The 144,179-nt window shown below is 42.8% G+C and overlaps 4 protein-coding genes across 4 annotated transcripts; 3 read left to right on the top strand and 1 right to left on the bottom strand.

Annotated features, from left to right (window-relative positions):
* Positions 1-624: 624 nt before the first annotated feature.
* Positions 625-11,017, bottom strand: ggps1 (geranylgeranyl diphosphate synthase 1). The gene is made up of 4 exons (XM_083897547.1): positions 10,821-11,017; positions 7,611-7,705; positions 7,098-7,168; positions 625-2,093 (listed from the first exon to the last, which is right to left on the bottom strand). The coding sequence occupies exons 2-4, from the start codon at positions 7,681-7,683 to the stop codon at positions 1,290-1,292; spliced, it is 948 nt and encodes a 315-aa protein (XP_083753673.1). The 5' UTR covers positions 7,684-7,705; positions 10,821-11,017; the 3' UTR covers positions 625-1,289.
* A 14,841-nt stretch (positions 11,018-25,858) lies between these two features.
* Positions 25,859-56,003, top strand: arid4b (AT-rich interaction domain 4B; the record flags this gene model as incomplete). Its single annotated transcript, XM_083897371.1, has 23 exons — positions 25,859-25,867; positions 26,955-27,065; positions 31,623-31,688; positions 32,895-32,985; positions 33,941-34,020; positions 34,730-34,821; positions 38,008-38,149; positions 39,412-39,491; positions 42,664-42,740; positions 43,817-43,962; positions 44,073-44,145; positions 44,508-44,602; positions 44,734-44,831; positions 45,085-45,283; positions 45,411-45,616; positions 49,653-49,835; positions 50,813-50,897; positions 50,982-51,180; positions 51,315-52,553; positions 52,718-52,828; positions 52,979-53,215; positions 53,317-53,463; positions 54,433-56,003. 23 exons carry the CDS (start codon positions 25,859-25,861, stop codon positions 54,576-54,578), a joined length of 3,912 nt encoding a protein of 1,303 aa, XP_083753497.1. The 3' UTR covers positions 54,579-56,003.
* A 1,826-nt stretch (positions 56,004-57,829) lies between these two features.
* On the top strand, positions 57,830-60,404 carry tomm20a (translocase of outer mitochondrial membrane 20). Its single transcript, XM_083897179.1, has 5 exons — positions 57,830-57,962; positions 58,233-58,279; positions 58,371-58,452; positions 58,974-59,116; positions 59,963-60,404. Exons 1-5 carry the CDS (start codon positions 57,839-57,841, stop codon positions 60,005-60,007), a joined length of 441 nt encoding a protein of 146 aa, XP_083753305.1. The 5' UTR covers positions 57,830-57,838; the 3' UTR covers positions 60,008-60,404.
* A 26,532-nt stretch (positions 60,405-86,936) lies between these two features.
* irf2bp2a (interferon regulatory factor 2 binding protein 2a) lies at positions 86,937-89,425 on the top strand. The gene is made up of 2 exons (XM_083897831.1): positions 86,937-87,989; positions 88,309-89,425. Exons 1-2 carry the CDS (start codon positions 87,170-87,172, stop codon positions 89,025-89,027), a joined length of 1,539 nt encoding a protein of 512 aa, XP_083753957.1. The 5' UTR covers positions 86,937-87,169; the 3' UTR covers positions 89,028-89,425.
* The last annotated feature ends 54,754 nt before the right edge of the window (positions 89,426-144,179 follow it).

Below are 144,179 nucleotides of genomic sequence, written 5' to 3' on the forward strand. Positions count from 1 at the left end.
CCAGTTACGCCCGTGTGCTCAGTAGATGGTGCTGTTGAGGAGTCGCCCGCTTTCCATCTGTTTGAAGCAGCGTTTCCCCAATCCTGGACCTTGGGGACCCACTGCCCTGCATGATTTTTAGATCAGGGTTTCCCACTCCTGGTCCTGAGGAGTCACTGTCCTCCGTGTTTTTAGGCGTTTCCCTGCTCCAACACACCCGATAAAATAAAAATAAATATAAATGGGTCATTATCAGGCTTCAGCAGAGCTTACCGACAAGCTGACCATTTGAATAAGGTGTGTTTGAGCAGGGAAAAAAACTAAAATATGCAGTGGCTCTCCAGGACCAGGAGTGAGAAACCCCGTTTTAGATGTTCCCCAGGTGTGTTGGAGCTCATTCAGGGCACTGGATCTCTGAGGTCCAGGATTGGGAAACACTGGGTTCAAGCAAACAACAGGCACACCGGCTTTGATACCACAGATGTATGAGGAACTTTGTTTTAGAAGTCAAATGAGCCCACACGTTATGCTTTTTTTGTTTTTTTTATTCAATAAATGCAAATATGTCTGTAACAACAGCGCAGAGCCTCCCCTCAAACACTGGAGATGTGAAGAGTTTCTGCTGAATCTGGAAAGATAGTTGTCAATAAAACAAAGCATCAACATTGATTTCATACACAGCTGAGCATAAACAACTCGAGTACTACTTTGCATATAATGCCAGCATGTTACATAACAAGTAGACAATTGAGTTGCAGAAGGGTTTTTCAGGATTGGCACTCGGGCAGCTTAATGATTAAGGATCCCCCAGTCACACCTCGCACTCTTAATACATCCACATCTAGTTTCAAATAACATCCACCAGCATTCACACCGACCTAGATAAACTTTATTCGTATATGGTGGCAAGTCAAAAAACACATTTATATGCACTGTATCGCACATCAAAATGCAAGGCTTTTAAGCTTTAATTCCATCTCATTTTCATTTCCAGGAAAACAAATCGAAAACATTGGAAGTCATTTTCTACCTAAATTTCAGAATAGTGGTAATTTGTTATTTGTTAAGTAACACTTAAAAGATAAAAGGCAACATTTGGGGCTGAATGCACTCAAAGCTTTCTACCAGAATTTATGTTGATTGACTGTGTCGTCTCATAAAACGGGTGGTGAATGTAACCTTTTAGTGGGTGTGTTGTGCTTTTTGTCGGAATGTGTGTGTCTGTGTCAGTGTTACTACTCAGAGCTCACGTGTTAATGGAGTATGCAGGGCTGTGATGTAGGTGATGCAGCAGTGAAATGTGGGTGAAGTCAGTGATTTTGGTTGGAGTGTGGCTCGGTTGTGGACTCTGCAGAGACTTCAGGCTCATGATACATTTGACTTAGGAGTTTGACCAGCGCTTCCAGCTGAGGGTTCCCCCCTAAGCTCTCAATGAGACGGTAGGCGTCGACCTCCAGGTCCCGCAGGGTCTGACGGGTGTAGGCAAATGAGCCGACCTTCTCCAGATAATCCACACAGTATCGTTTGATGTCCATGTTCTCCGTGCGCTGCCTCAGGATGTTCTGCACCTGGGTGCTCTCTGGACGCGACCATATGGCATGAATGGTGGGGAAAGAGAACTTGCCCTCAGTCAGGTCCTCACAGAAGCTCTTGTTATCGCTGTACTCGCGGGATCTCAGGTTGGCGTAGTCGTCACGGATCTGGAAGAAGAGACCCAGGGCATCCAGCAGGGGTTTCAGGTCTTGTTTCCAGTCTGAGAAGAGCTGCATCAGGCCCACAGCCAGGCCAAAGAGCCCCCCAGTTTTCTGCAGCACCATGTTGCGGTACTCTTGTTCGGTAGGACAGGTGTAGGTGTCCCTCCAGTAGATGTCTAGGCCCTGGCCACGGTGCAGCTCCAGCAATTGCCGAGTAAACACTTTGACAGCTTCGGGGTGCTCCAGGGTTAGCACCTTCTCCAACCCCAAGAAGTAGACGTAGTTGGCCGAGTTGATAACCGAGGGAATGCCATAAATGCTGTGGGCCACCGGGAAGCCTCGCCGCAGCTTGGAGTTGTCCTCTATGTCGTCGATGAGCAAGCTGGCGTTGTGCAGCATCTCAGTAGCCTCTATGATCATCTGAAACATGACAAATCAGTCAACTCCTAGCTCTTCAGTGTTTTGTTACTCATGTATTTATGCTAAAGAACTCAATTCCTCTACTCTTGAACTTGTCACAGTGATGGTAATAGGTTCTTGGAAGCTCAGTGTGAATTATGCATTTATCCAGCAGAGGGCGCCATGTCTACATTCCTGTCTGCACTGTTGCTCTCAATCAACAGAGAAGATAGTTGTTGAATCAACCCAGTCAGTGAGACAGAGAGAATAAAGTGCCAGACGACAGTCCTACACGTTCAGAGAGAGAAGAAAATATAATCACAAGGTAAAGCTATTAGAGGTGACACTAAAGGGCCACTACTGCATCTTTAGAGAGATCTAACTACCAAGGTCCTGACAAAGTCAAACAGCTTTAAAGCTTTAAAGGTCCAGTGTGTAACATTTAGGCAGACATTGAATACATTTCTCATAAGTGTGTGATCTTGAGCGGCCATGTTTCTACAGCCACCCAGGTGGACAAACCAGCCTGAGCGTACATTTGGTTTGGTACAGTACGGTACGGTTTTGGAATGGTAAAGTCCTGTGTCAGGCTTGTATTTCGACTGAGAACAGTACCTTTACTCAGTAGGCGGAGTGTGGGCTCGTACGCCACGTGGAATAACGTCCTTAGATTGTGGCCGTCTCTCTTTGTGTGAGAATAGCCTGCAGGCGTCGATATTTACACAGCAAGGGAGTGACATTTTCCTGTCACCCAATTAATCGTGGGTGGAGCCGATCTAGCTCCACCCTGACCGTACCATAACATTTTGCTCTGGTATCCCAAGAGAAGACTACCTCATCTTAGTTGTGACAGATTATTTTGGTACTATACCTAATGAAAACGCAAAAAAAGGGAAGGGTTAGCAAAGGAGTCTATTTATTACAATATTCAGTCTCACACATTTGACCTATTATACACTTTGACCTTTAAAAACACTCATCCACTGCTCGGGGGATCCAAAAGGATTAGTATGGAGTCAGTTAATCAGAGTGGTCATTTGTAATTGAAGCACACAGCCAGCATGACCCATCCTCAATGTGACAACCTATGATGACCTGACTAATCAGTCAGGTTTGCCATCAGGTATCTGCTGTACTGAGCTGGCAGTGCAGCCTGCTGGAGTGCTCTGCTGATTTAAAGACAAGTGGTGTGGCCTGGTAATGAAAGCTGTTTGTATGGGGCTGCGGAGCACAAAGAGACGCTCAGTGGATCAGGCAGATGGCCAAGACTGTGCCAGCTGAGCAGTTTATCCTCCAAACACAACCTTTCCCTCGGCAGTGTCCCGACACTCTCTCACCCTGCAACCTCAGTGAGCCACTCAAAAGAAAGGGGGGCATTGTGGGTAAGGCTACAATGAAAGCACACGGGAATAAGAGGAATATTCTGGTCTTCTGGACTGGTCTTTGTGCACAATAAAGGCGAGATTAGAAATTTGCATGAATAGCGGCAGCTATAGTCCTTTACATGAGCATCAACAGTTTTCAAGTTTTTCAAGACTTGAAGTGTCTGAGTTGTCTAATGAATCTAATTAGCCAGTCTGTCGCTGTATAACGCTGAGTCTGTTAGTTTATCGGTGAATACAGTGCATGTTTTATTAATGGAAAAATAACGTCAGACTTACAGTTGAGTTTGTGCTGGAAAGAGGGTACTAAGCATTTTGAGAAGGGCAATTTGAAGAGGCGTTAAACAAAAAAAAACTAAAACAATAAATAAATCTGGACCCCACAAAGAACAGCACTAGGGCTGCAAAGATGAATTGATTATTAACAGATTTACTAAATGAATCGTCAACCATTTTAATCAAATAATTATTTAGTTTTTTTTAAATAATTATAGCAAGCTTTCTGATTTTTTAGCTTCATCGATTATGAAAATAACCGTTAGTTGCAGCTGTAGTTGCAGTAGTACTAGAAACTCACTCTTTTTTAGCTATAAAGCAGTAATACATTAAGATCGCAGTGAATCCTTGACAAAACAGTCCTATACAATAAGAGAAATGTCTCAGAAGAGTCAGTTATACAAATCTGTCACCATTAGAAGACCTACAGTAGGTGCTGAATACCATGGTAACTAAGCGACTAGTCAAGCTCATAGAAAAGTGGAGTCTTCTGGTTTGTGGGATGAAGACAATACCGAAGCAAAACTATATTGAATAGCCAACAGGGGGCGACTCTGTAAAAAATAAGTCAGTTTGCATAGAAGTCTACTAGAAAATGAGTCGACTACTCACTTGATTTATAACATATTCCTGAGGAATTAATAGTCTCAATCACTAGTTTCAGTCAGTTTTATTAATTATGTTCCTATTTACGAGAAATTAGATGGTAGAACACAGCACATATGAGTGGACACCATGTGTTTGGTAGATGGTATTGTTTAATAAGTGCCTGGGAAGTCTGTGAACTTCCAATTGAAAAACCTCAACATGGCGCTGATCAGTGCTAATCTTGAAGTTTGTTTGTCCCTTAGTCGAGCTGTACACAAACATGATCACATGCTGCGCCTACAGGCCTGTATGTAACTTTTGGACAGTTCAATTGTTCTATTTATAGTAATATGAAAGATTTTTTGAAATGTCCAAGAATAATCTAAATGTGCAATTTAGCTTTCATAGTTTTTATTTAAATAACATTTTGTTGATGTTGTTTGCCTGCTAATGTTCCCATGACGTGTAGTATTGTTCTGACAATGTTTTCTACAGTGTGGATACGAGTGACACAGTCAGTCAGTCTTATTCTGCAGTGTTTCTCATGTTAGATGGACCAGCTCCAAACTCTACAGCACATTCAATAATCACTTTTATGAAAAATGAGGGAAAAGTGCAGGGGAGCTATTCCATAATCCTCCACCACATTACAGGCTGTGGGAATCTGACCTGTCTGGAAAAAAAAGTCAACTTAGTTTTTACAAGAAGCTCTGAGCCTGAGGCAGAGGACATTCCCATGAATGACACATGTTTTCAAGTGAAAAACTGAAGGAAGCACATGATGAAAGCTAACCTTTCTACACTGTCAGAGAAAACAAGAGGAAGCCAGTCAGCTAAAGGTTGCAAAGGTAACTGATGCGTACAGGGGGGGGATTTCCCAAACCGCCACAGCCTACGTTGTCGTACACAGCACAGAAGCACATACGGGGTTTCGTAAAAATGCACTGTCAAAAGAGTGAATGTACCACTGTCACTGCTTCATCTATCTGAAGGCACGGTTGTTTCCATGGCGGCGACTTCTTGGCAGCATTGTGCTAATGATGATGAGAGGAGTGCTCTCAGTCTGCATGAGGGGTTCAGCAGGAGTTTACAGTGCTGTTACACAATGACAGACAGACAGGGGGAGCCGCTGGGGGTATCTTTGATATTTGAGGTAGATTTAACCTCAAGATCCTGCTGCACAATAACAATGACATGCTGTCTAAAGCAGAATTATCAGGAGACACCAAATACTAATCAGTCAAACTGTAACGTAACATTGTTGTAGCCTCGAGGAGCATGTGGATTGAAACAGTGGATGTTAGTAAAAGCCTTTTCAAAATGAAGAATAGAGAACAAATAGCGCTTTTGTCATTAATATAATCCCAGTGGGCAGGATTTCAGAGTCATAATTTCAATTATAATAATACAAATGATTTAGGGAGCAAAATACAATAATGGCTCAATCAGTGACATCTTTTGAAAATAACTACAGGCATGGCATTTTAGGCTGATTTCTTTTTTAATTACTCTTTATTCAAGAATAATAGGAGGGACTGCATCATTAAACGGTCTGGTATAAACCCAGGGAACACAGTTTAGCACAGGATGCCCTGATCTGAGACAGCTGGTATGATTCATACACATCAACATAAATCCTAACCCACAAAACCTCTTCATGGTCTCTCTTGTTTCTCAACTGGCATCACAGCTGTTCTCTCAAGAGCAGACTAAGATTCTTTGAATTGACAGCCAAAAAAAAAATTACAGTCATCTCATAAAACTGTAATTTACTAACTACATGTGATATAGACAGGTTTGCTACTAATGACAAACAGACAATAGATTGATCTCGTCAACCAATTCTGCAGCTCCGTCTACACCGCAACAAACAGCATCATCCATTCAGTGCCGACCACTTTATCCTCCACATGAGGGTCGCGGAGCTGCTGGTGCCAATCCCAGCTGACATGAAGCAAAAGGCGGGCTAACACCCTGGACAGGTCGATCATAGGGCAAACACATAGCGACAAACACCCATTCATTCTCGCAAAGGTATTTGATCATATTGGCATTTGGTCCACATGGGAATGGCATTTTGGGAAAATGCCACCCTTGCGTTTATGTGTAAACAAAGAATACACTACTTGGGGAAATGATGATGTCATAGTCCCACCTCTCTCTTGCACTGACTCTTTCACTGTCCCTGTCTGTGTTGTTGTCCTTCTCGTGTGTTAGTAGATTGTTGCAGTGTGTTGCCAACTACTGTCAATGAAAAGTGACTAAAGTCAGCCTGAAAAGGCGCTTAATATCGTTAGAATCCATCCTGTCCTCAGCGAGTTTAGACACGGGAGGAAAGAAAATATAAGTGGTGAAGATTAACAGTGAAACTGAATTGTAAAATAAGGGGGGGGGGGGGAGAAAGAGACACTATTTTAAATTGAATGAACAATACAGATTATTAGTGTTTGTTCTGTACTCAGTCAGCTGCACTGAACATCTGCAGCCTGCTCTTGTCTGTGACTCTGAGCTGTGTGGTCACAGTGCTTCTCTCTTTTCCTCTCTGTGTCTACACTAAGACCAGTGCAGTAAATAGAGCTAGATGAAGCTCACTCGTGCAGCAGAACTTGCGAATTTACTTCTCGGAAAGCAGTTAGTGTTATGCCAGAAAATCACAAAGGTTTTGTGTAGATGGAGACATTTCCTGAAACGATGCCATGTTTATGGGAAACTTTTTTTTGTTCTGTTTCTGTGTGGATGAAGCCTAAGAGTGAGTGGGTGGAATGGGATGGTTTCTCACCTGAAGTTTGTCCTCCGGAACATTGAGCCAGTGGTTAAACGCTTGGGCGAGTTTTGTCCTCACTTGCTTTCCTGTGAAGAGAGTGAAAAAGCAAAAGCTCAATCATTTTATAGGTGATACAAGGAAGACTATTGTTTCAACTCATCTTACAGCTAGGGTTTGCCAATATTAGTAAGACTCTTCAAGTCATCACGTCACTGATATTTAGGAATTCAGTTTGAAATCATATTTCCCCGACAACTCAACCTTGACATAACATTAATTTTACTCTTGGCAACATCTAATTGTCTGCCAGAAACCGCTTCACAGACCAAATATCAAAACTGAATGACGAAGTGAAATTTGCAATGACTGCACCATGTACAATGCAGTCTTTTAGCATTGTAAGCATTATGTCAGAGTGTCAAGTGTGACTCATGAAATGAGCTCAACAGGACTTTGATTTCACCTGCACGTCTGTCGGTCTCTAGATCTTTCACTACCTTGCAGTCAAAAACAATGAAAAAGTCTCACCTGGTAGTTGCAACAAATACTTGTAAGGCTCCAGCAGAATTCGCTGCGAGGCTGATTCAGAGTCACCGTCCATTACTGTAAATTCACGAAACTCTCTATTAGAGGACAAAAAAAACATAAAATCAGGAACACCACGGACTGGCGGGCACAGTTTGTAGTGCGTCTCCATGACGTTCACACCGTTACGTAGAGCTGTTCACTTGTGATCTCAACTCCCTGAAATCCAGTTAATGTCAGTGAAAAAACACTTCTTCCTTTCAAATATTTGTTTAAAGGTGGATTTTTTTTGGGTTGCGTGGTTAAACTTGTTTTGAGACTTGCACAGTTGAGCATTTGTGTGTTTAGGAAAATGATGTCATCCAAAAACACCTACAAATTAACTGAGGCCAAGTTGAACCTGTCCCGGATACAATGTTCGGACTCGAGCCACCGCCAATGATGATGTTGTGAAGTTTGCAGTGAATCTTGACCTGGATTTTTGATTGATCAGAGAGTGTAAAAAAACACAAGATACTTTACTCTTCATTTTATTTTTGAATTAATATTGATCTATATTGAATATTGCCACTGGAATTTTTGTACACACATATGAAATTGATATTATTTATGTTTATTTGTGACCCAAATTATACATGTGTAGCAAAGATTTGAACTAAATGCTTCTAAAATGCATTCAACCAAATCCAACTTCTATCTTGATTCGGATACTTTTCAATTCCATTCTGTGCTGTATTCCACCCAAATGTTTGTATAACGACTTACAGTGTTTAAGTTACTTTCCACCAAAATATTTACCCAAGTACTGAGAGGTTTGTTCCACGCAAATACTGCTTTTTCTAATTAGAATATTTTAGGATGAATAAATCCAAATACTAATTTGTCTAATTCTATATAAGTGTTACTTTATTCATGTATTACTTTGTCAAACTAACTGCAGATTTGAAATATTGTTCAAACAAATACTGTAAAATGTGTATGTACCCAAAATAAATAGTAAATAGACAAGATGTACTATTTATTTCATTCAAATAATACTTTGGTCTTACTTTTGACTTATCACCTTTTAAAAGGTAAAAAATACCATGTCCTGTCCATGACCTGCACTTCATCTGTTGAGCTCAGTGTTAAAACAAAGTTGAGCTCCAGACAGACAGTGCAAGTGTTTGTACCATATGATTCATCTCCTTAATTCAGGCAAGAATTCAGCTTGAGGGAGAGAGACCGAGAGAGAGACTGACTAATTAGTCAAAAGAAATGTGATAATTTCATTACCAAGATAATAATAATCTAAGATAATTACACAGATCTTGAGCCTAGTAATGACCAAAAGATATTTTGACTCTTTTGTCCTAGATTGAGGTCCATCATTTTAAATTACTTTACACAGGCCATACAGTGAATGACAGAATAAGCTCCTTTACGCTCCTTTTTTTAAACACCAGAAGACGCCTCCAGGTCATGCTTGCCAAACAAACACTTTAAAAAAACATATACATTTAAAAAAAGAAGTAATTTAATCATTGTAAAACATATTTAACAGTCAACAGAAGCAAAACTCACCCAAACCATGATGCCACTACTGCAACAATCACCAACTTAAAGTGTGGTTGTAACAAAACTTTAATTTAGCACATTAGACTTTGAATGACATGCATTTAACAAAAAATATGTTATTGTTTGTTTAATAACCCTGACTCTGTAATGTCACAGGAGGCTTTGATCAATCATATCACAGTTCAGAGAGGGACAAGAGACTTTGACCAATCACAATGCAGAGGTCTGCAACTGCTCTGCATACAGGTCCCATAGAGTCTGGAGTAACTACCTTTGCAGCAATGCGAGAGAAAAAAAAAAGGGGTTGTCAATTATCAACAGAGATTATCAGAGATGAAGAGGTTGTCTCTGGTCATCTCTTGTGTATGAAAATATTGTGTCTGGGTGTTCTTCTGATGGGAACAGTCTGCAGATGAAACTCAACAATCAATTATTTTGATGGATTTTTGATAACCCTTAATGGCTTAATCCATAACTAGGTTAACTAGGTTCGTAAAATAAGCAAATGAATGACAAAAAAAATGAGTGTATGTAGTATGTAGTCAAGTATGCAGGAGTAATGTGTAATATGAATGATATCTGTGATGGAGAAATCATTTACTGATGTCGCACCACTGCCATAGGCATTTTTGAGAATTGTGGGTGTTATATTATTATTATTATTATTATATATTAAGTCAGCTGAGGAAAGGTTTTGTGTGGCCAGTGCTAATCTTTAAATATATAAGTAAAATATATAACTTTGGCTATTTCTTTTTTTTTACCCCCATCTCATTAATTAACTTAACATTTATTGATTTACACTTTTGGTCTGTTTCTTCTATCTGCAATAGAAGAAACAGACTCTCTTTGTCCTCCACATGACAGTCACTGGAGCCACTCAGCTGATAGGCGAAAGGAAGGACACACCCTAGACAGCTTGCCAGTCCATAGCAGGACAAACATACTAAGATGAACGACCATTCATTCACCCCTATGGCCCATGTAAAGTGTCCAATGGACTATATCCATGGAGTGTCACTTACAACTCCAGCTCCTTAAGTTATGGTCAGGGAAATAACTTCTGTTCTGATCTTACAGAAATACTCAAACTGGCATTTTGAAAACCAGGAAGTGACTGTGCATACACTCAATAAACTTAATCTGCATAGTCTGTGGGAAGAAGCTGGAGTACCATGCACACACAAACTGAGAGATCATGTAAACTTCACACACATCCTTGGTCTGACCAGTATCTGAACTGGTGAACTTCTTGCTCTGAGGCAACAATGCTAGTCACTTCACCGCTGTGTGGCCCTGTAGTGCACTTTTAATAGTAATAAGTAATAATCAACCAACACAGATAATTTAAATAAATGGCACAAATCGGTCTGATTAATCAGTCTGCATGTTAGAACAATTATTCCTACTAGTAATAATAATAGTAAACGTGTATATAACATATATACGTTGTTATATATGTGTAATAGATAACACTCACTTTCATCAGTGGATGTTATGATTAACTTATTCCATCTTTTCTTTCCTGCCAGTTTAACACTTTAAATTATTTTTCTGCTGAACTGTCTGAAAGTATGATTTAATTTTAAGAAGTTTATTTCTACTTTTTAGTCACGTTAGGCTGCAGTGTGCAGTATTTCAGGAGGACCCACCTACCTTCGATGAGGTCTGTCTGTATTCCAGCTGAGCTGTATTCCAGTTAGCCAGACTGATAATTAGCTAGCGTTAGCAGGCTAACATGGGTACGCCCGAATACCACCGCTGAGCAATTAAAAATAAAATAAAAATAAAGGCTTCCACTTCCACGCTCATCGACCAAGGTTCACGCTATTACTAAAACATCAACACTAATATATTTGTTAAGTTCATATGTCACTGGTGCACGGCTACTACGCTAAGCTATGACCGGTATAACAGTTCAAACACTTCTAAAAACGAAGCTAGCTGTGTTCAGGGTAAATATGCACTTCGGTTTCCTGACAGAGCAAGCGCAGAGTACGCAGCTAATGTAACATGGGTGACTCGGTCTTTGCGTGTTGCATTTATATCTCTACGTTGCCCGGTAAACTGTGCTAGCTGACATGGAAAATGAGAGCGACGCGACTATGCTTGTCGGGACGTGCCGTAACACACACCGAACGTACCTATGTGCTCTAAAGCCAAGGGTTGTAGTTTTTCTGCATTTTTGTTCTCGCTGTACTGTGACTACCTAACATGGTTCACTTCTTACACAGTACCACGGATATTTTTCTCCCCGATCAGCCAATCATTTGGTAAACAGGGCGTTTTCCTTAACTGTTTCACCCAATGGGCGAGCATAAACGATGAGGGGGCGGGGCTAATGTGGCCGTCAATCATTCCCAGGGGGCGGGAGTGATCGCAGAAAGAGCTAGGCTGTAGAGGAGCTACTCAAGACAAACAGCAGCGCTCTGCGATAACGACTTTTACCCATCCGCATCCAACATCAACTGGGAGCCTACGGACGACGTTTAAAAACCGTTCGGATTTCTCACATAAATGTTCCTATGGATTACTAATACCTTTTCGTCGAAAAGCAGAAGTGGTTCCCAACTTGACAGCATCGGTGAGTCTGCTTTTGCTCGCCCGAGCCATCGCTGTATTTTGAACATTTTCTCTGGCTTGCTTCGCTGCTGCCACTGCTACCAAGCCAACCTTGACGTTAGCTAACTTGTTAACTCATGCTGTGATATGTTTCGAGGGGCTTTGGAGAAATGAATGAATTGGGCGACCGAGCAGTAAAACGGGGGCTAACGGCCGAGAATGCAGGGGAAACTTGGTCAGCTCGATAACAAAGTTATGCTGTCGCCAGCCAAATTAAGCTGATGAGCACAGTACGAGGTTATGCTACTGCGGGCTTGAATAGTTTCTCGGCTGCTGGATGAGCACCGGGGTGTTGTGTTGTTGAGCGGAGGAATCCTCGGGGAGGTTGTCGTCGAGCAGCGCCTGTCATGGTGCTTCACTAATAGCCGTCCAAAGTGATATTACACGGAAACCGTGCATATAAAGCTAAATCATGTGATTATGTCGACCGTCAGTTACTGCAGGTACATTACTCACTATCGGGCAATTTCCCCCCTCTTTTGTGCCACCAGACAGTGTGGGTTAGCTCCTCGAGATTAACTTGTCCTGAAGAAAGATGGAGTTACATCTTGCAGGTTTGATCAGCCAACGAGATGCGAGGTGGAGTTTTTCCCCCCTTCTGCCCCAGAATCACTTGTTATTGTCAGTGTTGTGCGTGCCCAGTATTTTTATTTTTTTTGCACGTTTCCGTGACAGGCAACACCATCGCTGATAAATGGGTCTGGACATGAGTCTTTACAAAAGAGCTTTAATTCGGCTCAGTGCTTCAGTTCACCGTGGTACCAGATTTTAGCAGATGGGGGTGGAATGGGGGGGGTCGAGGCTGTTTATTGTTGGTGCTGGTCAGTTACTCTCTCGCAGCGACTGGAGTCGGAAAATCGTCTGGGGGGCGATGACAATGTATCCTCCGCGATCGTTCACAAGAGCCATAAATGAGGGCTGCGACCTTGGCTCCTGTTGTAACAATAAAAAAAATAACGCTGTGTTATTAATGCGATGTCTCCCTCTTTGGTTGACCTTGTTTCGAACCGCTCTGTCGACTTGTTTCTTTGTCAGGGGCAACCTCGCTCAAGTGAACAGTCAGCGAAATGCCAGACCGAGTCGATACAGGGAACATTTCGGTGGAGAAACAAAGTGACTTTCAGGCGAGGGCTGCTGCACGACCGTTACCCACTCACGTCCAACTTAACAACGCTGTTAGCGCCGCAACGCACACTCGCAAAAAAACGTGTCATTTCTCGAAATGTCTGCTTTTGGTGACTGTCTGCCCGCAAAGCAGTAATGGTTATCGCTCTATTTCTGCTGTCGAGTGTACTCTCCGCAGAGAGCAGCTCTCTCCGAGACACGGGAGAGAAACGAACAGGGGGGAAAACAACTGGCGGCGTCGAAGCAGTTTTCCTGTTGAATAAGAAAAGAAAGAGAAACGAGACTTTTCTTCGAGACAGAACCGCCTCCGAGAAGAGCAGGTGAACAGCTAACACTGTTCTCCCCCCCCCCGCAATAGCTAGCGTTCGTGCGCTGAAGTGTGCTCCTTTTTAGCCGACTGTCAGCTACAGAAATGGCGTCATCCTCTGCTGTAGTCGGTGCGGTGCACACACACGCTGCCGTAACTCAGAAAGAGACCCCCGAGCACCGAGCGGCTTTCACCGCGTCACCGTCGTCTGCTTACAGCGTCCGTGTGTCTGTGCAGCCCCGGGGACGGAGGTCGCCTCTGTGGCCAACGGCTAGTTACGATGCGTTGGTCGCTTATTTGTGTGCCCAGCGTGTGACTGACTGACTGACTACTGCACACTGGGCATTACATAAACGGCTTTTTAAGAGCTCTGCGAACGAGAGTGGTCAGTCTGCCACGGCTTACTTTGCAACACGGATACAGTTGTGAATGTGTCTCGGAAGCTCGTGCACGCACCGCATGTTGCATCAACAACACATCGCGTTGGTTATATTTAAGCAAACCATCTGTAAACTTTTCTATTATCAGTAGCAGCCTCGGTATCCTCTAATGTGTGGGTGTGCGGTGTGTGTGTTTTTCCAAGCAGTGTTAAGTGATCATCCACCGCCCAGCATTTTCGTGGCAGAAGAAGTGATGTCATCATAACATAACCCTGTCTTGTTGTGGCAGACTGAAGTTGGCACTATCTGTACGTGGGCTCCCGTCAGCCTGTCCATATGCACATTTAAGATTTGCGCATAAAAAGATCTTTAAGATTACATAAAAAGTTTGTTTTTTTAACACTTGATCGAAGTGCAAACGTTGGCCCATTGACAAAGGGCACATGTCATTATAGCAATGGAAACAGACTCAGCGAACAAAGGATGACATTTTGAAATCACGTGACTGAAACATGACTTTGAGCTTGTACATATTTGACCGTAAAAATGACAGAAACGTTGGAGGAGTAATGTGTGAGTGTGTGTGCGTGTGCTGATAAGGACACCATGATATTTGTTGACTTAGTGCAAGAAGCAAATATTCTTAGCACATAATAGCAGTGATACATGAATGATGTCATCAAGTTCTCATTTTCTCTTGTGACCTGGGACTTTAAAGTGTGTGCCACTTCCTGCTAATCTGTATGGATTTGCTAAAGAGCAGTGGACGCACATATATAAATACAAATTTTTCTGCAGAGGCATTGGCACCTGTGTCTCCACGTTAGTTGGCATTATTTAAGCGAACACTCATCCGACTGTTCTTTAATCAACCGCAAGCCTCAAACTCCCCTTGCAGAACATGATTGTGTGGGTGGTGTGTTTTTCAGTGTGAATGATCAGAGATAAGTGATCATCCAACGTCCCACTTTTTTTTGGTGGCGGAAGAAGTGATGTCATCATTGTGTCTGTACTGTCTGTCTGTGATGCCTAACAGCTTCTCCAACCTCTTGTTTCCAGCCCCGGGTTCGTCACACTGGTCGCCCAGAGGACTCATTGAAAGATGAAGGTATGGGCATATGTTTTTTTTCTTCTTCTTTCTGCATACTATGGGATACTTATGCATCTGTTACATCTGTCATTTTCATTTAATTCACATGTTTTTTATGCACACTTTAATCTGCAAGGTTGTACTAAATGATTCTTGTTGCAACAGAGGAGGCAAGTGTTTTGGAAAATGGCCAAAGTAATATTTTTTAATTGATAAGCGTGATATTGAGTTTCGACTGGCTTTAGCTGTGCACCCTTTGGGAATTTTTGATGTTATGTTATGTCTTTATTATATAATTACACCCTGAGACATGGTTTGGACGTATTATGATATTTTTTTATTTCTTATTCATTGATTGTAGTACTGTTTGTTTCAGTCCTGTTCAGTTTGGAAAAAGTCAAAGTTGTCGTTCAGTAGTTACTAGGGTAGTTGTACTAAATTAAATTTCTCAAAGTGGGACTAACACATCCAGATAATGTGATTGGGAGCTACTACTGCATGTATACATTCAGTCAGATCATCGTTATACTTGAGCTGCCCTGGGAGCTGTATTCATACACAACAGTTCCCACCACCAGCTATACCCAGAAATAAAAGAAGCAGCCAGGCCACAGAAGAATAAGACGACGGCAACAACAACAGAAAAATGACCAAACACACTGTTGTCATGTAAGCCAAAATGTAGTTGTGCAAAGTTGTTTCACTTTAAATTGTAGTGGTATTGTACAGACAAGTGTGTTTTAGAACACATTTTGTTTTGTGTAGTATATACATTCGGGAAGCTTTGATAAATTAAAATTCAGCTTGCTGTTAAGATTTTTCCCTCTGTCACTTTCCCCCTGTAATGGCTTTGTGCTTAATCTAATGATCTACCACTCAGTAATAGACGATGATGTTAGTCTACCGTCAGTCTAAATGGTGAAAGAATGAAGTGCACTCCATCACACGTCTATAACTCGGTAAGATTAGGACAACTGGTAGAACTGCATGTTTGTTTTGAGGTTACATTGCATTGTTTGTTTCATGGAGAAGCTTTTGATTCAGCATTTGAAAACCTGTGGAGGTTTGCAGATACCTCCTAATTCATACCCAAAGGCTAGCTTTTCTGTTCAACTCCCTATTCCAATAAAGCTTAATACAGTCGAGTGTGCGTTTATTAAACAGTGCTGACAACTGTTTTGTTCACTCCAGCTGGATAGCAGCAACCTTCCATTAGGTTGTTATTATACTCGTATTTGTTCATCCACATAATCACAGAAGAGAGTGAAGCTTCCGCAGTCACTGTGACATTGGCATTTGCTTTAATTTTGTAGCATTTGTGGTTGTTTTCATACAGCTTCTGAGTCATCTGGCTCTATTGGTGCTTGAGCAGTGCTCACTTACTGTATTTTACTACTCTCTACTGGAGCATCTGCTCCATGTCTAAACTGTAAATTGTTCTGTAACTAGGACAGCCTTTCATTATGCTCACTTAGCATTTCACGTCACTTTGGCTTTAAGTCCACAGCTTTTCTTCATCAACCTCAAAAAACTGTTTTAATACAATGTGCCGTGTTTCATCAGTAAACATCATAAAAGTAGACTTGTGTGTTGGGCGAGTGCATGATTTATTGTTTTGGCTAATTCAAAAGCCATAATCTGAAATTATTGTGTAAGTATTGATGATGCAATCCTTTCTTCTTACTCTGTCCATGGCCATGGCATCTTAGACAATGGGCCAGTGTATTTCTGCACTTCTTTTTTTATTTGACACCCATCTTTGTGTGACTATGTAGCGCTAGAGTTAAATTAAAGAGATGCTTCACCATTTTCAAATCCACAGCTATAACAGTTATTTTCTTTGGCACTGGGAGAAAATCAGCCCTGATGTCAAGTTGAGAATCAAAATGTAAAAATACAGTGTGAGTCCTGAAGAGATGTCCATTAAAAGATGCTATGGTATTTAATTGTGTGTGTTTTTGCAGTTCAAAATACCTTTGCAGTTTAAATCAGTTTTAATAGTGTATTTAATTTTTCATTCTGTTTCATTCAGTCTTTGAAAGTGCTCTGAATTTGCATTGGGTTGTTATCCATCTTTGCTCCAAGGTTACCTATATAGCAGAAACACACGTCCTGTTGAATTTAAATTAAACTGTTAACTGGCAGATTTAATAGTAGGTGTTCCATTGTTGTTGAAGCCATCAAAGATAACAAAACACTATTAATATTTAATAAAAAAAAGAAAGACAAATTTTGCATTGCAAAAACAGCAGCTATATAAAACGGTAAAAACATGTTTGCATCATGAAGTTATGCATAGATTTTAGGCCACTTACTACGTGATTCAGATGTTAATATCTTTGAAAGATTGTTGGACTGCTTTTTATTTTGTGCCAAAAATGCACAAACACAATGTTTTCAGATAGTTTTTTTTTTGGTCTAGTTTAAAGCCGCTCTGGCGTTGCCAAAGCATCTCCTGCTGAAGCACCAGTCACAGGAACTGTGGTGACTCTGGTTTTGGACAAAGAGGTGATTCACAGCAGGATTATTCTACGTGAGGGCTAGACTGGGAGGGGAGCTTAATTCTTTCCTGCATGCCTCTTACATGTTCATTTGTTTGGCACACAGGCCTATTGATTATGGTACAATAGGTCAAAATCTATTGTTCATTATCTTTCACATATGCTGCCTAATGCCTGAATGGCCGTTTAAAGTGCATTTCAATTGTTTTACAGTTAAGTGTCCTTTTGTTTCCCATATTCCTGACTCGCTACAGCTTGTGAATACAAACTGTTTTATATTAATAATCAAAACAAAGGGTGGGGTATATCCTGGACAGGTTGCCAGAAAATAGGGAGTTAGCAACCATTCACTCTCACTCTCTTAGGCCCTTAGTTGAACCATAACTTTAACCTGTGACCTTCTTGTTGTGAGGTAACCGTGCAAGCCATTATTCCGCTGTGTGGCACCTGCAGGTAATGACTATTTTCACAATCGATTAATCTGTCAATAATTTTCATGATCGTTTGGTCCATAAAATGTCAGAAAAAATGTTGATCAGTGTTTGTCGAACCTGGAAATGTCTTGTTTTGTCCACAAACCAAAATTATTCACTTTTTTTAATGATTTCTTTGTTACATGGAGCAAAGAAACGAAGAAAATAAGAAGCAGCAATCTTGTTAAAATCACGAAAAAAGCTTAAAACTGATTGATTATAGTTGGTGTAGCAAAACGTTATTCTGCATCAGTTCAACCATTTATAATTTATTTTAAGGTACATGACAATGACGTATCACAGCTGAAGGGGAGGGGGATGTTACTGGGTAGCAATAAGCAGTAGCATTAGTCGAGGATTGGCGGAAATCCGTCATCTGCACCTTCTCGTTTCTGGCTGGTTCTGAGGTCGCGGTCGCTTGTTAAGATAACAAGTGTGCTGCTGGTAGTGTGTAGGATCAGCTGTAACTAATTAACATGATGGCGGGCCTAAATTAAACGTGGCTGTTGTCACTTTGTGTGCACTCCGCACACCGCTGCCTTGTCAAAGACGGTTCGTCACGAGTTGAACCGCCACGCCGTGGTACAGTCGTAAAACCTTGACCGAAATGAATGTTATTGTAGATCAGACATCTTAGCATATCTCTGTCTGTTCTTTACTTTAGATGTTTTAGTAATAGTATTTGGCCCAAGAAGCTACACATACAGTAGATGCACATAAAAGAAGTGCAGATGGACAATTCCATCCACCCAACCGGTTTACCATTTTTACCCCTTTGTATGCATGCATAGATTAGAACGATGCACACGGTTCTAAAAATGTAAAGCTCATGAATCAACATGACTCGAAGCTGCTAAAGTCGCCTAAAAACACTAACCTTCAAAAATACAACTGTCCCACTGCGAAGTGTTGCACCTGCGCTACTGACTTAAAATATTTCTTTGTTACTCTCTTTACATCTACGCACTGACTTTCTTTGTTGTGTTTGTCATCGTACACACATATTCTGTTAAAGTTTTAGGCAGGTGTGAGGGGAAAATACTGTACTAAGAGTGCTTTCACAAATAGTAATTCAGATGTTTTTGTAATCAATTTACCAAAGGCAGCGGGAGCTCAATAAATATTTGGCTTCACAACCCTTTGCTTTCAAAACGACATCAATTCTTCTTCTTTATCTAATCCCAGATGCACTCAATAATGTTAAAAATAATTGTTGATCAAGGAAATGGGCCGGTAAGATTCACATATTGAAGAGGGGTTTGTCTGGCTTTAATATTAAAGTTAATTAAACTGCATTCCTTTGTGGTAAGGGCAGTTCACCCTTCTCTAATGATTCCTCGCACATATTCAATAAGGGGACAAGCAGCAAATCCCTAAACGTTGTATAAATATCAATAGGAATACCATCAGGCCCTGGTGTTTTTCCTCCCTTTAGTTCATATGTAGGACTAGATGGTATAATCCTTAATGAAATTGGGGAGTTTTCACTACTACTTCCCAGTACAGGTATCTCTATATCTCGAAGTTTGACTAAACTGATTGGAAAGCACTGTTAATGACTTGTAGTTTAGTGATTATGTCCCTAACTCCAGTTCAAAAACTGCTATTTCATTCTGCATTGACTTCTTACGCCGAGCCAGTATTTCCCCAGCCTTTTCTCCTATGTCATAGAACGTCTGCTTCAGTTTCATTAGACTCAATACTATTCTATTTGCAGACAGCTCGTTATACTGTGCTCTGAGAACGGTTAGTATCTGTCTGGTCTCCTTTGTCTCATGAATATTTATGTCTCTTTCAAGTTCTTCAGCATCTTTTTTCGAACTCCTTGTAAAAACGTGTTTATTTGAGATATTACTTGTTTAGCTGATCATTCGCTCTCAGATATAGGCCCGGAATGCCTCCCCCCACTGTGTAGACACTGATGTTTTGATTAGTGTTGACTTTGAAATAAAGATCAATATTTGTTCCAACAAATAAAAACTCATTATCATGCAGCCATTGTGTGCTTGGGTGCCAAACAGAAGTGCCTTTAGGAGCTGTTGTGACAGTATAATTTATATAATATAGATATATACAATATTTTTATATATGCAGAGACATTGACGCTATCTATCATAGGTTTAGAAATGAGGAAATAATCTATATGGGAACTAGAAAAGCACTCGGAGAGCGCAGACCTCCGCCAAGGCAGCTCAGTGCCTACAAAATGCACCCTGCTGGCGTGCCTGGTTCAGACAGCAAGTGTTGTAACCAGTGATAACGTTATGGTCGGACAGCAAGTGTTGTAACCAGTGATAGCTTCTACGGATCACGCCCAAGATTTAATTAATTATTCCTGACTTTTCGAGTTATGAAAAACAGAAAAACATAACCCACTTGGCCGAGGTAATAGCCTCTTGCACATGTAGTGTTGTATTCTTTTCCTACACTTTAGTGTATTGAGTTTATTAAATCTCCCATAGAGTGGTCCTATCACACATGTATGTGAGTTATGCAGGTCTACTTACATACATTAACTTGTTTTTATGGTCAAAAACCTCCTAGTTGCTGGAAACGAGCCGATCTCGAAGCCGATTTCTCCTCGCTTTCAGACTGAAATCTCACTCCCAGAAGACATACTGTGTTGTGATTGGCCAGCCAGCTTGGAGCCTTCCCAACTGTCTTGTGATTGGCCAATACCTGGAAGTGATGTAATCAGCACACCAGCTCTCAGAAGCGCAGCTCCCCCTTCTGGAACGGTGGATGCACTGCTACTCATTATCAAAGCGTTATCAAAGTTTTGTCTTCTGTTGGCTCACTCTGCATTTTGTAAATTCATAAAAACTAATAATTCACATTAGAGATAGACCGATATGGCCTCAAGGAGGCTGATAACCGATATTTGGAAGTGAAAATATTGGCGTCCAAATTTTGAATAATACAAACAACACTTAACATCGTTTAAATGCCTTAAAGCATATGTTTATTAAACAGCTTTTCAGACATGTTAAAGGTTTTTTTTTTTTTTTTTTAAATATACAATAGACATCTTTGTTTTAAAATTCGAACAAAAAGTGCAGGAAGCTCCCAGGCTCAGCAGGATGTCTTATAACGTTAAATGAAAACTTAAACAAATTAATAGCTCCCTAAAGTTTTCCAAAATTTCAATATAAGTGAAATGTTATTTTATCTTTCACTTATCTTTGTTTTAAGTTCAAACGAAGACAAAAAGTGCAGGGATCCGGCCGATAATAGGTCTATCCCTAATTCACATGTATATTTGTGTACAGTACATGGGTACATTTTGTTACATACTATGTAACAATAAGCTAATATTTGTGTATGTGTGTGTACACAACGTAGTTCTGTAAATGCTATTTCCACACAGAAGACCCTATGCTTCATCAAAACGGAAAGACATTCATGAACAATTTTGGTGGTAGTGTTTTGAATCGCATCGGTGTTTATTTGGTGCTCTGTGAGACACCATAGATGTGTGTGTATAGTTTTGATGGAAGGAAACCGTTTCGGGAGCAGTGTTTCATTTTGCTCCTTTCAGTTTGTTTTTTGAGGAACTGAAAGCCACGGCTTCTGGAGCTAAGTTTTAACATTTGGGAAAAAAATTGACATGACTGAAGCAAATTTGTACTTTGTCAATGGTGACCTTATGTACCTCGTGATCCTGCCAGTGCTTGTCATGCAGGAAAAGCATTAATGAACATGACAGTGAGTCTCGTCTCTGCGAGGGAGAGGTGGAAGAAACGTTCGCAGAGATCATTGTATGTGTATTAATCAGCAGTGGGAGTCTGCATGCTTCTCTGGGACAACCGTCCAGAAACAGCTTGTGGTCCGTTGTGCAAATGACCAAGGATTCCTAGAGCCTTTGTCTGATGACAGATTTAAAATGAGTTTGTAAACCATAGTGAATTACAGTTCCTCAGTTTTACACATAGCTTGTCACAACTCTGCCATCCATCTGTTGTTGTCTCTGCAGGTTTAATCTTTTGATGCCTACCAGGAAATGTCTTTTTACTGAGCAGTGGAATAGAAAAATGCTATGGTCGCTCACCCTGCACAAGAAATGTATTCCGTGGAATTATTTCAACTCTCACTCTGTGGACAGGGCTGTTAAATTTTTCATGACCTGGGACCTCCTTATTGAACAGAAATGGATCTTCTTCTGCTGTTGCCAGTGTCGCTCCAGTATATTTTGTTTCTAGCAAAGCTGGGATGATTTCAGAGGTCTGGCTAAATGTAGCCGCATTGTCTGTTCTGTTCATACAGCTAGAAAGGCATGAAAAGACTTGTAATCAGTGAGGTGCTAGTGTGATTTCAATTGCAACTGAATGAGTCAACATCCTGGACAAGTATTTAATGGCTAAGAGGTCAGTGCACCATCATCTAATTTGTTTTAGATGTTCATCTCCTTGAGGGGGTGAAAAAGAAATGAACAGCGTGACTAAATAAATATAAGTGTTCTGTTGTAGGGGTTCAGAGGTCTGTTTCTCCTCTGTTTGTGTCTGCACTGCAGTGCGTTTATTTATATTTTAAATCAGAATATTTACGCATGTATGAATGTTAGAGCTGCAACTAACGATTATTTTCGTACTCGATTAATCTGTCGATACTTGTTGAAAATGTTAAAAAAAATGTTGATCAGTGTTTGTCAAACCTGGACCATTTTCTCGAAAGTCTTGTTTCGTTCACAAACCTAAATGATTCAGGATTAATGATTTCTTTGTAATGTGGAGCAAAGAAACTATTCACATTTAAGAAGCTAAAACAATCAGAAATCTTGTTCTAATAATGAATAAAAAGCTTATAATCGATTATCAAAATAGTTTACAATTAATTTAGTAATCGATTAATTGTTTCACCTCTAATGAGGGTATAAACTCAGTATTTAATACATAAAATGGTCATCATCAAACACAACTTTGTCAAATAATAATGAATGAAGGAAAGTGTGTTGACTATATTAAATGACAGCTATGGGTCATTTTGACCCCAGAGGGCACATTTTTCATTTTAACTAGGCTTAAGTGTTAATGAGGTTATGGTTTAGGCCTAAAAAAAGGGGGGGGGCTGGCATTAAATTACAGACAATAAACCTCATTGACACTTACCAGATTGCTGTTATTTATACTACCACTAGGGGTGTAATTCCTGCATACGACCCATAGTTATGTTTCGTTGGGGGACAGCCTCTTAAATAATGAATCAGATGATGCTGAATAGTCAGTCCTCTAATCTACGACTGATATCCAATAAGCATCCTTTCAGGTACTGCATGAACCTTCTTTCCACTCAGGTGCGTTTAATAGAAGTCAAACTACAGTTTAGTTTCTTTTCCATGCCAGCTCCAGCTGTGTTCCCCCCCCCCCCCCACACACACAAACACAAACACACCCCAAGTCACATTTGTCCATGTTTAATCAAGCACATTTCCTGCAGAGTATTTTCCACATCACTGGCAGTAGGTGAATAGCCAGAAAGCTGGTCTTGATTATTCTACTGCTATTGCAATTTTGTTGACTTATGCGCGGAGTCGCTGAAAGTGGTGCTGAAGGCGTCTGATAAATACTGCTCTGCTTGTTTTCATGGCAGCATCTGAAGTGAGAGCAGCACTCATTAGATGCATGGTTTTATTTTGAATTTGTGGGAGGATGCTGTCGCATATCCAGAAGGTACGGGAATTCCGCCTCTTTGAGCTTAGTCATATTCAATGGTTGATTCTGTTGAGTGCTGCAAATGTTGTCTGTCATTCAGCACTGGCAATGAGGAGTGAAAATAAAAAGTAGCTGATGTTTTCATTCAGACAGCTGGAATGGCAATCCAAAGAAAGAACAAAACTTTCTTTCTTACTTTTTGCTGAATGCAGGGAGGCGGGGTATTTTGACTGGAAACAACAAATCTGGCCACGGTGGTGGTGGTGGTGATCACCCCTGCCTTGCTAATTTAGAGAAGTTTGGCAGGAGCAGCTGTCAAGATAACCCAAGCTGCCCTCTCTGACTCACAAGCAAGTCTTTTCCTTTTAAGATGAAGAGGCTTAGAGGAGAAGCAATGGGAGACGAGTATTAGTATGAAAGAGGAACTGCGATCGCAGACTAGCTTTGTGTTGCAGACACGACTGACAAGAGTGTGAGTTGGTTATCCTGTGAAAATGGCTGCTGCGTCATGTAAATGTGTTGTTGGTGAGGGCAGCTGGTGCTGAGGCCAAACTGCTCTAAAGACAAATTAGGTGTTTATCTGAGAGAAAGGGAGGCTGAAAGGTGCAGGACTCTGCCCCTGGATCCCATCTGTCAAAATGCCAGAGACGGTGGAGACAGGCAGCCTGTTCTGGCCTTGACTGCGACAATCTTTTGGGCTCCTCTGCTCTTAAGGATGCAATTTGTCGACCTGGTAATACACAACAACAACATGTTGCTGTGCCTATTTTCTTTTTTTGATTTTTGCTGAATTTTACATAATGGTTTTGTTCTTATTGGGGCAGCAACATCAGCTACATTTTATCTTCAAAAGTTTGTATAGTCACCTATACATTTTTTCTGTGTTTTCCATTAAAAGTCACACTTTTATTCATCAAAAGAGTTGCAAAATGAATAGAAAATATAGTCAAGCCATTGACAAGATTAGAAATAATGATTTTTATTCAAATAATCATTTTGCCCTGCAAACTTTGCTTTCGTCAAAGAACCAGCAAAATTTGGGCTGTTTTCTAATCATCAAATAGCCTTCTAAAGCCTTGTTTATGCTCGCGCGTTACGCTGTGGCACAGACGGCGTGCGACCTACAAGCACGCACCGAGGCGTTTATGCTCAGCGCGTTGTTCGTTGCAGTATTCACCTCAACAGCAGGGGGCGTGCAGCCAAAATATCCAGTGAATAAGCCGGATCGCTGCCTAGCAACAGCAGTAAACAAAAACTTCGCCATAGAATTTTAGGATGTCGCTTACACTGATCTCAAAATGACTGTCTGTCTCTCTGTGTTTCACGTATTGGGACAGCCATCCCAGCTCCGCCAGAATCACCGGGAATCACTGGTTGTCGCACGCTCGACAAACCTAACCCTAACCCATGGTGACCATAAACCTAGCTTAACGCAATTAGCAAACACAATGTACCATTAGAACACTGGAGATATGGTTGCTGGAAATGGGCCTCTATACACCTATGTACATATTTCATTAAAAAACTGACGTTTGCAGCTACAATAGTTGTTTACCACATTAACAACGTATAGCGTGATTAATTTAATGTTATATTAATTGAAAAAAAGTGCTTTTCCTTCAAAAATAAGGACCCCATTGAACCCAAACATTTGAACGGCAGTGTAGAAAGATTTCACAGTACAAGATTAAAAAACAATAAAACAGTTTTTCGGTCTTGTATAATAGAGCTGAAGCGCTAAATTACAAATGGAAAAAGGCCACTGTTACCTTTTGATGCACTCTCTCTACTTGTACTTTTTAAAATAAGTTGGAGGATCCAGATAAACTCTGATTGTTTAGCATGATAATGTGTCAGACGGTTGGTGTCGAGGTACAGCTTTCTGCCCAGATCCTGATAATCTTCACTTCTGTTCATGCCTCATAGTAAAGTATCTGATTATTTCAATAATTTGGTGGTTTGCATGTGTGGCCAAGACTTGCTTCATGCTTTATTTGCCTGTCAGATCAGATTAATCAGCGGTATGAGACCCCTGCGCTCACTCGGATAATTGGAGTGTAATCTTATTACACTTTCACCGATTTGTCTGATTCATCAGGAAGGGAACACATCGCTCATGTTTTGTAAATGCAATGTCTCTCTAGGTGATACTTTTATCATGAGGAGAGAAAATTATCAGTAAAATGACCATTTATTATATTTTTTTATGTTTATTTTTAAGCTCAAATGCAGTGGGTCAGTGTGGAGGAGAGTGCACTGCACATGCTTAATGTTTCTGAAACCGATTCAAAGAAGCACTTTCTTCTCTCATCCCTCAAGAGTTACTTTGTTGCTACTGTTCATGGATTCCCATCATTGTGAAACAGTTCTCTGCTGTTAGTTTTCTTTTCATGTGGTTGAAGGGTTGACTGAAAAGAAATATTTAATAGTGTTTACACAAACGCAGTAGGCCACCTTTGACAGTTGTTTTCCCTGCAAACAGTTGAAAATGTCACACGGTTCGCATATTCACGGATGTGGACTTATCGGTCCTTAAAGTGTTTCCGTCATGGCACAAGTATGTGCCGTGGTGGCCTACAGCATCTGGCGTCCGTGATTAGTTCCTCCCCACTGGTTTGAGAGTGCTGCTAAACACTGGTGTAGTTTTTAGTCGGAATGACAACCTGTACACTCTTTGCCTTCCTCGTGGGAGCAATGAACAGCTGTTCTGAACCAAGACTCAAAGATATATCGTGTATGTGATTGAAAAAGAAATTGTGCAGTAGTTCCAAGTAGTTCAAGATAACACTCTCGCAGAATGAAAGCCATCTTTTCCGTGGTGGTTTTTGCAGATGACTTGATATGAGGTTTTTGGGAGCTGAACAATTAATTGAAATGATATCCAAATCGCAATTCAGCCCTTTGTTAAAGCCAAAATGTGTGTCAAAACATCATTTTAAATGTATTATTATATTGATCTATACACATCTTATGCTACAGAATGAAGAGAACATCTTTGTTTCTTACAGATCTGCACACGTATCAGACGGTAATCCTTTTATATATGTTTTTCGAATGAAAATGAGTAAAAATCACCATTCCACAGACACAAAAACAAAACACTGCTATACTGATGATGAGATGATCGGCTTATTCAGCATCGACAATGGTTATGATGTTACAGATGTTTAAGTTAAAACCAGCCATTACACTCATGAGATAATTGTACATATGACGTTGCATATGGTCTCGATGTTTCTAAATATCCCCATGATCTGCCTTCATCCATACACTGAAAAGTCTCTTTTTTTGCGGGTTGTGTGGGGTTGATAAAGATCTAATGATGAGACGAGATGGTGCTACGTGTTTTTAGATCGCTTCTTCTTCTTTAGTCATCAATGCGGGAGAGAAGTGGCCTTTTTATTTGCCTCCCCAGAGGCTTGTTTTTGTTCAATACCCAGAGCAGATGGTATCTGTTTTCTATGGATGAATCACTGAGCTGGGTGCATTTTGCGTAGCTGGCCTACCACTAGGTGAAGCCTGTTTACAGTATGTCCTCCTGTCCCAGCTGTGAGAAGATGTGCCAGTAAACTATACATATACACTTTATTATACGTATATGAAGACTGATGTTGTATGTGTCTTTTCATTTTGAATTTCCGCAGACTCTGGACGAGCCCCCTTACTTGACAGTAGGGACGGACGTGAGTGCCAAGTACCGCGGGGCTTTCTGTGAGGCAAAGATTAAGACTGCCAAGAGGCTAGTCAAGGCCAAGGTAAGTCACATTTCAAAGTGCTCTTCTAAAATTAAGAATAAATGATCTGTCTTTGTAGTGTGTGACATAGAATACAACAGTGTGAGAGCCTGTCAGTGAAAGGTTTTGGTTGGCCATCCTTTTTTTAGTCTCAGATCAGATCACATCATCCTTGTCTCTGTCAAAGCTCGACACTGCATTGTCTGTAAGTTGTTTGTTGCAGTACTTTGTTGTTTTATGTACTGAAATATTTATTATTTCAACAGCATGTTAAAAATAGGTTTATTTTTTGTTGTTATATTTTGTTCTCTTGCTAGCGCTCTAGATATAATAACTTAATTATGTTGTTAGCTTACCCACATGTAAGCCACCATGTGCACCAGTATGCTAGTCATGGTGTTAATTTTCTGGCTAACTTACTCAACTTGTATATTAATGCACCTATGACTTGATTTTTGGTTCTGCTTTGCAATTTCACACTTTACTCTATTAAAACTGCCAAAATACAACAGCAGCTTATTCCTTTGTAGTGCAATGGAGGGAGTGTTTAGCTTAACTGAATAGCTGAGCAGCCTGTGTTCAGAGAAGGCAGCACAGAGCCCCTTGTCTTTATTTGATCAGTCAGCTTGGTTATATGTCCTCATGGGTTACATTTAAATGTCATTGTCAAAAAGTTTTCAGCAGAGACCACTGTGGTGATTATCAGAGCCTCTCAAATAGTCTCGTTCTTAGAATGTTCAGTACCTGCGAAAGGATTTCTGACGTAGCCCCCAAAAATCCAGCTGCCATTGTTCACATGCCGGAGCACTACCACCTGGTTTAGGTTTTTACTACTGCTCATACACTTGAAACACTGATCAAGGAGCCCATCTGTGACAGATGCAGGGTTTGGCCTAGTCCACCAGGTACCCATCATCACGTTCCCAGACGTCCCTCTCGTTTCCCCACTGGTTTCTTTACGCGTTTCTGATGAAGGCATTACATGATGCATGTACAGTATCTCATTTCCCAGTGGAGCTGGAGCATCTGGGTAATACAATAGAGACAGATTGCTCGTCTCTCGTTCCGTTAGAGTGTGTGGGAGGAACAAAGAGTGGATGCTGGCTTTTTGCACTGTGTCAGTGCACTGTAGTTCCCCCTGTAGAGACAAAAGAGCAACAACGTTATTTTGGCATACCATCTGACGAACAATATGACAAGTAGATGATCAGATGTTCTTAGTTAAATATAATGGGCGAAAACTGAGATAATAGAACCGTTTAAACTCATAAATTAATTACCATACTAATTGGCTGAGTGTGGGGTTTGTTTTTGAGTAGCTAGAATGCGAGCCGTTTCACTCACACTGGAACATGACGTTATTCAGTGGTTTTCGAACAGTGTAATGTGTTTCTCTTAAGCTCTTGGGCTCATGTTTATCAAAGTTGACGGCAGTGGCGGATGTCACTGATGTCATTTGACTGGTTTTAAGACTCTGAGAGGAAAACAATCTGTGTGATCTCTTGTCATATCTGATAATAACTCGTACTAGAGGACCTGTAAAATGGGAATTAGGACCATGTCGTTATCACTTACTGTGAAAGGTTTAGTGTGCTGTGATCCGCTATGACTACCTTATGGCACAGGCGGTGAAAGTAGGGCTTATTGCAGATCAGCTAGACGTGATGCATCATGATAAATTCATCAGGAGAATTTGTTCAGTGACAGTATTTATCTGTGAAACAGGCTGAAGGTAATGTATTTTTTTTATATATTTTAAATCAGAGTAGCAGAAAGCCTCGTAACTGTACGAGAGAAGAGCAGACTCGAGAGAGAGGTTGTGGGAAAATAAGTGAGACAACTGCAGATGCTGTTTATTTTTATCGGAGTTGTCACAAATACAGTCAGTGCTTGCTGTTCGATAGGGATGATGTCCTTTTAGCCGTTTACATTTTACAGAAAAAAATAAAGACTAAAGGACACTTAACATTAAGCAGAGTTGTCTGACTGATTCTGGACTGTAGAGACTTATGCTGACTGATTTAGAGGAGATCAATATCAATATATTGGCCCATATTCCTCTTCTATATAGAGTAGTTGAAATAATAGGTTTTGCTCAGTTTATTGTTTCCGTTTATCTGCCGACAGACAATTTTCACATTGGCACATTTCATAGCGATGATATCATCACTGAAATGTAATAGGCTAATCTACCCATATTATAGTGGGACTATCATTATGTATAATATAAACTGAAGCACAACAATATTGCATTTTGAAATTGTTTATATTGTTCCCCAGCCATTTTTAGTGAAAAATCCTTTATTTATGTGTTATTGTGCAGATTTTTCCAAGGAAAAAAAACATGATATAACGGACTGTGAGCTCATGTTAAAGCTATTCACAAATGTGTTTGTTGGCGTCTCTTACATTTAATATTTGTTTGTTTCACAATATTTGGTGTTATGTCTCTTACATTTAATATTTGTTGTTAAGTCTTAAGTGGTGATGCCACAGTTTACGTGGGACAGTTACAGAATTGGCCAGAAGAACCACGCTCACCAAGAGCGTGTCAGAGGTTAGGTGTCGCTGATGCTCACTTTCCGAGGCTTTATCCCGGAATTATCTTTTTCGTTGTCGTTTTCAAAACACTTTCCGTAAACACGATACGCCCAAAACGACTCTAGACTCTGTAGTACATATGCCAGGCCTGTATGTGGGGCAAATAAGGAATGCAAATAAAAGATCAAAAAAAGCAAAAAGACCAAACATGAGAGAAGGACAACAAGGATGACAAAGATAGTGACAGCGAATGCCGGTTAAAGAGAGAAGAGGGACTATGACATCATCATTTTCCCAAAGTGACAGTTTGATTGTGTGACATTTTCCCATAAAAATAGCATTTCAGTGTTCCTGAAACGCTCCATGTGGATAGAAAGTGATACGATAAAAGCTGATTCACCTAAATTAGTTTTCGTTTGTATGACCCTGAGATTCTGGGCAGCTGTAGTTACCCTACTCGTGTACAGAAAACACAGACTCCTGCTCTTCTTTGTCAGGAACAAGGTTTCTTTATTCCACCAGGCAGGAATGTCATTATCTCCATATTTGATGAAATGGTACCTCTGGATACTTTTATTCCTTGTATAACCAGACAATGCAGCACCATCTCACAGTATATAATTCTTTTATTTGTTGTTTTGATCCTGGCTTCAGAGGGAAACGGTGATTGCGGTTTCTACTGTTGTAAGACTTGATGCAGACTCAACAGAGCGTTGTTTGAATTTGTTCCCCGTGGGCTTGCTTTTTGAGATGGGGTACTTAACATCCTTTTCTCTCCGTGTATGGTGGATGATTCTTAAAACTAAACTAAGCGAAACTCAATCATTTGATATGAGCAAAACCAGTTCTTCCCTTTTTAAAATTATGAAATTATTTTACTAGCACATGCTCTGAAAAAAATAATAACCCACTTTAATTTCCCTCAGGAAACTTGACATTTCAAGTACGAAGGGGCGTTTGTGTAATACCACACTGCTTCTGTGCTTTGGCAACTCTCTTCCATGCTTCTTGGACAGTTCATTGTTGCGTGTTTACTTGTATTTGTTACCTCTTTGGGACCTTATCTGGCATAAACACTGACCAGGACCAGAAGTCCACCAGGAGACCAAAAACTGGTCCTAATAACGCAGAACCTCAGGAACTACGATTTGAATTGTGGTTAGGTTAAGGTTAGGGTTGGGCATTATCTGTCATGGTTAAGGTAGGACAGTGTCCTTAAAATGATAGCTGTGCAAACCTGTGTGTGTGTGTGTGTGTGTGTGTGTGTGTGTGTGTGTGTGTGTGTGTGTGTGTGTGTGTGTGTGTGTGTGTGTGTGTGTGTGTGTGTGTGTGTGTGTGTGTGTGTGTGTGTGTGTGTGTGTGTGTGTGTGTGTGTGTGTGTGTGTGTGTGTGTGTGTGTGTGTGTGTGTGTGTGTGTGTGTGTGTGTGTGTGTGTGTGTGTGTGTGTGTGTGTGTGTGTGTGTGTGTGTGTGTGTGTGTGTGTGTGTGTGTGTGTGTGTGTGTGTGTGTGTGTGTGTGTGTGTGTATGCCTTATGGTCTCATTTGTCACTCGGTGTTGCCAGGTCACCGTGCAGATGCAAGATTACACAACGTGATCAGATTATGATCTGCCACGGTTCACTTAGGGGAGGCTGCAGATGCACGGAGGGGGGATGGTCAGTTAGCACCGTCTACCCCTAACGTTCACAGCAGAAATCTGCCACAGTTGGCACCAGCAGTTGCAGTACAGCTGTCAAGATATCGGGCACTCGCTCAACATCGCCCGTAAGCACACACTGCTGCCTTAAGATGCCAACAAACTCTTTGCCAGTGTATTGTCTCAAGCCCGTAACCTTTAACAAACCAGTCTGACTGAAATAGTCCATCATTGTAATCGGTGTATCAGCAGTAATAAAGTCCGCCCAGCAGCGTTAGCAGAGATGTTCTTCCTCCGTCTCTGTGAAGTGGAAGATTGATGTGGCCCGGTCATGCTGTTGGGGAATTGTTTGTTTATTCTTGTTACTGATTCTCCTCCCCTGTTGCCTCCCTCTTCCCCAGGTGACCTTTAAACCAGATCTGTCCACAGCTGAGGTTCATGATGAAAATATCAAAGGACCTCTGAAGGTAAGACCGGAAGGGTGGACGAGAGTGTTGTAGTGTTCCAGTCAGAAAGACCACTGTCATAACACACATACTGACATTATTTTCTCTTATTTACTTTTAAAGGTCCAGTTTGTAAGAATTATAGCGCTATGCAGTTCTAGCACGACTCTGCCTGGCTCGACTCGACTTGTTTTTGGGGCGTTTTCCATCAGTGATAGTACTGGGTACTTTTTTGGTACCTGCTCTGGTGACAATTCAAGCAAGCTGAGTCGATACTAAAATGTGTCTCCGACAGACTGCTGGCCACCGATTGGTCAGAGTGTCAGCAGTGGAAGAGTCACGAGCGCAACGTCAGAAACGGGAATGAAAAATGCTGAACTATAGATTAGTTAAAGACTTAACAGTCCTGAAAACATGCCTTAATCTCAAGAAAATGTCTGAAATCTCAATATTCCCGTTCAGCTGTATTTCCGTTCAGTGACTCTGTCAGATGGAGTCTGTGCTCCGGTCATTCAGGAAGTACAGAACTAATCTTTTTAATAAACCAATTCTAATGATTCAGTTCACCGAAAACAACTCACTAGTTTGTGTGTTTTCGTCGCGTATAAAACAATGTCACAGCAGTTTTGTGTAGCCTTGTCATGATGACCCTGCCCACATTGAGGGGGTACTATAATGATGGGAAATTACATGACCGATACCAAACCGAGTAGAGCCGAGCTGAGCCCAGTCATGCCAGAACTGTAATCTAATGGTGAGACGTGAGATTCTAACAAACCGAGGACAAATCGCCTCCCTCCCATTCCCAGGCTTATCAGGGAACTATGGTGGACTTTACATCCCTGAAAGGATGTTCTGTTTGTGTAGTGAGCTTTCTGTTTACATTGAAGTGCAAGATGACAGCCTCCATAAATCAATCCCCTAAACATTTATACAAACATACTTATAAGTTATATATTCGGTGTTGTTTTTTTTTACATTTATCCCTTTTTTTCTAATAATAAGTTCTCATTTTCTTAGTTTTGTGTCCTTTAGGTATCCATTTAATTATTCTCATCCAGAGTAAATGTACTTGGGGACACACAAGAGCATCACTTTAGTAATCCTTTGCTTCCAAGTTGTTTTCAATATGGTTATTTTTGTAGCAGCAATATATTTGGCTTATTATTTATAATGATATTTAGCATACTGACACGTCAAATAACAGCGGTGAATGCTTCCCAACAGGTGGGTGCTGTTGTGGAGGTGAAGAATCAGGATGGAGTTTACCGGGAGGCCACAATCAACAAGCTTACCGACGCCAGTATATATACTGTTGGTAAGTCCGTCGTAAATCACCTGCCTCCCTCTTCTCTCTCGACGTTTGTGTTCAATCAAATTTCCAAAGTAATATTCATGATTTTGTATGGCTTGTAACGCTTGTTGACATCCATTTGTGGCTATATCAGTACCTAAGAGCAGGGTCTGATAAATCCATACTTCCTCAGATCCCAAACCGGTGCTGTTTGTTAAAATATACAGTAAAAATAGATCCATCTATCCATCTTCTACTGTTTTATCCTCCACATGAGGATCACAGGGGACCGCTGGTAATAAAAAAAAATACACATTGTTTAAAAATGTAATAGAACAGACTGAAGCAAATTGAATACACTATATGAACGTCTGAGATGTGCTGTAGCTGCACGTCCGTTGAGCGTGTGCAGTTAAAATGTTATATAGCGCAACACAGAACAGTGTACGATGCTACAGATCTGATCTGCTGCCTCCTCAGCAGCTGTTCGTCTCTTAAGAGTGCCCATGGGGTTTCTCCCTGTCTTTAATACTCTTTTCATTCATCAGTGAGAAAAATAGCAAAACAAAACAAAACCCTTTTCCCCCCTCACTGTTTAAGTATATTTGATCATAAATTTTAGTCATTTAAGGATTTACACATCTGGGTCTGTCGTTGTCAACCAAAAAGAACGTTCCTTTATTTGTTTAATATGATGTTATTTATCATGAATTTGTGAATTTGAGGGTGCTTATTGTCAAAGTATTTGGGGATTTAATATTGGTTAATGCAACAGATGTTTCCCCAGTGTCTCTCTGGGCCTTTGCAGCTCTAATAAAGCCACAAGCTCAAAGGCACTCTGTTGCTGTCGGCTGCAAAGGATCATATTTTTTCAGCATATCATAAAACAAAGCAGACATTTTGTGACTCTATGTTTTGGTCGACTCGTGGCCTACATACAGCAGCCTAATACTCCCCCCCCCCCCCCCCATCTCTGCAGTGTTCGACGACGGTGACGAGAAGACCCTGAGGCGTTCCTCTCTCTGCCTGAAAGGAGCGCGTCACTTTGCAGAGAGCGAGGCGAGTATTGTGCGGTCTTGCAGCTGTTCGCGAAAGCAGAGATTCTTTTATACTTTTGATCATGCTCAAATTGAAATGCTTTATGTGAGAAGTCCTGCACGGGGCATTCAGAAGTTCAGCTGTGGAATATCTTCAGGAAATGTAAATTTGGAACTGTTGAAATGAGGTTCTGGAGAACTGGGAACTGCATGGCTTTAATTTGAAAGTGTGGATACAGGAAGTGTGGTCACACTGTGTAGTTTGACAGAAGTCACTGCAGTGTTTACGGACGATTCGTCATTAAAAAACGATTTATAATTTATTGTGGTGGGGTAGTGTTACAGGTTGATTGAAGTACTGTGTTGAAAATCAACAGAATATTCAGTCTACTAGCTGGTTGATCTGCCATGTGCGTCATGGGTGTCATGGGTAAAATGAATCATTGAAAAGCTCCTCATAAATTGTGTTCTTGTTAAAAGGGAGCAAAATGTTCTCATGTATTTCCTCTTTGATCCTCTTTGCTAAAGGTTGATTTGAAGGTTTTATATGTGACTTATAACATGCCTTTTCAGAACGGGAACTCAAAAAGTAAAATGACAATGGTTGGCCAAGGAAAATCCTTAGTCGGGGGCAGCCCTGTCTTTTTATGATACATAGGATGAATCATCTGTCTTCAAATTTAGTAACTTCCTCTGTAGCGTTGAGGCTCATTACCGTTTTCTCTTTTTAGACCCTTGACAGACTCCCTCTCACCAACCCCGAGCACTTTGGCACACCTGTCATCGGAAAGAAGGGCAACCGCGGGCGGCGATCGAACCCGATGTAAGTATTGTCCTCCGCCTCTGTACGTCCTGCGGGGCTCGTATCAAACTTAATTTATTAAATGTCTGTAATGCTGGTGGGAAAGGATTTTCTCTTGCTCCTCTGCAGTCATCAGGAATCGGCTCACTTGTTTTTAATCACGCTGACAGCATTTGAGGCAAAAGATATACTCTCATCTTCATCCCCTCATAAACAGGCCCCGAGGCCTGGGAGAGGACTAGAGCCTACTCACTTCCTCCACTTCCTTAATCCCGCCTGGCTTGTGTGTATGCGCGTGTTTGTGCGTGCACTGAGAATAAAGTGTGAGCACGACATGGCCCTGCTGATTTTTTACCTCTTTTTCATCCTCTGTTTTGACTCAAATGTTCCAACGGGTGTTTTGTATTCTGACGTGTTGTTGATTTCATCAAGGAATAATACGTGCTGAGGGTTTTATTTTTTTTGCACTGGATACAATTGTGGCTGCAGTCTATTATAAAGAGGACACTCTGCCACGTAATTTCATTCCCCGACACCCACTGCTAATGGCACTCAGAGCAAAGTCAATATTACTGGGAACATTGATGCAATATTGACTTGGAGCAGTCCCAGCTGCACATTAGCACCTTGGACCTGTTGTCTTCCTGTGCACTATCCGTCTTAATTGTTTAATAACAGGTACTTGTGCAGCAAGGACTGGGATTAAAACGGTTTATTATTTGCTATGTCTGTTTAAAGGGAAAGTTCAAAAAAAATGGGGGCAATGCTAATTAATTAAAGACATTATATCTTTATTGTCATATCACAAGTTTTTGTCATGAGTTGAGGCAATCATTTTTCAGACAAATTACTAATTAGATCAATGTCTATGTACTATTTACACTGAACATTTTATATCCAAACTCTAGGGCAGCACAATTGTTCATGTAATAACTATATGACCAAGTGCATTACCCACATCCAAAGACACGGCACACTATGATGTAATTCTGCAGTGCTTCAGAAAATCACAGGCCAAAAATCATTTGTTTGTTCACTCACTCACTCAAAAAACGATATCATAACTTGGAGTGAAGTATTGTTTTTAGTGGCTCTGTGTGCCTGTCTGTTTGTGTTTTCACACTTGCCATTATGACCAACAGAGACCGCCAGAGGATTGTCGCGTGAATGGGGTGAAATCTATGGGCTGAAACATGTGCCACCAGAAACTGAATTTGTAGTGTTTAATTTGAATCATCGAATTGGAAAAATTCTATATATTTTCACATTCAGTTCAGTCAGGGAATGCATTATGTCTGAGTGTCCTCACAATGAAAGCTGCACATATGTGTGTGTGTGTCTATTCATTTACTTGATGAAGTACTTTGTTTATGATTTAGTTGTTCTTCTTGTATTATTCGTAGTTGCAACAGCTGCCTGGCTGCTTTACTGCCTTACATCGTGCCAGACAGTGTCTGTAAATGTGTGTGTGTTTGTGTGTGTGTGTGCACATAGAGCTGTTTTCAGGCCTAGTGAGGCATAAAAAGAGAACGGAGGTTCTGTTTTCCTGCTGGTGCGGCTTGTGTGATAACTGGCTGCCTGTGGCCAGCAGACAGACAGCGTTCTCTGCCTGGGCTTCAGAGCGACTGCACGACCGAGCGTTAGAATGAGCCGACTCGTCAATACACGACTGCTCCTAATGAGGGAGCTCATCAGTTGAGCAGACCTTATGTTCATTGAGCAATATAGTGATGAGTCTGTAATTTAGCTGGTGATCCGCTGTGCTATTTTATTTGTTGGCTTGGGACTTTTTGACGGTTTGCTGCAAAACAGCTGGTAAATGGAAAAGACAGGTCTGTAGTCATTCTGTTCAGAAAACAAGGAAAAGTAATTGCATGACAAGAAGTTCAAAAAAAAAAATGAATCTTCTGCTTTCAACTTATTGTTGGTATGCATTTGTTACCGGCACAGCAATTTCATTCATTCATTCATTCACATTCTGCATCTTTATCCTCCACATGAGGGTTACAGGGTACATCCTGGACAGGTTGCCAGTCCATCCATCCATTCATCTTCTACCGCTTATAGATAGGAAATTTAATGAGTATTTCCAATTAACCTAATCCCCAATCTGCATGTTTTTGGACTGTGGAAGGAGGTTGTGAGAGGACTCATGCGTACACACACAGGGAGAACATGTAAAATCCATGCAGAAAGGCCATCAGTCCAACTGGGATCTGAACTTTTGACCCTCTTGGCAGAGCATGAAAATGAGGATAGTGTTTTGGAGGAGGAGGAGGCGAGATGCTTCTCTTGTGTAAGAATGAATCTACTGCAAACTTGCCAAAGGTGGCAATATAGTCTCAGCCACCTACTGAGCTGCCTTCAGTATTCTAGGATGTTGAAAAGCCTTCTGGTCTTCACCTGCTGTGGGGAGGTGTGACTGTTAGAGCTTTCTCATGAAAGCCCAGTCAAAAAAAAAAGACGCATAAGAATTCCATTTTCTTAGCCCGCCTACATGTTGTGTGGATTTTATATGAAATGCCAGTATCTTAACAGCTCTGTGTGGACACCAGAGGATTTGACTTTCTTCATACTCCACTGTGTGGGAAACGGAGATAAGATGACAGTACTTTTTTTTTTTTTCAAGTGAAATGACACCAACCAGTTTCCAGTGCTGTGGATCAGATTATAAGCAACACCAAAGAGAGGCTGATGCAGCTTTATGTGCATCCAACACATAACGTATAAAACAGTCCACTGAATTCTTCTTTTTTCTTTATTTTTGAGTATTTTGAGAAAATGGTGACTTGTCGCATAAGTGAATGTGATGAAGTTTTGATGGCAAATATTGATTTGATTTAGAATGACTCAATAATAATAATGTGCATAATTTGTAAAATCATTCTTATTTTACAGCATATTGTTCACACTTTTATTTATGTATATATATATATATATATATATATATATATATATATATATATATATACATATATATATATATATATATATATACATATATATATACATATGTATATATATATGTATATATATATGTATATATATATGTATATATATATATGCATATGCCGTTGAAGAAGACCCTAAACTCAATCTCAATGGTCTCCAACTCTAGTTGTATACTCTAATTATACTGTATAATCATTATTGCATTTCTAACTTAACTGTATATGAACTGAATGTTTCCTTTTTCCCCACACACAGTCAAGAAGAAGAGTTGTCATCATCGTCCAGTGAGGAAGAGGAGAGTGATCAAAGGCAGAATGAAGAATTGTTCGGCAAAGTGGTCTGTGTGGACGGAGTCGCCGTCGGGGACAAAAAGAAGACCACGTGGTATCCTGCACTGGTGAGCTCATAGTCTCGCTTCCTTCACTGCTCTCAGCTCCATCACTGTGAAGCAACAGGGAGCACTGCTGCCGCTCGTCTGGTACATTCGCAGCATTGTGCTGTTTCGCCCTAATGCCAGCTTATATAACCTCAGCACTATGCAGGTTTATGCTATTGCACATCACCTACCAAAATGCAGGACATGCTTGTGTTATTTTTTTTATATATATAAAATAATAGGTGTAGCAGCTGCCTGACTTGTGTTTGAAGAATTACTAGAGCCAAAAAAGCTTGACGTTCCGTTTTTTGGAGGATGAAATACATACAGTACGTCTTGTTTTCCCTCTGACGTGTTGCAACTGTGCAGCACAAACACTGATTTCTGATCCGTTTCCTTCCACCCAGCCTTAACCCACCCTCAGCCATTTATTGCGCATAATGAAATAGTGACAGGCATGGTTTGTTTATGCAAGTGTTACAAATATAACTGAGGGAACAAGGGATGGTGGGGGGGAAAGCTGTGCCTGAACATTGTAGTCAGCAGGGCCCCGCCTCCAGCGTTTGTTGACTCATCTCCATGCTGCCTCCCCATGACAGCCCAGAGAAGTGCAGGACATAGGTAGACTGCCATTGTTTTATGCTGTGACCCTGGAGGATGTGCCATCTTGTTACAAAATGTGTGCTTTTAAAGTGACGTATGTTTAATTTAAATTTTAGAAGAATCAACATAGACATCCAAGAGGAAAATGATATCAGTGCAAAACACACGGTCACATCGGTCACCGTCATGTAAAAGCATCCACCCAGCAAACGTGTGCCATATATACAGTATATATATATACAGTATATATGTATATGTACCTGAGAGAGCAGAACCAAGAAAGCAGAGTCCTGCTGTAAATCAGAGTTCCATTAATGGCAGTGCTGCTTCCTCTGGGTCTCACAGAACAACTCTAACTAATGTGATTCTCAACTCTACTAAACAGCATCAGCACATGCTGTGATTGAGCATGCCTCCCCAACACACACACACAAACACACACCCACACACACACACACACACACACACACACACACACACACACACACACACACACACACACACACACACACCTCTCTTCATCTTTTTTGTCAGTCTGTATTTTGTTTGCTGCATATTTTATAATTTTTTGCTGAATCTACTTAAGGCTCTAACTCGTCTTCTGACAACCCAACCCACCTCCTGTCCTTCACTACTACCTCCTCTGACCCGTTCACTGTCTCTTGTTTCTGTGCAACAAGGTCATCTCCCCGGACTGCCAAGAAGATGTGACTATGAAGAAGGACAACATCTTTGTCCGCTCATTCAAGGATGGAAAATTGTGAGTCAAAATCCTTTTAAAAGCAGCATATCCACCATATGCTAATCAATAACATTTACCATTATCAATTAACCCAAATAAGTCTGTCTCCAGCAACTTAAGTCCATTTTTATTTTTACAAAAACACCCACAATGCTCTGCTCTGGATGCGCCTAACATCCACATTACCCTGGTGTTTAAGCACCCTGGTAACACCTTGTTTTTCCTCATTAAACATGTGTCCAGGGTTCCTGAGTGGTGAATTGATATGCTTTTTTAGGTGTGTTTGTGTAAATGCAGATTACTTCTGACAATGACCTGAAATATATCCAAAAATGTAGTTTTTAAATTCAAATGTTCTCGTATTGGTGAAGTTGAAGTTGGCTTTGAAACAGTTTGCCCTTGCCCAGAGTGTAAAACATGCCTTTTGGTGGACTATATGTGCAGCAAATAAATGGTAAATGGTCTGTATTTATGTAGCACTTACACTACATTTTTGCCATTCACCCTTTCACACCCACTCACTCAATCACTCACTTATTCATACAGTGAATCTATGTGCAGGCATTTATCCATCACACTTTTTCAAATGCTGTCAGCACAGATGCCAGGAGCAACATGAGGTCTCGCCCAGGGACACATTAGTATGTAGAATAGTGGAGCTGGGAACCAAACCTACGACCTTTTGGTTGAAACTCCGGTTAAAGACTACACTGGAACATGCTTGTGTGCACTCTGTTTTAATATATTGCTGCAGCTACAGTGTAAAACCTCATACTAATTAATTGACACTAGTATTCAAGCCATGTAAAACAATTTAAACCATGTACTAGTACATGGTTTGAGTTGAATTTTCCATGAACAGAAATATCACTCGTAATTTTGAGTGCAGCCCCAGAATAATATAAGCTCATCCCCCAACAAGTGTTCAGATACTGTGTGCCTTCCCTGCCTGGTAATGCTGGGCTCTGTTGTTTTATTTGCCCTAAGGCTGTAAGTTACTGGTGAGGTAACATGGTGTAGCTTCTCTGCTGCCGGCACACAGCCCAGAACCGCACAGTCGGATTGTTTTGTCTGTGGTAAAGAGAAATAAGTTGTGTCAGGAGTCTTTTACTGCAGCCTCTGTGTATGTGGGGAGACCCGTTCTGCTGTAGCCCTTACGCTGATTCACTTATTCTGGCGTTTTCTCACCGGCGACCTTATTGTCTGTGTGAATTTCACTGATGACAGATGAGCGTTGAGCCTGCCTTCCTCTATAGATACCCTGGAAAACTCATCAAATTACCGATTTATCTCCCACTGAAGACGTCTCATTCATTGCACAGGGATTCTTATCGCTTGTATTTTGGTTAATGCTCAGGTGAAGGGTAGAGTTGATGAGAGAGTAGAGATAAGGAATGCTAAATCATGATAAATCATAAATTAACAAGTATTTCCTCTGGTGCCCTGTGCTGTTTTTTTGTTATGTGCAAATTAAATCACACAGGGACAGCCTTCCTTTTTTTGTTTTCTAGCAATTTGAGTTCACTGATTGTCACCAAGGGTTGGGTGCAAGAGAAAGTAATGTAAGATGTTGTCAAATCTATATCAGTATTAATGAGATTTTCAGGTTTGTTTACACTCGGTCCTTGAGCTTTCATGTGGGAGGAATAACAAAGATGGAAAAGTGATATGTGTGTTGTTTGTTTTAAGTTATAGTTTGTTCTATCACAGATTTTGCATTTTACAAATGGACTTTTCGACATATCCTCAGTGCTCATGTTACATCAACACCAGTGTTGGACTCTTTTCAGCACTGCTGTTCCATTTCCTTTCTATTCCTACGCTGTTTTGCTCTTATTGTATTTTTTTTTTTATCATTTAAGTCGGCCTCCTCTTAATCTGTTATTGCTCATTTATTACACCCTGCTGGGGTTGGTGTGTTCACTTATCTCGGTAGTTTGGTATTGTTGATGTTAATGTGCCTTTCCAAAACAATGGCTCTGGAAAATATTTTTTTAGGCAACGGAAGGTCACATCCGGGGGGGGGGGGAGACTGTAGCTGTCAGGAAGTGGTTATTCTAATGTTGTCTGATCTGGTTACCATAGTAACATTGGAAAGTTATCATGCTGCTCTATTTATTTCTGTAATAACTGAACAGTATTTTTAATTTACAGAATCCCATTTTTAGAACTTAAGCAGTTGATTGATTCATCGACTCATTAATTCATAAGTGTAGTTTTTTTAAATAATTAATTTGCAAACCTAATGATGTTATCGTAAGCCTAAGATGTTTTAGTGTTCGATAGCAAATGTTAACATAGTTTATAATGTAAAAAAAAACAAAAAACATGTGCATTGTTTTTCAGTTTCCTCCTGAAACCAACCAGGAAATATGAATATATTGAATAGCCACTAGGGGGAGACTCTTCTGGTTGACTTGAATAATAATAATAATAAATGTGAAAATAAGCTTAATTTCCAATAGAACACGATTTCAATTTTGTCAATTATGTTCCTATTTAGAGAAAAATAGTACAACAATTCACAGCACAACTCCAGTGTGAACGACAGCTGTAATCATCCAATAGGAGCCTTATTGCGAGAGATGCCTCTGCTGCTTGCATGTCGGCTGAACGAAAAATTATCCTTGCACCATTTTGTGTTAACACAAGTGCATCAAGGAGCTGGTGACCCATCACCATTTAAGACATTACTATCCACAGGAAATGGCTGTTAAACAAGAGCTTGTTAGCTGCAACATCTTTTTTATTCTTTTTTATTCTCTCCTTAGCAAATCTAGTCATTGGATCAGCTCAACTGCCTACAGACACCACAGTAAATCATGTCTCCGACACACCCGTCTAGCCTCTAACTGCTTTCAGATTTGGCCGACTGCTGTCGAGATGTTGTAAGAAAACCGTCTGTTGAATCTGCTCATGACTGTTCATGTTTTCAGGCTGTTGTTTGCAGAGTGGTACGGCTGGCAGACGCGAGAACACTCTGTCAGTGTTTTAATCAACAGAAGTTGATTTAAGCTGCTTGACACTTTATTTTTATAGTCCTGTGTTTGTTTCAGCAAAACAATATTCTGTGTAGATGGTTTTACCTGGTTTACTGCTTTTAATGACAGTCACACTGTAGAGTTGAACCTTGCTCTGGTAACATTCGGTGCTGTGCACATTTTAATCACACGGTCGCTGTGTTTTGCAGTTACGCTGTGCTGCGCAAAGACGTCCGTGAGATGAACAGTGATTGTCCCCCGAAAGCTGATGCAGGCCTCAAACCAGGTGAGTTAAAATGGGAAGCCTCACCAGAGGCTGCAGAGCTCGTACCGTTCATCTGACATCTGTGGGCCGGGTCTGTCTCTGCTGACACACTTGGCAGAAAAAGGCTCACAGAGTGGGTTTGCAGCAAGGGAGACTGATGAAAGAGAAGTTTTGTTTTTGTTTTGATGGAATGCAGCAGCGGATAGTGCCTGTCATTGTCTAGTCTATTTTTATTTGATGTCATTACCAGGACTTCTATATAGTGCCCTTTTTAAGCTGCTGCAGAACTCTTACTCTGTTGTGATTGCAGTTTGTTAAACTGCCTTATATTTATTTATCCCAGGCTTCACAAGTGATTGACTTGCAAAAGTGATATTTTCTGTGTTTCAAAACCATAGAGAAACAAGGATCTGAAAAGGTGGTTAGCTGCACGTCTGTGTGTTTTTATTCTGATAGATTATTGTCAGAATAAAGAAAACAAGTCATAGTTGTATTTGTACGTGAGGATACTCAATATCCTCTGTTGTTGCCCTGTCCTGTATATTTTACAGTTTGTAGGACTTATGTAGACGCATACACTGCCATTCAAAAGTTTGGGGTCACCAATACTATTTTGTTGTGTTTTCCATTAAAACTCACACTTTTATACATCAAGAGTTGCAAAATGAATAGAAAATATAGTCAAGACATTGATAATTTTGCCCTTCAAACTTTGCTTTCGTCAAATAACTAGCAAAACTGTTTTCAGCTGTGCTAACATCATTTCACAAGGGTTTTCAAATCATCCAATAGCCTTCTAACGCGATTAGCAAACACAATGTACCATTAGAACACTAGAGAGATGGTTGCTGGAAATGGGCCTCTATACACCTATGTACATATTCCATTAAAAACCAGACTTTTGCAGCTAGAATAGTCATTTACCACATTAACAATGTATAGAGTGTATTTCTGATTCATTTAATGTTATATTCATTGAAAAAAAGAGCTTTTCCTTAAAAAATAAGGACCCCAAACTTTTGAATGGTAGTGTACATGTACATGCAGGGAATGATGTGCAGAGCTCATTGGATGCACTTGTGTGTTGTGTGAGACAGCGCTGGACGCAGCCTTTGAGTTTCAGCATCAGCTGCTCGTGCCCAGCGCCTGGAAGACGGAAGTCAAAGAGGAAAGTTCGAGCAGCGAGGAGGACGACGAGGATGAGGAGGAGCAGGAGGGGGACGCCAATGGTGAAGAGGAGGAGGTAATGACACAGGCTTCGCACACAATTTTTACTCCCTGCAACCTCAGAGCAAAAGAAAAAAATATATATTATTATTTTTTCATTTCAAACTGTCTTGTTTACTGTCACAGGAGGAAGTAGAGCTGTTCCCAGAGGAGAGGGAGAACTTTCTGCAGCAGCTCTACAAGTTCATGGAGGATCGAGGTGAATTTTTATTTATTTTTAATTTTTTTCTTAACAGGAAAATAAAATCAATTCAATCGAATCAAGAATCTATGTTGAGGTTATTTGAGTTTAATTCATGTTACGAAAAATTCTTCTCTCTGTGACCTCAGGTCAAGGGAGGTTTGAGATGTGCTACTGAAACATACAGTGTATTTGACATAGTTTCTCCTTTTTATAATTTCTGATAATTGATTTTTTCTGCTGTGGTTTATAATTGTTCAAGAGAGGAATATGATGCATCTAAGAATAGGGTTTTAAAAGATGTTTTGGTCCATGCATTTTTCTCTTTATCTTCTTTGTGTCAAATCATCTGGACTCATTCTGTGTTTCTCGTCCCTCAGGAACCCCCATCAACAAGCGGCCTGTTCTGGGCTACAAGAACCTGAACCTGTTCAAGCTCTACAGGCTAGTGCATAAACTGGGTGGCTTTGATAAAGTGAGCACCACTTCAACAGCAAATGTCTTTATAGTCTTATCGTGTTTGTTTGACTTCTGGTCACGCTTGGTTGATATTGACTGACTGTTTGTGGGGAACTGTTTCCTTCTCTGTTCTCCTTGTTTGAGCAGATTGAAAGCGGTTCCGTTTGGAAGCAGGTCTATCAGGATCTGGGAATCCCTGTGCTTAACTCAGCCGCTGGCTACAATGTCAAATGTGCTTATCGCAAGTACGTAACGGGCTTCATCTGCAGCCTCTTGTGTTTTTAACCCAGTTAAAAATGCATAGTTTGTTTCTGTAGTTTCTCACCAAGACTGACATACAGTTTAATCCATGTTTTTGTCAATTTTAAGTACTTCCACTTTTATAAGAACATCCTTTGTCTTTGAAATACTCACTATACATGTTCTCAATGAGAAGCAAAATCAAACATGAAGATCTTCTTAATATGCTGTGTTGATGAGGAATGTGTTGTCATTCAGGTACTTGAATGGTTTTGAGGAATACTGCACTTCCACTGCCATCACCTTCAGGATGGACCTCCCTTTGAAGCAGGCTCCCAAGGGGGAGGTGAAGTCTGAGGGCGAGGCAGGAGGAGCAGCTCCTGCATCCTCTAGTTCAGAGGAAGAGAAAGTGCAGGTGGTTGGAGAACCTTGCAGCGAACCAACTGCTGTTTGCAAGGTGCAGTCTCCTTTGATCCTTTTTCTAAGACTATCATTTTTAATGTGAAATATTTAACGTTATGCTCATTATTGTCTACCTCCCGTGTACGTGTTTTTATTAAATACAACGCTTCCATCTCACGCAGGAGGAGAAACCCAATTCATCGCAAAACAGCAAAATGGAGCCAGAACCATTAGAAAATAAGGACGACGCAAAGGAAGACGACGACAATGACGACGAAGACGCCACGCACAACGGAGAGGCAGACGAGGGGTCGTCGACGGCTCACCTTGCAGCCGACGACATGAAACAGGAGTACGACGACGAGCAAGAGAGCAAGGACAACTCTGGGTAGGTGGCCTGAAAGGATGGTTCTCCACCAGAGGTGGTTGAGAAAAAATATCTAAAAATGAATATCCTCATTCCACAAACATGCGCTCCATGCAGGGCTCCTGCATGAAAACACTTTATTTATATTGTTATTATCTCAAGTTAAAAAAAAAAGACCATTAACAGATGAGAAGCAGTGACCCTCTCTGACCTTAATGATACTAATACGCTGTATTCCCACAATCCACCTCTTCCTGCTAATCAGAGAGGAAACTCACTCTCTCGCTCTTTCTTCATCTCTCCCTCTTTCTCTCTGTAAATAAGCTCTTACCCTCTGTCTTCTCTGTGCTATTATTATTTTTGTGGTTTAGTGGGCATCAGCTGGTAAAGACATCTTAGAGCACAGAAGCTGTTGCTTTTCACCTGCCATGTCATATGACATGTTGGGCTCTCTCTCTATCTCTTTCTCTCTCTGTCTGCGTCTCTTCAGTACGTTTCCATGCAAAGTTACACTGCCGTTCAAAGGTTTGGGGTCACAGATACAATTTTTTTGGTGTTTTCCATTAAAAGTCACACTTTTATTCATCAAAAGAGTTGCAAAAAGAATAGAAAATATAGTCAAGACATTGATAATTTTGCCCTTCGAACTTTGCTTTCGTCAAAGAACCAGCAAAACTGTTTTCAGCTGTGCTAACATCAAGGGTTTTCTAATCATCCAATAGCCTTCTAACGTAATTAGCAAACACAATGTACCATTAGAACACTGGAGAGATGGTTGCTGGAAATGGGCCTCTATACACCTATGTACATATTCCATTAAAAACCAGACATTTACAGCTAGAATAGTCGTTTACCACATTAACAATGTATAGAGTGTATTTCTGGTTAATTTAATCTTATATTCATTGAGGAAAAAGTGCATTTCCTTCAAAAATAAGGACATTTCTAAGTGACCCCAAACTTTTGAACGGTAGCGTAACTACACTGTTTATTTGAACGCCTGTCCTTGTGTCAGTATATACGCACTAGTATACTAGCATTAGTCCACCTCCCCTTCACTAGGTGGCGACATGCCTGCATTTCAGCTGAATGACCTATTTCATCACAGATGAAAAAAACTTAGTTGAGTTAGTTTAGTTGACAGGGACCATGTACAGAACTGGGTCTGTACCAGAGTTAGCGAAATGGCTAATTTGCATCTGTGGTCCAACTTTAGCTGATGGCTCGTTCTTAGCATATCTCATCATGCGCTGGAAAACTGGCCATACAAGACACCCGTACTCTTGCCCTGCTCTGGCAGCTGGCAGAGCATAAATTCGGTCTCCTTGTTGGTCCACAAAATGTGCCAGCCTGGACTTGGCCATGTTTTTCTTGCTGCTCTCTTCTTCGGTGCTCAAGCTCTCTGTTATTTCTGGATCAAAGCCAAGTGATGGAAGCTGTCTGACCATCATTTATGCAGATATATCAAAAGTCCAGCTTTAATTGCACCAACAATAATTTTTATTGTTAGTATAGTGTAAACGTACTACCCCCCCCGGCTGGGTTTGTTTGATTGCTCCCAGCCACGATTCACTCAACGCACACATGGATGTGCTCTTCCTAATGTCTCCTCTTTTCAAAAACTCTTACTTCTGTCTATCTTCCTGTCCTTTCTCTAATTTTTTTTTGGCTTTTTGATGTTCAGCTTTATTAAATGTTCTATGTGTGTGTGTGTTGTCACCAATGCATTTGCACACTAGATGCCAGATAGTGCTTTGGAGGCAGTAACCTTTTAGAGGAAAAAAGGATATTCCAGTGCTGATAAATGGTAGTTGAATTGTGTGACCTTGGTTAGATGTCTTTTCCTCTACCGTTTCCTGTCAAGAAAATCAACACCAGCGCTTGAGACGTGTTCTGGTTGTTTAGGGCTGCTGGGACTAAGTGTGGGGAAAAAGAGGTGTCAAGATACTTAGTTTTCTGCCGTTTTGTGTCTAATTGACGTTCTTACAAATCATCCAACCTTTAGAGTGTCATTATCACAAGCTGCTGCTCTTTCTATCCCGCCTTCTGTGGCGTTTACCTCCTATGGCTGCGAGCACACTATGATATGATCATGTCTTACTTTCTCACCATCTGGAGATTCTCTGATCCGTTTGCATTGTCGGGATCAGTGGTCCTCACAGGTGATGTGGCTGACTGACAGATGTCTGTTATCAGAATTTGCATAGCAGACAACCTGCAGGCTGATGTGATGTGATGTGATCTGAGCTTTCCCCATTTGTGTCAAACCTGTTTGATAATTACACTCTGTCATCTGGATCACATTGTCATTCCAGCAGCGGGCACTGTATGCAGCCGATGAGAGCGAGTTCACTATGAACGTAAATGAGAAAATCGTGTTTTAATTTACATTATTGATGTTGGAGAGAAACTGTTGATCCACAATAATTGTTAATTTGCTGCCTGAGTGCTATTTACCTTTTAACTTTTTTTGATGAAGCGTACTCAGCTCTGTCTCTTAATGAAAAGTCTTTTCAGAGCACAATAATGTAAATGGGTTAAACTTAATTGCCTTGCTTTTGAAGAGTTCATACTTCCTGATGAAAGTGATCTGTTACAATCATTTCTTCAAGGCTAATGATTTTTTATTTTTAAATAACTGATTAACCTAATGCTAATGTTTGATTAAGGGGCAGTTAAGTGAAAATTGCCCATGAAAAACATACTTCATCAGATGCCTGAGCACCAAACAAGTCAACACAACCAATCCTATAAAATTGCAACTCTAAACCGGTGTGTGTGCGTGCGTGTGTATGTGTGTTTTTGTATTTGTTACCTCTTGAGGACCTTCTTTGGCATAAACACAGATCTTGTCAGGCCCAGTCCTCCTGGAGAGCAAAACCTGGTCCTAATGAGGTGGAACCTCGTGAGGATCTGGTCAAGTTTAGGGCTGAGATTTGAATTGGTGGTTTAGGTTAAAGTTATTGTTGGCAGTAACTGGTCATGGTTAGGGTTAGAGTTACCACCTTGTGTCGGCTGAATTGAAGACAGTGGAGTGTCCTAAGAAGAATAGCTGCACAAACCTGTGTGTGAGGCGGAAAGAGAGTGAGAGAGGGGGAGAGAAAAATACCTACTTGTGTGCTTATTTGCGTTTCTTTACCATATTATGAACGAGCAGTGGAGATTGATTATGAAAACTGATTTTTGCACGGTGTTTTTGTTTAAAAATCTGGTGTGTCCTCTGTTGTAGGGTGGTCAGTGTCTTCACTTGTCTCCACTTTGACTGCTGCACAGATAAAGCACACATCCTCTTCATTGTCGCCTGTTGAAAATGTGAGCCGTCAGCGGAAAGCACATGCTCTGAGCAGTTGGATATGGGAGGGATTGTGTGGAGCACTGTGGTCGTGACTGTTCTGTTGTGGCAGCAGACCAAATTGGATCTCGCAACTGTGCTTCCTCTCGGCGCTGTAGTCTTTGCTTAGTTGCCACGCTGTCTGCCAAGTTGTGCTTTGCCGTGCTAACCTGCCCCTGTGGCCCCTGCGCCTAAATCACTTACTGGCACTCCTGCATCGCCCCATACACCCTCCAGCTTCGACATGTCCTGACTGTTTCCCACTAGCTCCTCCTTGTGGCTGCTTTGTTTCCTACAGTTTGTGTGTGTGTATTTGTGTGAATGACAAAGTATGCTGTTTTGTGAATGTAGGGATAGGTAGCCCAACAGTAGTGTCATTTCCCATGCAGGATGATTGACTTTTGCCATGAAAGAATGTTTTATTTGCTGAAACATTTCATGTACTATATTTCTGACTGGGCCTACTGTAAATGATTCAGTCGTTTATCCTACAGTTTGCTGTAGGTTTAAACTGGATTAGGACAAAAGTGGAACATTTATGTTTCTTAATAGATGAAGGCTATAGTGTTGTAATGGGACATAGCAGGCAAAGGTGGAGCAGAAACATTGGAAAACCGGATTTGAAAGCAGCAGGCAGTGAGTTGGGCGGGTGGCTGTGGGTGGTGTGTCTGTGGTGTTCAACGGGGCAGCCTAGGGTCAGGAAGTGCTGAACTGTTTTTCTTGCAGGGATGACAGCAGTCAGGAGGGGGAGGAGGGGGAGGAGTTTGAGTGTTACCCCCCAGGGATGAAGGTGCAGGTGAGGTATGGGCGAGGCCGCAATCTGAAGACGTACGAGGCCACTGTGAAAGAGGCAGACGTGGAGGGGGGAGAGGTGCTCTACCTGGTGCACTACTGTGGCTGGAACGTCAGGTAAGACAGGACCTGGGGAACAAAAAAAAAATCACCTAATATCTATATTCACTCCAAAGGAAGAAAAAGACATTTCCTAACCTTCAATTAAGTCAGGGGATGACCGCTACAACGGTATCCCTGAAGCAGCAACACATCCCTTCCTCACAATTCTACTTCATCTAATCCAGTCCCATGGTCAGTACTCTGACTATGGGGGAACACTGGGCCATCTAGTGGTGGAAACAGAATTGAGTTTTGGGTTGTTGTGGATCACTCCCCAGCTTCCCTCACTCAGTTTTGACTGAATCCCCTGTCTGTCTGTCCCCCAGCTGTCTGTCTCTTAACTAAGCGTAGAGACAGGCTGACATTTGACCAGTGTAACTGGACATATCCAACCAGAGAGTTCTGATTGACAAAATTTTAGATCCTATTATATTGTCTTGTAATGTGAGCTACACTTTTGTGAATTATCTGAAAGGCCAACCAAAGTGCTTCTACACTCACCTCTACCTCTCAACCCTCTCCCCCCCTCCCCAGTGGGTCAGGGTTACTGCAGTGTTAAGTAGAGTGTTAGGGTACCATGACACAGAGGTTAACTAGTGCAATCAGCATTTCATTGTCTCAATGTCGTTGTGTGGTCCTCTAGCACTCTATAAAACAGTGGGATGTTCTCTGCATTGTGTCTGTCGTGTGTGATATCGTGAAACTTTTTCATTTTCCTCATACGACACAAGTAGCACCCTTGGTACTGTTGGAACTCTGTTGAATATGATTTGTGTGGTGGTCGGTGTTAATATTGTTTCTTTCTCCATCGTAAAGGTTTGTCTTTTCCCACAAAACACAATGGATTTCTTCCTGTGCTCTTCAGTGTCACAGCAACATGTTGGGGTCAGACAGTATAGATGTTTGTGTGGTGGGTACTGTGAGCGATTTAAGTTCCTCTCGAAGATCCGAAAGATAAAGGTTTCTCTTGTCTTTGTACTTGATTTTTTTAGATACGATGAGTGGATCAAAGCAGACAAGATTGTGCGGCCCGCCAATAAGAATGTACCAAAAATAAAGCACCGCAAAAAAATAAAGGTACGAGTTTGATACGCTTGCCTCTTTACATCTCAAACCTGGTTTGACATCATTGAAATGACTCACTGTGTTCAATTCTGACAGAACAAAGCTGAACGGGAGCGAGACAGATTGGAGAGGCTCAATGACAGAGAGGTCCTCGGCCCATCGCCCAACTCTAACCGATCCCCGCGTTCGAAATGTGGCCTGAGTCAGGATGTGTTTTCCAAGATGGACGAGGGTGAGGACAAAGGGACTTCCGTCAAGTCTATAGAAATTACATCTATCCTCAATGGCTTGCAAGGTAGCACCACTCATTAGCCTTTAGTTCGCATGCACACTTGCAGCAGAATAGGACTGTTTTTACTGATTGAGGTTTATTTGGGCCTGTTCACATCCTTCTGCAAACTAACTGACACCCTGTCTTGTTTGCCTCAGCCTCAGAGATGTCCACAGACGAAAGTGAATGTGAGGATGAGGAGGGAGAGCATAATGAAGAGGATCACCCAGGCAGCAGAGGCAGCCTCAAGAAGCCCCCATTTGAGTTGGCACAAACATCGGAGCATTGGGAGAGCAGAGCTCCACCCGAAGGATCCAAACCTCCGTCAGTCTCAGGGAAACACCAGGATGTCGTCAGCACAGAGAGCACAGATAATGCTGGGAAGCGCAGAGGTCAAACTGAGCCAGAGGGAGAGGCGAGCACAAGGAAGAGGAAATCTGAAGGTGCAGCAGAAAGGATTCCAAAAAGCCACTCCAAAGCTAAGATGAGGAACACCAGAAGTGCTGACTGGTTACCCGGAGGCTCTCCCAGAAAGATGGAGGAGAGAATGGGTGGTCCTGGGGCTGACAGGGGGCCTTCATCTAACAGTAGTTCAGATTCTGAGGGTGGAACTCCAGCCGAGTCCCAGGCTGAGGAAACGCAGCGAGGCCGCCCCAAAACCAAAATTTCCCCCTCTAAGAAATACAATGGGATGAAGGAGAAGTCCAAAGGTAGCAGACAAGCTGGGTTCTGGGAGATTCCAGAAAAGAGGGCCAAAACATCTGGGAATGCAGAGGAAAGACCTGCTGTCCGCGCTAAAGGACAGAAGGACGTGTGGTCCAGCATCCAGGCACAATGGCCAAAGAAAACTCTTAAAGAGTTGTTCTCTGACTCGGACACAGAGGCGGCCAATTCTCCTCCCCCACCTGTGCCCTCCTGCTTGGAGGAGCCGAGTCCTGAACGGGATGGTGGAGCTGAGGATGAAGCCTCAGAGGAGCAGATGGAGAATGAAAAACTCCAGGAATCTCCAAGCAGCGGCAGCAACTCTGTACTCAACACACCACCAACGACACCAGAGTCCCCGTCGGGAGGAGGCAGTGCTGTGGAGGACTCTGGTCAAGCACAGCCTTCCTCTCCACCACCTGCCACACCCCCTGTGTTGCCTTTAGAGACAGTTTCTGATGCTCTTCCCCCAGGTCCTGTACAAGAGGAGGTGGCAGGCGGGCGCAGCGAGACGGACAGCAGCACTGTAGAAGTGGAAAGTTTGGGTGGGGAGCTGCAAGACCTCCCTCCAGATGAAGGGGCAGGTTCCCCCTCAAAGGTGTTCGAAGTCACTCTCTCTTGCAACAACAGCAGCAGCAGTTGCAGCCTAGAGCTGAGCAGCAGCTGCCAACAGGAGAGCGAGCAGAAGTCCAAAGGTATACATAATGCCAGCCGCCAATGATGATTTCTCAATGATTTTTTTTTTGACAGGATTTATTACTAAAGAAATACATGTTGACAGTTCATTTCACAGTTCATTTCACAGTCCATCTGTTACTTGATCATTTTCTTTCATTTTTCGTTTCTTTTTTCGTCGCAGCGTCTGTGAGTCAGAAGCGGCAGAAAGAATCACCGGCGGGTGGAGCCTCAAAGAAACTCAAGCCAAACCGCAAGAGCCTAGTTGTGCCTCCCAAAAAGAACAGGAAAACAGGTAAATAGAGCTATAGATTGCTGCACCTTGCTGGCCGTCTAGTTATCATGGCTAGCAGTATTTTTATAAGCTGTAGAATTTCTCTTTTAAAGGAATCTTTTTAATACTTATATTTGTTTTTTTTTGTTTTTTTTGTCTTCTCTCCTCCAGCCAACAGTAGTGACAGTGAGGACCAGTCTGTTGCTGAGGGCACTGCCAAATCAACTGCCTCTAAGATCAATACATCAGACGTGAAGGCTGCCACTTCACCCAAGTGTCACGGACGATCTCCACCCTCGAGCCATAAGTACCACAAGCAGGGTGACACGGACCACAGCCACCACAGCCACCACCGAGACCACCACCATGGAAGATCGCCACGCGTTTACAAGTGGAGCTTCCAGATGTGTAAGTGTCACAAAATCCAAGACATTTTTCAGTCTGTGTGTGTGTGTGTGCTCCTCTCTTTGTCCTATTTGTCCTAAAATCATTACTCTCATTCTACACAGCTGACCTGGAGAAGATGAGCAGTCTGGAGAGGATTTCATTTCTTCAAGAGAAGCTACAGGACATCAGGAACCACTACCTCTCCCTTAAGTCTGAGGTGGCCTCTATTGACAGACGACGAAAACGCATGAAGAAGAAAGAACGGGAAAGTGAGTCTCTGTCTTTGTTAAGGTTGATGATTACCGAGATTGGGTTGCATCTTTTGAATCCAGTTTAAAATAATTGAGAGCTCATTCCAAACCAGTGGTTTTCAGAATACTCTTCACTGTAGTACTATATGTACTGTATGTTCTCAGTTTGTCATCATGCAGTGATTTTGCTTACATGGTTGAAGCTGTTTTGTCACTCAGTCTGATGTGAGTGACATGACATTTTGTAATATATGCAGTAACTTGTGTTGTTTTTTTCTTTTCATTCAAAACTGTCTTTATTATTTATCGTTTCTTCTTTTGGGGACAAATACAGTTCATGGTCCATCCATCCGTCTGTTTTCTACTGGTTTATCTTCTACATGAGGGTCATGGGGGGCTCTGTAGGCAATCCTAGCTGGCATAGGGCAAAAGTCTATTGCATGGTCAACATATAGAGACAAACAATCATTTACTCTAATTTTTACACCCACAGTCAATTTAGAATGTACCATTAACTTAATCCCAATATGTATGTTTTTGGATTGTGGGAAGAAACCAGAGAACATGCAAACTCTGCACAGAAAGACCCTCAGTTAAGTTTTTTCTAAAGCACATTGAATTATGCTTTGCTTCACAAAAACGTTTGTCTCATGTTGACCACAAACTCCCTGAAACCACAGCTACTGACTCCAATTCATCATAACCCTCATCAGTTGTCGGCTTCATTTTGGACCCAGTTTTCTCCTCATATTTTTAACAATTTGGGGAACTAGTTTTTCAGCTATTCCTATTTTCAAAGTGTGCATGGCACCGTATCCCATCCGGCATCAGTTGGTAACAATCAATTTGAGTGATGTATCTCGTCTATAAATGCCCGGTTAGGAATCACGACAGGACTAACATTAAACCTATCAGAGAGTCTCCAGTATGATGTCTCCATCTACAAGTCTCTAAACAGACCATAAACCAATGCGTTTTCTGTTTCAGGCACGGTGGCTGCTTCCTCTTCGTCCTCTTCCTCCTCCCCATCCTCCAGCTCACTGACTGCCGCGGTCATGCTGACACTAGCTGACCCCCCGGTCTCATCCTCCTCATCCTCTCAGAACTCTGGGGTATCGCTGGAGTGCAGGTGACAGGACGTAACAGCAGAAAGCCACAGCACCATGCACTTAACCAGCACCTGGGGGTCACAGCCCCGATTCCCCTCCAACAGGACGGACAACTAAACCTACATACTGTAACTACTGGGGCACAAAATCCAGACCAGAGACAAAAAACAACAAGAAACAAGAAACAAGCACTATTTTCTATTGACAACTGTTTCCTTGGCAAGCTAATGGCACTTAAGTGCACTTTTATGAAGATTGTGTAGGGGGATAAAAAATGTATCCAAAAAAAAAAAATCAACAACAACAATTTGTCTTTTCGGCGCTACTTAATTGAACATTTATAAGAATTGTTTTTGCAAGCAATAATGTTTTTTTTTCCATTTGATAACATTGTATTTGGTAAGGGATGATTTCTAGTGAAGATCCCTCTGTGCTCTGTCCTCAAAAGCTCAGCGTGACCACAGTACCAGTGCTGGCCCTGCTGTTTACTATGGGGAATTCAGAGGAACACTGCCACATTGGCATTAAGGGCGTATGAAATGTAACTCTGCGTTTCTCTGTTCACACGCATCCAAGGGCCTTCACGTGGGTACAATTTGAGCAGTTGACGATGCTCTTATCATGTACAAAACGTGTGGTCCTGTACATGTACACACTGAGTCACACAGGTGGCCGACAGAGAAAGTTTCATAGCACCGGTGTTCCACTGGCCACCTCCGTCAATGAATATGGAATGATACTGTAGTGCCTTTTTTGTTCTTATCTGTGGGGCACTTTGAGAAAGGACAGCACTTTTTCTCCTTGATCTTCTCCAATCAGAGGGTCAGCTGAAATAATCCTGTGTGAAAGACTGAAGATTTCCATGTGAGTGAGCAGGTAGCGAATGGCTAAGTCTGATAATGATGGGGTTTTATCACTATGGTAAAAGCTACACTTTTTTTTTTTTTTTTTTAAAGAATCTGAACTCTGATTGACATAACCTGTAATCTACTCATTTGGCTGAGGTACAACTATCAAGATTGGCTTTATAAAATTAGCAATGATGGAGTTGGTGAACGCAGTGGTCACATTTACTTTAATTCATTAGGGACCCCGCTGCAGGAAGTATTTACAGCATGAACTCTGTGCTGCAGAACACATGAATGACGCGGCGTTCCTCATTTCTTTCACATCACATGAAGTTATTTAGGTAGATTATTGCTTCATACAAAAAAAAGAAGCAAGGCATCTCAATTCTAATTTCACTCATAATCATTGATGTCACACTCGCTCCCCCTCATACTTGTCCCTACCAACAAGTTTGGTTCTGTTTCCTGTACTATGACCAGATTAAAGGTAAAGATATTGTAAATGTGCATTAATATCATAAAGTGACATGTGTATATGTAATCTGAAGACATCTCCAGTGTTTCCTTTGTATAGACCCCCTATTGTATGATAACCTGAAGTTGCGTTTTGTTTGGCACTTGTATGTAATTGTATGCTTTTGTTATACATTTGTATATCGAGAAGTGTTTTGAGTCAAGCTATTTAATATCTTGCACTGTTAATAACATGTATTTTTCTGTACAGACAGTTTTACGGTTTTAACTGTAGTTTGAGTGTAAATACGGAGGGTTACAGCATGTTTGTTATCCTTTGTCCTCATTCTTTTCTCTCGTATGAATAGATTTATTTGAGCTTATTGTCTGTACTGCCTCTTTCATCAGTTTCTGTCTCCTTTTTTTTGTCTTCCTTTTTCTTGTTTCATGTTTTGCTTTAGTTTGTATTCTTTTGTTTGTCTTTTTTTTTTATAGCTCTTGCTTGTGAGAGGAGAATGGCGATTGTGGATGTGGCAGAACTATTTTCCGATCTGTACGTTGCCTGAAGCTACAGCTGTATGCACCTGTATATGGAGAAAGGTCAGGATCATAGATAAAGAGAAAGAAATTGAGCTTATTGAAAAATGCTCAATAGTATTTATTAGGCTCATCTGATGATGGTCATTGTGTAATTTATTGTAAAAATATAAGCAAAGCAGAAGCCTCTGTTTGAAATAAATGCCATAGTTTGTGAAGTATTTTGTGTGTCTGCTGCCATCAGTGGGGGAAAGAGTGGTGTTAAAATATATTTTGAGGTATTTGTACCTTATTTGAATATTATTAGTATGTTATACCCCTGGATTTCTGTTGGATAGGACAAAATATACTTCACTGAAATGATTTGGCAAATGTAGTAAAGTAGTCATTTTGCAGATACTACACAAAGTCTGTCAAGCTTATAAAATATTATGAATTGTATAAAAATGAGTGACCCAATAGTATCTCTACCTGGGCCATATCGTCTATATGGTCTATAGAACATTAAGATGCTGCTAACACATTAAAACATTCTGCATCCACAGGTTCTTTGACTTGATCGTTACAAGTATGTCCACAATCCTACTGTCACAGAACCACTAAACTAACCCTTACTTGTACCTGGGGCTTTACAGCTGCCTTTGCTGACACTGTGGCTCATAGAAAATAGCTTTAGAATCAGTTTTCAACTCTATTTGTTTACATTGGACTTTTAGTTAATGCTGAGCTCTAGTGGGAGTTTGTGAGGAGGCAGTTTGTTTTTAATTATTTAATAATTACTGTAGAAGCAGTGTGGCACTTAGGTCAAGGCACTGTTAAAGTGCAACTGTATAGAAAACAGAAAAACAAGAAACAAAATAAATGTAAAGTATTGTAAAGGACAAACAGTTACAAAAATAAATATTAATAAAGTAAAATGCAAAAACAATGTGGAGTAAGTCTGTGGCATTTTTCCCTTGCATCAATGTAAGGGGACAGAATAGATTGCACTGAATTTAGGGTTCTCATTTATTATAAACGTCAATGTTATATAATATGACATTTTCCAAAGGTAAAGATGACATTGACATGAAAATCAGCATTTAAAAGAGAAAATGTTAGAGATGAGAAATCTTTAGAAGTGTCATGGACTTACTCTGACAGTAAAATAACCCCTCATTATTTCACTTCAAGTCATTGAAGTTAAATATGTATTTGTTTAGTCATTGATATCTACGAGTTTTGTCTCACAATATTTGTTATCTTACCAGTTTCTTTCACTTCCTTTTTGACATCAGTGCCTTGTTTATGTTTGAAAGTCGTTGACATGTTTAAATGTTGCATTTCCGACGTTCTCGTTACGTCATGCGTTACGTACTTCCGCATCTGTTCAGTGCTAGCCTAGTGGGCTAGCTAACGTGCTCCGCTGCGTTCCGTGTCTGCGGTGCCCATGAAAAGTTTTCAGACATGGTGAGCGGCAGGACGGGTACGATTGTGGCCGGGCTGTGCGGGGCCCTTTTCGTTGCATACTGTTTTTATTTTGACAGAAAGCGGCGGAGTGACCCTCGCTTCAAAGAAAAGCTGCGTGAACGTAAGTGTGAAACCGGGGGAAGGGAGGACGGGCAAGCGTTAGCTTAGCGGTGTTAGCACAGCATGGGGAGCCAAACACAAACCAAGAACGTCAACTTGAATTTTAACTGTTTTTTGAAAGTTGTCTTAATTTTACTAATAATATGTGCGGTTGCTCACTGTACCACGTAGCTGTGGTAAATGTACTGGCTGAAACACGCGTTAGCTAACAGCCTTGCCTTGTGACCATGTGCTGAACGTCATAGTCTAAACTCACTTTATGTCCACACAGGTAGACGAAAGCAAAATGTTTCTAGCGATAAGTCTGGACTTTCTAAGGTATATCAGATGTCAAACCATTTCAGTGTTCTACAGATTCACACCCAGTCCTGAAACTTGAATTTCTGACCGCATTTGTTTGACTTTGAAGCTGCCTGACTTGAAGGACGCAGAAGCTGTTCAGAAGTTCTTCCTGGAGGAAATCCAGCTTGGAGAGGAACTCCTGGCACAAGGTGAGACACATGGCACCAACCTGCAGTACACTACCCTCAAAACACAACATTTTAAATTGTTTATTTTGTTAAAGGGGTCAGTTTGAATATATACACTCATGTTTACACCGATATCACAATCTTGAGTGTCTGATACATCTGTTTTACATTGAATTACTAAGGTGTTAACAGTGCTGTTGTGCTTGTGAATTTCCACATAGCCATAACATCCATTTGAGAAGATATTTCTCCGACTGTAACGGATATTCTGCTCCCAAGTTCACAATATGACTGTTTAATGCTGTTGCTACGTATTATGCCTGTTCTTCGTTAAATATTGTTAGTTATAATGGTGTGCTTTTTTCTGGTTCATATTTTACTTTCCAATTTTCTATCATGTTGAACTATGAAACACTTTATGGGGCATTTTGTAAATGTGGGCGTTTTGGACATTTGCGAACCTCAGTGCTGCATGATTTCCAGCCTTCATGTCCCGTTCAAAGATTGTTTATTTCATTTTTAAAAATCCTTTACTAACCTAGGTGACTTTGAGAAAGGAGTGGACCACTTGACCAATGCGATTGCTGTATGCGGTCAGCCTCAGCAGCTGCTCCAGGTACTCCAGCAGACGCTGCCACCTCCAGTCTTCCAAATGCTGCTCACCAAACTGCCCAGCATCAGCCAGGTGGGGATACATTCTGCTTCTTCCTCCTTTTTAAAATCTGTCACACAGCATCCTTTATAAACCCCCCAGTTGCCATTTGTGGTCTCTGGGACAAGAAGGGATGCCAGATTAATCTTAGAATCATCCAAAGCTGAGAGCTGTGCCAGTAACTCTTGGCTATTTCACCTCTAAGACATAAACACTGACCCTGTATTTATCTGTCCAGAGTGATTGGATCACAAGTACAGGTCTGAATGCATCCAATGCTCCCTGAATGTGTCCTCGCATCTGATCACATGAGCCGTTTTCAGAAGTGGTTCATAGATGCGTGTGTGAAAGCCGCCCGTCCTCATGAGGCATTTAGAGACTGCCTCTTTAGCAGGCGCCCTCTGAGTTGTTATTTGGTGTTCATTTATTTGTTGCCACCAACATATTAACACGGACCAGCACATGATTTGTTTTTCTAATCATTAAAATTTCATGTAACAGCAGCGTTTGTAATGCTTTGTTCCACTCAGCTCCTCCCAACTCTTTCTACTAGTCACTGATGGTGTACACATCTGTACAGTCAGGGCTCATTTAAAACATTGTTTTGTTCTCGCTAACAGAAATGACATCTGTTGCATACAGCAGCACACAGATGTGAGATCCAATCACAGGAGAAACAGGATGCATGTTGTCGTTGAATAGTCGTCTATTTGTGATCGTATTTCCCAGGGCAGATGTTGATACCATATTTGAGCAGAACCTTTTCATATAATTAGTTGTTTATTTCCTGTCATTTGAGGAGTTTGGTGTGTTAGTGTTCTTTCATTGTTTTATCTTTTATGCACAATCTCTGAAAATGTGATTTGTTTGGTTTTCCAGCGAATTATCAGCGCACAGTCCTTACCAGAAGACGACGTCGAATGAATGTGTGAGAAGAGTACTATTACTATTCCTCAGTGATATTCCTCTTTCAGACACTTATATCTGTGCACTGTTTGGACATCAGATGACATCAATCCTCCACTATCACAGCAATACAGGTTTAAACATCTCTGTTAAGTTTACGCCTCTTGGACAGACAGAACGCATTCCAGTTTTCTTACCTTGTTCCCACCATGTTTTATAGTGTTTTTTTCTGTTTGTTCCACTTTTTTTGAGGAGGGGAGGTTTGCTGATATGTTGGGTACAAAGTAAGAAAACAAATCAGAGGTGTGTGTATGATTGCTGCACATTTGATATATTAAATGTGTGTTTTGAGTGTCCACTTTAAACACTAGTGTGTGTAATGTTGTTGGTAAGTTTTCTGGAGTTGTCCCTCTATTGTCAGTTAAATATTATTTTTATATTTTCCAGTCTTTCATATCTGGTCATATTTTTGTGTTGAAAAATACTACAATAAAATGTGAAAATATAACCGAGACCTTGAGTTTCCATTATTTTGCCAGTAGATGGCAGTAGCACTACACTGAAGAACCTGAAGCCTTTTTCAATTTTCCTACAATAGTGTGGGCATGCTTTTGCTGAATTACGTTGTATGTTCATATTTCAGTGATTTGATATTTTTCAGAAATAACACCGACAAAATGTGTGTACCAGGATAATAGAGGAAGATGAGACTTTAATACTTCAACACAAACAATACATAATAGAATAGAATATGTATTAAAAAAAACCTTGTTTGTGAATCCCAGACAATGGCTAATTAAACACAGACGCTGGAAGTTCAGTGCATAATTATCTAGTTTGGTATTTCTGTTTCCAACCAGCTTGTTGGACCATATGAACTTGTGTCTGTTTGTTGTGAATGGCTTTATTGTGTTTGCAGGAGAAGGAAAGTGGAGCAGCTCTTACGGAAAGGGAGTAGGTCTGGTTGAAAGTGTGTCTCTTGGAAGACAAATAGAGCTGTAATTATTTTTATCCCCGGCTGCAGCTGTTTTTCTAAAGGCTCTCGCCAGAGCAGCCCGGGCCTCGACGCTGCCAGGAAAAGAGAGCGGGGGGGAAAATAGTTTTTCTGCATTAGGAATGAAAAATGAAAATTGAACGGCAGCCCAGAAATGTCGAGTGAAGACTAAATGGTAGACACTGTTCCATTTTCCATTAACTCATGCACTCACTGCAGTCTTTTTCTACAGCACTCCTGCGTTTTTGCCAGTTGGTGGAAAAGGAGAAGCTGTCAAGAGTTCTGCAGAGTTCCCAGGCCACTGTGTGTGTGTGTGTGTGTGTGTGCAGAAGAAGTGGCTCATTGTTAATCCGTCCTTTGGGGAGGCAGAGGAGAAAAATAACAGACTGTCTTGGAGGTCAGACTGAAGTTTGTGGTCTGCTGCTAGCTAGCACTGGGGTTAGGAACAGGTTCAGACCCCTCTCAGCTCAGCAAACCACCGGCCTGCTTCTGTAAATAAACACTCTGCAGAGAGACGGCTCGATCAGTGCTGCCTGCTCTGAAAGCACGCCACCATAAAATAAACCAAGTGAAGCAGACGTTTGACATTAGGCGGTGACCTGTTTGGTGTCAGCATGACACAGCAATTCTTTTGTTTTCATCCAGGTCAAATCATCTGTCCTTGTGCTCGGTACGGTATTGATCTCGTCAGTTAAATATTTGTTTTATGTCTTTGGAGTAAACGTCACTTTGTTGTTTTTATTATCATTGCATTCCTGCTCTAGTTGAGTCTGTATGAATGGATTATGAGTCAGCTCTTCATATCTGATCAAACAAGAAAGGGGGAGGATATATAGAAACCCCCTTCTCTTGTGCAGTAGGGGGCACTGTTGCTCCAGGAAATCTTTGGAAGTCTTCCATGGTTTTTCCATAGAAGCAGGAGTGAATGGAGAGGGCAATAGCAATGGCTGTGCCTGCAGCACAGAGACCATGTGCATGGGAGGGTTGCTTTTTTAAAAATATATATGTACATAAAACAAAATATATTTTTTCTACGCTGTTTCTGATGACAGACTCACTCTGTTCCATGTATATAACCTAATAATCGTTAAATGCAACATCAAAATCAGTGGGTAAAGGTGTTTTTCAGCAGCATGGACCACAACAGTGGTGTGTGATTTGCATGGATTCAAATCATGTGTAAAATGCTGGAACATCGGAACATCATCGTCATTATTATTATTATCATCAGTTGAGGTTCACCTCTCAGTATTGGAAACCCTGTGAACAGATGATGCACGGTATAAATTATGTTTGCCGTGACACTTGATCTGATTTTTATTCTTCTTCCATTTTTGTTTTTCAGCTTGATTGCTGATCTCCACATCAATAGTCAAACAGTCACAGACTGACCGGTGGAGATGTCTGCTTATGTAGGAACAGCTGTGTTTGGGTGTTTAATGCTGCCAGAAATAACTCTGTTGTACATGGTTGCTATGGCAGCTTCACGTAGCTCTCTGCTGCTTGGCTCTGCGTTTGCTCTCATCTTCTGGGTGTTACCTTGAAACGGTGAACCTTGCAAAAGCAAGGATTTTTTTTCACCCCCCCGTTGGCTCCCTGATCTCACAAAAGGCCTCCAAATCCCCCTGTGTCCACATATGGAAAATGTGTTTCCATGATTCCTCAGTGATACTCCGAGACTCCCAATATCTTTGCCCTGATGCTGATGTCATGGCTGCGGTGTGAGAGTCTGCCGCCCACAGCATGTTGTCATGGAGAGGGCAGGCCGGGGAGAAATATGAGACATGTCCAAGCCGTGCCAGCAGCTATAATAAAGACACGCTGCTCTCTTTTGCACTGCCACTTGTGTGCACAGCAGCCACGCAGTATATTAATTACCCAGTGCCTTCTCTGTGTCATGAAAGAAGAAGGAAAATTTCCAAGGCACCTCCTAAAAATAAAGCAGCACTGTACGTGCTCGGAGTATTAACTTCCACACAGATGACCCATTTTTCCATCTCAAAGGGTCTGAGGATGGATGGAAAAAAAGGAGGGGGGGGAGAGAGAGAGAGAGAGAGGCAGCACTGCAGCCAATCACGTGAATCTAAAGCAGGCTACACATCCTGGTGGATTTCTCCTCCTCTGCGGGCCAGTGCCTCGCTGTCATCTGTTTTTCCATTTCTTTGCTGCTCTGCTTGCTGTAATTGAACTTGTACTCCTGCCCTGATGCCGTGCAGGGCTCTTCTCCCCCCATGTGTTGCCATGTAGCCCGTAGCCTGTTGCTAGGCTGCACATTTCTGTTGTTTACATTCCCTGTGTCTGAGCCTCCACCCCCCCCCCCCCCCCTCCTCCCTCCCTCCAATCCCCAAGGCACCCAGCCACCCTGACTGCTTCTCTAATGTCGATCTGCAGCCTCCACCTATATCTCCTCATCACTAGATCTCTGATCAAGCTGAAATTCAATAGCTCTGCGCTGCCTGAGGGAAGTAAACGCATCACATGACTACCAGTGAATTCCTGTTTACGTTGGGTGGCTTTGCATATTTTGGTCAAGGCTGACAAAAGAGGCTGAATGGGACACACGCACACAAAACCCCATATCGCCCAGCATCAGCTCTCATCCTGTCATCTGTCATCAGCATTATCTCTGCAATTTAGGTTAGGAGTGGAAGTAGACAAGAGACGTGACACATGCGCTGAGCGGGAGGGCAACGCAAGGGTTAACTAAGCAGACTGTGCGCTCACCCCCACCCCCCTCCATCCGACTTCCTGTCTCATGGCAGTGCAATGCAGTGGCTTTGAAAATCATGAGAGCGTCAGACGGGCTTGTTTTGCATACTGTAGTTCTCCTGCATTGACTTGTAGCAAATCCCTGCCCTCAGGAGGCATGTCAGAGGGGATTAATGGGAGAGCTGGGGCCTCACAGAGTTTCCCATTGACGCAGCCCAGCCCTGCACTGTATTTTTCTTCCTGCAGAGTGAGAGAAAAGAGCAAGCAGGTGGGGGGGGGGGGATGTTGGTGCTGGTGGAGGGAAGGGTGCAGCCTGTGTGAGCAATGTAGTGTGTGTGGGGGGGAAGGGGGGGAGTGAGGTGTCATACAGTGGTGTTGATTCCCTCTGCCCTGATTCTTTTGAGCTGAGCTGAAAGGGAGGGAGGGAGGGAGGGGAGAATAAATGTGCTTTGTCAAATGTGCTTTGTCGGTTTGTGTTTCCTCTTTGCCTGAACCCAAAACTATTAGCCCTGGTGTTGGCAGGATTTACCTGGTTTGGGCCGAAACCAGCCTTTGTGCTATAAGCTAACCTTCTGCTGAATTTATATTAGAGCCTCTTTTCCCACTAAGATGAACCTGGGTTTAAGGGAAACTTGGGCGGAAGTTACCTGGCCAAAGAAGAGGGAGTTTCCAGCGGGATAATGGTGGAGAAAGCTACGTTAAAAGATGCCCCATCCATGATTAATACATATACTTTATGCACTTTGTTCTAGAGCTGCAACTAACGATCGCAATCGATTCATCTGTCCATTATTTTCTCGCTCAATCGACTGGTCCATAAAATGTCAGGAAATGCTTAAAAAAAACGCTGATCAGTGTTTGTCAAACCTGGAAATGATGATGTTCTCGTCTTCTTTTGTCCACAAATCAAAATGATTCCGTTTTTAATGATTTCTTTGTTATATGGAGCTAAGTAACAAAAAAATATTCACATTTAAAGGTGCATTATGTAATAAATCTAAAGCAACTGGCCATAAAATCCTCCTAATATGTCACCGAGACTCAGGAATAATGTTCATATAACAAACTGAACTCACCAATAACTACACTACAGCCAAAATATTTGCATTAAAAAAAATATTTTGCAGACTGCAAATCATGTTTATGTTTTGAAATCATGTTTTGGCATGTGGCGCCACCTACCGCCGTCTACCAATCATTGCAGTCAGTAGAGTCTCAGCTGCCGAGCAACCATGGGTTGCCAATTATGTCAGAAAAAGAAACCTAAAAGACCTCGGTATTTTGAATTTGAATGTAGTAACCGTTTTTGGCCACATTCTTATATATGGCACCTTTAAGCAGCTAAAACAATCAGAAATATTGTTTTAATCCTGAAATAAGCTACAAACCGATGATCAAAATTGTTGATTGTTTCAGCTCTAGTTATGAACCCGGGTTTACCTGCTAAAAAGGTAGTTCATACCATACCCAAATGAGGGTTTGCTCAAATTAACCTGGCCAAAGAAGAGGGAGTTTCCAGCGGGATAATAGTGGAGAAAGCTCCAGTAGAAGATGCGCCATCCATATCTTCAGTCAGATATCAGATATTGTGATGCATCGCTATATGACTTGGTTTGCGATATACTGATGATTGCTGTGTTGTGATATTATTGGTGTCATTATGATGTACACTGTGCCACTTATTAATGGCTCAATTATGCCTTCAAACATGCCCTGGATCAGTCTCTCGGAGGTATTTTTTTTTACATTTTAACATTACACATTTTGTGCTAAATGCTATTTGTTTTCATGAACGTGTTGTTTTTCCCACCTGCTGCGTTCGTCCCTGTTTAGGAGATACTAGAAGAACACATTATCAGCGTAAAATGGCGTGAGAGGCTCACACTGATTGACTTATATGAACATTAAATAACATCAGACCTGTTTGTCTCCATTTTTAACAACACTCCTACATCAGTTTAATCACATCATATGATGTACCCCCGTATGCCGCGCAGCAGCAGTCAGTAACCGAGTCCTTCATTTAAAATTGAGTCTTTATTTCTCTCATTTTCTCTCTCTGTGTGTGTGTGTGTGTGTGTGTGTTGTTCTCTTCTCAGTCTCCCCTGGCATCCTGCCTTTTTTTCTGTTCTCCCACACCTGCTGTTTGATGGTAACGATAAAGGGGACTTCAACCTTGAAACATGATAGAGCATTCCCAACTCCCACAACTACAATTAGCTGAAGAAAAAAAAAGAAGAACTAACATACATCTCCACTGTTCTCCTGTACACGCAGCATAGCCTTGGTGCAACTTTTTCTATTTCATCCTCTTTTCTTGGTCTCGCAGAACTCGGTTGCCTTATCACCCCGTGCAGCTCGGCAAAGCCACGCAACCCACTTGTTCACCCGGGATCTACAAAGTGGGTTTGACTCCTTGCATCTTGTGTAACCACGGTCTTTGAAGACGTCGGCTTTGAGCTGCATGTCTCATCAATTCCCTACATGAAGCTAAATTTGAATCTGAGGCGAGAACCTAAGGGGGGGAAGCTCATCTGCCCCACTCGTTTAATGCAGTATTTTTTATGACAGACTGTTCTGGCACAACTAGTTTGCATGTTATATTGTTTATATAACAATAGATATGCATATAGATGTGTATGTGAACTCTTACAGTAGACATATGAATATATACACTACTATTCAAACGTTTGGGGTCACCTATACATTTTTTTTTTTGGTGTTTTCCATTAAAAGTCACACTTTTATTCATCAAAAGAGTTGCAAAAGGAATAGAAAATATAGTCAAGACATTGACAAGATTAGAAATAATTATTTTTATTCCAAATAATAATTTGCTCTCGTCAAAGAACCAGCAAAACTGTGCTAGCGTCATTGCTCAAGGGTTTTCAAGGGTTTTCTAATCATCCAATAGCCTTCTAACGCGTTTAGCAAACACAATGTACCATTAGAACACTGGAAATGGGCCTCTATACACCTATGTACATATTCCATTAAAACCAGACGTTTGCAGCCAAATTAACAATGTATAGACTGTATTTCTGATTCATTTAATGTTATATTCATTCCCAAACTTTTGAACAGTAGTGTATGAATACACTCCCCATGAGAGAGTCTATAGTTGGACGTGTGAAAAGTAAGCGTCTCCTTTGATGCGTTCAAGTCATAGTTTGTAATGTACAGCGTGAACGTAAGAAGCTCTCATAGAGGAGAGGAAAGAAAAAAAAACATCAGATCGAGTGTGAGACCACTTTGGGTTGTTTCTGGGTCATGCTTTTGATGTCAAGTCACATCTTCAAATTATGGAAGCGCAGAATGCAGAAAATAAGAGTGAAACAGATCTCCCCGTTTCCAGTCACACCATAAACGTAAAGTGGTACTTATCGCAGCAAATTCCTGACTTATTTGTCATCCCGGGCGCCCTGGATTTGTCACATCAAATCTGCTTTTCTCAATGAAGATTATAGACATAACAGCTCAGATGAAAATCCTCAAGAGGAAGATACAATGACTATTTGATTCTCTGGCTACAGCTGAAGCTCTTTTTTCTCTCTTCATCTGGGAATGTGTGTTTTTTTTTTTTTCCACTGCCCTTAATCCATTAGAAATACTGCTCGGCCTTTGCGATTATTTGATGGACCTAAGCTGCAGTGCCACATCACACTTTCCTATTCTTCAGCCCTGCCAGAAAATCCTCTCTGACTCTGAGTTGATCCACCGCTCATCTCAGTTCTCCATCAATATAAGAGAGAAGCCAGATTTCCTCTGTGCAGCACATGTCTCATCACCTTTCATGTGATTGATTTGACTATTCTTAGTCGTCTGAATGAATTTTCTTCTCCTCCACGTTGTTTGTTGTTGATTTGTTTTTCAGAATTGTGCCGTGTGAAGATCACAGTGACTGATGCCTAGTTTACTAGTTTGTATTCTTCTGATCTACATCTTCCTCTGATTTGTTTGCAGTCTATTTACGGCTCCTGTGATGATTTCACATTGCTGCCTAAAAATACGAGTGACCTGTTATGTTTGTTTTCAAACCACAGCACTACTTTTCATTAGCATATCAAAATACTGTTTTGATACCCTTTAGAGCTGCAACTAATGATTATTTTTGTAATCTATTAATCTGTCTGGTCCATAAAATGTCAGAAAATGTAAAAAAAAAAACGTTGATCAGTGTTTGTCAAACCTGGAAATGATGATGTTCTCAAATGTCCACACAAACCAAAATGTTTCAGTCGTAATGATTTCTTTATTATGTGGAGCAAAGAAACAGAAAATATTCACATTTAAGAAGCTAAAACAATCAGAAATCTTGTTTTAATAATGAAAAAAGCTTCAAATCGCTTATCAAAATAATTGACAATTAATTTAGTAATGAATCAACAATCGATTCATCAATTAATTGTTTCAGCTCGAATAGCCTTATCTTGATCAAGGTGTAAACAATTTCACAGGCTCGATGGGAGTCAATCAGACAAATGTGTTGTTTACCATTTTAGTTTCACTCAGAAAGGCCACAATCCTGCACTTGATTTGAATTTAATGGACTTAAGATGATTAATGAATCAATTATCAGATACAGCGCCGCATCTCTGGGCAGCGTGCAGCACAGACGCTGACAGCTTTTCAAATCGAAAGTAGCACAATCATTGCGAAGAAGTCGCCCGCTGCCATCTCAATGTGCTCCTGTAATTATAAATGCATGAAACAATTAACAAACAACAACCGCCGCGCACACGGTTGTTACACGTTTGGGTCGTTTAGGGTCAGCGGCGTCGGAAACCCCGTGGAGCCGGGGTCACTTCCAGAGAGACGGAAACCAAGGGTGGAGTTCATCTTGGAGTGAGAAATGCACTCTGGGCTTTTAGTTCAGATGATGTGTTGTGTGTGTGCTTAGTGAAAAGCTTAGCTTGTTGAAAGCACACACCACCACCACCACCACCACACCACTGCCATCCTCACTCTCCAGCCCCCCCAGCTCCATTCTTCCAGAGGGATGGTTTGTTGACATCCATTAGGAGGTTTCCCAGCACTGAGCCAGGCCAGGAAAGAGGGTTAATGATGTAATTCCCTGAGAGATGACATTAAAATGTCAAAGTGCCACAGCTGACATCATCCATTTACCACACATTTTCCAATAACATACAGTACATTTGTCTCCCTTTCTCTTTTTTCCTCCCCTCAGCCTTCCTTCCTAGAAACTGGAGCCCCCCCCCCCCCACACACACACACACACCCATGCCAGCACCTCCAGGCTCCACTTAGGTGTGCAGCCACTCCATGGAGGACAGATTGGTGTAAAAGAAAGGGGAAATATTATCAAACCAAGTCTTTTACTGCAGCTATAAATGAAACAGTGTTATGTGTATTGCATAACATCAACCCACCCCCCCCCCCTTTTTTTTTTTTTTTTAAGCGCCAGCTGATGCTAATTCAACTTGTCTGCACAACAAAGACCCTCACGCCCTGCTGTACTCATTCCTCCACCTCTTTTACAAATTCTTGCCACATGTGGGATTGGCCTCGGGCTGATTTTTACATCAGCTATCTGTATTTATTCTTTAAAGTGCGGTCCTGACTGATTTTAATTGTGTTAAAAATGTGCGAGAGTGTGAATGAGAACATGTTGTACAAATGTTCTATCTGCCTGCACCGCTGCAGCCGTGCGCTTTTGACTCTGTTGTTTGTTCACCCAAAGAAAATGTAAAATCTGAATTATATTTCTATGAGGGAGACTTGACAGCTTTCTATTCTTTAGCTCAGTGAGTGGGCAGGCTTCGACTTCAATAATGGATGCTTGAAGGCAGAGTAAGTGGATGTGAACTGGAAGCAGAGAAGGGGGCTGCGCCTCACTCAATAATGAATCAATTGATCCCCCTGCAGATGATGGATCAGGTTGCTATGGCGACAGATGCAGTGTTATACCCAGAGCATGGAGAAGTGGTTGTTTTCCAGAGCCAGACATGCACAGCTCGACGCTGTGAGTGCATCTGTGTTGCGAGGCAGGGTTTTATTAATAAAAGGAAAGCTGAAGATATTATCCTCCTGTGAGGGATTATTTTTGCAGAATCAACAGTCCATCACATCATGTGAACATCTCCAAATCTCTTTGTCCCTATTTTTACCCTGAACACAGATGTGAAGATGCTGCAGGTGCATAATATTATATTGGCCATTGTTCCCTCGTCGACTAATCAGGGAGTGTTGAATACTCCGTGTGGATTTTACTGTGCGCTCGAAAGCGTACATGTTTACCGTGTCTGCATGTGTGCATTCTGTTGCCATGGCGACGTGGCTGATGCTGGGTCCAGCTGGGACCGTGTTGCCAAGTAACAGCTGAGTTGTGAGAGGAGGCGGGGAGAGGAGCGTGGGCATTGTTGGGGCGGGGGAGGCAGCGCTGTTAGAGGTTACAAAGACGAGCGTCGAGCAACAAAGACGAGGGGGAAAAAAACATCTCCAAGGGTAAAGAGGAAAAAAAAAAAGAGCGATTATTTAGGTTAGAGCTTTGGGTTGAAAGATAAAATGTTTTTTATCTCTCTCTCTCTCGTTGCCTTCCTGCCAGAGAATATCAATATTCAGTGCATCACAAAGCATCTCTCGTCTTTAGAAAAGGCACACATAAGAGGACGTGCTCCAAGCGTAACAGCAGCACAGTGTCTCTGATACTTCCTTAAACAGAACGATGGAGTATTAAATGTGTGGCACTGACCCCTGCCTCTAACATGACTGCACGTTTGTTGTCCAACAACAGTCCAACAGTCAGTGATGGTGTGTCCTTGTTAGTCTCAGGTGCAGAGCTGCAGCAAACTGCTGTCTGCTGTTGACTCAGCACCGGTTCTTGCATGGAATGTGACAGTGAACTCACGCCTGAGCTCGGCTTCATGTGCGGCGGTGGACTGTCATCTATTAGCTTTGTATGAATGGTTAATGGCTTGTGATAGTAGCAGCTGGTTGTGTTTTTCAGCTGCATTGAGGATTGTTTCAAAGACCGGGGGTTACACCCACCGAATCCCATCTGTGTCATGATGATTAAAAAACGAAAGGATGACGGTATGTTCTTCTGCATCCCCCTCCTTAGACAAACTCATGAATCATCGCCATCCGGCCTTCACTCTACTGCTACTTTCTCACACTGACGACATGAGTGTGCACTTTTACTGTCTCAAACTCATATCGTTTCACTGGCGCTCATTCAAATGCATCGTTTTTCACCGACTGACTGAGCAGTCCTAATATGTTGCCATGGAAACCGGCCGTGAAGTTCCTCATTCAGTGCTAATTGCGATCCCCAAACACGCGTGCTCTCAGACTCTCGCTCGCTGATGAAATCGCGGCACTTGTCACTCTGTTATATTAAGAAATATTCACATGCTCCAGTTCTTCTCAACAATAAACCTCTGCCACAAAGCTCCCAAACAAACCCAAGCTATGCTTCATGAAATTTTCTGGAACTGCTCCCTAGCCGCTTGCTTCCCAAAAAAAAAAAAGGAAAAAAAACTTGATGAATTTTTCCACCACATCAGCCATCGGAAACTCGACTGTGATGTGCTACGGGCTGACACGTTCACAGTCGTTCACAGGGCTGAAGGGTGCGCTCACAACAACAACAACACATCAAAGATAAAGAAGACACTGTGTCCTCTCACAGTTTATGCAGTTCAGGAATTACAGGTGGCGACAGGACAAACCGGAAAAACAAAAACAATGGACGGCCAATGTGGAGGGGGCCCCCGCGCTTTATATAACAGAGCTCAGCCTGTGGCAATTGTGCAATGCAGTGCAGTTGTCTGGGGCTGATGTAAACAGAGCCTCAGAGCCTCCTGAGGCCCAGCCATGTGCCTTGATGTAGCAGTTATGGGCACATGCCCTACTTTCATAAATCAGAGCTGGAAAAAAAAGAAGGAAACTGTGAGGGGAGAGGAGGAGGAGGAGGAGGGGCATGAGGGGATGCCGAGAGAGGGAGGGAAAGAGAGATTTTTCGAGGGAAGGAGGGGGGGGGGGGTGAACAAGGCTCATATTGATGTTCCAAACACAGCTGCGGGCGTCAGCTGACTAGCTGGCCTGGAAGCAGCCCCAAGCCCTGCCTCCTGTCTTTATCAGCTTACACTGTGACCTTTCTCTCTCCACTGGAATAGATCCCCCCCCCCCTCCCTGAAACCTTTAACCACCCCCACCCACTCCCCCATATCTGGCCGTATACCATGCCCCCGATGAGCCCTGGACCCTGTCTGTCCTCGCTGACTCCTGCCGATGGGGTGCGGTGGGGTGGGTGGGTTTGTATCTGCATGCCTCCAGAAACACTGGCTCTCTTTTCCGGTACATCAGCACTTTTGTTTGTCTCACATGGCTCGCTTTTCAAGCCTCGCCCCGCAACTCTTACACAACGCACCATGAAGTCACTGTTACTCCTCACGTCCGCACCCAGAGAGAGAGAGAGAGAGAGATAGACAGAGAAAGGGAGCGAGAGAGAGAGAGAGATGATGATGATGATGATTTGGCTGCTATTGTGTCAGAGTTCACCAAAATGCACCTCAAAACAAAGACAGGAAGAAGGATTTGGATTTATTCCTATAAGCCGACGACTCAGGTTTTGAACATATTTGGGTAAGCGTGGAGTTGGCAGCGGTTCAGGATGAGTTTGAAGGCAGCAGTTGTCTCTCAGAATCTATCCCTGAGGGCCGGCATTCAGCAGAGGTAACTGTCAATCACAGGCCTGAGGGCCTCATGGGCTTTTTCTCAGAAAGACACCCCCTCCATACTCCACACAGCACACCTACCCACGATGACGCTCTTGCTGGATAGTGTTTCTATGGGAGCTGTCCACCCACACACACACACACAGCAGTGTCTCTTACCCCTCCCCTCCCAACTGTTTGCAGGAAACACTCATGCTTCTCTGGAGATGTCGCTCACGGCAGCTCATGCACTTATAAATCCTGGGGTCCTTTTCTGGGAAATGAAGGACTTGAAAGATACATGCATCCACACACTTGGAAGAGAGAAGTAGTTGGGGAAAGGAGAGGTGGAGGGGGAGGGGGAGGGGGGTCTGTGCACATCACAGTCTGCCAAGTATATCTTTGCTGGAGAGGTTGGATTGAGTGTCTGCCTTCTGTGGGAGGCAAATAAGGAACATATTCTGTGCTTCCCCGGTTACTGTGAGAGAATCTGAGACACTGCGGTATCCAGGCAGACCTCAGTGATACCCAAAACATCACAAGAATGAGAAGTGTTTGGCAGCGGAGGACAAAGGGGGGACGGATGGAGGGAATAAATAAGAGGGAAGAGAAAGAATAGAAGCATTTAAAGGCGGCCATCGCCCGGGCGTCAAATATCAGTCAGCTCCTGGACAGACAATGGAAGACAGCTGTTGCTAAGCTTTGAACTGCAGCTGTTTGCCTGTCGTTGGCATTGTGTGTACATGTGGTAACGGGTTGTGTTTAAACATGGGGCTGCCATAAAGTATTACAGGAAGATTAGTGTGCATTCAAATGTAGGAGGGTGCAACAAGGTCACGGGTGTTCTAAAGAGAAACACGAGTAGGTGGCGAGTATTTCCAATACTCCTGATTTAGCCACCCCTCGAGCAAGAAGCAGAGATGAGGAGGGGGTGGCAGAGTGGCTGCACGGCTCGGTCTGGAGTGGGCTGTAATGGTTTGGGGTTGAGGGTGAGAGAGGGGGAGGGAGATGGAGGACAAAGCTTGCGAAGGACATCTCACTCTCTCCAAAAAAAAATCTGCATCTGATTGAGGCTTGAGAGGCAAATCTGCAAATGAAATTCGATTGGCTTCGTTGTGCCAGTTCGTGACTGAAATGGCCGCAGTGTCCCCGTCGCACCTGAAAAAGTCCTTGGAGTGCACTCATTATCAGTGTCGCCGGTTTGTGGATCACTGAAGAACATCTCATCCTCATCTCAGCTGCTTTTTGATCATCCTGCAGACAATGCGCCATCGGCCCGAGCTGATCTTACTAAAACACAGCTCAATTACTCAAGGGGAGGTTCATTAGCATATCAGAAAAGCACAGACGTGACTCTGCAAATAAAGGAAGACATTAGAAACCCCAACCAACGCCTCTCTCTCCTCACAATATAGTTCAGTTATTCATGTAATGTAAGACGGACCTGTCACACCTTGATTTTCATCCAGCGGAGGAAATCAACAATTTTGAGCCGTGACTTTTAGCATTTTTTTTTTCTGAGAAGTTTTAATGGACGACTGAGCAACCTGACAACACGCCTCAGCGTCATTATGCTGTAGATGTCACTTTTTAACGCCGCACCATTTTGTCACAGTAGTTAAGTGTGCCTCCCCGGGTGCCGAGTCAGCGCCTGCTCAACCGCACAAGGCAGCGCTCCTCAATTATTCATAAGAGGGAAACGCACACATGTGCTCTCACTTTGCATGTGCTTTCACGGCTCTGTCTGGAAACGGATGATATCGTCCCAGAAATCATGCCAGAATTGAGGCCCTGCATCCCTAAAAACTACCACAATAAATGAACGCACCTCAGCCAGTTCAGATCAGATGACTCAGCACTATGGTAGTTTGGATATGAGCACTTATTGTTTTTGTAAATGTGTTTTGTGCAGATTAGACGATGAGGAGTGAACTTCAGCCGCACCAAAGACGGAGTTTCCCTGAAATATATCATCAGCCTTGTGATCCAACCTCCTTTTTTTTTTTTTGCATGCATGAGTAAATTCCTTTGCATGCTCGTCTGTGCAGAGGCCTGCTGTAGTGAAAGGCTGTGCATTGCTCCTGTACGTGAGGAATGTGTGACGATGTGTTTGTCGGCATGTGTGTGTGTGTGTGTGTGTGTGTGTGTGCGTCAGCCACTGACTTTGTGTTCACGCCACACTTCATTGATCTGCTCACTAGACTGGATGGAAAAGGGCCCGAGGCAAGAAGTGCACATGGGAGAGCCCACTGTGTTGCCATCACACAGCATTCCTCCTCACTGAGCATGCTCAGTGGGCCACACCCCAGACAGACACCTCCCCCTTCCTCCCAGGGCCTGTTTGAACCAGTCAGTCGGAGGTGGCGGTGCACTGATCTCTCTTGTTTTTCTCATCTGACCTTCAAAGTCATGCATGGGGATAGTCGGTTGACATGAAGGGAAGGGAGGAGTGGTGGTGTTTTCTTTTCTTTTCTTCCCCCTCCTCCTCTTTTTTTTTGGTGTCGCAAAGGCTGATTCATCGCTCATTATTTCCTGTCTGTACATTTTGCTCAGTGATGACCTCAACGATGTGTCTCTCACACAGAGAGGCCCCGTGGTGGTTTTTTAGGTGTTATTTTTTACCTCGGTGTGTTTATTATCCGAGTTGTGCATCCTATTAAAAAAAAATAAAAATGTAAATTTGTGTAAATCAGGTCGCACACAGTGCTCAAAATAGAGAGAAATAAATGATGTATTCGTCCTCTGGGACTGAGTAACACAGTTTTTATTAATAATTACCAAATATACAGCTCAGGGGTGTGGAACATTTGTTTAAAGGCACAATATGTAATATATAATATTTATAATAGTCTCATAGAAATATCTATTTATATTTAAAGTTCACTTTTCCATGACAACATCTATTATTTCCACCGCTTCTGCACAAGCAATAATTTCTTATTCTCTATTTTGGAAGATCATCTTACTTTATCTTTATATAAATCTGTTTAGGGGCTTCATGTGTTTATGGACCAGAGGTTTTGTATTGTTTTATTCACAGATTGTCTCATTAAACAGACTGTGGTGCAGCCACATACATTGTAACACACTGGTTTTAGCAGTCTAATATTATTCTCACATATCACAGTTTAATAACCTGGATTTAAATTTAAAGAAAGAAAGAAAGAAAGAAAGAAAGGTCAACATGTGACGATAAACAGTAAAAACCACTACTACTGACATTAAATGGATATTATGATCTGGTTAAAGGTTATTAGTGACATCATTTTGTGGTCTCCTGCCCCACTGAACACACCACAGTTTACACTATTATCGTTGCACACTCTGCCTGCTGACAATGCAGAGAACTGAATCACGAGCTGAACGCCTCCATGAGTCACATGACGCACTAAAAACAGAGGCACCATTTTTTTTCTTTTTCTTTTTTTCCCCCCTTCTCAAATCTAAATCCCTCAGGCTTTTACACGTTCTCTCTTTGTCTTGCCACCACATTCTGCCTGTCTCCAGTCCTCGCGTCTTTGTTCGCTCCCCTCTCTGGCTTCCTGTTTATGTCAGGCGAGCATCAAGCCAATCAGCTGTGAAGGCTGTGATCCTCCTTGTAGCTATTTACTACCCTGTGGTCTGTTTAAAAAAAGACTGAAAACGAGCTAAGCTTGGTGCAGGCTGCTGAGTAAGCAGAAGCTCTCGTCGGTCCACAACTGACCTACATAGTGTGCACCTCTGCCGCTCTGCATATGAAAGAGTTTGTTTTTACTTCAACTTTGTGCCGCCGCCGCTCGCAGAGTGAAGCATTCATTTATTTTTGTGCTTATCGTGTTTCTCACAGCGCAGCAGGATCTGCACACTGACATGTTTTTGTGCGGCTGCAGTGCCGAGGCCTGGAATGTGCTGGTTTGCACATTTCGAAGATAACAAAGCAGCATGAGGTGGCGGTGTGTAAACTTTGGATGAGGTCACTGTCCGCCAACGCAGCACGCTGTGACATGAGAGAGAGTGGGGGGGATTTTGTTCTGAATTCTCCCTCGGTGGTGTCATACCTTTGTCTCTGTTTCTCGTGTTGCCTTGTTTGCACTTTGCACATTTCAGATCGCAATTGCAGGTTATCAAAGCCGTCAGCCTTAGCACACATCATTATTACAGGGTTGAACTGGAGAGAGCAAAATGGCATTTGAAAACAACAGGAAAGGGCCATGTGGAGCCTGCACAGGCCTGTTCATGGGTGCAACTGGTGCCAGCTTCCTCTGGGTTCTCAGAGCAAATCTGTGAGCTGAGGGGGAAAATATAATCATGGCTTGGCTGGGGCATTTGAGTTCACTGCAGGCATTACATGAGTATTAATGCCTGATTCAGCCCTGGCTCTGACGAACATGCCTGACATTCAGTGTTTACACCCCTCAGTGAAAGCTGCTAGTCAGACAGTCTGATAGCTTGGCCAGGAATTAGATTCAGGAAGTCATGAGATTTGCAGGTGGCTTGGCTTTCCTAGAATTGTTAAGCGGCGACTTTTGTTGCCAACGCATACTAAACTGAAAACACTGAAGAATTACACGTTATTGTACACCCAATAAACACACACACACTGAACAGAGTCAATAAAAGATTTTCTTTTCTAAGTTACAGCTGAGCGAAAATAGATGAAAACACTTTTTTTTCCATCTTTCAGAACACAGAAGTGCATTAATAATGAATGTGCGCTGAACTCCCGCTGAACCCTCTGCACCAGATACAGAGCCGGCGAGCAGCAGCGCCACACGACATCCAACGCACACACACACACACACACTCGTACCCAGCGACCTCTGCAGTGCTCCAAACATGTGAGGCAATCTGCTGCAAACTATTGTGTCCACTGTGTGAATCATTGCACCGTGGTGCACCTGGCTGCAGTTAGACAGAGGACTGGGAGGTGGCAGAGAGAGGATGCAGTCGGCCAAAGTGGAAAGATAAATAGAAACTGGTGACCGACTGGTGTAGGGGAGCTGAAGTGTGTGTGTGTGTGTGGTTGGTTCAGTGTTTAACCCTTGTGTCAACAGCTTGCATGTGTCACAACAGCATTCCTGTGTGAGGCACTTGTCTTATGACAGAGCAGTTTCATAATGGGAGCATTGCTTGCCCGCATTGTTCAGTGGCAGGGAGCTTTGTGCTTTTTGTGGGATGACTTGTAGCCCGGGCCAGTTTCATGTTCCTGCATGTTGCGCGTTAATGAGCGGAGAGAGGTGACATGCTGAATAGCAGGGTTAACTGCTTTAAACAGCAAACACGGCGACCCTGTTTACTCAGAAAACGAGCTGCTCCACTCTTTTCCTGCCTGCTGTAAATGGTTAACCTGAAAAAGAGAATCATGTGAGAGTGGGAGGGAGGTGAACTTTGTCCCCACTGCCCCCCTGTTGTTAGGCAACGCTGTTTTTTTTTTTTTTTGATGAAGCGCGTCTTTATCATGTGAGCAGAGAGAGTGCAGAGCGTGTCCCACGGAGCAGGAAGACGACAGAATCGCACAACTCTGCTCTTTGGCAAAGTAGCTCATGTAAATTTGAAAAATAAAAGAGTGGAAATAGGAAATGGGGGTAGGGCGGAGTGTACAGGGGGTAACCCTGTGTCAGTCAGAGTGAAACCATTTCCTCTGTAACACTGTCTGGCTCCTCCCTCCCATTGTGTGGCAACATAGCGTAGGTGAACTTTATCCTGCTTTTGAGAGCGTTCAAATGTGCAAGGTCAAGTTACACATCTGTGTGGCGGATGAACAATGTGCCCCCCCCCCCACCCCCCACCCCCACCCGTCACAGAACAGAGGGAGGGGGAGGAGAAGTAATCACACCTTTTCAGATGTTAAAACCGACGTGAAAACAGCCTCTGCCCAAAAGCTGTGGTAAAACAATAGCGATATACACCCAGTGTTGAATTACCATCACAAAGTGAGATCAGAGACAGGTACAGCGTTTCGCCACGCCTCGCTCACCTTTGGTCAGACAGGTTTTCTGCAAACAAATGACGGCGTTCTCCGAGCCGCCTCCCTGCAGTCGTTACAAATGCGCACAATACAAACACAGGCTCGTATCACTTTGAGCTTATCGGGCGTCTTCAAGGGCACTGAACTTTCCCACATCGCTCCCTCTGTTCTGTTGTGTCCTTAGCCCTCCCTTTGGGATTTTACCGCCGCGTCAAGGCTCCCTGTTTTAATCTGCCGCGCTTTCCACAGAGTGACTGCACAAACTGTTGTGGTGACTGTGACTAAATGATATCCACTACACACATATGTGCCTGTTAGGCATAATGACTACATGCATAACATGTTTTTTTTTCCTTTGCTTTGTTGCAAAACTACCATGAGGTAACATTATGTCGAAATACACAAGGCTGTCGCCACTTTCATTTAAGGCTTATGTCGAGTTTAATGTCTTAAAGGAAGATTATTTACTGTAGTTTCACTTGCATTGTACAAGTTAAACTGACATCTGATTTATTTTAATTATATATTATGTATTCATCAAGCACTGGTGTTTTCAGTCAGTTCAGCTTGTTTAGTTACTACAAAACTACTCAAAAATGCATTTTAATGTTAGCGTTTGTCAGAGGTGGAACGTAACGAAATACATTTACTCAAGTTACTGTATTGAATACTTTTTTTTTGTGTATTTTGTATTTTTTAAGTACAATTTAAAATCAGGATTTTGTATTTTACTTGAGTACGTATTGACTCAAGTATTGTACTGAGTTACTTTATAAATCCTATCCGTTACTAAGTAAAAATAAAAATTCAGCACAATGAAGACCTACAGGGGGAAAATATACACCAGAACCAGACGAATGATGATGTGATTAGCACCAGCACTGTGACGTAATATCCTGTGCCAGACGCGTGAGCTCCAAAATAGTTTTGGATTTCTGACCCCTTGTCATATTTCTACTACCCTCACACCCCACGCAAAGTTACTAAGTTTCTACTAAGTTTACATTTCAAATGAATTACTTTTTACTTCTACTTGAGTAATATTTCATCAAAGTATTGGTACTTTTACTTGAGTACAATATTTTAGTACTTTTTCCACCTCTGGCGTTTGTCCATTTCCTTTGTTTTTCCATGTGCACCCAAAGACACAAACCATTTCTTTATAAAAAAAACAAAAACTTTCAGCTAAAGCTCACTGAAGCAGATTCCGTTTCCCGAAACGTTTGCCCACAGTCTGTGTAGAGCTTAGTGTGGGCTAAGTCGTGGTGCAGAATCCAAATTGCTTCCTCTTGGTAACTCCTCAGATGTTTTCATTCAGCACTACTCACTCGTTTTTTTGTTTTTTTTTCTCTCCCGTTACAATAATAACAGTCTTAACTTCCTAATGAGTCAACGGGGAATGCGATGGGTCAGACGCTCATGTGCTATTTACAAATGTGTGGGCACAGGGTTAGCGTCGGGATAGAATATATACAATCGGAATTCTTCTCAAGATTGAAGGTCTAGTATTTAAACAATGCATTTTTTTCAGCGCAATGTGTGGAATTCATTTATTCATCTTTTACCGCTTATGTCAAATCCCAGCTGACTTAATGCAAAAGGTGAGGTGTGGAATCTTCCTTAAGCTGAATTTCAAATCAGCATATTACTAATTCTACAACAAATCCCACTGAAAACTGGCGAATGAGATGTATTTAAAGAAAAAAGCACCTAATTATAACTCAAATGTTTGCAATCTGCTCCAGGACGTTTCCATTTGTTTTCACCCAGACTGCCTTGCTTTCTTCCTTTTGTTGTAACAATGTCACCATGCTCCCCACATGTAATGAATTACTATTTTAAGTACACGTTTGTAAGTCATTATTAAAACAGACAGAAGTAACAAACAACGCAATGAAAACTAGATAAAAGAGTTCCCTTATTTCATGTCTTTTTTTCCCTCTCTCTCTCTATTTCAGTCCTTCACATCAAGCTGTTTTCTGACAGAGGCCTTTGAAGTGGATGTGGGAGGTGAGGCGTCACATGTCCAGATGCCCAGACACTGCGGTTAAAGGGACTCCATCACAGCACAAAAATCTGCCTTCCCAACTTTCAACGTGGCGGGAGGCTGAATGTGACAACCAATGCGCCCCAGCTGCTCAGCGGCCATGTCTGCGAAACCACAGGCAGATAATGAATGCCACGCTGCCGTGACAACTTGCACTTTTATGGAAAGAGGAGGAAGGACATCTCTGGCACAGATGCTCGCAGTGTACGATGAAACATCCTCCGTAAAACCAAACAATCAAAGCGAGGGCAGCGAAGCATCTGTGGAATCTGTGACAGGAACACTGGCAGATTTACCAGCACAATATTATAACAAACAAAAAAAAAATATGTTTCCAAGTAAATGTTTGAGAGCTAAATTTGCGGGAAAGCTGCAGAAATATCACTTTCCAAATGTGACCGCGACATCTGTAAACGATGCTTTACAGTCGTTTCATCTCTGATCCTTCGTACTTTTCTGATCTTAAGACATGCTAACGACGAACAGCTCCCCCCCCAAAATTAAGTTTTCTAATTAGGTCACAGTTTGGTATTCTAGGCCGTCCTTTCTCTCACAGGCATATTATTTTGTATTCTATACATCACAGGAAATGCTCCGCGTATCCTCTTTGCTTTCAAGGCACATGTTGCTCGGAGAAGACGGAGCTTTGATCTCGTTCCAACAGCAAGCCTGAAATATCTTCTAAATAAAGCAGCAATATATATGCATGTTCACACACAATTTGATGTATTATTTACCAGGGTTTTTATGCAACTGTTTGGCTGAAATCCATAATATATGCAAAGCGGACAAAATACAAAATTACTTGCTTTGCTGCGGCTAATGACGGGAAAAGGACAGCGGGCAAAGTGAAAATGATGCCCAAACTTGGATGTATGACATGCTCTGCAACTGCAAACTGATCCTGAATACTGAGCCGAGTGCTGCACCCGCGGTGTCACAGTCAGTTTTCTAGCACGGCAGCTCAAAAATAAACAGGAGCTCTGGTAATAAATATGCCAACTTTGGGCAGGTTCTATTTTGGCTCAGAGGAAGATGTTACATAACATTTTTTTTTTTTTTGCAAGAGAAAAGCAAGAAATGTAACCTTTGTTGACTGGACAGGCCGCAGGAAAAAAATGCTATACGTGTCCAAATATAAACGTCCACACACTCATGAGAGACAAAAGCTAGTACAGTGTGGACAATGCTGTCCATCAGTGGGGACGTCGCCTGAGGCCAAGCGGTATAAATATGTATGCGAGAGAATGCAGCAGAATGACATTTAGAAAAGTTTGATACGAGTCTGTCACAAGCCAGAATGACTGCACAGTTAATTTCAGCAACAACTATGAGTCAGGCGTGAAATGCTCTTTTATGGGCAATAAAATCGATGCCATTTATATGCAGGTAACGTTACTCAGTCTAATAATGGCTTATGAACTGGACCGCCCAGCGCCGCAGAGACAAATGCTAAAGGTGCATTCAGGGTCAGGTTGTTTCAATGACTTGTGTGGTGACTGGTTTTCACCAGCAGCACGTTTGTTTAAACACCAATCGGTTAATGCTTCACCCTAATGCAAGCAATTCACATCTTAATCCTAATATTAACCAGAGCGTCCAAAATGAGGTTTGACCCCATTAGAACCAGGCTTTGGTTTAACGGACCTGTAAAACCGTCAGCGGTTATACAAGAACTAAAATGATTACACACACACACACACGTATATATATATATATATATATATATATATATATATAGATGGGGGTTTCCACTGGACAGGAAATGATGTCATCAGCCTACAATGCATGCGAGATCACTTAAGCACACGATTACAGAGGCATGTTTCAGGTCTTTGTGTTTCTGCTTTCTGCCAAACTTGAACCTGCACTGCAAGTCCCTGAAACTACCTCCTGTTTAAATATAGACGTGAAAACATTTACATTCATTTACATTTCTCTACAGGGAGTTTTTCTCTCTCTTTCTCCCTCTCTCTCCCCTCTATCATTCCTCCGATATTTACGTAAGTCATAAATATGTTACCATCTTGTTTTTTTTCTAAATGGATACACATGTGGCACATCTGGGTCCAAGCCTGACTCATTACTCACTTTTTTTTTCTTTTTTTTTTTATGTTCCATTCTCTGCAGCCATGACAACGGCTGCATGTTTGGCAGAAAGCTTTTGAAGGCAGTGGAAAAAGAGAGTGAGAGAGAGAGAGAGAGCCAAAGGAGGGGACATAAAGCAAGAGCGAGGGAGGGAGGGAGGGAGGGAGAGCAGGCTCTCAGTAGTTGGCCTACATCCAGTGTAATCATGCCATGGAGCTGAAATGAGGCCTTTGGCAGCACACCAGGTTTCTGAGAACAAAGATGTGAGCCTCTAATGTTGGCGGTGGGGCCTGCTTGGCATCCTTTGCCATTTCCCAGCAGCCCTTGCATTGGCCGCTCGCCAACCCCCCCCCCCCATCCCACCACCCCCACTGGGACTGCAAAGAGGATCAGGATAAAGAGAGAGACTTGTTTTTCACTCGCCTCTTGCTCGGGCCCAATGACATCACCTCTGCAGCCTCCAGCCCCCGGATTCCAGCCGCCCAGCACATTTTTCCCTTTCACTGTCGACCCTCCATTTTATTTGAATTCCTCCATTTTATACCTTACATCAAAGTTGACTCCTCGCGAACGCTCAGTTGTTGTTGTGGTGGTGTGCATGTGCTGCACAGAGTCTCATGGTGCACGTACGCATGCGGCGATGGAAACGGAATGAATCCATTCAGAAAATCAATAAATCATGAACATTTAAAAAAAATATATTTTTTAGTTTTGTCACAGATGGACCTGTTGCTTTGCAAATTGAATATGTGTGTTAAATCTGTGGCTCCAATAGTATCGTAAACAGGATATGTATTTACACACACACACACACATATATGTGTGTGTATATATAGATATCCTGTTTACATGTATATACAGGGTCTGAATGAAGCATGCGCATTGATTCCACTCCCCTCTTCAGCTGCTAATCTCCAAAGTAGGTCACTACACCAGACGCTTAACTTCACTTACAGTACATGTCCTGTTATCACCTCATCTCGTGTTGACACAACATATTGCACTTTAGTTTGTCTCGGCAGCTGTTATATATACATGTGACATACCATAAATGCTGTAACAGTGCAAACATGCAACGCCGTCCTAGAGAATTTGTAAAAGTTTTTTTAACGTACATGAATAAATAAATAAATAAATAAAACATGTCCGATGTAATATTTAGGGTTCGGAAAAAGCAACAGAACAGAAATAACGTCATCTCATCATGGGGCCCGTGAAGCTGTCACATGCTGGGTATTCCCCTGACCGTCACCTTCCTCTCACACTTTATTTAGCTTCTTCGCGTCTCGTTTTACACGCTGCGCGGTAAAAAAGAAAAGAAGGAGCTTCAGAGCAGCTTTATGCAGCTACTCCATCTGGTTTATTGGCCGGACTCGGATGAGATGGCTGTCAGCCGGGTCACACTCTGGTATTTTAATGTATACATGCTTCATATTGCCAATCACAGCCATCTGTGCGTGTCTGGCTTCATCTTAGACCTTTGTCGCCTCTGTTCAGCACAACTCTGCCTCTGCTTTCATGCCACTGCGGCATTTTAAATCAATGGATGTTCTTATTATAGAACCAGGTCATTTGGGATTTAATTGAGCCTCAGCGTGCCTCTCCGTCTTGCATAACAGTGTGCAGCTATTCGCCTGCACAAACATCCACTGAGTGGAAAGCAAAAGGATCAAAGCATTAGGCAACGGTTTCCCACCAATCTAAAGGAAAGACTTTATTTTTTGCCCCCGCACAACAGTCACTTCCTAACTGTGTCATCAAGCCTCACAACACTTCCCAGTGTTGTTCACCCAACACGGACCGAGACGGAGGAAGCAGCGATGGGAATTACTTACAGTGAGCATAAAACCCTGTGACGTCTGTGAATGCTCTACAGGGAATACATTATTATTGTGCAGCATTGTTAGCTGTGCAGATTCTTGTGCTAGCAGCTCTACAACAACAGTCGTGCAGAGAGAAAATAACAAAGAAATAAAAGCATATGGTGACTGCACTGCTCGCCCCGGTGACACATGAGCAACGTCGCGGCTTTATTTTGTTTGTAGAAAATCCTCATGCCACAGTGCAGGATCATGGCTGCAGGCACCGAGCCAAGTGGCCTGATGTCCTTTCGATGGGTGAGGCGGATGAGGGTACGTGACTAAACATCGCGCTTCCTCTTTCCAACGTCACATGGGCTTGCACAAACATATCCTGCTTTGTGTCTGCAGGTTTCAGACGCATTGCCTCACCCAAAGCCCAAGGCTAAGCTGCACTGAGTTGGAATGAGCCCAGATGAGAAACGGCGGAATCTCAACTACTGGGACACTCCTCCAGTTCAGACCTACACTTTAACTGCAGGGGATTTTGGCAGGGTGTTTGGAATATGACCTGTTCTTAATAACACTTTTTTTCTTCTTCTTCTTCTTCTTCCCAGCATGTAAAAAAAACAAAAAAAACATGGTGCGATAATAAAGTCATTAATCTTACTACACTTCTCAGAGTAAGTTTCTTTTTGTGTGCTGTTTTATTTTTAACTTGGTGAAGAAGAAGAAGAAAAAAAGAAAGAAAACTGAATGGCCAAATTCACTTTACTGTTATTTATTTTGGTCGTGGCAGATCTGAGCTGTATTCACGCTGTAACCCTGGTTGATTCAAAGTTTACTACACATTAGCTGGAAATCCCCACCACATGACTGAACTTCCTGGTTACTGGTTAATGCTGCCGCCTTTTCTCCTCGCGCCTGACTGATCTGCACTGTGGTCAATGTTGAACTTTACAAATCAGGATGTTTGGCCGCTTTTCTCCAATGATAATAAATGACGCACACAGTTGTTTCACTTAAAGCTGCAGTCTGCAACATTTAAAAGGATTTGTTGGCAGAAATTAAGTACAGCACACATACGTACATAAGTAACGTAGTCATTTGTTTTTCACAGACTTACAATGAACCATTGATGTTTTACAGAGGCGACGAAGGGATGGATGCAGTCTGCAGTCTCGCCATTAGAGGTCGCTAATTTTTCCACAGTGGACCTTTACTCGTACTTTTGTTTTGCCAACATCGTTCTCTTCTTCTTTGGTAGGAATGCGTCCTAGTCCCTGCGTCCAGACTCGTACCGCCACCCGATGGTGAAGAGAGACACTACAGGACCCTGATGCGTGAGTATACTCGGACCTTACGAGCCTTTTATTTAATTTTCACTTATTTATCGTCTACCACTTTCTATGCTGGTGTGAATCCCTGCTGACATAGTGCAGGAAGTGGTTTACATATTAAAATATTAAAGGTGCCATATGTAAGAATGTGGCCAAAAACGGTTACTACATTCAAATTCAAAATACTAAGGTCTTTTAGGTTTCGTTTTCTGACGTAACTGGCAACCCGTGGTTGCTCGGCAGCTGAGACTCTACTGACTGCAATGATTGGTAGACGGCGGTAGGTGGCGCCACATGCCAAAACATGATTTGCAGTCTGCAAAATATTTTTTTAAATGCAAATATTTTGGCTGTACTGTTGTTGTTTGTGAGTTCAGTTTGTTATATGAACATTATTCCTCAGTCTTTGTGACATATTAGGAGGATTTTATGGCCAGTTGCTTTAGATTTATTAAATAATTCACCTTTAAATACATATGATACAGGTGATAAAAAAACTGAATTTTGGACAACAGGGTACAATTTTGTTTGAGTGAACTAATTGCTAATGAATTGGTTATTGAATAATCAGCCAATGGCAAATTGGGCCAGATACCTCAATTTCCCTGGCTTTCTTTTGAGATAAATAGAGCAAAGGAAATTAAAATTGTGGACTGAAAAATGCCCTTTAAAAACATTTAAAGGGCAAACTGAAAATGCTGCACAACAGTTGAGACACTGGGCTGTGTTTCTACAACATTACCGCAGGATTACAGTGTGTAGCTTTGCTGCTCGGTTGTCTCTTCCTCCAACACCTCATTCATTTTCATTGCAGTAACAGCAGTAACAGCAGCTCGTGGCGTCGAGGCGCTGCTGTGCATTGAGAAAAACAAGCTGCAGCAGCAGCAGCAGCAGAGTATTTCCAGCCTGAATGTTCTGAATTTAGGACAAAGCAGCAGTGAAGTGGACAGAACTGTATCTATTGTGTAAACCTTTAACCTGCAGCCCTCAATAACAAAACCTTGTGTTAATAATATAAGGAGAGATATTCTCATAAAAATGGGGGGAGGTGTGTGTGTGTGCAGCTTCTGGCACAGACTCGAGTGATAAAAATAAAAATAGGAATAAATAAATACATGTATATTTGTTTTTTTGGAGGAAGGCAGAGAGAGAGAGAGATAGAGTGTCAGAGGCTGCAGTAAACTGAGAGGGGAGGACAGGGAGGGGGGAGAGAGGGAGAGAGGGAGGAGGAGGAGGAGGAGGAGGGGGTCTGTCGAAGAAATCAAGTCAATAGAAACTGAAGTGGAAGCAGGCGTTTAGAGCTCCGTGCTGACGTCACTGCTCCACATTGAGCCAGTAGTAGAGAGTGAGTGGAGATAGAGAGAGGAGCGCCGTAGTAAAGTACACACCGAAATGAACTTCTCCCACTGAAACTTCAGCCTTCATCACCGGGAACAGGACGAGTACACTTTGTGCGTGTGTGTTTTTTTTTCTTCCGGACCTCGCTCTTTATTCGCTTTTTACTCCCAGGAGCCCGGAGAAAGAGGAACACAAAACAACAAGGCACACTTTGGGTTTGTTTTCCGGGGGTAGAGCGCTATGTCGTCCGCGGCGGTCGCTGCCTCTTCCAGGAGGCAGTCGTGTTATTTGTGCGACCTGCCCCGCATGCCGTGGGCCATGATCTGGGATTTTACCGAGCCCGTGTGCAGAGGATGTGTCAACTACGAAGGAGCGGACCGCATCGAGTTCGTCATCGAGACGGCGCGGCAGCTCAAGAGGGCGCACGGCTTTCAGGAGGGCAGGTCTCCCGGGCCGGGGAAGGCGCAGCTCTCCGGGAAGGAGATCCAGACGGGAGACCCCGGCTCTCGCCCGCCGCAGCCGCTGGACCGATACCCGCTTTCCTCCGAGCGGCCGCCCAGGCTGGGTCCCGAGTATCAGTCCAGCAGGCAGGCGAACGGCATCCCCGTCCCCAACGGATTTCCTAAACCTGACGAGCCGCCGGAGCTGAACCGCCAGAGCCCCAACCCGCGCAGGAATAGCACGGTGCCCCCGAATCTAGTGCCTTTGGTGAACGGGAGCATTGCCCAGGGGCACGCGGTCAACGGCAGACAGGTCCAGATGGGGCTTCCCTCCGCGCTGGCCGCCGGCAGCCCCGCCGATATGGGCAAGAGACCCGCGTCTGTGTCCAGCACCGAGCACGAGCGGGAGGTGAAGGAGAAGCACAGACCGGACAGTCTGACGCCGGAGATCTCCGAGAGCCACAAAATCAGGGCAGACTCGGACTGGCAAAGCGGCAAAGGCAAAACGGTGAGGGACCTGATGGCTCTGCACACTTTCGACAACAGGTTCAAGAAGGACCATGCGGCCATGCAACAAAGGAGTATGGGCTACGAGGCCAGCGCTACAGCCTCTAAATCAGGTAAACACCACAGTTATGATCAGAAATCCAACAATAAATAATGTCGTTTTTTATTTGTTTTTTTTCGTGTCACCTAATCCAACCTCATGAAGGGGTTGATCATTAATAAATGATAAACAAAGCAAAAAAAAAGAGAGATAATTTTTTCGATCTTATTTTGTGTTGTGTTATCATTGCTGTGATGCAGCAGCAAAAAAAAGAAAGAGAGAGAGAAAAGAAAGAAAGAAAAAAGCCTGCTCCCTTTTCCAGTGTAATTGTTGTCTCCCTGTGTCTGTGCTATGCAACTCAACTGAGATGTTTAACCCTTTCCCTCCTCCAGACAGAGGAAAACATTCCCGGGGCATGAAGAGAAAAGCATCGCCTGAACCAGAAGGAGAAGGCACGGCTGCCAAGCTCAACGGAGAAGGACAGCAGTGGTTACCGCCGCCTAACGATGGCCTGAAAATGCCTTCAGGTCCCCCGCCAAGCTTCGCCTCCCCTCCCTCCACAATATCCCCCCACTCTCGCACCACCCCACCTGAGGCGGCCCAGAATGGCCAGTCCCCCATGGCGGCACTCATCATGGCAGCAGACAATGCAGGTGGGAACAGCTCTCCCAAGGACTCCAACCAAGTCCACTCCACCACCCGGAGGAACAGCAGCAGCCCCCTCTCACCCTCCTCCATGAACCAGAGGAGGCTGGCGCAGAGAGACGCGTCTGGTGCAGGTACCCCCCACGTGCCAGGCATGGACCAAGTGCACCCCCAAAGCATTCCGGACTCTTCAGTACCCGGCAGCATACCTCTGTGCTGCACACTGTGCCACGAGCGTTTGGAGGACACACACTTTGTTCAGTGCCCGTCTGTGCCCTCTCACAAGTTCTGCTTCCCATGCTCGAGGGAAAGCATAAAGCAGCAAGGTGCCACGGGTGAAGTGTATTGTCCAAGTGGAGAGAAATGTCCCCTGGTTGGCTCGAACGTACCGTGGGCTTTCATGCAGGGGGAAATCGCCACCATCCTCGCAGGAGATGTCAAAGTAAAAAAGGAGAGGGACCCTTGATTTTGTTTTGAACATTTCTTTGGGGAGGGGGAAGCAAAAATATGAGTATAAATATATAAATATCACATACATACCATTCAAACAAACTAACGGACTTGTACATATTGGACCCAAGGGAAGAGTATACTTCGTAAACATGGTTGTATAATTTTTGATTTTTGAATACATTGTGTTTCTATATTTTTGAAGATAAAGGTATGTACTCATTATAATGGACTACGTTCCTCTTTGTTGATGTTTAACAAAACTCTTGATGTACTTCTAGGTCTGGTGGCAGTTCCTGTTTAACGTAGAATGTGACTAATGCTACTCTACGAGCACTTGGCAAAAACTGAAATGCTTTTAGCTGTACTTGTATGCACTTGTTTAAAAATTGCCAAATACAATTTCTGATCTTGTATGAACTTATTGTCTGAGCTTGCTTCATTTGAGTGATGACAGACGGTGAGGAGACGGGGCTTTTCCGCTCTGATACATGGGCTTGTTGTGACGGCTTAGAGGAGACCTGAATTACGCTGCACACATAAGTAGGCTACTGTCTCACGCTGCAGGAAGACCAGCTTCTCTGCCTTCACGCCCTTCGTGATTTGTTGGGGGGGGGGGAAGCAATGGTGAAAACCAAAATGCATTGGTCCAAATTTGTTCCTGTTTGTGCATCACTATCACTGACTGCAGCGTGCAGAAATAGGTGCCAAGTCATGTTTAGTCAGCTGGAATGTGTTGAGTCAGTAATGTGAGAAAGTGTATGATTGTCAACGTGATAACCATGTTAGTGTAACCGTGCTGTGTAACCAGAAATAAGGTCATTTTTTTTCTTTAGTTCTTATTCTGGCACCATATATTTTCAGGCTTTCCTGCAGTTTTGTGTTATGATGCTATAAGGTGACGAGGTTTTTAATCTTAGGCAAACCTCTTATTACTGAGCCATCCACAAATAACAAGTCATGAATAAACTCTAAAGCATGTATCAGGTACATCAGCACTGCAGCAACAACCTTTTTTGTGCAACACTGCGCCACACACACACGTACACTGTCGCTGACACCACACACACTCCACTGCCACATTTCTGAGCCTACGACAGCGCTGTTGCTGCCTCGAACAACCTTGGTCTGCATCTCTTTAGATGCAAATTTAATTGTTGCAGATTGATGGCAGCGCGGCCATAAAAACAGCAATTCTGTCTCCCCATAAAGGCCAGTAGGCAGCCAGACTCACCTCTACGAGCAGTGCGTGCCTTATGTGTGTCGTTAAGTGACAAACTGCAGTTCCTGGGTCTGCAAAAGAGAAGCAATCTTGAGACCTCGCTCCCCCCCCCCCCCCACCAAGCAGCTGACACTGCACCAAGTAGAGGAGAATGTCTCGTAAAGAGGGGAGACTCGGTGTAGTAGGCGGTTGCGTAATTAATTCAGACATTATCTGCTTCCTGCTCATGTTTTATCGAGCTGTCGGTGCAGTCCCGACGATTCTGCAACAGCTTGCGTCCAAATGTAGATTATTCTTGGGTGATTTAAAGAGCCAACACACAACCCTTGTGTTGTTCTTCTGGTGACTGTGACTGTTTATCACTTGCAGGGATTTTATTGACCTCACTGCACTCACATGTGTTCTAAATGATACCACAAAGACTTTTTACAGGAATTACACAATCCCCAATAAGCTGTGTGTTGTTCCGACTGATTCATAGTGTTTGAATGAAAACGTGGCCTTTGCACCCTCTCGGTTGAACCCTGCTCACGGAGGCGTGGATAATTACTGGCTCCTTATTGAGGAGACTTTGAAAACATGGACACAAAATTAACCCTCAGCAAAAACCAAACCTGTAGAGCAAACAGCGGCTTGTCCAGTGTGATTGGACACGCTGACCAAAACCTGTTTTTCACGCGTGGACGTTTTTTTGAGGAAGACAGCTGTTTGTTTACAGTCGTTTTCCATCACTGTGGAAAGTTATCTTATCAGTTGGACTTTAAAACCCAGAAACACAGCCCACTTTGATAAAGGTTAGCGCTTTACTGTGCTCCCTTGCAACACACCCTATCCATATTCACTATTGCATAGTGTTCTCAGAGATTTCTTCTTCTTTTATTAGTTGGCACTTTGACCTACTTGTACTTCATAATAATATGCTGGGGGCCCAACATGAAATTGCCACATCTTTAAATAACAAAGACAAGTGCCAGGTTTCTGTAACCTGCTATTAAGTGTGATTCACTTCGACACAAAAGAACATATCTCTCTCTCTCTCTCTCTCTCTTTTTCCTTGCAACGACGGTATCGCAGCACAGCCAATACCTGTTTGTTCAGTGCCGACGAAAATAGCCCGCACCGTATCTAACATAGTGAGTATGTGTCCCTGGAAGTGGCTCTGTCATAACACAATGCTCTGGTGTTGCGTAGTTACCGGTGAAATGGGTGCACACGGCGAAATGGGTGCACACGGCAGATGCTCTGGTGCAGCCCGTCGATTCGTATGCAGAGGTTTTTTTTTTTAGTACGACGGCGGCGTTAGCTCGGCTTTATAATTTTCCTGATTTCATATATATAAATTTTTTCCCCTTGATGCTATCAAGTGAAACATCCTCTGTTTTCGGTATAATCATGCCAGAGCCATCTGTGGTTAATGACTCACATGCTTTCATTTTGTTTACTCGCACAAACCCTCAGGGATTTTAATGGTTAAGCTCCTGCTTAGAGTGAGAGAAACATTGTTCGACTTTGATGTGCTCTGACTGTTGAACTATTCTATGTATCTTCTGCATATGCCATATATATATCTATATATATATATATAGATATATATATATATATAAAACACACACCCTTGTACGACATGTTGTCTGAAGCTGAGCCAGGTGAAGTCCAGGTGAAACTGATATCACCTCGGGCAAAGATTTCGATTCCTCCCCCTTCTGCTGTTACTCTACAGTGTAGCTTCCAGTCATGTTTGCAGGATTAAATTCAAGAATTCGATGCTGCAGCCGTGAAATATCGCTCCCGCCCAGATCTCCTTTATCAGGGAGCTGCATCACATTACTTAATCAATGGTCATAAAATCCCCCCCCATTGACTGTTTGATTGATTTACGTGACTCAGTCCTGTTAATCAAGCTAAGTGAAAGGCAATAACAGACAGGTGAATGGAGAACGTCCGTTGCCTCTCTGTCTCTGCGTTTAATGGTTAACTCGTCTGTACGCTGGTTGGAGCGGTGTGACACAGAGATGTTGATGTTGATAGTAAAGCCACTACTCGGTTGGCCAAAGTTCACATTTGTTGTCTTTGGAGTATGATGAGGGGCGTTTTTTTCCTCCAGCGGCACAGGCATGTGTTTGAGTTCCTCTGTTCTACTGCCTCGGTATATTTAACTTGAAGGAAGATGTCTCTCTATAAATTATATTTGCATCGCTACATTCTTGTTTTTCTTCCAGCACGAGCACTGCACTGACGACACCTCTGCTCAGGAACACTGTCAACTCTTACCGTCAGGCATTTATTTGACGTGAAAACCTTGAATCTGGTCTATAGTAGGTGGAGGGAGGCCTGTGTGGGAGATAGTGAAGCACTCGCTGTTGCCAGCTGTTTCACTAATGAATCTATGTTTAGCACAATAAATCAAAAGGCATGCTCGTGCTGCTGTAATCCCCCTGAAAGCAAGCGGAGACAGGGACGCACCAAAAGGAGAATCTGGTCCACATTTCTCCGCTTGCAGTAGAACTGATCCGCTCGGTTAATTTTAGACCTGTCAGGGAAAAACAAGGTCACAGCAAATGTTGTATCGAGGACACGCTCGGATCTGCCTCTTTTCTTTGCATCAATCAAAGTTTCCCTTTGGAGTTGGGCTCCGGCTCCTGTGAGACTAGTAATGATGGTTTCTCTTCTCAGCACTGGGGGAGAAGCTGGAGCTCCAAACCAGCAATTAGGAGGAGCACAGCTGAATCCGCAGGATGTGTAAAATTTCCCTTCTGATTCTTGGCTTGGTCCACAGAGGGGGGTTTTTTGCATCTGACTGGTCTGGTGTGTTTATCGTGAAGGCTTTGCAAACTTAGGATGATTACAATGCTGCGTGCCAAAACTGCATCCTCTCAAACTGGCATTAGAATCAAGCTGAGACTTTGTTTTTGTTTTCAGTGAAGACACAAACACGTCTTTAACACAAAGAAAATGCTATTTTTTTTTTACCGTGTGTTTCAGCTATTTTGATGTTTCTTTTCATTTCAGCATATACCACTGTCATATTCTGTGAGCCTAATTTTCCATTTTTCATTTTTCAGACATCTGTGTCTGCCTTATCGTTCCACCTTCCCCTTGTCTGCTCTTGATATTCCTGTATTCCTCCCCGCTGCTGTGGCGTTGCTGTGAATCTAGTCTATGAAATGGAAATGAGGGCTCTCTCACTCTCTGCCTCCCTCTCTTTCCAGACATCAAAACGAGGCTATGCCTCCAATGTTTTCCTCAGATCTTGGAGTGCTGCCAAATCCTATAAGTGGAGCAGAAAAAGAGAGAGAGAGAGGGGGAAAAGGAGAGGGAGCAGAATGCAGCGGAAGGAAGGGGGGATAGAGGTGGGGGGGGGGGGGGGCTTAGGACAAATAGACGAAAGGAGAGGGGATGAAAAATGAACAAGAGAAAGAGGCAATGTGAGAGATGAGGACAAAGCATGGGACTGATCCAAGTGCATTTAGGCTGTTTCTCATATTATAGCCGAGACCAGCACAATCCCTCCTTCTTCTTTTTTTTTGCTGAGCAACTACTCCTCGCTCCTGGCTCAGGATCAGCTGATAAGATGGCACGCTGATACTCGACTAAATGAAAAATAGGAGGTGAGAGACGGGAATGCTATCTGCTGCAGTCTAGGATATTCGGTTGATAACAATATGGCTGTAGACTACAGCCCCGAGGAGAGGGCTCTGAATGCGTCCATTTGTGTGAAATGTGAAATTTCCAAAATAAACAGCCTCTCTTTTTCTTTTTTTCCCTCTGGCAGCGCTGCTTCCAGACGTGCTGAATATTCTGGGCCTTTTGGGGTGGGGCATGCCAGTCACAGTAGTAAGATGCTTGCTGCCACCTCTGACACGCCGCGCTAAAGTTAGATTTTAGCTGTCAATAAGAGCTGTGCTAAAAGTAAACATGTGAGCTGCGAGCACAGCTCTGCTGCTGAAGTGATCCTCCTCGACGCTCGGTGCTTTACATTTCAACGACGTGCCGTGCGCATATTCTGGTAAAAAAAAAACAACAACAATAAAACAGCAAACCAGAGCTTTTTCAAAAACACCAGTGCAATCATATAGTGATTGACTGCCTGCCAGTGTGTTGCTCAGACATGTGTGATCTTGCTCTCTCTATGGCTGGTGAATGGTCTTTGTGCTGAGCTGCCAGCTTTTGTGGTGGTGTGTGTATTGTACGAGTGTGACTGTCTGCCCCTCTGCACCCCTGAGGTGCTTGTTTAGTCAGCTGAGAGCCCGCATTCAAATGGATGTGATGGCTCGTGAAGGCCATCTGTGCACAGCCTTTTAAGATGAATTATGACGCAAAAAACTACGTAGGGGAAACGAATAATTTCGGCGTGAAACAGAAAATATCGACGGGTCGGTAGAGATTCATGTGAAGCTAAAAAAAAAAGGGGGGGGGGGGGGGGGCAAACAGCCACAGTGATATGATGCAGTAAAAAAGATCATGTGAATGTCAACTGCATTTGCTGTACTGGCCTGTGATCTGTGATGAAGAGCCCGATGAGGGGATGGGCTGGTGGGCTGATGAATGGCTCGGTTACTGGGGTGTGTCATCAAATCTGCGTGATGTATTATGGGAGGCTCATTTCCTCCTGTCCCTGTCTGCACTTCACTCACTCCTCCATAGGGCCTCGGCCACGGACAATTATCGCCAGTTCAAGCTGGGACACGATGCTCACTGTCTGCATGCAACAAAATCAGCTGCCTCCGACCACAGCCGCACAATTAAACTTTCACCATCACACTGCCAAACAACAAAGCCCCAGTGAAAACGTCTCAGACGACTTTTATGCGCGGCATGAATCCAGGATTCCGTCGAGATCCTCGTCGTCTTTCATCCCCTTGAAGGCATACAGTTGTCAGAAGATAAGAGCAAGCCACTCGCACATTCTGTCACTTTATGTTTTTACCTGGAAATATGGCGTGTGCGCTCCTGCACTCCCCTCCCATACACACAAGCACACGCACAATAAAGCCCGTCCACACACTCACTGCAGTTTCTTTGTATGTTACATAACAATGAGTGGGAGCTATTTCACCACAGTGCTAATGTTGTTGTCAATCAAGGCTTTATAGTAGCAGCCACTGCACAATCTGCAGAATAAAGCTTTTATCGCCTTTGTTCGCTCTTCCCTTGCCAGTCAGAAAATGTTCTACTCTCCAGCTTTTACCTCCACCTCGTGCTCCTCCTTCTCTTTGTGTCTTTTATTTTTTTTGGAAATCATTTTCTTGAGAGGTTTTAAACGCGATCCTCCGACCATGAAACATTTGAGTCCCGGAGCGAGGAGAGGTCAGGTCCAACAAGCGGGAACTGTGTTTGACAGGTGTGTGCTATTATTGGAGCCGGGGTACTTTGAGTGTGTTACACAACTGCGTCGCACAGGCAGGTTTATTTAGACCACTAGCAGATCGTTTGGAGTATCTGATAACTCAGGCAGAGCGTGTCACAACAGGTGTCAGGAGGGGGGTGATGATGGTACAGTAAATAAGAGAATCATTTTCCTTTATACCTTTATAAAACTCGAGGTTGATCACAAATATGGAGTGTTTGGAGAAAGCATTTCCAAACTTCTCTCTGCGGTGCTGGCACATAGGCGATCCAGTTGGTCGGTTCCAACAAAAGCACACTTGTATTTAGCCATCATCACATAAAGTATGCTAATGACAGGTTGCGCTTGATATACTGTATACATGTCTGCTGCTCTGTAATGATATAATCACAGAGCAGAAACAGCAGCCGCTCCCCTCCCTTGTCCTCCTCTTTGGCTGGAATGTGCAGGGGGAGAAAAATGATCGAGTGTCATCCGGACTGATGGAAGCTTCTCTGTTGAGCCAGAGGGATATGTTCTGTGGAGGGATGGGGGAGCAGGAGGGAGGGAGGGAGGAAGGGTGGGCGGATATTTCTGGTTGACTGTGAGTTTGAGTAAGTCTGGGCACCAAGCCAAGCATGCCGATGGAAGGGAAGGGAGGGGGCGGCAGGGTTTTTTTTTTTTTGGAGCGAGCGAGAGAAAGGAAAAAGATAGAAACCCTTTTGGGCTGGCGCTCTGTCAGCTTCGCTAGCACACAGCTGCTTCTGGAAAATTCTGCACCCTGCCCTACTAAACCACCAGGCATGACATGAATAACAAGAATGGCCTTGCCATCACCAGCGGATACTTTTTCTTTTGACGTGGGCCTAACAGACTGGTACAAATGCCCTGGTCTTGCACATAGTGGAAAAGTCAACAATGCTGGGGACACCGGGGACACAATGTGGAAACGAAATCCTGGGTTTAAAAAGGCATTGTCTGCACAAGGATGCAGCAGACACAGACCCCCAGGGCTTTGGAAATGGCTGTGTAATAAAATGCCAACTGATGTGTTTTGATGGGGTGACTTGTTCACCAGCCAGTCACTAATTGGAGAGTAATAACCCTCTAAATTGCTTTCATTCAGCATGGAGCTTTTGCAAATTTCCTTCCCATGCTGCATGTGCCGTCTATGTGGAGACAGCGGCAGCAAAACAAAGCCAGCACTTGAAAAGGCACGTACGAGCCGGTATGTGTTGCTTTGTTTCGAACATGATCCGTCAACACTTGCCTCGGGTCTAAAGAAAAGCCTTACGTGGGTAAAGTGTGTGAGTGTTGCGCTGCAGATGAGATAATGCTCGCCCGTATCCGTCCGTGAGCTTGTTGGCCATGTACAGCCACAGCACTCCGTGGTGTTGACATTTCCCTGCCCAACCTGTCTGAACACATCGGGCCATGGAGGCTCCTCTCATACTGTCTGTATCCATGGCAGATAAAGAGGTGAGTCACTCTCATCTATCCTCCTCTGCCCGGCAATACTCTTAGCCTTAACCCCGTCATCCTTGTTCACAAAGCCTTATGTGTACATCCAGCACATGGTGGGTTGTATTAATAGCAGCGGCCGCATGGCTCGCCGCTGACACCTGACATTTTCATGCCTCAGCATGCTGCTGATACATTTGGTGCTTGGCACGCATTCTTCTCCCGGGTTTATCCATCTGTTGATGTGGAGCCCATCCCCCCAGCCACTACTATGTTCTTGTAACATAACACGAGGCTTGCCTTTCCCTCTATTCATCTTAACAGGCAAGCACTGCATGGCACAGACTTGGCCCCTCCCATATCCCTGTGTTTTTCCTCTGAATCTCACCCACTTTCCTTCCCCATCATGCTGCCTTTCTTTCCCCCTCTCTCGCACACGCATGACACAGTCCACCCAACTCATTAGTCTATTAGATCGCCGTTCAGCTGGTGTCAGAAACCCACCAACATGGAGAACAGAAACAAAAAACAAAAAAAAATGAGAGGGGAATAGTGTGAAGCTGGAGTGATAGTGCTGGCAAAAGACAGAATGTGAGACTGTGTGCAGGCGGGGTGCTTCCTGGCTGCCAGCCAACTTCCAGCAGCAGCAGCACTGCAGTATGTCAATATGCCCGTTGCTAGGGAAACAGGGAAAGCACACACTGCAACACAGCCCATAGAGAACCTTATCCTTTATTTCCCTTTTTTTTTTTTTTTTTTTTAAATTTAAAATACTCACTAACTTGTTATTCCTCTTCTGTCATCACAAGTACAACCACCACCAGCAGCAAACAGTAGCTGTGACTACTGCAGTGACACATGATTCCTCACTGAGTTCCTCCACATAAACAAGCCAACTCCTCGATTAACACACGAATGTGTCTTTATTTTCACTCTCTGCAGTGATGTACTTTTACACTTTCAGAGCCTCATTTGGATAAAGCAAACTCTATTTTCAGGCATGCAGGAGCTGGTTTTGGGAATACAAAAAAAATGCCGTCCATGTCAATGTTGTCTTCTTTAAAACAGTTTTTTTTGTGTGTGATTAAAACCTGTCCCTCGTGGGCTTTGCAGGGTGTGAATACCTGTGTCCTCGGCGCACATGGTAGAAGCTCAGTGAGCGTGCCCTGCAGCAAACAGCCTGGTTGTGAGTTATTACTGGCAGGTCTGTACTCCTCCATCAGGCATTGTGAAAGAATGACCTCAGATACGTCAGGTAGCACAGTGGCTTGGTTTCAAAGTCACTGCTTGCAACATCACTCATGTTTTTTCAATCTGTTGAGACATGAAATGATATAGAAACCGAATAATTCTGTCTTAAGACGTGACCTTGATCAAATGTAACTTTTGTTCATGTTATAACAATGGTGTTTTTGCCTGTAAGCAATGACACTGTTATGTATTGTAACTTTTTTTTAAAACTGGGCCTTGAAATAAAACAATATAATAATAATCTCTTGTTTAGACTGCAGCTCAAACTGGATTTCGAAGCATATCCGATTGGAATCTGATCTTCCTGACAAACTGTTCACATTATATATTGTGTTGTACGTTGTAGCATAAGTCATCAGATTTGATCACTGTCTAGTCTCGTCTTCCACGTGGATTTCTATAGTTACAGGCCGCGCCCTGGAAAGACAACAAAAGAAACAAAATGGACGCCGTTTCTGTTTCTGTCAAACGTGGAGTTGTGATGTGGAGCAAAGAAGCGTCAGAAACGGAGGAGACTGCAGAGTTGTGTCGCCTTTCATGCTGCCGTCACTGCTGGAATGGCAGTGGAGCCGCGCGCGTGTGGCGCAGGCATCAAACGTGGTGAGGACGTTTGATGATGCAACGCTTTTATCCCGTTTCTTTTGTTGTTGTTTTTTTTTTAATTACTGTCTTCCACTGTGTCGATCGTTTAACGCGCCTCCAGTAAACTTCCGTCTCTGTGGACCTACATTGTCGTTGTTGCTGTCGTTCGAGTCGTCACTTTGAAATCCTATCTGAGCGACTGAGACGCTCAGATTGAAACAGATCTGTAAAAATACTCATTTCAAAACCACCTTTTAGCTGCTGTATGCTTAAAAAAAACCATTTGGGTCTAAACAAGGTGTGTTTCTCAGTTAAGTGGTGATTAGACCTCGTGTTGCCCAGTGACAGTCCCACACTGCACACAGGAAGTGATTCATTTTATGTCGAGACAGAGGCAACACCAACAGCGTCCATGAAAACATTCAGAAGTTAGATATAATACATGCTTCTGCTGATAGTATTGCTTGTCAGAGCCCGTTTTCCAATGAAGGACACGTCATACGAATAATCATAATAATAACATCATCACCAGCAAACGTAACAAAAAACGTACGCACTGTAGCTTTAAGTATGCGTGTTACGGACATATCCAAAATACTAAATCTATAATTGTGCATCATCAGCTTATTAACTTACAGTCTAAAAAGCTAATGATAGCACAACGCACTCATGTTTCAGCTGCTTCTTTTTTTTTTTTTTATTCTGGTGAGTGTTTCTGTGTTGCAGAAGGACAGCCAAAGGACAACCGTCAGCCACACCTAGCCTGGCACTCTTATCCAAGTCTGGCTCCGTCTGTGCTCATATCACTGAAGGGGAAAAGTGGGCGGTGCCAGCTCTAGCACCCTGGTACTTTTCAGAGCTCTATCTGTGGCTGTGAGTGGTCTAACAGCTGCTGCTGCTGCTGCAGTGTCTGAGCTTGCTCAGGATGCAGATGAAAGAGCTGAGGTGTCCTGTTATTTTGGGTTGCGTGGTGCCCTAGGGGCCAAGATTGTTGGGGGGGGTGGGGGGGGAGGCCTAGAGTTTCTCCCTGAATGCAATATGAACCTTATTGCCACATGGCACTGTGAGAATCCTGAGGGGGTGTTGAATTGCAGACAGTACCAGGCTGACCGATGTGCACAGACACGAGGGCAAAGATTGGACATGCTATCTGTCTCTGATGATTGGTGGTATTTCTGGCTGCATTTACACCGACGGGAAGTTCTGCTGAAGGCCTGTCATTCTTGAAGAGCTTTACTCGTCACTTGAATCAAGCAAATCAAACATGGTTAAGTCAAATACAAATGCATTGGATAGATTTTGAATATTACAGTATATATGTCTTTCTTCAGGTGAGGTACAGCGGTCACTTTTCTTCTTCTTTGTAAAATACTGGATTTCTACCAAACGGAGAAGGTGCAGTTCAGCTCACAACACTTGGATCTAACTTACATTTCCACCATGGAGTGTGTAGCTGTTTCCGTTATGTAAATAGCATTACATCATCCAAACGCAACGCAGGGTTGCCCACCAATAAATTCAACAAAGACGAAGAATTAAACAAATCCTCTTACAGGCACTTAAAACAGTATATTTATAATGTTTCGTGTTTTTCCCATTCCATGTTCCTGTTGTTACCTGGAAGTGACTACGACTGCACAGAAGGACGCCAAAAAGTGGACAAAACAGTGCAGATCGGGTATTTTTGGACCCTTGAACTGTCAAAAAAACACATCATTGCGTAACTGAACCAAACTGAGTTTTAACTGGAGCTGTGCCGCGTTATGACCCGCTGTCCTTTTTTTAGTTACAACCTACACGGAAGTCTTTTCTTCCTCTGCTGATTCGTCATCGTGTTCCAGTTAGGAAAGTCAAATATAAAAAAAAAGAACTTGTCACGCACTCTCCTTATATTTCTCTGTGACTGGTGATACATCCATCTGAGAAGCGCAGATATGTTTCCCTGCAGGCTGTTGTGCAGGCTCTACTGTTATTGTGACAGTCTGTCACACTTCTACCTCGGCTACTTTTGCTCATCCGCAGGTTTTTACTCATTCTGCTCAATCTAACCGCCTCTACATCTGTTAGAAGCAGCTGCCGCATGCCTGAAATGTTAATGTCAAACATCATGCCACCATTAACACTCTCTGCTGGCTGTAAATGTTATCATAGATCTTTGCCCAAACATCACGCCCCCCATTTCCCTTCACCTCACACATGGCAGTAATAATAGTAATAATAATAGTGTGGCGTGTGTGTGTGTGTGTGAAAGGAAAGATGCCATGTCATTTCACATCCACAACCTTGAAAACCACCTGATTTATGTGGTTGCCGCTCAGTGAAGAGTGTGAAGGATTCCCAGTTTGCGCTCGTCCTGTACTTCATCAGAAAAAACAACAAAAAAAACCTCACCATGTATAATATGACCCTGTATTAATTATGAGGGATACTCACAGATTGCTCCATAAATCATTTTCACTCGTATTTTCACGCTTGGTCTAACATTGCAATTTGCATCTTGTTCCCCTCATAACAGCGAAAAAAGACAGTCGATTTGCGAAGGAAACGGCTTCATTGACAGGTTCCGCTCAGAGGAGTTTGACGAGAGCCTCAGACAGACGGAGAAACTCTGCTGACTCCCGACATCTGGGACCTTAGGCTGGCTTTACGCGACAACGCTCCCGGGTGAAACCGAATTTTATCAGATGTGCCTTTCGTTTAGACGGCGACAGTACTTTATTTTAAATAAAAATATATGAAATATAATCTAAAAATAGATAGTGTACTAAATGTGTAAATTATTATGACTGATAAGTCGGCCTGTAATTAATTAATAGCTTTGAGAGGAAGCTGATTTCTCACTTTTTATTCAGCCTATTTTGTCCATATTATTTAAGGCTCCACATGTGATTATAATTAACCCCACAGTAGAAACAGTATAAGCAAATTGAACTTGAATGCACACACACACTTTAAGTTTCGACTTTAATCTGACGACAAAGCTTGTTGTGCTTATTGTCTGTCAATATTAGTCGAGTAACGTGGAGCTCTGAACCACCTGACTGTTGTGTCTTTATACAAAGATCCAAATCAAGACTGCTTTGTTATTTTAGTCACTCATGTGATCAGCACTCAACACCACAGGGCCACTTTCAGAGTCACTCCCTGCCCTCCAGCCCCGCGCAGAGCAGCACAGAGAGAGCGTCTGTTACCAGTGAAACAAAAGTCAGTGTACTGTGTCGTCACATTTTTTTTTTTTCGACTCACAGGACGAGCCCTTGAATGAGAAGAAAGGGCCTGTAAACAAACATCCTTTGTCTTCGCCAAAACAAGACAACGTTTGTTGTTGTGCCTTGGACTGTGATGTCATCGTCATGGTTCACCCTCTCTGTGACCTCTGCCCCCCCCCCCCACCAGCTTCACAAACAGCTTTATTTTTCACCGCACAAATGCAAACATTCATGCATTCATCCCACGTCGCAAAAATAGATCAGTGAGTCTATGCTCTCTTTTATCTCCAGCACCAAAACTGTGTGTGAGCGCCATCGTTATCTGTGGCACTTGGCGGACATTTTATTTCAGGAAGTCACTGTGACACTTTATACTTAACAGTTTATAGTTGCATTGTTAGCATCGACGCACGCCTGAGCACTGTAGCAGCTGCTCCACGCAGGAACCTGTGGAATCCTAATGCAGTCGACCTTTCATGATGTAAGAGATGCAGTCTACGTGATAGATGCATCAGGCTTTGGCCTTGGGCTGCTCTCAATGTTCTACTCCCGTGTGGCCTAGCAGGCTAAACGGGCCAAAGTAGACCCCATCAATACACCGCCAAGCAACAGTCTGGACCCCCCCCCCCCCACCTCAACCACTGCACTTAATCTTGGCCTTGTAACAAGTTGATAGGTCCTTATTCTAAGGACAAACAAAACAGGCCTCATTTAATTGTAGCTCTGCAGTTATTATGATCCTGCTTAAGTGTGGTTACACGCTGCCTTCAGCTGAGATTAAAATGCAGTGTGGTCAAGATGGGATTACTCAGATGAGTTTACAGCTAAGACAAAAGGGGTGAAAAATGAAGATGTGAAAAATATGTATAGTACACTACCGTTCAAACGTTTGGGGTCATCTATACAATTGTTTGGTGTTTTCCATTAAAAGTCACACTTTTATTCATCAAAAGAGTTGTAAAATGAATAGAAAATATAGTCATGATATTGACAACATTAGAAATAATGATTTTTATTCAAAATAATACTTTTGCCCTTCAAACTTTGCTTTCGCCAAAACTATTTTCAGCTGTGCTAACACAATTGCACAAGGGTTTTCAAGGGTTTTCTAATCATCCAATAGCCTTCTAACACGATTAGCAAACACAATGTACCATTAGAACACTGGAGAGATGGTTGCTGGAAATGGGCCTCTATACACCTATGTACATATTCCATTAAAAACCAGACTTTTGCAGCTAGAATAGTCGTTTACCACATTAACAATGTACAGAGTGTAGTTCTGATTCATTTAATGTTATATTCATTGAAAAAATAAGTACATAAGTGACCCCAAACTTTTGAATGGTAGTGTATATAGAAAACCTCAACGCTTGTGATTAAAAAAAGAAATCTTTAATATAATTTCTACTTTACTATAAAACTTTAATATGAAACTCCAGAAAATGTGACCAAACACAGAGCTTCCTTGGCAGAGGCAATGAGCAGAAATACTGACGTGGTGTTTGGTTAAAAAAAACAGTCCAACAGTCAAATCCTGCTGACAAGCAAGCCGTGTCCAAAGATGGAGACAGTGGCAGCTGTTCTTGACATTTCCTAAAATATATGTTTAATTCAGTGTGTCTGGGCAAAGTCAGTTCACACCAGCCAAAGAATTGCACAACTTTAAAAAAAAAAAGAAGTCACATTTACTCGAGCGGGCCGTGTCGTGCAAAGTAACCCTTCCAGTTTTATGTAAATCAGTTTTTTTTTTTTTTTTTAATGAGCTCCTGTAATGAGCTGCTGTCTGGCTGGAGGACAGTCCACGACAGGCAGGTTAAGAATGACATAACTGTGAACTGTTTCTTACGTTTAAGTCGTTTTCAACTCATTAAAGTGTGTTTTGTCGTAACGCGCACGCCGCGTATGGTGCGTATTCAGCTGAGTATTCGCCATGATTCAAGAGATTGCATAAGCTTTATGAGAGTTGTTTGGTGTTGGCTCATTCTTGTGTGTGTGTGTGTGTGTTTACAGAGGGGAATGCAGCTGTGAGTCAGCACAGAGGAACGGCAGCCTAAGCCTAAGTCACGATGAGACAGAGGTTGGATCATACGAGGTGATGTTTGAAAGAAACAGTTGCTGTCATCAGTCCGGTATGTTGTGATGAATTCCCAGTGACTCACACGTTTTCCCGAGCCTGTTCAATTCCACTCCAGTTAAAACGACCTTAGCTGTGCTGGTCATGATTATGTGTGTGTGTGTGTGTGTGTGTGTGTGTGTGTGTGTGTGTGTGTGTGTGTGTGTGTGTGTGTGTGTGAGACTGTGCTGCCTTATGTTTGTTTTAAACTTAAAGGTAAAATACTATTTAAAAATGTCATTTTAAATATTTGTTTGAAAACATTTTATATCGTTTATTATTACATAAACACTGTAAACAAATTAACTTGTAGAATTTCACATGCTGTCACTTCCTGTTTGGTCACTTCCTGTATAAATCACTTCCTGTTTAGTTCCTGCTGTTTGTTTGACAAACATTTGAACCAGGAAGGAAATCCATGTGCCTCAACTATCAAGCTTTGGATGCTGTAAGTCAACTGTTTTATGATTCATTATTACTGTTGAAGTATTATTAAACAGTAATATCATTTATTATTTATAAATTATTATAAAAATGATGTTACATAAGGTTTTTTAACAGCTTGATTCATCAATTTGCTCAGTTGCGTTGGAGATGGCCTTACATGTTTTCTTATTCACCCACAACTTATGTACTCATGTATCGTAAAAATGTGGAAATTACGATGTTCTCGAATGTTTTTATTTTGGTCCAGAAACCAAAATGAGTCTGAATGATTTATTTGATAAATGGAGCAAAGAAACCATAACTTTTCACATTTAAGAAGCTGAAATATCGGAGAAACTTGTTTAGATTGTTGAAAAACTAAATCTCACTCATTATCACTAATAGAAATCAATCAATGATCGATTCATTGGTTAATCACTGCAGCCTTACATGATATATCATAAATTAAACAGTGAATAGAGTACTTCAGAATCCCTGTATCATCATACCATCATTATCACAGACATGGCCGTGTGTTCTCCATTTTGGTGCTATGGAAATGGCCACCCTACCTTGGTCTCCTTATTAAAGTGAGATTTTCTGCCAAAAACTATTGTGGTTGCTTCTGGTTTTGGATGTTGTGGTGAAGAAAATACAATTACATTCATTTAAAAAAAAAAAAAGAAAATTACATTTAATTTTTGATATTCACAGCAATACATTCCCTGATTTGGACAGCACGAGTTGTCTTGTTGAGAGTCGGATCAAATGTCTGGTGTTTAGATGCGACTGTTCCTCGTCTTGAAAAGATCCAAACCTGATGTGTTTTGCACTTACTGAATATACCACTGTGTATGTGTGAAAAGATCGTATCCTTTTGAGCACAGCCAGTGCAGCCACAAACAGAAAATACCTCCCATCTCTCTCTGCTCCAAACAAGGCAAAATAGTGTTATGTCAGCGCACAGTAAAATGGCAATAAATTGGGAAGCAGAGAGGTACAAAGAGGTGTGGAGGGAGATGAGAAAGATGTGGTGGTGGTGGTGGTGGGGGGGGGGACTCTGAGAGATTCAGGCTGTACCTGAGGCATGGAGGGGTACATCATTATTCAGAGCAGCGCTTTGATGTTGAGGCTGGGTGGATCTCAGGGAGCAGGCAAGTAGCAGTTCTAATTAAAATAGTAACAATGCAGCCTGAGTTGCCCTGCAGAAACAGGGTCTTTGAAGAGTCACTGAATGCCCCATTTAGTGCTGGCTGCCCACAGATAACAGCCGATATTACGCTGACGGACTCTACGGTCGCTATGTGGCAGAGTGTGTGTCGTTTTTGTAACAATTCATAAACTATTTCTCGCTCTTTCCCTCGCTGTGTGTGTGTGTGTGTGTGTGTGTGTGTGTGTGTGTGTGTGTGTGTGTGTGTGTGTGTGTGTGTGTGTGTGTGTGTGTGTGTGTGTGTGTGTGTGTGTGTGTGTGTGTGTGTGTGTGTGTGTGTGTGTGTGTGTGTGTGAGCAATGAGTTCTCGGTGTCCTACTTTCTGGGCTCTTTGGTGGCATTGTGGGTTTGACAGGAGTGACAGATTGAGATGGGCTGCTGGTACTCAGAGGCCATGCGAAGACAGGGGAGCCTGGGGGATCTTGGTATGACAGGTAGACAGGCAGAGAGATAGAACTTAATTATAACAACCATAGAGGTGGAATATCAAATTAACACCCCCGATCAACATGAGAACAATTTCCTCCACTCTCATATTTTTTTTACCCTAATACCTAAAGCTGCAACTTTTGGTAATTATTCATAATTTGGGGATTTAGTTTTTATTCTGCCAGTGTTTGGTCTTTGTGAACAGAGATGACGTATTTGTTACATCTGAAAACAGGATCTGTCAAACAATACTATCAGACCTGACTGAGAGGGAGTGTGTGTGTGTATACACTAACGGAGCATAAATGTATCCTATTTAAGTGATGAATGTCTGTTTTTTTAGCACAGTTTAATCAAGCTCAGGCCATAGTCCGACTCAGACATGTCGTGTGGCGCATCCTTTGTAGGTGGCGCTGTATATCTCTATTAGTGCGTATTGAATCAGTTTCCTTGAAGTTGAAGTTTACATCACAGAAATAAAAAACAGTGAACGGCAAGATGGACGGTGCGAATATTCATGATGTGGTCTACGCTGTACCTTTTGCTCTCGCTGACGCCATTGTATTGTTTGTTCTTTTACGGCAACAGTACTGTAGTTTTTACGTCATCTCTGTCTACTTCCAGGTCAAAGACCGGGGAGTAATCTGACCATGAGTTGCATTATCCAGGTATGTTAGTCTGACTAAGACTAGCTCGATTTTAGTCGTTCTAACGTGTTGACATTAAGGAAACCAAATTATTGTCTTAGTCGGGCTAAAATCGGACTTTTAACACGCATGTAAGTGCTTTGTGTTTTGAATCGTGCTCCAACCTGTTTGCAAGCCGTCTTGTTTTACGAGCACAATGTTGCTGTTGCCGCCGCCTGTCTTGACATAAAACAAATTACTTCCTATGTTCAGAGATGGAATGTTGCCAGGAGACACGGAATCTAAACACAACTATTCTGAGAAACACAGAGAGAGAGAGAGAGAGTTGTACGAATCTGAATCTGATAGGCTTAATCAGGATTGTTTATATTTAAATAAGATGGCCCAACAGAAGCTTTCCTCATCACATTGACGGTGCTGTTCTGTTGCTAGTGGATTTTCTTCTCCTTGTCCGCCAAGCATGTTTATGTCTCTCCTCGTATCTACTGAGGCATATTGCAGTGAAAGGCGCAAGTGGGCTGTGGAGAGAGCTGAGTGATGCTCTGAGACAGCAGCAGTTCAAAGAGACTGTCTGCATAGAGAGAAGGGTCTAATTTTAACTTGGAGACAGAGGAGCTCATGAAACGACTCTCCGCCTGACTACAGCTCAATTATTCATCAACACAAGTCTCTCAACTTAAAAAACCTGACATGGTATTCATTCCCCCCTCGTCTGCCATGCTGTTTCATTCAGACACAAAAAACAACCACCCACACTCAGACAGACCCAAACTACCCATCCTAGCCTCATCTTGAACCATAAAATGTCCTCCGCTAGTCAAAAGCACCGCACTGCACGGATGTTTTTCAAATACAAAAGCAGCAGATTAACTTTTACAATAAAGTAATCTGTGCAAAATGAAGCTGTCTGGTGGACAAATTAATAATCTTAATTCCGGCGACATTTATTCTGACCGAGTGTTTATATTTGGGACTCTGAAGGCCCTATCAGTCGGCAAAGTGTGAAAGATGACTCACTTATGTTTTTGTGGTCCTCCTCAGTCTAATTACAGGAGATATAACACGTGATGTTGACTTCCGCACTTATTGCTACGTCACAAAGAGACATTCCTGGAATTTTTGTCTCGTGGAGCTCCGCTTTGTCCCTAAAAAACGCGAGAGTGGAGACGAAGGCAATTGTGTCTGGAAGAGCGGAAGTCTGCAAAGTGTTCTATTCTTGGCTGCACAGTGCAGCCCAGAGTTCTACACAACCTTCCAGCCTCAGAGGATTTACATGTCCAGTGGATACATGTTATATATGACGGTAACGTGCTGGCTAGAGTTTCCAAATCCAAATGAAGCATCAGTGACACTGACGTAGTTTCCTGTGTCTCTTTTGCATTTACAGAGACAGGCACTCATGTCACAGACATGTTCATTAGGACACCAGGGAACTAGGTGAACATGTAATAGGGAAATAGGGTATAATACGAGTCCTTTAAATCAGCTTGGTTCAGCTTGGTTTACCGTGGGTCGTTTCTGTCTGCCATTCTGTTGACTAAACAATGCCAAAGTGTTGATGGTGGCTGTGACCTTCAAAGCATCTTGGGGCTCCAGCATCAACACAAACCTGTCCTATTTTTTGCAACTGTAAACAAACATTTGTCATTTTCACACATGGACGCCAGCATTACGGAAGTGTTCCGGGCCGTGGAGGCCTAACCTGATGACTAATTTTCTGTTACATCAAAAGGAGAACTTGCGAAACAACTTTCCAATTACTCTTTCTTTTTCTGGAATCTTTAGTACCAAAGCGTGGAATGTCACTACATGAATCAATCATCTGTTGCTACAGGTGTAATGATGCTCTGGGGGATAAGGCTGAGCAGTATTTTCTTATCTCCGCGACAGCAAATCAGAAAGGCCATAAAACATTCCACTGTTGCAATATTTCTTTTTTAAAAATATGCCAAGATTCAAAAAAAGATCCCACAGCTCTTCAGAGGAGCTTGTTAAGCTTTCCAGACCCTTGTTAAGTTCTAATTATTCAAACGCAACAACTTTTGCCAGACTGCAGCTGCACGTAAGCGTCGTAAAACTGGGCTGAGACCATTTTGGAAATGAGTTGTTGAACTTGACTCAAACAGCTACAGATCCCAGGTCAGCACGAGCAGCAGGAGCTCTGATGGATGCAGCAGCGTGAACCTGTTGAATGTTCTCTCTGGTCTTGAGAGTCACTGGGGGCCTGAGGTAAGCAGTGCAACCCCAGGCAATCTGGGAGGGGATTTATGCCTGCTGTGATAATGACACCATTTTAAGACGCATCCAGACAAGCTGACAAATTAATGCTGAGGCTGTGTTTTCATGTTGACTAGCGACTGTAAGGCAAACACTGATAAACACATGGCTCTGCCTGTCCGACAGCGACAGCGCGGCGATGCGTCTGAATTTATGTTTCATTTTAAGAGCGAATATAAACCCAGTGAGAAGCGGAGAGGCTTTGTGCAACTATTTTCACTCGATATGTGAGGCCTGTTTTATTTGTTTTTCACCAACAGACAAGAAAACCAAGCGTGGGTGCATAAATCTGCAGGATCAGTGGAGTAAAAATAATAATGCATCCTCAGTATTAATGCTCTGCAATGAACTCTTCCAAGTCCACGTTTCCATCACTAAAACAGGTTGTTTTCCTTTTGTGGACAGCCTGGTTGAATTTGGTGTTTAATCTGAGTCTATCTTTGACAGGCAGCAGGTGCGATGTACGTGGTGAGGGAGATAGGGCCAGTTAAAGACAGCCAGTAGTTGGGAGATAAGGCCACAGAGGCTAACTTTAGCATCTGACTAGAGGAAGGAAAAGCTGTGATTGGTGTTGCTGTGGAACATTGGCTGAGGAGAGTGGGATGATTTCTGACGTCCATGTCAGACATAGACAGGTGGTGAAAATGTCTCCGAAAGCAAGTTTAGTGACTGTAAGTTGTTCCTTTGCGTTCAAAAAAGAGATTAAACGATGTGTCCGTCTGCTAATTAAGTATAAGTAATTAGATATGGGCCACTCGACTGGCAAGTTAAGTAGAAAGGGAGGAAGTAACCAACACTAACATTCTTGCACGTTGTTCAGCGTTGTTTGTTGTTGCACCTGTTTGAGGAGAATGAAGCCGCAGCATCTGTGTGAACCACCATCTTTCACCAATCAGTGTTTATCAGTGTTGGCATATCCAGTTTACTGGGTCAGTACCAGCAGTTGTTATTGTGTGTTTTTTCCCTAATACTAATAATAGATATAATACTATAAGGATGATACACTGGTTTAGATGCTTTTGACTCCAGATAGATTTGTACAACTATTTTAAACAAGTTTGCATGAGCTTTCTTATTTTAAAGCTACTGTAGTTGGGGATTGTTGACCATTACATTTGTTGTTTTAGAAAAGCAATTATGATGTTAAACTAATCTACAGACTAAATTGTCAAGTATTTAATGTGACTTGCCCTGAGACTTGACCTACAGCACAATTCTGGCCCTATTACAACTGGAGTGGAACACACGTTGTTTACGATTAAAAGTTTGACATATACAAGACCAACTTTCAATCACATCATTTCTGTCCAAATAGCAGTGATCACAGGACTGTAAAACTCTCTCTGCTCTGTTTACATCATCAAAACTAAATCATTTATTTATCACAGGACACCGGGTAGATTACAGAGAGAGCAGGCGCGGCGTCCAGTTGCTGTTCCACTGCATCTACTTCAGCATACACTTCCGTTCCCCCGGGAACAGCTTGTTACCATGTTTACTCTGCTGCTGCTGCTGCAAAGAAAAAAGGAAAGAGTTTGAAATGGAGTCAGACAGAAAATGCATGTGCGTACGTGGACGTGTTCTTTTGTAGTCCTCTACTCCTCTCTTGATCGACAACATCAGTAAACGTTTTCCCTGGGGGAGTTAATGGTCTCAAGGTTTTCTTCAAGAGAACATTTAGAGGGAAATAACGATAAAGTACCAGAGTTATTGACAGCTACTATTGTCCAATTGGAGGCAAATGATGAAACCATGGTCCATGCTCATTTGATGTCAGGAGGTCAGGAGGTCAGGAGCCCACAACGCGGGTATTTCACAGTTTAAACTGCAGTTGCAACAATCAACCATTTTTCCAGCCATCTTACTTACCACTGGATTGAAATGAACGTACTTCTCTCTCTCGCTGCATTCAAAACAATGACCCTGCTCATTATTTTGGAGATAAATCACTATATACCACTGGTATGAATGTCAACTCCACCAAAACCATATCATAGCAACAGTACTTTGGCTGAGACGACTTAGACAGTCATCGTTTCCATGACTGAGAGACTGAGGTCATGTTGTCTTGGCTTATCTGTCTTACTGTAAGATGGTGTGTGTGTGTGTGTGTGTGTACTTGTATTTATATCTTTGTGGGGTCCAAAAAAAACCTGTAGAAATCTATCTTTGTGAGGACATTTTGACATTTTGTTGGGGTTCCCATGAGTTTAAAGGGCCTTTTAAGGGTTAGGACAATAGGGTTTAGGTTAGGGTTAAACACTTTTAGTTGTGATGGTTAAGGTTAGGATAAGGGGCTCGGGAATGCATTATGTCAATGATGTGTGTGGGAATAGTGTTTATTTTCCAAAAATGGAAGCTGATAGATTGCAGGACATTGCGACACAGACCACAGAACACATCCTAGCAGCATGGGAACAGGAGCACCCCGATTCCTTCTCTGTGTTCTGTCTGTCTGTCTGTCTGGCAGCCTGGATCAACGTGTTGTGCCACGGACGACTCTGCCAACTCCCTTCTTCCTAAACAGCCACCTCCACCTATGAAACCGTGTGTTCTCCTGACAAGAATATGTCAATTACGCACGCCAGCGACATGATTTATCAACGCAGATATTATTGTTTGCAAGCGTCATAAAAAAGGACTTTGATGTTGCCTCCTGTTTTCGTTCAACACAGTAGGCGTTCATCTGGAGTTATATTTCCCCGCACCAGTTCCTGTGTCAAATCATCTGCGATGGTTTTGCAGCAGAAAGCACTCTGAGCCGTGCATCATCCCTTTATGCAGTGCCAGGCAAGCTAAGTATTTGGCCACAGGCGATGAAGGCAAGGAACGTAATTTTTGCTTTAGCAAACCCAAAAGACACTGCATTAATTATTCAGCCCCCGCAGCAGTCTGACATTCTGATCACGACTGGAGGTGGTTACAGGGTATCAGTAAGGTTGCAGAGTAGTAGTATTGCAGAAGTTGTTGCTATAATATCTTTGGTGCCAGCTTCTGTGATGAGTAAAAAAAAAAAATCAATAGTAAAAATGATTGTGGAGAGAATCTCACACGGTTTCTGTGCCCACTCCCCCCAAAAAGGAAATATAATTACTTATCATATTATTTTGTGAATTACATTGATTTCCATTTTGTTTTCCCACTTTAAATAGTCGGGCACGTACTATTGGGTTGACATTTGCTCTTGCGTAACTCACAGACAGAGCTAGAGATAGACACTGATACTTAAAAGAAGGGTGTTGGCATTTCTGTTTTGATGACAGGTGAGCAGTTTTGTCAGCGTCTGCCAAAACAAGCTGCCGTACGCTCTTGAGGCTTGGAGAGCTACCAGCGACGGAACATACAGTGCTTCACGGAGCCGTGCTCGTAGAGTGGTTTTAGGCCAACCCCGCCGCTGTTGTCTTTGTTTTCTCGGTGCACAGCATAAAAATACCATCGTATGCTCGTCACTATACCGCGGCGGTCTTTGTGAAACGCCAGAATGCGATCTGGTGCAACAGCTGCTCTGACAAAGTTTGTGGAGGTCAGAGAGTTGACTCACTGCGCACAGACGAGGTGGAATTGATTCAATTAGAAAACCTATTTACAGCCAGCAATGACAGTAAACCTCGAGGCAAATAATGAGGTTATCTACCATCCCACTAATCACAGGAGCATTTCATTTCAAGGCACATCTCGGTGAAATGTTGCATCAACACCTCCAGCGGCATCAGTGCAAGCCTTTCCTGTGGTGTGGGAGTGTGGGTAATCTTGAAAACTGGCATGTTGATGCTTTCATGCCACCGTCACGCGGTGTTCCAGAGGAGTGTCACAGTTCATTCCTCTCGTTTAGCAGAGCATGTCGCTGTCACACTGTGGCTTTTCATGCGTTATTATGTTCTGCCGCAGAACAGCATTTACTTTTAATACTAAATTGACATTTGTCCAAATACCTTTTGGTTTTTAATAAGTGTTAATGAGGGGAAAATGCCCTCTGGAAGTCGACCTTTAAATGATCTCCATCCAATCTATAAGACGGGGGGAACATTCAAAATAACACTAACTTTTATAACTTATTTATCATGTTCCCCAGTTAAAACACTGGAGGACACAAAGAGGAAGTCCTGTCGTAGTGTAGTTGCGAAATGACTACTCCACACTCACTGACGACTGCCTGGCACGTTCTTTCGTGACTGTTATTAGCACCACTCTCAGAAGCTGAAGGCACCACATTGTATGCTGGACACAGCACATGGTTTCGGTTACAACCGAGCTGTAGTAAGAGAAGCGGTGCGCACGGCGTCTTCAAGTCAGTAAATAAAGATGAATAATATTTTAGACCGGTTTTGCATATGGTCACATGATGCATGCTGTTTCCACATATTCCCAATGGGTGGGTCGTTGTGGTTGTTGTTGTTGTTGTTTTTTTTTCTTCTTCTGTGATTTGTCTGCTCATGTGACCATGGTTATGTTAGTCAGAGGAAGTGGGCGAGTGGGAAGGGTGAGATTTTGTGCTGAGAGCTTTAATTATCCCAGAGTCGTTATTTCCCAAGTACAGCGTGTCGGAATCACAGTAGCATAATGTAATAGTCCCACCTAAATGTGTGTTCTTTCATTTAATCTCGTGCAATATACTAAAAATAATGGCAACACATTAGATTAGGGAACACATATTCCTTGTTAAGGTTTTTACTAACATATATCAGTAACATACTAGCCCTTTATTATTCTACATAACCTTATTCTCCCTCTATTAAGACATGAATTAAGATTTTCCTACATAAGGTGTTAATACATGCTTAATATTTACTAATAAAGGGCTAGTATGCTACTTATATGCATGTTAGTAAGCGCTGAGTTGATGGTGAATATTGTGTTCCCTAATCCAAAGTGTTACCAAAATAATATATAAATATTAGTCCACATAAGAGCAGTGCATGTGTGTGTGTGTTTGTGTTTTCATTTCTAATTCAAAGACAAGGAGCTGAAAATCCTTCCCCGTTCAAATGAATCCCCTGTTTTGTTGGGCTGTCACGTCAGCTGCAGCAGAACATTGGCGACTGGAGATGAAAGAGCAGCATATACTCAGAACCTAATTGCAATCACGACTAAAAAGGCTGTAGCTCAGTGGAGATGGTGGAATATATGATGGGATGGATGCATAAATCATAGATAGAGAAAATGCATTATGCACAGTCGAGATAAGATGGACATCATTCGTCCGCTTCCATTTGGAGTCCGGGCACTCAAGGCAATTTGACTGCAGTGTTTCTCTTCAGAGGGCCGGGATTTATTATTGGCAGAATAGCTCGGGGCCAATAAAACACATCGACTTCCACCTTTGTATCCTATTTCCTTTCCTGGCCGAGTCCTTTGATGGTCCCATTACATTTCAGGGAATGTTATTTCCGTATTCAGCGCAAAAAACCTTGAGAGATGTCTCTCGTGGAGTTTTTTTTTTTTTTTTGGCAGTCGTTAAAGCAAACAAGAGACGCACATCTGGGACTGCTGGCAAAATGCTCATGTGTGGCATTTTGGAAAGAAAGAAAAATGATAATTTGATGTGTCACCTTGGAGATGGCAGATGACAGCTGTTCCATGCACGAGTTGGGCTTAATTGGCAAAGAAATTAGCCTGACCTTGACTGTGGCGGCGAGGCCAAACGAGCCTGTCTGCCATTCCAAATGACACTGTTGTAATTTCCAACAGAAGCGCGCAAAACACTCTGAGCATTAATTATATGGTGGAATGTGTCGTGGTGCAACGGACGCACACGGTGAATACTTATGTAAGCTGTTGCTCCAGTCTCCATGGAAACCCGCAGCATTCTAACACATGCCTCCTCCGATCTGCTTCCCCCTGAAGTGGGCTGTTTCCATGGAAACCAGGCAGCTGCCTTTGATGATGGCTCTCATGAAATGACACTCGCTGATAACACTGGCTCCGACAGAGAAGTGGGGGGATGGATGGATGGATGGATGGAGCGATGGATGGATGTGTTTGCTTTGCAGAGTGAAATCACAGAGAAGGAGAAAGGCACAAGAAAATGATTTCTCGCTGAAACGGAGATACTGTAAATAGATCCATAGATGGAAAGATGAACGCATAGTAGCACGAACTTTAAAATAGGAAAACACAACGGATGACGAGGAGAGGTCATATACAAAAACACCGAAAGGGACTATTATTATTGAACGTTTTAAAGTACAGGATAATGAGTCACGTAACCACAGCACAGCTCCCTTCCTCCTCCCAGCTGGAGTGGTTTACCTGGCACAGAATCAGACAGCGACTCGGGAACACGGAGAAACAAGAGGAGGCAAAAGGAGAAAAGACTCGCAGCCACATAAGGAGTGGCTTGATTTGCTGGCCTCGTGTTGATTCATGTGAATTTTTAGTACCTTGGCTGCAAGTAGAGTAAGAGATGGGTTCATGCACAACTATCACAACTGCATTCTCCTATCTAGTTAATACAGATGCACGTGGCATGGTTTTTTTTTCTTGCATGCTTGCCATTTGGCTCTGTAATTATTTTTGAAATGGAAGCAGAAGCCGTGGTTTTTTTCGTTATCAGCCTCTTTCTTCTTTTTTTTCAGCCATATCAGCGCACCTATCGTGTGAGAGATCCTGTTGCATCAGGAGTAAACTGTTTGTGGTTCCAAGTGACTGTTGTTCATCACTGTTGTGCAACATCCTCCAACAACCACACACTGTTCTTGGCAATCTTAACTGAAATGAGCTTTCATCTGACTCCTCCTCCTGCTTTTAGCTGTAAACCGTGCAGCGTGGCTTTAGTAGGTAGGTGCAGTCTGGGGTGTCAGTGGGCACATGAAATTCTACTCTGAATGAGAGTGAGTCTGTCTGCCTGTGGGCTAATGCAGCCCTGCAACGTCGCTCATTGGGCGGAGAAAAATAGCTTTGGCACCGGCAAGCAGATCAAAGTGATCAGACAAGTAATCCCCCATGAGTCAGAAGAGAACCAGTTTGTGTGATGTGTGTGTGTCTGTTTGTGTGTGTGTGTGCGCGCACAGTGCAGCTTTATGTTTGTTATTTCATCACTCTCCCTTTACTCACTTAGACAGATAATGTCCTCCCCCACTATTTCAATTTCATCTTCCTGTAAGGTAACTTTGAAGTTAAAGGGCATTTTCACTTTGACTGCATTAGAAAAATCACCCCGTAAAACACTGTAATTTCCCCTTGTGACGAGAGACAGCTGTGTGTCTGCGCCTCTCGCTCTGACCTCGGGCAAACGCAACAGCCGCGCACCTGTTTCAAACGCTAATCCAAAATGGGTGGATGAGGGTTTTTTTTTTTGTTTTTGATAGTGAGGCGCTTCGCTCTCGCAGGGCCGACCGAGCTAACCGCAGTGACACAGACATCACAACTTATTGGTAATGCTTCATGACAGAGATCGAATGTACAACCCCCCGAGAGAGAGAGAGAGAGAGAGAGAGAGAGAGAGAGAGAGAGAAAAAAAAGAAAAGGCAAGAAAATAAATTCAAACATTTAAGAATAAGAGTATTAAGTCACTGTGAACATTTAGTCGAAAGCTGACTTACGTACACTACCGTTCAAAAGTTTGGGGTCACTTAGAATTTTCAATGAATATAACATAAAATTAATTTAAAAAAAGACTATTCTAGCTGCAAATGTCTGTTTTTTAATGGAATATGAACATAGGTGTATAGAGGCCTTTTTCCAGCAACCATCTCTAATGGTACATTGTGGTTTCTAGGCTCTGGCCTCTTGACTAACATGTCCATGATATTTAAGATGTCTGGCTTCTCTGTGGTCACAGATGATTGTAAAATACATTTTTCCTTGCAGGGACATTATGCCCGGTCCCCCACAATGTGGTAAAGACATGTAGATGTGTGTGTCTGTGTGTGTGCTTGTCTTTCTATGCTTGTGTGGACCACCCTTCTGGCAAAACACCTTGTTTGGGGGGACATTTTTCTTTGTGGGGACATTATGCCCGGTCCCCCACAATGTGGTAAAGACATGTAGATGTGCGTGTGTGTGTGTGTGTGTGTGCGTGTGAAGTCCAGGTCATACTTTTTACGACGTTCGTGTGCGCACAGAGGTCCACTAGAGTCCGTGTGATGTAAATGTTGTCATCCAACCATTTCCTGGTGAGTCCATACTCCAGTCTGACTGTACGAGGACTGCACGCACCAACTGCTCCCTGCAGCAAAACACTCATGTGGATGTGGAAAGTATGAATGGAACCGCAGGCTTGTACGCAGATGTGGAAAATGTAAAGTGGCTTTCTGCGGATGCAGAATATAGCAAGCCTATGACCTCGAGAGAAAGAGAGAATGTATGACTTCAGGTCTTAGAGGGAAGTTTTTTTGATGGTCGCTGTGACTCACAAATCCCCTCCAATATATATATATCGCGCTCAGTGGGTGTACTCGCCTTCCCTCAGCAACAACTATTCAGACACTGAAGGCGTTTTTTTTTTTTTTTTAAGCACAGGTGCAAGTGAAAGTGTCATCCTGGCAGCAGCAGAAACCAGTCAGAGTAGGACGATGTTTATTGGGGCTTTGTGCCAAAGAGGAAGTTATTCCGCTTTCGAAGGCATGGTTGTGAAAATACAGTACACTCACACAGATGGCCGCTATGAGTCATGTCACAAGGCTTCCTCCTTTTCTGCTCGACAATGCACATCAGTTGGATCCATTGTCAGCTGGCTCGGCGTGAAATTGATGCCTGAACTCTTGACGGCAGAGAATCTGTGCCTTCTTTTCTCCTTTGAATAGTGACTCACTGTTTCTTTCATTGTTGGGGAGCTTTTCTCCTCGGTAAGTTTAGATGATTTATTTACAAAGCCGTCTACATTCTCAGCTGAGCACCTCCCACTCTGCTGTCATGAATAAAGACGCCGTTGCATCATAGTGGTTTTCACCAGTTAAACTGAAGGCACACCCAAAGAGGGACAAAAACGGCACTTGTGGGAAACGCTGTTGAGCTGCCTCTCGTGTGTTCGTGTACCATTTTTAATGTTTGAATGAGGTTTGGCTTTCATGGTATCAGTGACAGGAAATTGACACAGATTTTCGGAGGCCTGTGTGCTTCTGGAACCGATATCCCTGTCACCAGTGCACACAAAGATACACACAAACACACAAAGGAGCTCAAATGAAAAGACTCAACTGAGACGGACTGTTTTACTTCCTGTGCTAAACTTGACCTCTGAACTTAATAGCTCGACACGTCTGACTACTGAGGACTCTGTTTGGGGTTAATTTCACAATCTGTTCATTGCTGAACAACTTTATTAAAGTTCCACTCTACATAATCACTTTACGATATATAAAAATAGGGTTTTATAGCGTTAGAATAAGCCACACACAAGAGCCTTGCTTTTTGAGAAGCTGCCATTCTGCACCGCTATATTTCTACGGCAGCTTCAACGGACAAAATATGTGTTTTGAAACCTCATATGCAAATTCAGAACAATATTTTTTTAACAAATTATATGTACAATGTGAAATCTGTTATGTGTATGGATATATTGTCCCCTCAGTGTGCGTCTCCTCAGCTTAACTTTACCTTTGTAGCATTTTCTTTAGCCCATTGTTTTGGTTTTAGTTCCCTTTCCTCTCATCAACGTTGTGAAAGGGCATCCGTTTTCAAAGTAAAGGCTCAGGTAAAAGCCTTTGTGTACTACGCCCAGCATCAAAGGGCAGACAGCAGTGTTTCTGGGCTTATATTATGTTACAGCGTTACAATAATATACCATTTTGCTAAATGGCAAAAAAGAGAAAAATGAATGCAACTTTGGAAGAATTTTTCACCTTTAAAGGTGCATTATGTAATAAATCTAAAGCAACTGGCCATAAAATCCTCCTAATATGTCACAGAGACTCAGGAATAATGTTCATATAACAAACTGAACTCACCAACAACAACAGTACAGACAAAATATTAGCATTAGAAAAAAAAAATTTCCGACTGCAAATCATATTTATGTTTTGAAATGATGTTTTGGCATGTGGCGCCCTCTACCGCCGTCTACCAATCATTGCAGTCAGTAGAGTCTCAGCTGTCGAGCAACCAGGGGTTGCCAGTTACTTCAGAAAACGAAACCTAAAAGACCTCGGTATTTTGAATTTGAATGTAGTAACCGTTTTTGGCCACATTCTTACATATGGCACCTTTAAGGAAATGCCTAACAATCACAAAAAGTTTCAATAAAAAGCTGCACTGTTAGTAACAGCAATAAATAAATAAATCAAGCACCTCCTTCCCCCTTTTTAATCACAATTACAGAGCACACAACATGCAGAAGGAGGTGAGTAATTCAGTGTGACATATTATCTGTCTTTGTGAGTCGCCATAATGGAATCAGTGAATGGTGCAAATGCATGTGTTGTGCTGTGAACAACACTTACATCATGGTGGAGGTGTGACAGAGGAGCTTTACATACAAGGAATGAGGACGCGCCACATCTGCTCCCTGATCAGAATGCCTCAATAAAACATGCATGACATCAGACCACGCTTTTCTCCTCAGGCGGCACATAGATTTTTGTTTTTGAGCACAAACCTCTTAATTACTACACTATGTACAGAAGCCGCAGGGGCACGATGTTGAATATCTAATGGTTATTTCTGTTGATTCAGGGGAAAAATCCATTTCAGTGCTGTAAGACGTTTATTTTTTTTCCACATCAAAACAGAGCTGGAATTACGTTCTGTGAATTCTGGAGCCGTCCTCGCCAAGGTCTGACAGCAGGGACTCAACAACTTCACTGAAATATCCAAGTATGTCATAAATTACAGCGTTTCATTTCCCCCACAACCTTGATCCACCGGAGTGAGGCAATTTTAACATCTCTGCTGTTGAGGATGAGCCTCGGCATTCAGTTGCACTCATGCGGATATTCAAATAATTTGTCCTCAGCTCCGTGTGTGAGAGACAGAATGAACTTGAATAATGCATTGCATTGGGAGTGAGGCCACAAGGCCTCTGAAGTCGTAAATTCTGCTGCTACATCAGCTCAGCCCACGGGGAAGGGAAGGCACACAGGGTTGTTTATAAAAATGCCCTTGGAAAAATGAGTCTAATCCCTAGCCAAACCGTAAACCATGGGGAGAGCATTAGATAACCCACAAGCTGCAGAGTAATGAGAGTAATGAGGGAGATGGAGAAGCAGAGCCAGGACAGAGAGAATGCATCCATTTATTGGCTGTATGCTCTGATTGCCCAGACCATTTGAGACAAACTGGAGCCTGACACAGTGCTGGAGTCCATTTTGTCTGATCAGCAGCAATAAGCGCTTTCCACAGCCAGTGAGTGCTCTCGGGCCTGCCTCAGCAATACATCATGCACATTGTCTAACCACTTAAATTATGTTTATGTCATATGCACATCCGTGATTCAGCATGACGGCATGCGTGCGGATATTGGAATACAGGAAGGAACATTTAACATTAATATTTAACTCAAGGATTATTTAACATCGAAGGATATGACGAAGAGAGTGAAAGTTTGGTTTTCGTAAAGGAGAATTTGTAAAAGTTTTGTGTCGTTTTGGCTTTTCGTTCTCATGGAACCAGTGTTTTGGGAGCCCTAAAATGCTATTTTTGGAAAACCTTGAGTGAAAAAAATCAATATGCAACTTTGATAAAACAGTGATGAGTCACATGGTTGGTGTTCAGGGGCCACAACAAGAACTCCACATTTTATTTCCTTTTCTTTATGTTTAATGAAGTATCTTTTTTCAAAACATAAAATTTCTTGAGAAAAAGTTGCGCAATTTCAACAATATCATGCCTAAATATACATCACACTGGATCTTCAGGTGTGCAGGTTCCGGCTCGCAGGCCGTACGTTTGACACCCCTGACCTAGTTGGAACAAGGGCCTTTCTGCATGGAGTTTGCATGTTCTCCACGTGTGTGCGTGTAGGTTTCCTCCAGGTTCTCCGGTTTCTTCCCACAGTCCAAAAACATGCAAATTTGGGGATTAGGCAAATTGATCACTCTAAATTGACTGTATGTGTGTCCATGACCCTCATGTTGAGGACAAAGCAGTAGAAGATGGATGGATGGGAAACAATGATGTCATGTTCTTGCGCTTGTATTATCTATTGGCGTTTTCTTAGTTCTTAGTTCCCCTGTTGGTTCATTGTGTGCTGTGTGTATTGTAATTTATACGTGTTCAAACAAAGCTTTATTTAAATAAAACGTCTGTACACAGCACGTAAGCTTTACTGTATACGCACACTCCACGTCTTCTTCTCTATTTTTATAGAGTATTTCTGTAGCAGTTCCACATATAGACTTGGAATAATCGTTGTTTTTGGGGGATTTCCTGTGCGTGAAGACATTTCTTGAAACAATGCCACTTTTTAATAACATAAAAAAAGGGAAAAGATTGTAAATGGAAGGTTCTGTTTTTACGTGTGGGTTAGGCCTTAGACGATTCATCTCACCTCCGCTTTCACGCTCCTAACAACTGCTAGGTGAGTGCTCGCTGCGCTGCAAACGATGCTGCGTGAAAGTTTACACATCTGATAGTGTTAGAACGTGATCACATGTCGAAGCCGATGACGCATGCAAGCTCCACTGCCGCCAGCCTCTCTGTTAAAACACATTTCCTGCGTACACGAGCCTCTCGGCATTATTATTTATCACTACTGTTGGTACAAACCATCGTTCAATTCCATCACAAGAGCGCACAGAGAGAGCAAACAAAGGCCTTTTTACACTTTCTCTCTGACGGCGTGACAGACTTGCCTACCAGACCCGGGGCATATTTCCCAGCTCCCCTTGATGTCTCATTAGCAGTAAAAGCAGACTTCCTCGTATTGTGCCAACAAATGCGAGGGGATGAGTTGTGTGTGTTCTTTGGGAAGAGAGTTTGTCCTAAAGCTTACTTTTGCACAGTGCAGGTGAACCATGGAGCTGGTTGGCTGCAGTGTTATTGTCTCCAGAAGGGTTCCTGTAAATGAGGGCTGTCTGCCTCTGCCCCCACACACCAGCCTTCTTCTGGCAGCTTACCCATAAAGCCTGGGTGACGGAGCAGGTAATAAACAGCCAGAAAGCAATGAGTCAGCACTTTAGCTTCCATTTAATTTGATCTGAATGCAGTGCTAACCCTCCCCCCTCCCTCTTCTCTCTGCAGTAGACTTAACCCATTCCTGCCTCCCAGACTTAAACGATGGCAGAGCTGTACTTTCAAACCTGCAGCGCAAACACACTCTCATGACCGTGTGTGTGTGTGTGTGTGTTTTAAACTGCATCCCTGCCCCCACCAGAAAAGGCCAGTAAATTAGGACCGTGTGCTCTGGGTGTTTCCGTCCTTTGTTGTTTTTGGTATGCAGCCCCTTAAACTTCACCATGCTGACAGCGAGTGTTGGTGTTTGGGAAGCAGAGGCGGGGGCTCAGAAAGGGAATGTAGGCCACACATTCCTTTCCTAGGAGCTGTCTGAGCACAAGCAAACATTGCCGCACAATCAGTCCAGGATTTCCGCCACATTCGCCCAGTGTGGGCCAGACTCTTTGAGTTTTCCTCTCACTTCTCACGAACCCTTAGCTCTGAAGCTCGCGCAGCTCCCAGTCTTGCATGATGTGGGACTTTCCATCCCTAGAGCAAATTCATATCCCTCTATTAAAATGATTGCCTGGCTTTTGCCGTTTGTTCTACATCTGAGAGATAAATCTTTCCGGGCTGAATGGTGTTCAAAATGTGAGTCACGCCTGATTATGCACACTTGTTTTCACTTCCAAAAGCCAACACCTACATTCTGTAGATGCTCTGTAGAACAATGTGGGTTTGTTCTAGTTCCAGTTGTAACCGTTGCTCGGATCCGCCGTCATCCAATGCCTAATTATGGTTTGTCCCTGCTCTGCTCCCTCTTCTGCTCCACTGGGCTCTCTCATTTTTTCTTATTGTTTGTGTCGTTTCCTGGGAAGGAAGGATGACATTGTCCAGATCTCCTCTCTCACTTCTCTCTTCCTGCTTCTCCCCCCTCCCATGATAACTCTCTCTTTCTCTGTCTGCACTCCTCTCTTCTTCCTCCTCCCTATTTCCAGCGTTCTGCCTTTGTGTCTCATGCAGCTGCAGTACAATAACAGTGTTTGAGTACAAGAATCCAGACAGGTCTTTCATTTAAATAAGCACCCCTGGGGCTATGTAATAACCCAGCAACCCCTTGTCTCAGACTCCTAGTCAGTCCCTCAACACTGGGGCCCAATCCACAATACATTCCTGCTCATACACTCTGCTAGCCACTCAGCCAGCCAGCCCAGCAGTCAGCCAAACCACCATCGGAAAAATACAGAGCATGGAACTGTGATTCACAGCCCTGATATAGAATATCACCTCCTCCCTTCTCCCCAGTCTAACAGCTGGTTTCCTGGAAGCAGACTTGCGTGGAGTTAGATTGCAGGTCATGGAGGGAAGATGGTGGAAGTGAGGAGACCGTGGTTATGCTCCCTTAAAATGCCTCCCCCTCACATCTGCATCTCCTTGCCACGGCATTGCAACATCTCCATGTGCAGCCTTGTGTTTATGTGAAGGTGCAAACGAGCATTGCAGGAAAAAGTGGTTTGACGTACTGCAGGTTATCTCATAATGACATCAGTTACACTCCTGCTTTTCACATCCCTGTGTGTTTGGAGGTGAAAAGGTGAAGCGGAGGTGGGATCTCTTTCTTTTTTTTTCTGTCCGGCTGTCGCGGATATACGTCTCGTGCCGCGTGAGAAGCGCTGGTATTGTGAGTGATCTGAATCTTATTACTGAATCAGACCCATCAACTACATGTCTGAGCGTTGTCGACGTAGTTCTTTGCATATGACCTTAACACAATGCCTCGATATGACAATAGTTTATCTAAACCCCTCAGGGATCCATGTCATCCATGGATATAAAAGAACCATTAAGCTCAATTGTCATTTTTTTTCCTTCAACACATAGTTTGAATAATATTCCACATGAATTTTTGCATTGGCAAACAGAGTGTGTGTCCTTAACCTACTTTAGAGAGCATGTCAAATCATATGTCTATGTGGCCTTTCCTGTCTACACAATGACCCTTGAGTCGTGGAGAAGAATAGGAGCAGGGCTCACTTCCCTCCTGTGCATGAACAGCCTAATTTAGGAAAGCGTGTCAGTGTGAACCTTTGTCACATTGCCGGGCTCAGAATACCCATTGTTCCCTTGATAGAGTCATTCCACTTAGAAAAAAGCTTTTAAGAGAGCAAGGAATATTGTGCATCCTGCACCCACACAGACAATCTTATTTACAATTTCCTTGTCAAGAAATCTCACAGTACCATGAACACATATCTCGATAAATATGGACAAAAATAGTTGTGCATGCATTGCAAATGTCCACATATGTAGATGGATAGATACCTTATTCAAACCCATGGGGAAATTAAAAAAAAAAAATCCATATACATATTATTCAAAATTTGCCAATTACCTATTTACTCTTATAATAGTGAAAGACATGGGAAAATGGGCATAAAGGAGAAAAAAGAAAAAAAACACCTTTGACCCCATTCGTCTAGTAGAAGGATCAGCTCCACATCTGCATACGTATGCATGAAACCAGCGAATTAGCGCACACACACACACACACACACACACATATGGATTAAACCTCTAACTACGCTGCACACGTGCACCATACAGGGAGTTTAAGAATGGATGTAGGTTAGCATGAGATCATGCATGCTCTGGCTCATTAGGTACATTTAATACAGTCTGCCTGGAACGCCATCTGTTCCAGGCGGGCGGTGCCAGTTATGATATTATCCTGGCAGCCATAGTTTGCCGTTTTACGATTCATGAAAGGTGGTCCTTGTGTAGCGAGGGTACAGACTGAATTCTCCCCTCGCAGAAATAATCCAAATCCGAATTAGAGAATATACTGGTCAGCTGTTTCCTGTCTTTATTCTAAAAATAAGCAACGCTGAGTGAACCAGCCTCTTACTCTTACTACTACAGATGATACTCTTGACATGGGCTACATGGCGATGCAGTGGCTATAGCATTGTTGCCTCACAACAAGAAGGTAACCAATTAGGATCCCAGTTGGACTGAGGGTCTTGCTGCGTGGAGTTTGCATGTTCTCCCCATGTGCGCTGTATGTTGTCCCGGCAGCTGACTGGCGACCTGTCCACTACCCAGGCTTTTGCTTGCGATCCTCATGTGGAGGATAAAGCGGAAGATGATGAATGCATGAATAAATGGCCCAAATTTGGCAATAACTCTGACGGGAATTTCTACACAAGTAAGCAAATATATTAAATTAAATGACCAAACGTCTCGGTAAGAAAACAAGCACGATGGACTTTAGTTTGTCTGTTAGACATTTAGAGGATTTGAGGAAGGCCCTGTTTGTTCTTAAACTGTCCCAGCTGTGTTTGTTTGCTTCAATCATTTGAATATTTAGAGCTGTTATTCAAAACACACATTCTCATTGGTTAGATGTGCTGTGTCTTTGGAAACAGCAAAATCTGCCATTGTCTGACAATATGTCTCGGCTAAATCCCATTGCTGGAAGCTTGCATTGACTGGATATTTATTTATTTATAAAATGTTATAATATGAAAAAAATAATACAATTCTAACGACGACCTGGACGCCCATTTTAGCAAGTTAATAAAGCATGTTACATTTAGGGAAAACACAAATTAACTGGATGTTCGATGGAGCATCAGTAAGTATGTCATAGACACACAAGTCTGTTGTGTGTGTTTTTGCACTTGTGCAGTGTGTGCGTGTGTGTGTCACTGCAGCAGAGTTAGTGTGTGCACATTCGAATCCACAGAGACAGAGAGCTCCCATACCTCTTTGCAGTTGCCAGCACCTCCCGCCTCTCCTCTCTGGCTGGGAGGGTCTTGGGGATTAACTTTCCACTTCTCTGATCCACTTTTCCACGGAGCCCGGTTGCTATTCAGGTCTGGAGATGTGTTATGTGACCGGTTCTGAGACGAGAAAAAAAATCAAGGCCAAATTCAACATAATTTATGTTTCCCCGTTTCAAGGTTGCGTCTTTTCTTTACCTTTGCTGCCTTTTTTTCTTCTTCGATGGCCTCATCTCGGTTATTAATCCTGTCGTAAACAAGGGCATCATTGAAATTCAGATGACGTTCAACATTATACAACGTGACCTTGCATCCAATATTTTTGAGTTTTTTCACCGTCGCTCATTAAAATTCATCTCGTATCTGTTACATGAGCTTGTTTTGCATATATCCGTGAGGGTTTTGTATTCACACTTCGTTTCAAATCCTGATAAGGACTTCCGTCTCTTGGTATTTTTGCGAGACTGTGCAGCTGCAAACAATTATGTTTTACTATTGGAATCCAAAATTAGGATGGGGGCGAATATATAGTTTCACGCTACAGTTTCATCTCCGGCTACCGCAGATCTGCACTTAGGTTTATGAGCACAGTGTATGTTGGATTTCAGGGAGCACTGCAAGATTTTAGGAGAGCATCATTCACACCGCGGGGTACAGATATAAAATGGTGAGTCTTTTAGGAGACTGAATTGAAAGCCTCCATCGAGGCAGTCGGAGAGAAGGGAGCGCTGGTATTCCTTTGAAGTGGGTGGCTTGGATATTAAATAATTGAGGTGCAGGAGATTAAAGTTTCAGAAGCTAATTTCCCCCACCCCCTCCACAGCTTGTCACTCAGGGGTTTGAAGAGTCTGCAGCCTGCAGACTGGTGAATAAGAGTGACTCACTTCCTGTGTGTGGCTAGGGTGGAGAAACCTTATATCTGTGGCAGACAGAAACAGGAAGTTCAGCCAGGGCATGCTCTGTGTCTCTGACTCAGAGCGAGGGTGACGCCATTTTTGCTGTCCGAGTTTTCAGGAATATAAGCCTCCACGTGCTCGAGCAACAATGAGGCACAGAGAGGTTTCACTTCCCCTCTGTTTTTTTTTTGTTTTTTTCTCCTCCCCACCTCACAAACATTCACCATCGTTGCTGACAGCTGAACTGTTATGTGGAAAGAAGTTCTTTTGCTGATGCAAGAGGAATGCATTGCTTGTGTAAGCCTGGATTTCACTGTTATTTGGATCGCGGGGTTTCGGTTTCAGTCACTGCGCGCTGACAGGGAGGCTCCACAGCCTGGAGGTGAAAGCGTCGTTATTTCTGTCTGGAATGTGCCTCTCATCTGACATTGAAACCTCATTTTCAAGCACCTTGAGGATGACACTGCCCAAGTGGTAAAGTAATTGATATGTATGAGGACACATAAACACAAGCACATTGTCTTTGAGGACAAACAACAGACTCTGTTGAAGGAGGTGTAAGAACAGTGGGGGAATATCTATTCTGCTTTCTGTTCTCGTTGTTTATGTGTGGGTTGATGCTGGTGCAGTGGTTCCACAGTGGGTCAGGACGTTTTAACAATGATTCAAACCCCTACAGTGATAATAATAATAATGAAAAAAACTCTATCTTTCTGTGCCCATACATTGGCTGAATCAAACTTACAGTAGATCCACTCCAAGCTCAGGACTGAACTGTCTCCATGGTTTTAAAATATGAGACTAAAACATCTCGCCATGGCCTTGAGCTCGCTTGTTTGTCCTCTTCGGAAAAATTATTTAACAAAGCAAATATGTGGTATCTACTCACCAAGTATATTTAAATTCCCTCTAGTGACATCATGTTTGTTTAACAGCTGCTAAACATTATAGTGTCGCCCCTGGGGTATTTGTGTTGCTTAGTGTAAAGCTCCTGTCACCTGGGCCAATAATATGTTTTGACTGCCAAGGGTCAGAGTTAGCTCAGGGCGGTGTTGCTATGTTGCAGGAAAAACAGGCCTCCTGTTGTCATGTCAGCCAGAGGGCCACTGAGATGGAGAAGCAAAGCCCCCGCGGTTACATCAGTTTTTTTGGGGGGACTATGTTTGAGAATTAGCCCCCATGGGCTGTTTACGCTGTGCTGATCCAGCATCACTCTCATCTAGCTGGAGGAAAAACAAATAAAGATTATAAACTTAAACCCAAAACACATTATCGCAGGTGTCTCGCTCGTTTGTAAGGAGTTGCTCTCGGTTGCATCATGCACTCGAGAACCCACATATTACTTAAAACGTGCGTGTTTGCAAATCAACAGGACAAAAAATATATGCTGCTTTGAAGTCAACGGGTGTTGGAATGATAAATTATGTATTGGCACGAATTGGCCAAAATTATAACATGTATTTTATTTTTTTTTTAAGATTTTTTGATCACCCTGATTGTACTTAAGCATAGCTGATGATCACAACATCTGACTGGTCTCCTTTGTCACCAGAAAGTTTGAGATTGATGGTCCCTTCCTTTCTTTAGACTAAGATTATGAACAGTGAGAGCTAGAAGAGCCTATCATTTAGTCTCTCTGTCAAAACTACTAAAGACCAGTTTGATCCCAGTGGGAAGCAGCATGGGAATTGTTGCTCTGTGGTGAGAGAATGTGCAGCAAACAGCAATCAATAGTCATGATCCATTAGTATTATAGTAATGTTAATATATGATGTCATTAAAATGCAGCCAAAACTACCCGTGATATAAATACTGTATGCATTTCTATGGATTTTGGTCTCATAATTTTGCCAAAATGTCTTTTATAGTGAAGTCTTTTTTTTTATCATTGTTTTATGCATGAAATTAAACAGACACACAAACTGTGAGTAGATCGAGACATTTTATTAAATATACATGTTACATGAGCCACTGATCACACAGCAGAGCCATCTCATCACAGAAGTGTCGCCATCATCTCCAGATAAATATGCAGTATTATGACCAAAACAACAACACCAACGATAAACATGGGGACTGCCTTCAGGTTGGAGCCACGGCCCCTCATATGCATTGTCCTTCTATTCATCATGATCCAACCTGTAAACTTTTACGATGCCTTCAAGACACAAAAAAAAGCACAACCATTTCTGTGTTTCCTCACTCTTAAAACACTTAAAAACACTTAAAAACACAACCTCTGTCACTTTACCTCTGGCTTTTACTCCAATGAGATAATGTTTTCCCTGCCATGAGGGAGGATCTCTAGGATACACCCCACAGATGAAAGAGCTCAGTGTGACGACAGGTGAAACAAAAAAAGAAGAGCAAACACGACCTGGCGGGGAGTTTTTAGTGGTGGCAGCTAAACAAAAGGCCCACAGTCACGTAGATCCCTCCCTCCTCTGGTATGACGGCCATGCTGGAGATCTGTCTGCATCTGAGCTCCTGTGCAGACTAGCTCCACTTTAGCTGCAGGCTACGAGGGAGGAACGGAGGACAGGGTGTGTCTGCTTACCGTGGAAGCAGGTGAAGCAGAGTGCTTTGAGGCGGGAGGGAGGGAGGTGGAGCAGGTGGTGTGGAGCCACTGGCTCGCTCCCAACAACCACAAAGCTCCAGGTTGCTGTGACATTGCTGCTGACGAAATCATGAAGATCATTAGTGCAGCAAGTCACCTTTTCAACCGGAGCGACAAGGACATGCCAGGGTAGAACGAGTAGAACCACTTTCTCAGTAATGGCCGATTCACGTGGAAGACGGCGGAGGCGTCGACCAAAATGTTTCTCATTCACTTCAAACGGAGCAATGTCAAGTTTACTTGTTTGCTCGCATTGCCTGCGGCAGAGGTTGAGAATGTCACCGTGATATACCAACACGGCCAATCAAATCGTGTTTATGCAGTTAGCTCAAACACGACACGGCTAAAAACTGAACTCTCAGGCAAGATTGTTTTCTTTTAAATGACTCATATTATACCCTATTTCTCCAAGTTAACCTCGTTCCCTGGTGTCCTAATGAACATGTCTGTGTGACATGCTTTGGTCGAAATACCATAAGGATGAAGCACCACAGCAGTTCAATGACCCTGCCAAAACAACCCTGTTCAGAACGCTCGGTTTTGAGTGCCTGTCTCTTTAAATGCAAATGAGACACAGGAAACTACATCTGCGTCACTGAGGCTCCGGCAGTTAACCGCAGTTAGCGTTTGGAAAAGCGATCATTTGCCGACTCTAGCTGGCACATTGCCGCCATTACATAAAATGTATCCACTGGACACGTAAATCCTCTGAGGCTGGAACTTTGTGTAGCACTCTGTGCTGCACTGTGCGGCCAAGAATAGAACACTTCGCGGACTTCCGCTCTTCGAGATACTATTGCCCTCGCAGTTTTTTAGGGACAAAGTGGAGTCATCGTTTTTCACACTTTGCCTACTCATACGGCCTCCAGATAAAAAGTTGATTTTGCATAATATGTTCCCTTAAACAATGTTTTTTTGTCCGACAATGTGCACCCAATAATAGCGTACACCCTCACCTTAGTGACTCTGTTAGCTACCATCAGCACCAAGTGTCAGACCCGCCCACTGTCAAGCGTTGACATGTTGTGTACATATGGATCCAGCTTAACTCATACTGCATGTAACATTTGTTTTGTGCCCTCAGGTTTAATATTGTAATATAATAGTGTTTCAACTTCATGTTGAAAGCAGTATCCAAGTGTGTAATAAGTGAAGCGGTGGTAAACTTTTCTTCACTTCATAGATTCTTAAAGATTTAAGAACCCATATTGTATATTTTTTCAAGTTAATGCCTCCCTTTTGGTCAATTTCTGAGACATTATGCCTGTTTTTTTCCAGAGGTTGTCCCAGATATCTGGCAATGTTTGATATAGGCCAGCTCCACAGCAGGGTAGCCAAGGGGAAACAAAGGAGCCAAGTTAACTAGTTCATGTCAGTCATCAACTTACTTTAACGGATACAGGCTGCACTTTGTGTGAAGGTGAAAAAAAACAAGACTGTTACTTTTATACAGAGTTCCTGGATAAAAAAAAACAACACTTCATGGCCTGTTTTCAGCAACACATTCTCACATGCCAGAATGGTTTTCTTGCACTAAGCCAGCTACTTTTATATACTGTATATATTCATTTATTTTTCCGTGGCATTTGCCTGGTCAAAAAAAAAAAAATGATGGTGAAGTTCAGGCTGGGGCTAAACAAAGCAGCTGCTGTCATAAGCCATCAGATTCTAATAAGCCATAACCTAGTCCTGGGTGGGCGAGGGAAGCTGCTGTTTTTCTGCTATTTCCATTTATAGACTGCACCAACAAGCCCCCTGGGAGTTTGCTTGCCATGACTCATGTCTCCAGCGCTTCTGGTCCAGACTGCTCTCTCTCCCCCATCATCGTCCATGAGCCCCGCTGCCGTTTTCCACTCTCTAAAATGCCTTGTGTTTATCTCATTTTCCTTATTTTCACTCACAGTTTTTATGCTTTTTTCTTTCACTCTTACGTGATAAGCTATCTGTGAGTTTGCACAGAGTAGGGATATTTACACTCAAGCTTTATTTGTATAGTGCCAAATTACAACGTACGTTATCTCGAGGCAGTTTACATAGTAAGGCATAAAGCTGCCAATAAAGTCAGACCATCCACGGGAGCTGATGACGAAAGCAGTAATTGGGCTGAATCAGTTCCATGTAAATAGCAGCTATACAGTTCAGACGGCGGCCATTTCCCAGAACTGTTGTTGTGGTGAAACGGCAGCATCAATATGGGGGGATGTCTCTGTCTGCCTTTCCCAGAACAGCAGCCTGCAGGCTTTTCACCATCACGTGGTCTGCTCATTCCACCCTACCCCCCTCTCTCTCTTTGGTTATATTCCAGTCACGGCAACACCACCCCACCACCACCACCACCACCGCCCCTCTCTCCCTCCACTCTTCCCCGCCCCTTCTGTGCTCTGTCAGGTCACCCGCCTTGTTTGTTCAGATGGAACAGAGGAGGAAATGAAAGCACTGAGTCCACTGTTAACCCATTCCTGGGACGGTGCTCTGCTGTTGTGTGCATTCCTACTATTTTTTTGTTTTGTTTCCGTGCTTTGATGATGATTTATGTCTATATCAGGGGGGCAGAGCCGTGATTGTTGCTCTCTGTAATGCTATGAAGGGGGGAAATACCCTGTGCAGAGGACACTGCTAAAAATACAAGACAATATCTGCTGCTCCAAATACGATAGGGTGGAAAAGCTGCGCCACATTTGAAGATAATAACTGTGGTTTAGTTAATGTGCAGCTAGGGATTTTCATGTGCGCACGACTTCACTGGAAATGTGCTGTGTCAGTGTCTAGCTGAAGATTAAGTCATATCCCTTCCTTGGTCGGTTTGTTAAGGTCTACACTTCCTTTAAATGCGTGATGTACTATGTTTGTGCTCTGTAATAATGCATGCGTGGGGAGGTGCAATGTGCGAGCCTCATGTTTATCCTCTTGTCTGCCGTGTTCTTGCTTGGTTACTATGCAACCAGGTCAGAACAACATGGACACACCACAGTAGATGAATGGCCATTTTGGGTAAAAGCTCTCTGCAATAACAAACAGCTTCTGGCACAGAGAAGCTGTTTTCCAGCTGCAGACCAGTGCCAAAATACAGAATTAACTGCAATACCATTTAGCGCTGTGGAAAAACATCAGCCCTCCAAACCCACATACCTTCAGCGGCTTTGAACAGCTTGTGATCCCTCAGCAGCTCGATGACTCTCAGAAACAAGCCAGCTCTGGCTGCTGCCAAAGAAATTACTGCATAGTTATAGAGTTACATTCGTATAAGCTAAAGTGTTCTCGTCTCAGTCTTTGGGAGAGAGTGTTTTTCAGAGGACAGGAAAGTAATTGCGTGAGCTCAAATTTCTGCTTATTATCTCGACTTGGCCACAGCTGGTTATTGTGTTCACTGGAAGCCCGGAGATGTCTTTACATGGCAAAGATAAGCTGAAGAAGCACAAAACAGCTGCCTTGGATTTTTACAGTGTCGGAGCAGGAATGTTTTGTGCTTATTTTGAAGTAGATCCAGAGACATTTGAGAAGATGTGAGGCCAACTTTACCCTCTCTTGGAGAGACAGACGCCGAATCTGTGCGGATCGAATTAATTTAGAAAAAGACAGAGTAAAGCTATATGGTCATGCTTAAAACGCATGAATACATGAAAAGCTGTTATGTTCTGCCCGTTTATCTTTTCAAGGCTTGAATCAGTGAGAACTCACGTCAGTACAGCCTGTGCAAACTGTCAAGGCTGCAGTTTGTGCTGAGTTGTGACTATAAGGGCCACGCTATAGTGTATAACCTTGCACTGACATGTCATCATCATGGCCTCAGTGGTCACACTGGTTTCTTGGAATCGCTGGGAACATGACTATTTTCCCTGGCAGCGAGCCATGCTAAACAGATCCGTCACAGAGTGGTGTTTTGTAATTGAATCAAATAAACAGGATAAGCTGGACAGTAAACAGTGGAAGGAGAGCAGGGTGTCGCAGGAGATCTGCGGCACCTCGGGTGTCGCTCCACCCTGGCCGTCGAGGTAGAAAAAATGTGTGCGTACTAACCCACGCGTATGCTCCAGTGTACACATGCTGAACAAGCAGCGTGGTGTTACACTTCTTATAAACACTCACAAACCGCTCTGAGAGGTAAATACAAAAACATGTAGATATATTACAACATAGTACATACAGTAAAGTAAAGTATTCCCGACTGAGACGCTAAAAGGCTCATCGCTAGTTTGGCGCTAGTTAGCTTTACATTGTTGTGGCGTTTTTCCCCAGTAAACATTTCAGAGGGACTTTTGAGGATGCGTCGCATGTATATTTTTAGTCCCACTTTCCAAATTTCCCGCTGTCACGTCTTTAGACACACCGCCCTGGAAATCTGGCAGGACACCCGCGGCGCTTACAACTTTTCCTCTTTCCTCTTGTTGCATTTTTACGTAGGCATTCTTGTTCCTGGATGACTCCAGCTTCTTCTGGATCTCGTCCTCCGACCAGATACTGATCACGCACTTGGTTTCGGAAGTGCTCCGCGTACAGCATCCAGCACCCTCCTTCACCCCCGCAATTTTTTTTTGGAACAAAAGTCCCGTGGTATATGCTAGTTAGCGCTCGCTATAAGCTAATCGCCTTAACCCTGACCTCCCGCTGTCGCGAAAAGCGTAATGTAAAGTGGGCCTTAGTCTTGCTATGTTGGAACCAAACTTGTTACAGTCGAGTTTAGTGTTTGATTTAAATAGTGCTGTGCAATAGGTTTACGTGCACTAACACATGATGCGTTTCCATGACGACTGACTGGAAAAAGACGCACATGACGTCATGTTTTACGTGCCGCGACACCGGAGTCCAGGCACCGTTTACCAGTTAGCTCCGTTAGCTGCATAAGCTCCTTTTAGCGCAGTTAGCGTGCCTACAGTCAAACTGGAGCGGTCTGTTTATTAAACGAAAAGAGCAGCGCTACAAATAACCAGCCTACCTGTGTACTGCGTATGTGTGCCTCTGTTTTTAAAGTTTAGCGTTACTATAGAGACTCATTTTAACAATCCAGAGTCGAGTAAACATGACGTCACGCGCGTCTTTTTTCCGGTCAGTCGTCATGGAAACACGTTGTGCGTTAACGTTGGACAGCACTAATTTAAAAAACTTAATTATTGTTTTTGAGGTGCGAGCAAACACCGAAACAGTATAGACAAGTAAGGTGAAATCTTTTGATCCTTCTGGACTGAATGAAGGGGTTAGAGGTCATAACCCCCGCCTGAGGACATAGGGAAGGTCGTCTTTTTTGATTTGTGTATACATTTGTGATACTATTGTGCCATGGGCTGCATTCAACCAGCATTTTAATCTGCAGCCGGCCCTCTAACTCTGTGATCAGTGGGCCTGGTTTGTTGTGACTGGGCCGCGTGACAGATAGACCATGATGAGAGTCAAGTCTGAAAGCCAGGCTCTGTGACTGCAGGGCCAGACCAGGGATGATGCAGGCCACAGCTGAAACAGAGAGCACTGTGGTTGGCCCTGGCTCTGGCCCTGGGGCCCCCCCGTCCCTCAAAGGCACTTCCTGCCTCTGTCATTCTACCAGCAAATCCAATCCTTGATCAAAGGCTGAGGAGAAAAAAGGGGAAGAGAAGAGACAGGAGACAGGAGTGAAAAGGGCGAGCGAGATTGACGTGCATGTTGGGGGGGGCGAGGGGGAGCAAAAAACAAGTCACTCTTTATCTGGTATGGGAGGCAGCTGCTCAGGCTGGGGCACCTGTGTGCCTGCTGCCTCCCGGGCGGATGCCAAGCTCCGCCCTTGCATCCACCAGTGCCAGACCCATGAAAAGTTGCCATGGCAACACCCTGGGCCCACAGTCTGCAATAAACAACCTTTCAACCTCATCTGAGGAGGGTAACCTTTAGATGATCTGTGGGCAGGCTGAGGTTCCACTGGCACCGCTGACATGAATAATTACATTCACATTGTGCCTATTTTATGTGTAAATATCCTTGCGGAGAATCGAAATGAAAAGGGCGCCATTTCTGACGGCGAAAGGAGCGAACCCACCTGTTCTTGTGCCTGCAAGCAATACAGAAATCCTGCTGGACACTGGCAGCACCATTGTTTCAGGGCAATTACCCGGGCCAGATTAAAAATCAGCTATCACTGAGCAGATGTCCTGGTTCTTTCTATCCGTGTGTGTGTAAGTGTGTGTGTGTGTGTGTGTGGGGGGGGATCTTATTACCTCTCACCACTCAGATTGGGGACAGTCAAACCCTCCTCTAAAGATTGGATATGTCCTTTCTGTTTAGAGTCAACACACACACACTCATGCTCGCCGGTTACAGAGGACAAGGCTCGTGGTTCTAAGCAGAAGTTCCCATTCATTTGAGCTGGTCAGGGTCTAATATCCCTCCATCTTATTTTACAAGCACTGAAATGGCACTGGCCCGGCTCCAGTCGAGACCAACGCAGTGGCTAGCGTTGCAGAAGCTGGCTCGCTCTACATTCTCTCTCTCACACGGTGACTCACGGCTGTCTGTCTGCAGCTTAAACTTGTGTGATGGTTAAATGCTGCCATTCAGTATCATTTCACAGCTGTTGATATTCTGATGCGGTCACTGTCTGTCATCTCTGAAATATGCCTGACAAGAACTCACTAATTGATGTCACATGTGGAGCCAAACTTGTCAAGTAATTTGAGCTGATTGCTTGATAGGCCGGCGCTGTGAAGGTTGCGTTTCAAACATTAATCTGAGCAATATTTCATTTTAAATATAGGATTGTTGGGGTCATAATGCATCAACATGGTTGTATTTCCCCTGATAACGCTGCAGTGTTTTTTGTTTGTTTTTTTGGCCAACAATTGTGCAGCAGGATGAGGAGACAGTTGCCATGGTGAGCGAGCACACACAGGCGTAAGAATCTTTTGTGTGCAGGACTTGTGACATAACTGTCTTGTCATAATTTGTTTTATTCCAGAAGGCATAATGAAATGTGCAAATATACAAACAGACAATTGAATGTCCTGACAGAGCCACATGTATGTAATTCAGAGTATGTACAGTGTGTGTTTCATCTAGTACATTGGTTCTCAAAGTGCGGCCCACAAGCCAATGGTGGCCCACAGAAACATTTCTGGTGGCCCGCAATGAATTACAGTTGATAGTTTTAATCCAGGAGCTACTAAGCTTGTTAAATGTTTATTGGACATTACTGGATACAGACCAATAAGTGTAAACTGTAGAACTGCAATCTGGTCATTAAAATTATTACAAATGCAATTTTTTTTCCTTTGGCGGCCCTCAGTCAAATGTTGGGTTCCTAAATTGGCCCTCAGGTATCAAAACTTTGAGAACCCCTGATCTAGTAAATGTATCCACCTCTTCTCTGCGTGAATTACTAAATGGATCATGAGGCCCAATCGGAAACAAAACAAACACAAACAGATGGCACTTTAACATGATGTTGTGTGTTCAGTCATCGCCGTCATCGCACCACGTCGTTTGACTGGAGGTAACAAATGGAATCTTGTCGGCGTGGCCTCAGCCTGCTTTCAGTCGTCGGTCGTGTCATTTTTCCAACTTGTCCGCATCTGTTCTTTTGAAGGTTTTGCTCTTTCAACCCCCTTCATTTAATCTTGAGTGTCATTACAAAAGCACTCCTGTCAATGTGTTTCCATGCAGGGTGGTTTCACAGCGATGAGTGGAGTGTTGGAGGGGGGATGATTGATACCGGCGGCCCAGCAGCTCTCATACAACGTGCAGCAGTGAACATGCGGCGCCGAGAGATGATAGAGGCGGCATATTATAAACGAACAGTTGATGAAATGATGTCTTTGAAGGGAAACTATTTCTGTTCCCACCTCACTGTTTGAATATTTACTCTTTTGTGTGTGTGTGTGCGTGTGTGCGTGCGTGCGTGTGTGTTTCCACTGCAGCCAAACACAACCTTAAACTGGTTCAGAGACAGAATTTCTCATTTAGCACTACTGACACGTTTTTTTTTCTTCTTGAAACTTAAAATAAAAGCCATGAAAGGATTCTCACACATAAAAACACCAAACCCAGTTTTACAAGTTTGAACTTAACTGACAACACAGTTTGAAATCCATTCACACTGACGCTTTGCTTCAACACATCCTCTTGTTTGCTGAATACATCTGCCTGTGCATTGCCTGCGCCGTGCTCCGCGTAGTTCATTAATATTCCAATCGTCCTCTATATCAGATAAAGGAGAGAGACAGACTCCTCTTCATCTCTCAAAACACCAGCTGTGCAGAGCCGTGAGACATCCACACATGCACATAGAGCTGTAAACAGAGCACCGCAGACACATTAATAGATTTATACATGCGGGCAAACTTATATAATTGAGGAGTTTGCAGGCGGTGGCATCAATTTTGCATGGTGCTCATTGTGCATGAGTCACAACGTGCACAGCCTCTTGTTCTGTCCTTACATGAATTCACAAATATCAACTCGAGGCACCTGCACACTGTTTGAAAAAGAGAACGAGTGGAGAGGAAGTGAGTGCCTCCATGGGCAGTATCATCCCATGCAGTCAGATGGGTGTTGATATGCTGCTGGCACCCCCAACAGTCACCCCTTTCATATCCCACTCATCTCTCCCATCCTCCTGCCAAGCCTTCATTTCTCAGAGTCTCTCTGTCACTCACGCTCCATGCTATCCTTGTGTTTTCTACCCTTAAACTTGAGAGCTGCAGTGAAGCAGTAGTTTTACCCCATGCCCCTGGGCTTTACTGGTCCTCGCTCCTCTAAAGCGATTAGTCACTCAGGCATCGAGTGTACCAAGAGTCTGGAAGCTTCTGATAGAAGACCGCATGCAGCCCGAGTGACAAACTCAAGGACGTTTTCGTGTCGTCGTGGATGTTTGTTGCAGTTGTTTATGTGGAGGGCTGCGTGAGAGTGTCCAGCTCCTAGGGGCCGAGTCGAGGCAGTGAGCCATGGTAATTGCATGCTACTCGTCACGGTGCTTTCTCGCTGTGCTCTAACCGTCGACGGTAAAAAAAAAAAAGCAAAAAAAAGAAACTGCATATGTGTTTATCTTGAAAATGATTCACCCATCGGTTCACATGGACACAGGGCTCTCCTGTCTCCCTGCTCTCGCACTCGCCCCCTCGCTCTTGCACGAATTCACCCAACAGCACGGCTAAATTTAAATACAAGGATGTGGCCCTGAATATGCAACTCACACTCACAAATCTATGCCTCCGAGTTCCCCATGTGGATTTCCATTTACTGCACTTACAGTGCCTCGTTTAGGTACATTTACGATCATCGAGACAAATCTGAAATACAAACCCATCAGAGTACATCTCAACACACACACACACACACGGTACATTAGTAAGGTTACTAAGCATTACAGTGGGTTACCTTGTTTCCCAGGAAACGACAAAATCCAATTAAAGGACCCCGTGAACCATAGCAACATGTGGTAAACACAGCATGGCACTGCCGCAAGGTTGTTTTTCAATCATCAGAAGTAAAACAAACAATTACTGCAGAAATGACCCTAATGCAGGGACAAATGAGAACTTATGCATGAGGAAAAGTGAATTGGGAATGGAAGTGATTCTTCCCTCATGCATGTCGGCAAAGATGCAGCTCCAGCTACAAACATAATGATCACGCTGATGAGACGAGCACTGTGAGGAATTTATTGTTTCGCTGTCTGAAAGAACAAAGCGTTTCCGGTGGTTTTCCATTTCACAGAGAATCCACAGTACTGTTGTTATTAGGATTGATGGACGTATGTTACCCATGCTAATTAACTGTTGCTAATTGTGTGGTTGAATAAATTATAAGTGAAAGGACGGTCCTCTTAGGGCTCATATATTTAATTCCTGTGATATTTTAATTTCTAATCTAATATCTGGCTGGCTGTTCGTCCGGGTGGCAGATGTGCCGGCCATTACTGAGTAAATTGTAAAGCTGGACCTGGAGAATTAGCTGTAAGAACTCATACGTGCCTTCCTCTTAAATGACACCTTCACTATAGATCACCGATACGGACGGAACTGTATTCTCATCACAAGGCTGCGACTGTGGACGTGATGAGGAATCCATATGAACCGAAGGCTTTGTAATTTTATGGAGGAATTGCATTTCAGAGCTGGCTCACTCCTCCAGTTGCCATGGCAACAGTCTAACAGTGAGGGCTGGATGGCTGGATGATCAAACCAATGCAGCAAACATTTACTTATTCTGCAGATGTTACTGACACTTCATTTCAGTCCTGTGCATTTAACATTAAATATGGAGTATATACACTGGGACGTACTGTATGTTGTTGCTATGGGGACATATAAACACAAGTGCTTTGATGTGATTTTGTTTGTTTAGAGATTTCGAAAAAAAAAAAATTGTTAAATGGTTGTTAAATGGTTGATTACACACACGCACGCACTATGAACACATTGTGTTCTTGCAGTTAGCAGAGTGCTACAACTGCAACAAACCCAGTTAGCTTAGCAATAGCTAAAAGGGGGCTCTTTACTTGGCTGTTAATAATCATGTGAAAGGAAATTCATGGCGTCAATTAACTGCACACTAAACAGACCGCGATGCCCTGTGCATATTTTTCTCTTTTTGGCTGATAGCTTCACCAGTGAGATAGCAGCCAGATGGTCTGTGTGTGCATCCATAGCTGAGTCACAGTTACTGGTAGTGGAGGTTTCGCTCTCCACTACAGGCTGTTGTTAATCATGCTATTCTGAGCAGCGGTCAGGTGTTTTGTCCCTTCCCGCTGATATATGGCGTTGAACAGAGCAGGATGGCGACAGGATGATTAAATCTCATGTTGCAGAAACTGAGTAAGAGATTGCCTGTGCACAACTGAGCCATTGCTGGATGTGACCGCGTCGTCCTTATGATTGGCCATCCCTCCCTCAAAGTCCCCCCCCCCCCCCCCGTCTTGAGAGTGGATGTGGCATGTAACCATGGCAACAGCTGGTCTTGTTACCTGCTTATAAGGGAAGGCGAGGAGCTTGTGACTTCGAAGCTTGGATTACGAGCCACGTTGGATGGAGGGGGATCAAGCGGGGGGGGGGGGGGGGCGAGGGAGGGAAGGCTTCACACAAAGGCCATACTGTTTTCTGCACATTTATTCAGTGCTCATGCAGCCTGTGAGGGAAATGAGATCAATAGCATGAAGTGGATGATTAGAGTAACTCGATATTACATTTCCAGAGATGCTTTTAAAGGGAGCTGGGAGCAGCTACAACGGGGCCCTCTCAGTCTATCTCTAATGTAAGCAGAAAAAAAAAACCCTCCACACACCATGAATTAACGACTAAATGTAGGATTGACCTCATCGCTCCCAATGGGAATCCTAGTGACACATACAGTATTTACCTTAGACTCATGCTGCAATCACACAGCTTACTCTGAACGTGAACCAACAGGGCCTCATTAATTTTAAACATAGACATGACATGACCATCTTTGGTGTTTTCTCTTATTAGGCTCGCTAAGCTGTCACTAATTCTTGAGGTAAATCTGCAGTATATACCTCGCTGAGACTAGTTTGACTTCAAGGCCTCCTTCGGTCTTTATTTACACACTGGCGTGTTATTGAAAGGCTGCTTTACACAGAGAAGTAATTAATTTTTGACTAATGATGTGCCAGTTGCTTGACAACAGCAATTACATCTTAATGAGTGAAAAGCTTCGTGTCAGATGATTGAGATGCAGCTGGATTGATGCTAAATGGCTTTTAAGCCCTCAGAAAAGTCAACAGTGACAACACGCACCGGGCCGATGCATTCTCGTCTTCAAACATTGTCTTTGTAGTCCGTGATTTATGTGTGGACACTGAAGTCTGTGCTCAGTGAGCTATAAATGACTGCAGAGGGATATTTACAACATGAAGACTGAAGGACAGTATACAGAGAGGCTCAAAATGGAAGTAGAACCGTAAGCGGTTCATCTTTACATGTGGTTTATTTTCAGCAAGAGTGAGTAAAAGTCCACACTGCAACTGTACATTCACTCAGAGCTGAAGCAGCTGCGCAAATGGACTCAGGTTTCCCCTAGAAACAAGCCAACACATTCCAGAAACGCATCAATGGGATCTGTTTTTATGATGGAGCGAGGCTACCAGTGGCCAGAATTGGAAGGACTGTTGCCATGGAGACCACTCCAACGGCCAAAAGCAGCTGTAGACAGTCAGCTGATAGCCTTTGGGTAAATCCTTTCAAACATGGTTTGCTTTGCTCTTTATTTATTCGCCTTGCAGCAAAGAAAAAAGCCCCTCACAACACACAAATTCACTCTACCACTCTGGAGTGGGAGGATGTTGTAGGTGGAGGTGGAACGCTGCTGTATGACACACAATCTGATTTTAACAAACAATCTCAAAATGAATAATGCTGGTGTAAAAAAAAAGACAGGATATATTACAATAGATCTCCATCAATTTATTAAAGTGGACATATTATATCCTATTTCTCCAAGTCAACCTAGTTCCCTGGTGTCATAATGAACATGTCTGTGACATGCTTTGGTCAAAATACCATAAGGATGAAGCACCACAGCAGTTCACTCACCCTGCCAAAACAGCCCTGTTCAGAACACTCGGTTAAGCATTATCTCTTTAGGTCCACCTTAAAAGTCCACCTTAAAAAAAAATGTAAAACGAATCTTAAGGGACAGGAAATGACATCAGCCACAGAGGCTACGGGGAGCTAACAGCAGTTAGCATTTGGAAAAGTAACCATTTGCAGGCTCTAGCAGGCACATTGCCGTCATATATAACATGTATCCACTGGACAGATAAATCCTCTGAGGCTGGAAGTTTGTGTAGAACTCTGTGCTGCACTGTGGAGCCAAGAATAGAACTTTTCGCGGATTTCGTTTTCAGATACCGTTGCCCTGGCCAAAACTCTCGCGTGTTTTAAGGACAGAGCAGAGCGCCACGAGACAACAATTCCATGAATTTAGCGAATTGTGACGTCCCAATGAGCGCGGAAGTCAACATTGCATGTTTTATCTCCTGTACTTAGACTGAGGAGGACCACAAAAACATGAGTGAGTCATCTTTTTTCACACTTTGGCCACTCATGTGACCTCCAGAGTCCCAAATATAAGGATTTAAATGATTAAAAAGTTGATTTTATGTCCCCTTTAAGTGTAAATGTATTATCACTTCTTGTGTAAAAGTGCCAAACGTAAGCTGGTTCAAGTTTGAATATATGTGAGTGTTTGTCAGACAAAACAACAATTCCTCAGTCTCTTTATAGACATATACTGACTCAATAATGGAAATAATCAGTCGCAGCCCTACAGTATATCACTTTTCTCTTCTAGCCTTTGGAAAAAGAGTACTTCTGTTTCCCAGCTCGCTTCCTTGTGTTACACTCAATTTTAATGTATTCAGCATGTCACCATGCGGGTCACATGTTGCATGTGTTATTCGCGCCGTCTCTGTCGAACAGGCCGGTGTCTGTGCGAGCGCTAGTGAATTGGACGTGTTTGAACAATATAATGCCGGCCCAGCACGTCAAAGAGGACAATGTGATCTTTTCTGGTCCGGAAGAGAATGTGTAACACTATCTGCAGCTTAAATGGAGCGAGACAAAGAGTCAAGGGATCACCGTGTATCACCACTGCCCCATCCTGCTCGAGACAACAGTGGGTGTGTGCAGGGGCTCGGGTTTTTAGTTGCTGTTTTGTGCAAGTCATGAATAATATTCTTCCATCTTGTCATCTGACCTCACCGTATTATCAGCGAATGTCATGCTACAAACGAGATAGCTCCCAGACTTGCAGTCAGTCTCAGCCGGGACACATTCCAACATCCATGTCATGACTGCAGGTGATCAGGATGTACAAAGGAAAATGTCACTCTGCATATTTAAACACCGGGAAGTTTATTCAGTTAAATCTCATTTGCGTACAGCCAGTAAAACAGACATAACGTCACTGTTTATCCTGTAAACACTATGGTTGATGTGGTTTTTAGTTTTGGGTAAATATTGTCAATTTCTTTCATGAATCTTGGAAATTTCCTACCAATAATTTAACTGTACAACCCTTAAGGCGACTGCACGGTCCAGGACAGACATTATATGACATTTTAACTTCCCAGCAGTGAAAGGTGGAGGTGGGTGTGGGTTTGTGTGTGTGTGCACGTTTGTGTTTGTGCTGCAACTAATCCGGCTCACCTTTCCTTGCTCTACCGCTAATCGTGGGAAAGAATGCAGCTCCTCTACTCTCCTCTACTGTACTTGTTTTTCTTTGTGTCGGAGGTGTGGCCGGGTCATTATGTGAAGCGCTGCCACTGCTTCTTATGACAGTCATGCCTGCCAGGTGTCACCTTTCCAGATCGTCGTGCTGATACCGTAATGGGGAAAGACTCAAAACAAACTGGAGCAGGAGTGACCTCATTTGCCTCAGGAGTTTCACAGTGTACAGCTGCGGTTTCGCTTTACATTCATCATTGTGCTCTGAAACGATAATTAGTGTGAAAGATGATTCAGAGGAAACCGGTCCAGCGTTTCTGTCAGTAACAGAAGTGATTAGGATCTTGTTGCACATCAGCAAATGGCCCCAGAAGGATAAATGTTGACCACTCGGCTGAGGTTTGGGGGGCTCTGCCACATTTGGGCCCATTTAAAGCAATGTCTCCCAGCCCTCAGCAGCTGCTTTCCATCTCGTGGCATTTTTCTTGTCTACTCCCTGCCCCAACACCACCAGCCCCTCTTTCTTCACGTCAAACTTGGCAGGAAA

Source organism: Microchirus variegatus, assembly GCF_963457635.1.
Source record: "Microchirus variegatus genome assembly, chromosome: 11".
Taxonomy (NCBI): domain Eukaryota; kingdom Metazoa; phylum Chordata; class Actinopteri; order Pleuronectiformes; family Soleidae; genus Microchirus; species Microchirus variegatus.

Excerpts from the sequence above, each read along its gene's own strand:
- ggps1 (XM_083897547.1), bottom strand. The coding sequence starts at position 7,683 with ATGGACGGTGACTCTGAATCAGCCTCGCAGCGAATTCTGCTGGAGCCT. Across the intron at positions 7,169-7,610 it reads GTATTTGTTGCAACTACCAG|GAAAGCAAGTGAGGACAAAA; the intron begins GTGAGACTTTTT and ends CTCTCTTCACAG. Across the intron at positions 2,094-7,097 it reads TTCCGGAGGACAAACTTCAG|ATGATCATAGAGGCTACTGA; the intron begins GTGAGAAACCAT and ends GTCATGTTTCAG.
- tomm20a (XM_083897179.1), top strand. The coding sequence starts at position 57,839 with ATGGTGAGCGGCAGGACGGGTACGATTGTGGCCGGGCTGTGCGGGGCC. Across the intron at positions 57,963-58,232 it reads CAAAGAAAAGCTGCGTGAAC|GTAGACGAAAGCAAAATGTT; the intron begins GTAAGTGTGAAA and ends ATGTCCACACAG. Across the intron at positions 58,453-58,973 it reads AGAGGAACTCCTGGCACAAG|GTGACTTTGAGAAAGGAGTG; the intron begins GTGAGACACATG and ends TTACTAACCTAG.
- irf2bp2a (XM_083897831.1), top strand. The coding sequence starts at position 87,170 with ATGTCGTCCGCGGCGGTCGCTGCCTCTTCCAGGAGGCAGTCGTGTTAT. Across the intron at positions 87,990-88,308 it reads CGCTACAGCCTCTAAATCAG|ACAGAGGAAAACATTCCCGG; the intron begins GTAAACACCACA and ends TCCCTCCTCCAG.